Here is a 133,488-nt window from a genome sequence, read left to right as displayed (position 1 = left end):
TCTCTCAATGTCACCCATCTTGAAGCAGAGAGCAGAGCCAGCTTTTCACACGGATGCTTTTTAGCTTAAAAGACCAAAAATTCACAGCAAACACCCAGCTGAGCAATGAAAGCTGAGAGGCGCAGCCTCACGAGTGGGTGCAGGCTGTCTCTTTTCTGCTCCATGCGATGCCACGGCCACACAGCGGTTGACAGGATGCATTAGAGGAGCCCTGAGTGAAGGGTGACTGACCTAAACATGTGACCTAAGTGCTGCCCTAGTTCTAAGAGTGCCACATGAGATCAAGACCATTTCACTCATCTGCACTTTGTTACTGGCGGCAGACCAGCTCGCTTCACATTTTAAAGGATGACCTACAGTGCACATCCTCTCCATTTTTTTTATTTTTTTTATTTTAATATTTTGCAGCAGTAAGATCAGCTTTGAAAGAGTACTGTTACTGGGGCAACTCGTTTTCCCACACGCAAGCTGACATCAGTGGGACATCAGTGGAACGTGGGGGGGCGCCTGAATATTCATGAGGGGCAGGGACCCATTTCAGCACGCTCCCTCCCTCTCGGCCTCTCTGAGGCACACACACACACACGCGCGCACACACACTCACACACACTCACACAGTCCAGTCACAAAATCATGCACACACAAGAAGTGGAAGGACTTGTTCCATACCAGCAAGCACATACTCATCTCACGGCTCACTGCTCTCATTCATATCAAAAGCGCATGCTCATTACACACAACAGCAGAACTTGCACACATACTCGCCGATTAGCTTCCACACAACTCATGCAACCTGACTTCTTCCATAAAGATCTAATAAACATTTGAACAATATTTCACGGCGGCAGCTGCTTATGAATCGATTTTGCTCGATGGATGCATTTTTAGTTTCATTATAAAGTAACAGCCTGAATATGGCTCAAGGCAAACTCCGCCCGCACTCAAAAGAGCAATGAGAAGAGACAGCTCTTCTTTAAGCAGATGGCTCCTGCAGCAACGAACAGCTGGATTCGTGTTTCCCTTTCACCGAGACATTGTTTGACATCGCGATCATTAAACGGGGCCCATTTCCGAGCCGGCTCCTTCACTGTGTTATTCTGATATTGGTATGCAGAGGCGGCCACACCGAGAGGAGGAGTGGACGGCGGCGATGAGAGGATAGACTTGGATGTGATGAGAGGCTGAGGGCAGTCAGTCAGTCTAAGCGTTTGGCACGGAGACAGCAGATTCCATTTCCATGCCAATCTGCCTTGTCTCTTTCTGAATCAGACTTGACCTTCACAGGCTGATGACTCCAGAGGCCTGGGACTGGGAGACGCTCTCTGCTTAAAACCAGACGCACGCACACGCTGATATGTTACAGGAATGGGAAAAACATTCCCCCTCGGTGCACTCTGTTTGCACACACACACACACATGCACATTCATCTAGAAGTGTATATATGCACATCAAATTTTAAACCGGAGAAGAAGAGGAAAAATCCACTCTCTTGATTTAGTGCAAAGGAGTGAAATGAGACCACTTTGTCTTTGGAGAGCCAACCCTTCATGTAGATGCTTCTGTTATTCATCTTTTTCCTCATGAGATGTAATTTTTTGTGTTCTTTTCAGCACTCATGCTCCCCACCCTCCCAGAACACGTCAGTTTGTCTTCAACGAAACAAATGAGGGACTAAACTCTTTTCCCTTTTCTTCTTTTCTGGTGCAAACCTCCCCCCATGTCCTGCGTCCACCACTACAAACGGCCACGGTCCAGGTACCAAGAATCCATCCCGTCTGCCTCCCCTTGTGTTTCTGCTTAAAGCCAGACTTAACATAGACCTTTACAAGTCGTCTAATGAAAGTGACTCCAGGCCCCTCCATTTAATTGACCACCTCTAATGAGTGTCAAACTGCAGTGGTCATTAGGCTGGGGGTTGCCACGGGTCACTGCTGGGGTGACAAAAAAGAAAGGAAGAGTGAAAAGGAGGAAGGTGGAAAAGAGAAATACAAAACAGGTAAGGATTACAATAGCACAAATTGTTTTTCCGTCTGAGCTCTGCTCTCTGTTTTCTGCAAGTTTTTTCTTCTTGTTTCATGTGCACTGCCTACAGGCAGCATCTGTCCTGCTAACGCTTTCTGACATACGAGAGGAGGCACTGGGCATTTAGTTAGAAATAATTTTAAATCCTCCTCTCTGCCCCCGGAGACGCTACCTTTCATATCTCCAGCACCTGCACGCCGGTAGATGCAGCTGGCACGTCTTCAGAACGAGCCAGAGAAAAAGGGAATAATACAGCCTCGGCTTCTGCATGAGCCAACTGGGTTGTCTGTCATTTCTCATCCCTCCCTTATAATTTCCAAACTGGGGGATGCTAAATAACCGCAATCATCTAGTCTGTCATCACTGATAGGAAAGAGATTTCTGCCGTCATGTGACGCTGCGGTCGTGAAAACCACTTAAAAAACGCTGCGTTTCGTGTCGATGACCTCATTTCAAAAGCATATTGCAGACAAACTACAATGTCCTTGTCCTTTATTTTGTGGTCTGCATGTGCAAACGCCCCTCTGGAGGACACACAGATGCACTCATGCATGTGCACACACACACACACACACACACACCTAAACCCCTGATGTTATTGAACTGAAATTGAGTCCAGCACACATTTCCTTGGAGTATTGATTTAATCAACTGCATATCATGTCGAGGCCCGTATCATCTGATGCAGCACACATCCCCATCAGGAAAAAGGAGCGATCCATCACCATTTAGGCGGACAGGCCCTTGTAGTCTAAACATGGAACCATTACGCATGGTTTAACATGGACACTTTGACCTCTGGGAGGTGACAGGGCCAATGACATCATTAGAGGAGTCAGTCTGGGTGGCGGAGTGAGACTAATTGCTATCAGACCTCAATCACAACTAATAACTGCTTAGATTTGCTCCGATACTGATATTATCCACTGCTAATATCGTGACAGATTCGCCGCCGTCGTCACACCAACACAGTGAGGAGAAGCCGGCCTCACGTTGGTTCCTTTTGCTGCAGGAGCTTTATCCCCAGGCTCCGTTAGTCTGTTAAAAAGTGTCTAAGCACACAAAAACTGCTGGGGGGTGATTTCTCACATGCAGATAAAGCTCAGACTCCAAAATCACTTTCAAAGGAGGGCTCTCATCTGAAGACGCTTTGAAGCCCAGAAGTGCTTGAACGAACGACACGCGGGAGCTGAAATTGTCTAAGCGAAATGTCGAGCCCCCCCCCATCCTGTTGTACTTCCTCTGCCCCGTAGTGTGCTCCGACGCTGAGGGTCCAGGTCTTGTCGCAGCAAACCTGGGCTCGCCCTGGAGGCGCCACACATGGCCTCGCCCGTCACAGCTTTGTCAGCGACCTCACTGGACCGTGAACGGAGGCAGACCACTCTGGAATGTCGGCAGAGCCGGCCTCCTCCTCCTCAGATGGACACACACACACACACACACACATGCACACACACACACACACACACACACACACACACACACACACACGCACACACACAGATAAACACACGCAAGTGCATAGGTAACTCGATCCAATGACACAGGAGCTACCTCGGTGTGCGGCTAACTGCCTTATCTCCCTCTGGCTGCGCTCCTCTTTCCTCTCAACATTCTTTCAGGTATTTGGCCGAGACCTTTTTTTTTCTTTGTCTGCCCTTTTCAAAGACCTGCTTTATTCCGGGTGCCCTCCAGACGTTGTGCGGCAATCTCCTCACCGCCTCTCTTTCCCCCCCTCTCCCTCGTCTCTCTCTCTCTCTCTCTCTCTCTCTCTCTTTCTGCCTACACATCTCCCGGACCTGCTCCCTCGTTTTCTCTCTCACCACCCAAACAATGTCTCTCACGTCCCTCTTTCCTCTCCTCCACTCTCCTCAACTCAACATTCAGGATACGACGCCAGCTGTGGTGTGCTCACCGCTGCGCCTCAAAGGGGCGTAATGTCTAAAAGGAAGAGAGTGTATGCATAAGTCGGTCTCTAAAAAAACTTCTGACATGGTGTTAAATGTGATTAAAGGAGCAATGAAACGAGGCAGGGTGAAGAATCGCACCAATCCCCCAACAGAATAAAATGAAACAACCATGTTCTTAAAAAAAAAGCGCGGCGAGCGGCATGTTTGCATTGCAACACTTCCTCTTTTAGGGCTGATGTTTGGGAGCTGGTTCGTATGGAGTAAGATAACTTCCAAAAATATGTGTCCATGTTATAACTATCTGTATGTAAATAGAAAAGTTGTACCCAAAATTCTGCAGTCACACACATGAGTCTGATAAATTATTAGGGTTAGGATTGTTTTTATGTGAGTAAGAATCTAAAAGCTGTGAGTGCAAAGTCTTGTGAATACCTGCCTGTGACGTTATTTCAACAGTTTTTCGACTCGTACCCATAAACTTGAATTCGTGTTCACAGTGAAGATTTGTAGTCGTAGAAATTAGAGTTGTATTCACAAGACTTTGCACTCACAGCTTTTAGATTCATACTCACATAAAAACAATCCTAACTCTAATAATTTATCACTCGTGTGTGACGGCAGAATTTTGGGTGCAACTTTTTTATTTACATACAAATGTTTATCATTATCAAATACGAATAGTTATAACATGGACACATCTTTTTGGAAGTTATCTTACCCCATAGGTTCGACCATTGGCTCTAGTTTTCCAACTTTTCCTACCACTGAATTTCTTTGCCCTAACTTTCGTTGTGCAAAAAATGCAGTGAATTCGTTAAAGCTCTGGACGCCAGGCACCTCAATTTAGCGCGCAGATGCTTTTTGTCCACATCAATATCTTTTCATTTTGAAAAGAAAAAGAAACTTTTGTTGCCGTCGCACCTGGAATCCATTCTTTTTGAGTAAATTCGACCCCCAAAATGGAGGAATTTTGATCTGTTGCAGACCCCGTTTCATTGTGTAAATGCAACTGTCGTGGTCTAATCTGGACGGACAACAGCAGAAATGACGTAGCCGCACATTTTTGCTTCGTGAGTTATCCGGGCTGAGTCATGCGTGACGTTCCCTGATCTGACAAGCCTGCGTCACGTGACCTGGACAGAAGACAACGCAAAGATGCCTGGTAATGGCGACGGAAACACTGATTTGAGATGGAACCGCAACGCGCGACTGACTTCGATGATCATTGTGTTTGCTGTTGTGCAGCTAAAGTCTGCGTTTAATAAAAGCTCAGCTTGTGCAGACGGAGAGCTATTATGAGCGTAATCTGAAACAAATGTCATTTCCAACGGACTTTTCGGCCTGTTGTCTCTGGTATGTGCAGGGAGCCCGGATGGCTGTGTGTTACGCGTCTGTGGAAGTCTAATATAGCTTGACTATTGTTGTTTTCCCCCCCTGACACTGAGCTGAAATGCCTGCGTGGATATGGAAAAATACATTCTCATAGGGACATTGTGGAATGAATTTAAGTTGGGATGTAACGTCAGAAAAAAAACCAGCCGAGCTCGGCAAAGGGCGCCGTTGTGATGCTAAAGCAGCGAGATGTTTTCCTTGTGCTGCTCCAGTTAAACTTTCGGTACTTCAGATAGACAGCTTGCAATAATAATGATAAAAAGAGATGTTTAAAATAAGTTGTACGAAGACATGCTTACAACGGGGGGAGGAAAACACCTCCTGGTATTTTTATGTATCTCGTGTCTTGATGCATAAACAGCTGGATGCTTCCGCAGAAGCTCATATTCATTTCATGAATGCTTAGGTAACCCTAACTTTAGTAGCGGTGACCTCAACAAGGCTTTAAAAATACACAGGTCCCGCGTCCTCGCTGACTCCCTCACGTCTGCATCCAGAGGGAAAGCTAGAGAAAAACACTTGCCTAGTTTTTCCTTTTGACCTACTTGGTTATTTGAGCAGACGTGGCAACAAAAGCAATAAAGTACATACAGAAAGAAAACTGATGAGAAAAATAACGTTTTCTGTTATACGGAGCGGCTTGTCTCATGAGGGTTAAGCAACCATGTCCGCACATAATGGCGACTCCCACCTGTCAGCCTCCGTGTGGAGTCGCACTGCCAAGCTCTTTAATGTGCAGAAAGTGGTTTGGCATCGCCCTGCTAAAACACGCCATGTTCATTATTTTGGTTGGAAAACCTTTATAATGAGGTTTTCCAACACTTATGCACATGGCATAAGTGTTACATTTGCCATGTGCTCTAACGCAGCACGGGCATGAATAGAAATGCGTGCTGATTATAACCTGGACGGCCTAACCGTCTAATCTCTAATCGGGAGAATTCAGCGTCCTTGATTTTCTGGCCAAAAATTCAAATATTCATAAATCTTATCAGATGATAGCTCCCCACTTCACCTCAGTTCACCATATATTAATTTGAGGCTGGAAGGTGGTTTTATCGCCATTAAACCGGGGTCTGAACTAATGCGAGCGTCAGTCTGGGCGGGCTGCGGTTCACAGACCCCCCAGCTGCTCATTTACATGCCGCTAGGCTGTTTGTGTGAATTTGCAAAGGTTGTGGAGCAGCTTTGAGAAGGAATCAACACCTTTTTCTGATGTTTTTAACCATCATTTATACAATTTTACGTTGATAAAATTGATTTAAGCTTCTAAAACCATCCAGCATCAGTAACCTGCATTTCTAACATTAGGAATTGGCAGCATTTCTGATGGTTTATCTCTGCTCGAGGAAATATAAGTGAAACAGCAATTCAGATTTTTAACTTCATCCCAATGTCTTAATGTTTTTCATTGTTATCGTATTTATATTTATTGTACATATTTATTGTACTGTTATTATGCAATTTTATATAATGTTGTTTTTTATTTCTAGCACTCCCCTTCCCCTCTCTGCTCAAAGTGCTTATGCTCTTTGTTCAGGCTGCATTTGTAAATAGGAATTTGTTCTTAAATTGCTTGCCATGGTAAATTCATTAAAGTAAATAAATAACTGATCTGAAGCTGATCAGGTAAGAACATTCTTTCAATCGGAGAACAGAAGAAAACTGAAATCCACTCTTTTTGGGGATTCAAATGAACCGATAGGGTCTTTAAATTTTGGGTAATAAAGTCTGATTTCTCGGTCTCGTGGCTCTCACTTCCTGTCCCGGATTGACTTTGACCTTTCCCCTTTCCCAACAATGCTGATGCTGTTGAATACTGCGAAGACAATTGGTCTTAGCAAGAAAATAGTATTGCCTTGCATTTGTGGGCGCAGTGACAAGCTGCACCCAAAAATGCGCTCAACTGCTCTGCAAGTCGTTTCCAAAACCCCGCAATGAGTTCCAGCCCAGAACAATGAACCCATTTGAGAGGAAAACATTTGGTAAGGCTACTGATTGCAAGAAATATGTGAGTTTCTAACCAGGGTCACATTTATTCTTTCATTCGTTTGAGGAAATCGAAAGCAACAGTCATTTTTGCAGACTTACCAATATTCACTGTGAACACAGCGAAAGACAGCCCTGAAACAGTTACAGTTTAACTCCAGACCATCATAAAGTGCAGCTGACAGACTAACTGACTTAGATAAATGCTTTTGTTTGCATTTCGCCTCTCCTGACCCGACTTGTGCAATTGTCTGGATTGTTATATTATCAGAAGGAGAAGTCGAATCATTCTAATCAAACATGACTATTTATTTTGAAGGAGAGACTCTCAGACATAGAGGAATGGTTGGAATGAATTTGTTTTCACGATCCATGTCCAAATACTTAGCTGATTTGTAATATTTGGATGAAGCGCTTGAATTTAATGGCCAACCATGTGTTTGAGCCAAAGTGTACGAAGGAGATCTGCTACAGACTGGAGAGAAGATGAGGACAAAAGGCACAAAAGCAAGTGGAGGATTGACTTTATTAAGCTGAATCTTTACAAAATCAGCAGCAGGTCTCTTTGCTCTTGAAACATTTTTTTTTTTAACAAGGAAAAGGTGCTTTTGCTGGAATTTCTCTCTGCCAGTAGTTATGCCAGCTGACAAGTCCCCTGCAAAAAACCAGAGCTCTGCAGCTCTTTACATCTGTGAAAACAAACAGACACTATTACTGAGGTAATAGTGTCTTACTCTGAGGTGTTTCATGTTAACGTTACATCACTTTTGCATCGCAGGCCTGCATCACACCCTGCAAGAAGTTGGGATGAGGGCAGGTTAGCGCGGCTCTCACGCGTGTTTGGACGGATGTCAAGAGATTTCAGAGGGAGATTCTTCCTTTAGCTAGATTTCAACAGACATATTTGCAGTAATGCTGTCAGTTTCAAACAGAGGCACACTCGCTTTGTTGACATAATTGCCCCATTTTATTACACAATATCTGCTTGACAGTGACTGTTCGAGGCACTTTCACTGTGCCCTGATTATTTAGCCTGGTAATGAATTACACACAAGGATGTGGGAAAATGGCCAGGGAAGAAGAATTTTTTTTTCATTAATGAAGTTAAAAATGCTGTCATTCATTATGTAGCGTGACTGTATTGCAAATTCTTTGCTATATTATAAAATATGTAATGGAAAAGAGAAAAATCTTTTGAAACTGCTGCACTCTTTATAGTCTTTCCCCGAGTGATGAAAGCTTCTCCATTTTTACTTCTAAAAACATGTCTGGGAGATCATTTTACGCAACATTTCCAGATATCTTTCTTTGCTCCTTTTTAGATGGTTTTGAAACTTTCAAAATAGATGTACGATTTAAAAATCAATCAATATATACATAAATAACGCTCCTCGGTCTCAACACTTGATACACTGTATTTGTTCTGTGATCTGTCTTTAATGAAATGTGAAGTGCATAAGACTTGCACATAATTTCCATGATCAATTTTACACATGTGGTCACTTTTTCACACTCAGTGATTTGGCCTCTTTTAGAGAAAATAAACTTTATCTTGATCTTTTATCTCAGATATCAGTCAGTGTCTGTCAACGAGGGGCCTTTCCAGAAAAATCTTCAAAGTCCACTAGACTAATCTTTCATGGGATAACTGACTGGCGATCACACTTCGCAGAGCAATTACACCCTGCTACCTACACAGATGCTCCTTCCTGGAGGGATCTACCAGCCACTTTTTGCGCATGTTCTTATGAGTACAATCAACACAATACCTGTGCAGCTTCTGGAGAGCCTTTGGACTAATCAGGTCTGACAAGTGGAACAAAACAATTTAATACAGAGCTGATTTCACATCTGAGCGGTTCGTCATTTACATAAGCTTTTCACAGTCTGCTCACTGAGCTGCGACAGGCATGTGGTGTGCCAAGAGAGACGGTGGGGCTGCTCCAAATATTCTGCCCCTTCTTTATCTGACCTCACCAAGGAGAGTGCTGCACATGCACCAGTACATGCAAGGACTCATTAGGATACACATGTGCACAAATCTTAGCCCCCAGTCCCTCTTTTCCAGCTCACAGACACAGGCGCAGGCCTGCACACACACACTTTTAGTGTCCTGTGGTTAGCAGAGAGAGGAAGCAGTGGCGCGTCTCTCTGCTGACTTAATGTCTTTTAACAGTTTGGCTCCAGGTCCAAGGGTTGGTCAGAGATGAGCTAAAGCCAAACCCGGGCCTGATCATCTGTGACGGCAAGAAAAAACCCCAGGGAGAGAGAGTGTCTGTGTGTATGTGAGGGATGTGTGTGTGTGTGTATGTGTGTGTGTGTCCTCGCTGGCTCCCTCTTCTCCACCCCTCATTTTCTCTCTTTCAGTGTGTGCAGCGTGTGCAGATGTGTGTGAGAGTCTTTGCCGGTGGAGGCTACAGGGGACAGAAACACCACCAGCCTGAATTACCCTGGACAAAGCCATTGACAGAGGCATTAAAGTGACAATAGAATATTTACAGCACACAGCGCTGATTCAGTCTGCTGCCTAATATGCAGCACATCAATATCCCAGAGACGGCTTGTAGCACACTGCAGTGCTTCACAGTGGAAAATTAGCGTGCTCTACTGTCTTCCATACACATATTCACACACACACACACAGGCTAAACTACTAACTGTTAGTGTATTGAAGGCAAACGGAAAGGGGATGCGAGCATCGCGGTGAAGAGCAGAATGAGGAAATAACTGCCGCTCTGCTTGAGTAAATTCCTCTCACCACCGAGGAGAATGGTTTGTAGACACCCGCCTCTCAGGTGGCCCACAGGACACCATGTCACCTTAATGTCTGACACGCTACAACAGCTGTACCATAAGACTGTTCATGCTTGTGAGGATTGCTGGCATAATTATATATGGCTGGATATATGAGTGCTCATGCATGTTTGGGAATGATTTTAAGTTCACAGCCGGAAGGCCACGGGTCGCGCCGTTTCTTACAGCACTTCTCAGAAAAATCTGCGCCGGATCACACAAACATGTCATTCAGTTTTTTGCGAAACTTTCCTCGCCCCAACTGCTAACCGCCACTCCGCTCCCCGTATTCACAGCCAGTTAGATCATGCTTGCATGCAGGACGGGCCGCTCTCCTCCTGTCTCAGTTTCACAGTCCAGAGCTGCCGAAATAGCCAACATATGTTTGGAAAACGAATGTGCAGCGGGGAGGTCAAACTATAAGGCCAGGATCAGCTCTGTTCTCATTTAGTTAAGTAAAGACCACATACTTAGCTTGATTATGAAACGTCTTATGCTGTCGCTCTTTAGCTCGTTTTAAAATATTTGATATCATTCATGATTCGCAAGCTTAAATTAACAGTACGTCCAATGGTTGTAATCCGAGAGAGGAAACAAGCTGGCGGACGGCTGCAAGCTGACAGTGATGTATTTATGCCACACTGATTAGAAATGTACTAACTGTTAGGTTACATGCATTAGAAGAGAACTAGAGACTGATATATAGCACGCTGGCATACAGTGTGCTGCACTTAAGTGTTGAAATACACAGAACTGTTGCCCAGGAGTGTTATACAAATGAGCCAATTTCTTCGTTTTTGGCATTAAACATGCTCTACAAGAAGATATATGACAAGGATCTGCAGTCTTTATGCAGCAGAACATTATGTGTTAAACCATGACTTCCTTATGTTACAGTAATTAAAGGGGGGAATGTGCTGTTTTATCATGAACACTACAAAGATTCCTTTCTGCACACAAGAAAAATACTCCAGATTCTACTGAAACATGCCAGTACATAAAAAATACCCTTCATAATAGGCTATGGAAAAAGGACCTAGATGAAAACCACTTGCAGTGTTCCACAGAGAGAAACCAAGCGCGTCATGGCGCTACAAATAAAGAAACAGGAACTGTCCAAAACTGTTTCTGGACTGGACGTTAGCACTTTATGGAAGCTAGCGATTGCTGGCTGCTCCGTAGACGTGTCGGCTTGCTACCTTTAATTTGTCAGAAGTCAGAAAAGTGTGGCACTTTGTTCAAACGTGATGTTTTCATACAGACATTCTCTCACAGGCTATAAAGGATCTTTTACAGCATCCTGAAAAGAGAATCTGACTTCAGTTCTCATATGAGGAGTCAGTGCTGGTGTAGTTTCACAGTGATCTTGAAAAATAGAACCAAATGCTTTCTGGGCTCAAACAACCTCTCATTGTCTAGGAGGGACAGATATGTTGATGGTAACACTAGACTAACCTGTTACAAACATATTTCCAAAGTATTTTTCCCAGTGTAAAATATAAACATACAATTTGCATCCACATTTTAAGTCTTTTGACAAACTGCTGAACTGTACAGGTCTTAAAGTGACAGATTCTGCCATCTACAGTACAGTAACACTTCTCACACAGAAACAGAAAAAGGATGGTTGGTGTCGCATTGCTTTGCTTAAAGAAACAATAACATTATTGCTTATTTCCTTCGCTTCCTGAAATAAGCAGCATGAATACACAAGGGAACACCTTTGCTTATTTCATAAATTATGCAGGAACTCCCTCGGCTGCTGAAATGAAGCACGGGTGGTTTGACATCGTCTTGCTGAAATAAGCAAGTCAATGAAAAATCATGTTCAGCATGAGAAAGATGTGAAGTCTTATTTCAAAAACAGGAAAATATTTAACTTTCAAAAGTTGTTCTCCTCAGTTTCCAAACATTATTTCTTTAAAGGTAAAGCAGTGAATATAAACATTGCATTATTGAAAATGTATATTAATTATCCCCATGTAAAACAAGAATAGTTTTTAATGATGTGGTGTGATGTTTTCTTTTATCTGCATTTTCTTTTGTGAATAATTCTGTTTGTATCCACATCTTACACTGTATAAAATGTGTGTACTCCCTGGTAAACATGCTGTAATTATTTATTTTGTGGGGGGTGCGGTGTGTGGGTAGGGGGCAGACTCTTCTCCTAAAGCTCAGCCTCTTTCAGTCATATTTTTAACAATTCTCGTAAACTTTTTCTGCACTGTAGTATAATGAGATTTATAAAGGTTTGGATCTGGAGAACAAACTGGGAACCAAATTGTTTAAATGCAGTAAAACAAACTAGTCTTCTCCAGCAGTGATGTTTGGGGTGGGACTGGCTGCATGTAATAAACTTTTCAGACTTGTTACTCGTTGTTCTGTGAAGAAAAAAAATCTTCCCAAGATTTTACAACTCTTACAAATCACTTTTTATCCCAACACAAAAAACATTTACAAGTGGAATAATAAGTGAAGAAAGTTCTGGATGGGTTCATGCTCCTCCACCGCAGGCCGCCGAAATAAACACCAGAGGAATAACAGCGCGTACACCACGAGATGTGTGACTTTCTCCTCAAGCTTGAAGTTTAAAAACAAAATCAGGCAGCCGTCCAGAGGTGTGGATATTGACCAACAACAGAAGACAGATGAAAGAGTCCAGCTCGTCTGCTGTCCTTCATTAGGGCTTGTCCGGGATGCAGCTGGATGTACTTACCTTTAATAGTGCTGATAATTAGCTCTGCCATTCTACATTCTCCTGACATAAACACACTGCCACTCACTCACGCGTGCACACATACACACGCATGCACACACGCATCCGCACGCGCACACCACAGAGTTTATTACTTGGACGGGAATCATTATCAGGGATAATTTGAAAGCAATTTTGAGGCTCACCTATTACCTCTGTTTTGGTTCCTTCTGGTCATTAGCAGAGCTGTCAGGAAGATTGAATATTACACATTTAGAGGGGGGTCCCTGACTCCAGGTGTCAGGAGGGGTTAGGTAGAGCAAACGCAACGACAGGCCATCACACAGAAAGCCACGGCTTGAACTCAACCCACACTTGTGTTTTCTTGCTGAAAAATGAGTTTGGTTAGTAATTTTGCCACTTTGTGTTGTTCGCCTCCGGGGGGGCTGGAGATGGTTCTGACTGAGATAATTCAGGAGTTTATAGGTCACACGGCAGTTTTTCTTTTTTTTCCCTGCTTGTACTTCTCCTATTTTGTGGCTGTTGTTGCAGAAGATTACTCACAGTTTCAGGTGATGCGCCGAGCAGGCCGTGGAATATCAATAAAGAGCCCAATTATGAATCTGAGGTGCAGCCATTGTCTGTGGAAATCTTCCTCTTTGAGGGATTAATTATGAAGCTGCATTTTACCTGCTGATTTTATTAAACCCTTTCATGTCTCAACTTCCATCTATTCCTTGGGCATTAATATGCAGATCAAAAAAGAGACAGATTTTCTCTGGCAAACAGCGAGGTCATACTTCATATTAGCATATTACTAATCTACATAAAACTGCTCCGAAGACAGAGTCTTATTAGAGTCACAGCTCTGGGTGCAGCTTCACATGGACCGAACCGTGACAAGGTTTAGTGGGCTTGTTATTCTAAATGTAACACTATTAACTTTACTCTGGTACATTCCACGGTATATGCTTGCATATATTTTGTCTAAATGGCGCTGTATTCATGGTCTGTGATTTACAAGTCCCGTATCAGATATCATTCCATTTTAAACTTCACTCACTCAACTGTTTCAGCCCAGCGTATTAAAGAGTGAAACTGGAAGACAGAGAGCAATGCCTTTGCCAATGTCATTAAAGCTTATTGAGAGACAGTTGTGAAACAGGCAGGGGTAGACCTATGAATAAACTGCCTGAGTGTTGTTGGTATTTACAAGCTGAATGCAAATGTCATCGTCTCCATAGATCATCTTTTCCCCTCCTGCTGGGCTGTTTTGTATTCTATTAGCACTTTAAGGTAAAGCTGGAAAAAAAATTAAATTGTGGAATCATTATTGAGAAAGGTCAGGATATAAATATTTCATAAACTGATATTTCAATGTAAGGTTGGGTTCATTCGTTGCAATGTTTAGGTTCCAAGAATGCATAACTACCGAGCCCAAGTGTCGTTACCTCCGTTAGGCAAGTTCACAATGGCGGCGAATTTTAGCTGAAAGTCTGAACTTGGAGGCGAGTCAGGACATCGATGGGTGAAAAATTTGGATTGGCAGCACTTCCTTGTGGTTTTTTTCCTCCAGCTGTCTTGCATAAGTTACTTTCTTTTTACCACTTCAGCCAGATCAATAGGGTTCCATACCTGCTGGTCCGGCTAATAAAATGGTCGGGTAACTCAAGTCTCTGCAGCGTGTCCTGGGGTGTTGAGGCCCCACTTTTCTGTACGCTTGGGCTCCCCACACCCTTTCCTTTCTTAATGATGAGGATTAGAGCGGCTGGGGCCTCTACTGTAGGAGGAAGCAGCTGCTTCCATGCTCATTATAACCTCACAACTCCGCAGAGTGGTAACAGCTGGAACACAGGTTTCAGGGGGAGAGAGCTGAGATACTATGAAGATCTCATGTGGTAATAAGCATTCCAGGCGGAGCGGTGAGTAGCGGCGCAGCGGCATCGCATGACAGGCATTTGACAAGAAGAACAGAGGTGGACTGATGGAGGCATTAGCCAAATCGTTTGTTTGGGTGTTTTGCAATTTCATGTTGATGGCTGCTGATTAGAGTTTCTGCTCAACTTTCTATTACAATCTTGTCACCTCGTAATCACCCACGTTTCTGGGAGATGAAGAGGTGGATTCACAGCCAAATGACAATAGAGTCCTACCTAATAGATCACTTTAATCAAGGACTGTAGTGTGGTTAAATGGCAACTGTTATCTCCAGCAGACAATATCTGCTCCTGATGGTAATAGCGAGATGAGGTGGGCTAATGAAATGAGTGTCAGAGTGCAGTGATAAGGCTGCCTGTTCAGAGACCACACTCAAATACTACTTTAATGACTTGATGATCCTTTGCATTTATAATGTGCCAGGGCTCATCTGCAGTGGAATAATAAAACCTTACAGTGTGCAACAGCAACAGGACACTTGCTAAACATAAATCCTCAAAGCTGCACCTGCAGGCAGTGGTGGACAGTAACGGAGTAAATTTACTTGAGTACTGTACTTAAGTACATATCCAGAGGATTTGTACTTTACTTGAGTATTAGATTTATTTGGTACTTATTACTCTTACTTGAATACGTTTCCAAGACAAATATTTTTACTTTTACTTGAGTAAATTTCTAGGAAGGCTGAAAAGTACTCGTTACTTTCAGGTCTGCTCTTTTTTCTTCTTAAAAACTTAAAAACGAGGGCACACACAAACCACAGACATTTATTTTCAAATGTTTATTGTGTCTGCCGAAGCAGAACTACCTCTCTGCTTTCAACAACTCAACATCGAATTCTCAAAAACAAGAGTTAAAAGATCCTTACATTAATTTAGAAAAAATATAGTAATTTACTGATGTGGAAAATAAGACATTTACTCTTATTCTTACTTTTACTTAAAGTAAATTTAAAAGCATTTACTTTTGGATACTTAAGTACCTTTAAAAGCAAGTACTTTTCTACTCTTACTCGAGTAATATTTTGACTGAGCTACTTTTACTTGTAACGGAGTAAATTTTGACCAGTAGTATTTGTACTCTTACTCAAGTACTGGGGTCGAGTACTCTGTCCACCTCTGCCTGCAGGGAATCACAGATGTACAGGTATTGCGACATAAGAGGGAGAATTCTTGTTCAAACTGGATCATAATTCTTGGATATTAAAGTCATCTCCAAAATAACTGAAGAAATTGAATTTGCTCATTTAAGTTCACTGATAGCATTCTTTTTTTTCTTGGTTCTCTCTCTCTCTCCCAGCGACCCCCCCACCCCCCTGCTGTGCAAATTTGAAAAACTCCCTGCCGTCTGCTAAGGCCAAGGCTGAAGGCAGAGGCGAGACGGACTCTGTGAATTAACCAACGGCTCTCCTTCTGTAATTCTCCACTAATTGTCTGGAAGGCCCTCCGTTTTTTGGTGTGTGGAATAATACTCACCCGGTGGAGTATTGAAATTCAGCCGCTCTGCTCCCTGGGGTCACATTCACAATATTCAACCCCGCAGAGCTGTGGATCTGGAGTTTAGCCTTCTGCATGAGGTAATGAAGAGCGGTGTGCATTCAGAGGGGCTTCCTCCTCCACCGAGATGAGGCACTGGCACCTTTGGGCCCATTATCGCTGCGCAGCTATGACAGGTACGGACGCCTCAAAGCCAGAGACCTTGAACTTTTCATTAAACCTCAAGACGAGGTGTCGAAATCATAACAAGAACTTTTTCTTTTCTTTTTTCTTCGCTTCTATCGTGCCTGTTATAGAGCTCTGATAATAGAATGAGGCAGAAAGACGAGAAGGAGAACAGAGGAGAAGACAGAGATGACAATAGCAAACACACAAGACAATGAGAGAAGGGAAGAAAGAAAGAAGAGAGAAGGGGAAGATTTTGCATGATAAAGTAGCACACAACAAAAGCTCCACAGCAACGCCGGGGCGAGACTCCTTCCTATTGTCATCCCGCTATTGAATGTATGGGCACCATGTGGGTGCGCATACATCCCCTACTACAAACACCCCCATGATGACTAATGAAGTTGACACAGGGCTTTCAACTATTCATGACTCGGGGCCTGAATTATTCGTTGGGATGATGTAAGCAGACAAAACTGTGTTTCCAGCTATCAAACCAGAGCAGAGAAGAAGAAAAATAAAACTGTCCCCCATCTGTGGGAATCCTCTGACTAGGCGCGCCTTTGATTTCAAAAACACTGTCTCTGTTTCCTACATCAGCCCCTCCGAGTTTACAGCGGCTCCTTTGGGTGCACGCTCTCCTTGCAGCTGTGGGCATGCCAGGGAGAGATGGAAGTGAAAGGAAGGGAAGAGGCTAGGCTAAAGCTCATTACGCCTCTTGCTTACAGGCGTTGTGTGCATATTCTATTAGCCATATCTAAAGTGTAATTGTACCATGGGGGGGCAGTGTTGTCGGGATGCCAAGCTTTCTCTCAGCGACTAGTGAAGTGTGGTAATCTCACACACCATCTCATTACAGTTTAAACCCCCAGCAGCTGCTCGCATTAGACTTTTATTACACGCTGCCGCTCACAGCTGTGCTGGCATGGCCCCGGACAGGATGGTGAGAGACGGGAACAAAGACAGACAGACACAGGGATTCCAGCACAACATTTGGCTCCCATCAAAAAAGTGGAAATATCGAAGCAGAGGGTTGTAATGACCCTAACAGCCTCTCAGTGTGATAACTCTGCACCCCTCCCTCTATCCCAAACCCTTAACCGAGGCCAAGGACAGTTGCACAGATGGACCAAGTCAAACCCAGTCAAACTGGGATTCAATCAAAACTGCCAGAGCGCCGGTCATGGTAAAGCTTCACGCAGGGACAGCTTTCATGCGCATTTGTCTCCTTCTGGAAACATCACGGCAACAGCAATACGCCGTTATCTAAACAAACACATCTGTTTCAGCAGAAACGTGGGCCTGGTTAATGTGCCGCTGTGCATGAATTGGAGCAATGTTCACCACTGTACAGTGTAACATATAGGTCATACTGTACGCGGCTGGAGCAGGCGGCTGCAAGGATGTTCTTCGTCAGCGCTTCTGACCTTACCCTAAGCAAATTGTAACACTGTATATAAACTGCTGATTTGATTTTTGTGTAATGTACTAAATTTGATTTCCCAAATTAGAGATATACACTCGCTGGGAAAGCAATTTTAATAGCATTCAGATGGAGAAATAATGAGACTTTTTTTCTTTTTTTGGCTCTACATTTTCAGCTCTATAAAATCCAGCCATCCAATTTCACATAAATGACCTCAGCGTCCTCATTTGAAGCTATACCCTTGGTTATGAGCGCTATACTGCGGTGGCTTAAACTGTTTTAGTCGAAATGGAACAGAAGTGGAGAAGAAGAAAGACTGAACAACTTAGTGTTAAACAAGAAAGGAGCAAAGGTCAGGCCAACGTCAGGCCAAATGCTTAAACAGATCGTATTCTGTGCTTTGTGTCAACAGGCTACAAATTGATGCTCTGGAGAGAACCGTGAAAAAGCCAACTCTTTTAGAGACGCTGGTATTTCTGTGGTGAATATAAAAAAAAAGACAAAGAAATATAATGTTTAAGAAAATGAGTTCCCTGATGAAAAGCAGAACACCAAGACAATATTTAATCTTGTCAAGAGGCCTGCTTAGGAGGGATTACAATAAATCGTACAAGATGCTCTTATTAATTTTTAAAACCCGCTATAAGGTGCAATGTTTAATGTGTAATAAAGAAAAATTGAAGGAGAAAGACTAACAGTCCCCATTGTATACAGGCGCTGAGCTTGACATCAGTTAGTTTGAAAGGAAATATATTTACATAAAAGGAGAATAATGTGACATAAAGCACCCACTTTTGACTCAATAGCAATCATTTAGAAGTAATTCAGTGCTTATTTAAAATGTTTAGGATTTGCATTACCGTTCAAGCGTTGCAGCCCTTCAATACGAGCAGTAAACGTGTGACAGATGAGCAGATGAGTCAAATAAACCAAACCAAAATGTATCAGAAATATTCAAGGTTGCTGCCAAAGTCAACAGTTGGGCTCGTTCCATTAAAAAAAAAGCATGCGCAAACATGAAAGCTACAAAATCCCAAACAACCTGGTAGGCCGAGGATCACAAGTCTTGTGGGTGGGCGGAAAATCAAGAAAAAGCCCCCAAGAATGTTCTGCAGGATGTAGGCGTAGGTGTTCCCTCATCAACAGCCACGGGAGGACTTCGGGAAGTAAAACGCGGCGAGTTCATCCTCGCGGATGCAAAACTACGGTGAACTTCAAAAAACAGGGAAATTAAATGATTAAAAAGACGACAAGAGCGGCTGTTTGAAGTGAAAATCCACTCTCATCATTATGCTGGAAAAAACCTGTTCATAACCTCACATCTGCAAATGTTACAGTCTGAGCATGCACGGCGGGACTGCAGGAGCGCTGGTGTTCATGGACGAGTATATTGTTGACAGAAGCAAAATGATGGAGGCAGGTATATAGATTATGTGCACCCACTTTCAAGCTAATCCATCAAACCACATGAGCCTTAACATCATAATTCAGTGGGACATGGCTCCCAAAACTACAAACAAATAGCTTGAAGAGGAGGAATGTCGTCGACTGGCTGAGTCAGTCACATGATCTCAATCGGATTGAGCCACATTCCACGCGGTGAGGAGGTGAGAGAGTCCCTGAAACGGGCGGGAGGTTAATGTGGCAACAGGCAGGAGCTGGATAAACCAGCCAGGACACGAGCCTGCACACAGACTTTCCCATGTAATACACTGATTTAGTCTGACTGCGTGTATATCTGTCCAAATATCTTTAAGCAGCCACAATTTGAGCCCTAACCCTTCAACACTTATCCCATTATAATACACACAGTATATGTTTTTAATTTTTAAGATTTATGCTCCATAGTAACAGTCAAGTAGTAACTGTCAAAAGTATTCTCATTCTTTACTCAGGTAGAAGTATAGATACTACAGTTTAAAAATACTCCTGTAGAAGTTGAAGTATCAACTCAAGTTTTTACTCAAGTAAAAGTACAAAAGTACTGGTTTCAAAACTACTTAAAGTATAAAAGTAAAAGTAATGTAAGGGGGAAAAAAGCCATTAAGGAAAAAAGCCATTGAAAATGAATGCATCTTAGTATAATGCAAATATATTAAAGAACCATATATGTGTACTATTGAGCATTAACATGTGTTTCAGAGAGCAGGAGATATGATGACTAGTTGCCTATAAGTATTGTAATGGTGCAAAAAGTCAAACTTCAGAGGCATGTTATCATTTATCCTAACCTTTATTGGAATGTACATCCAAGTTTAGTTGCAGGAATCTGAGGGAACGGATGTAAGAACAAAACTGGACAAGAACATCTGAAACAACCACAACCAAATTCACTCTATCCGGATGGAGCAATTTAACTGGATAGTTTTTTGTTTAAAGGCCGAAATGAAATAGAGTAACAAGGCTGTTTTTAAAATGTAAGGAGTAAAAAGTACAGATAATTGTGTGAAAATGTAAGGAGTAAAAGTAAAAAGTCGTCTGAAAAATAATTACTCCAGTGAAATATAGATAACCAACATTTCTACTTAAGTAAGGTAACGAAGTATTTGTACTTCGTTACCTGACTCCTCTGCTGACCAATAAAGGCTTGAGAAAGCCCATCTCTCTGCACAGGTGTTGCTGGTGTTTAGTCTGCTTCTACTGATCTCTGCGTGGGTCGTCTCTGCGTGAGGCTGCATGCATGTCGGTCTGCACCGGCCCGGCCGTGCGTGTGCCCGTGCACTCAGACCCGCGCCTCACCTTGACTCAGCGAGTGTGGCATACTTGCAGAGGACACTGGGACGCAGAACCCGGTCGGGGGGGAAGATGAGGCACAGCTGGGGATAATTAAACCCAGCACTGTCTCCATGAAAGGGACCGGGCAGCCAGGCCGGCTCGGTGTCCCCCTCCTTCACATCCAGCAGCTCGGATTGAGACTACAGACACAAAAGTCTCCCTTTACTCGGTTCCCTAGTGGGGGGAAAAAAATCTGACAGCCACTCAGCTGCAGAAATCCAAACAAACAACCACAATCCACTATTTGAATTCGGTGTTATTTCCTTCATCCTCCCACGCGCTACTTTCCTCTCATCTCATTTGTGCATTACTGTAAGAGACGCACAAGTGGTAGCGTCTGAACAGATAATTGGCTAGAACAGTGATAACATGGGGGTTTACTGTAACAGGCCTGGCCTGAGTTATCAGCTTGAAATTTGCTTTGGCTCTCCATGAAACGTGGAAGGCGGCCATATCACAGCCAGGGTGTACCGGCACCACGCTGGGGCTGGGTTTGCCTCATTTGAGCGATGCCTTTTCCTGTTGCTCCCCACAAGGTTGCTTCATTTACAATGGCACTGCTTTCTGTCCCTGCCTTTCTGATCCCGTATCATTGGAAATGAAAAGGTTTACTTTGGATGTCGTCTGAGAACAGTGAAAGCCCCTCCAGACTGTTAAATATATATTTTTAAAAACCTGCACAGCGAGCCAAGTCAAACAGTTTTAGGTAGAATGAATTGACCTGTCGTGCTTAAAACGCATGTACTTGGTGAGATGATGAATACGACTTACTAAGAGCCATCAAACTCATCGCCGTTGCCAAAGCTGTCGAGGTGAATGACCTAGCGCGCAAAAATTGCAGCGTAATTAATCAAAATCGGCTGGAGAGGAGCGCTCGCTGCTGGCTGCGCCTGCTCAGGCACCACTCTTTTCCATTCCCACTGTTTGTTTAAATAAGTTGGACTGTTGAGCGGATTCATTTGATTACAAAGGCATCGGGTTGGCTCATTAATGACGCCGTTAATGGCGTCCTCCATCATTCTGGAATCGCTGCATTGTTGCGAAGGCAGTCGGTACATCCTGCATTTCACCGCCCACACTTTACTGGTCTGTAAAATTTGACTGCGGACATTTTATTTGTCACTTCTTGATGGCTGCTTTTGAATGATGGGATGCGAGGAACATGCAGGGGGCATCGCTCCGGTGTATCTTACTGCACTCACTTGGCTGTAAATAATGCACGGTTTCATTCAGGGCAACCTTCAGCGGCGTGCAGCTCGGCCGTCTTCACCGTGAAAGAAAACTAACTGGTCCAGTGGGACTTTATTAACTGTTATTAGTTCTTTTTTTTTCTCTGATTAAAGCCCCGGTAGCTAGTGTGAGAATATGCAGTACGTCTTCTTTATAAGAAATCATTATAATGTATTCCTTGGGAATGGAGAGACTGATCACAACACTTGTAAGTGAATGGCTATAGGATTTTTATTAAATCCTAGGATGCACGCTTTGATGAAAAGAGCTTCATTGAAAGCAACATTAGCGTTTATTGTCTGAGCTTTCCCAAGAAATTATATTAGAACAAAGCGATGCCCCCCGCCCCCCGCCCCCCACTGCAATCAGCTCCCATGACAAGCATGAACCTCATAGAAACATGTGTCAGTGCACATCGCACACAAGCACTCAGACATGTGCACATACCATGATCAGCCAGGCGTGAGTAGCAAAATAGACTTTGGATTCATTACCAGGCGGATTAGAAACAAAACTGATAAACCCCCGTAAGCAGAGCAGTTCACAAACAAGTTATCTGTTTGTTCGCTTGGCTTTCATATTCGCTCCAGCCCCTGCAACCAGCCGGGAACGACTCGCATTTCATATCAGGTAATAGATATACAGATTAGCAAACTCTCCTGCTCCGGTTGCCACTGCAGCAGCGATAGCACAGCACCCTTCCCTCAGTGTTATGCACTCGGAGCTAAAGCAAACATTTTAATTTTAAAGCACATCATGTCAGTGGAAGCATCATTTAACAGAGGCCTAATAAATGCAGCTGACCATGATAGATGGCTGAACAACTTCATAGTCCTCTTCCTGTCTCGATGGACATAAGCTGCTGCTGCGATGCCTCATGCATTGTGACGTCTCCTTCGGGTTCTTGCAGAGGGGGAACTCACTCCGCCCTGCAAATCCATCAAGCTTTGGAGGGAGATTCCATGTAGCTTGTTAGGGGAGCACGTATGACCATGTAGGAGTCCTAATGAGCAGGGAGCCAGCCGGGAGAACACTGTGTGGACGACAGAGAACATAAATCTCATTGTCCCGTTCTGCACCCGGGGGGCTGTATGAACGCTGAAATTGCGTGTCTGCATGAGCTCCCAGAGTGCAAGTGTGTAAATGTGGATGTGTGTGCACATGATGTGGATTTTGCAAATAATGCAGACGACTACGGCAGTATCCATTTGGGAGTCTCATCCACGCTAGCTGGGAGAAGCAGGTTGTTTGAGTTATGGTTTAACAATAGAGCTCCTCTTCCGCTCTATAAATGAATCCAACACGAGCATATCTATCATCACACGTGCACTCGACGCGCTCCTTTTTATTTGGAATGAGCTTTGGAGAAGAATTCCTGCACTGCACGAAAACACCCTGCAGGTTACAGTCGTGTTCTTGTTTTCAGGTTTACAGCCTTTGCTCGCTTCCTTCGCGCTTCCAAAAACAACTTTGTCTGACGACTTTATCAGCAGCTTTTCCCAGAGAATCACACACACTTATCGTCCTCTGACGTGTGCCTTTCTTCACCTCACATCCCAACCAGCTGCGAAAGACTTTGTAATAAAAATATGGAACTCATTAAAGTTTTTATTTGTGATTGAAGCTCACCCATTGGTCTCTGCGTTGCAAATTCACGAGCACTTTTAGTCAAAACTGGGTGTGCATGACTGCAGCACAGTCAGACAGCCAGAGGACGGCATGCTAGCATTTGTGCAGTATAGGAATGCGTACCGGAAACTGGGATAATGTGAGTTTGTATGCATGTGTGTCTGTGTGCAAGACAGAGAAAGAGAGAGAGAAAGAGAGACAGAGGGAGAGACACTTTATGTGCCAGTTATATAGCCTTGGGGAGCTGCTATGGTCATAGTTTAATAACTCACAGTATGTTGGATTATGTACTGTGGGCTTGTAACATCACACCGTCAGGGCAAAGTCCTAACAGATTCCCTGTTAGCTGTCCCTCTGCAGAATTGAAAGAAAAAAAACCCAACAATAATAAAAAAAACAACAAAGAAGAAGCATATCAGGGGACCCACCGAAACATTGTTTTCAGTTCTGCAGCACTTGTGAAAATGTGAGCTCCCACATGATTCCAGTTCAAAGGTACGGCCTCACCGTTTTGTCTGCCTCAGCACGCAGTCGTGCCTCTCCCAGCTACAACGAGCAGAGCTCCAGGTTTAATAGGCCTTAAGTAGCAAAACCCCCTTTGCTGCCTTTGAAGAGCAAACACTCTCTAGCTCACACACACACACACACACACACACACACACACACACACACACACACACACGTCCACCGTTGCACGTATACACACAGTACATGTGCACACCCACAAACACACATTGCGGTGCGGGCAATAAAAAAACAGCGTAACAGTGGCTAGTTCTCCCTCTGACACATCAAAAGGGGAGCTGAGGGGAGTAATGTGTGGAATGATGTGTGTGCAGCGCAAACGCAAGATGCCACGCATGGCTCCGGTTTTGTGGCTTTAACTGTCAAAGGGGGCTTTAAGGCGGCGACTGGCAAGTATAATGCAGCAGTTTTGACATATGGCCCTAAAATGCTGTTTCTATTGAAAAAAATAAATAAATAAAAAAGTCTCAGTGCCTTTTTCATTTGAACACAGTCCAGAGCATATAACCATATGAAACCGATGTGCACTCCTCTCCATTTGAGTCACGTAGCTCCTTCTATAAGGTAATAAAGGCAATAAACAACGCTGAGGAACATGCTTTCTTTTTTTTTTTTTAATGAAAGACTGAAAGTGAAACCGCTGCGACTGCACACGCAGTACGAGTGCGTGTGCATGTGTGCACATATGTACGTTCCTGGGTCTCACCGTGAGCTAAGGAAGCTCTGAAGGCAGTGAAGGAGAAGGAGAACGTTACAATTAGCCTCCTGCTTGAAAGCAAAGCCTCGTGTTTACGCTTTGCTCATGCGGTAATTACATATGTCGTCTTTTGTTTTCTATTTCCCATAAAGCACGGAGCATAATGAGGGAAAAAAAGCTAATTTCTACGCAGTGTTGTGTAATTCTACACAGTGCTCTTTTTGTCTTCAAGCTCATTTAGGCCTCAGAGGATGTCTATGGGGGCTGAAATGAGAGGAGACGGAGAGAGGACTGTAAACAGGGACATTGCTTCTCCAGATGGGAAACTTCTGTTAAGCTGTAATGAAAATGCATAATGACTCAAACAAGCTTGATGAAGCTCGACAAAGCAGGAATATGAAACCAAAAAAACCTATTACACCTTCTCTTTTTTCCATGCTTTTATTCTTTATGATATCCACTTGGAGGCAGAAGTGGGAGAGAAATGTCTTCATTAAGAATTTGAAGGATTCTTACTATGTCATTTCTGTTTCTGTTCCGCTTACTTAAAAAAAAAACAACAAAAAACAAGCTTGATGAGAGAAGACGGGGCAAATGCAAGCGCTGAAAAAAAATAGGGCGAAAAAAAAAGGAAAACAAACCTAAAAAACAAAGAATGGGAGTGACTGCCCCTAATGGGACTGTTTTCAGCAGCTGCATTAACAAGCCTGTTTGATTTGTTTCTCCTAAGTGAAGCTGTCAGCCCATGTGTCCAGCAAGCTATGTTTAGGATGTCTAAAAGAGTTGTGTTTTCTGGCACCGCCGCATAATAAATGCTAAAGGGCTGACCCAACAGCTCCTTCCAGTGTGTTCTTCTCCGGTCATTCTCAAAACAGTCCAATATATCCTCCTCGCGGAGGTCAGGAATCCATCACCGGGGTTTGTACAATAACATGCACTTCCATATCGGCTCGGTGAGAAACAGGCCTTAAGGGAGCAGACGTGAAGTGAACCCCTCTTAAAACTTCATAAAGCACCATATTGCTTTCATCTGAATCTCTTATTTTTCAGATGAGGTTAAAATACTTGCATCTCTCCGAGTGGGGCTCTTTACATATGCAAATGTGAGAACCCTGAATTGTCTGCTTTCATTTCCATAATGTGAGTCATGAATATGCCTTAGATTTGCTCGGTTGATTTCCAGCTATGCTCGGAAACAAAATCCATATTTGGCTCTGTAATAAGGCTCAAAGACTTGGGTTTGAAGGGAAAACCGCATTACACATGTGTGCACATGTTCTACTAAATAAACACAGCATGCTGACATCAACATCCGCCTTTCATTGACCGGTGTCTTGCAAAAAGAATCTCATGATTGGTGATTACTTTACCATGACAGCTTTGATGAAAATGCACTGCCTCGTCCCTGGAAATGCAGCACAGCAGTCGATTTGGTTCTGGAGATGTACTCTAGGCTGCGAGGACAGCGGCGTCTCGGCACTTTTTCAACTGATGAAACAATAGTAGACGAGGAGGAGAAACATTCTTTTGCAGAGTCTGCACTATTGGATTTGGATTGTAACGTTGTAGTATCAAGTAAAGCTGAGACGGGCCTGTGAATATCACGTTCGACTCACAACAGACAAAGACCGATTGTTATTGCACCAAACTTGCATTAATAATTCAATCATTTGACCCGTGACATGATTTCCCGTAAAACAATCTGATCCTCTGAGGACTGATGCAGATATTTGAAATCTATGAATGTGTGTGTGTGTGTGTGAGAGTGTGTGTGTGTGTGTGTGTGTGTGTGTGTGTGTGTGTGTGTGTGTGTGTGCCTGCTCTGACCTTCCCACTATGACAGAGCCCATGCCTGAGGCTGCAACTACAAGTATAATGTTTAGAGGGAAGGAGAAGAGAGGAAGGAGAGGGGAGACGAGATATCGCAAAGTGTGTGTGTGAAAGATATCAGAGGTATTTTGCAGCTATTCCCTGAACTAAAGATGCGACTGCCCCAAGGGTGCTCCGGTAAGCCTGCCACTGAAATGGAAGGTCTTAAGAAAACGATGCGATGAAACCTGAGCGGCACTCTGAAGGTTAGGCATTAAATCAGAGAAAAATATATACGAGGAGTACATTAAACACACAAACAAACAGAGTTCAGTAGCACAACAAAACCGTGTTGCAGAGATCACTACTGACACCGGGAATGTAGTTCACACATAAGCCAGACATAGATTAATGTATACATGCAACATGCACGACATGCGTGCAGGTTTACTACGAGGGTGGCATCTCTCAGGCTGCGGCTGCAGCCGTGGAGGGGGAACTCTTCCCTTGCCACGGCTGTAAATGAGGGCTGTGGCGGCGCTGTCACATTGCATTTGGCTGGGACATGGGAACACTGAGGGGCTACGTGGGGCTACAAGGGATGGACTGTCTGCGTGTGCACAGATATAATGAACTTGGAAGGTGGTTGGAGCATGGGCCGACACTGCGATTCTGTCACAGCTGGTGGTGCTCTGCTGCTGCTGGGAGGAAAGAGGGAGCCGGGCGGGCGGGGGGGAGACGAGAGGAGAGGAGAGGAGAGGAGAGGAGAGGAGAGGAAGTAAATTGAGTGCAGAGAGGGAAAGAGTGAGGTGATGGCAGTGATCAAGACGGGGGAAACCAGAGAGGGAGAGCCGAAGGAAGGGATGAGGATGTATGAACAGCCCTGCAGAAGAACACGGAGCTAATCGCTGTTAGAGTGATGAGGCAATACTGCTGTTACACCAGAAGAATATTTACTCTAATTAGAGGCGGCTAATGTGTCTCCAGGTACACAGGCTGCCGTGCTTCCCTGAGAATAATTAGAAGCACAGAGCTGGTATTGTCCAGGAGACTGGTGCAGCGCTCCCTCTGTACATCATTAACAGCTCGCCGACAACAAAAGCAGAGTTAATAGAATGTAATGTGGTTTCCTCACCCATCACTTTCTTCAAATGGTCATTAGGGTAATGCAGAATAAGTCCTTCCCCCTGTGATCCAATCCAAAACTCAACAACTCCTCCCACCTCCCTTGTGCCCCCACTAAAGCCCTCCCTGCACCCCCCCCCCCCGTCATTCCCCTCGACAGAGATTTGTCTTTACCCTCTGTCCTCCACATCAGGATGATAAACATGATTTCACGGCGCGTTACAATCATCAGTCTGCGTAACAACACACCAAATCCTCTATAAAAGAATTGAGTCTGCCATGGAGCGACGGTGCCAAATGTATAGATTTACAATTCCACACTCTCGTTCCCCACCACGTTTTAATGCATCATAAACACTTGCTGTTTTTTGGTCTCTGTTCCAATAAAAACAGAGCACGCGGGGGTGTAATATCTGGAGCTGGGGGAAATTAAAGCTGAAGTTCCTCTCCTCCTCTGTGCACTCGCGGCTCTGACACACAAACACACACACACACACACACACACACACACACATAGTTAATCAGCAGCCCAGAGAGAAATCTAAGACCACATCTACACCCAGTGGAGGGAACCTGATACAACCACTTCTTATCCCCCTTCCCACATCGCCCCTTTTCTCTTAATCATCACACACCCACGCACACACACACACACACACACACACCCTGCTGATAAATTGGACACAAGGTTCAGTATGATTAACAAAAGTTAATGAAGACTGAAAGTGATCCCAAACATGGTAACTGTAGAAGGAAAACATCAGGGCTGCAAAAAGAAACTAAAGGACACGTCCTGCCTCTGCTGCTCTTTCCAAGTCCTCTCGGTGTGCAGTGACAAACATAACCCCTTCCGCCTGCTGGAAAATAAATCATACTTTCAAGTGAAGACAAATGCCTCATCCGTTGGGAGTAGCTGCAGGCTATAGTCATAATGGCCTCTCTTTCTCTTTGCCTCCCTTCCTCTCTATATTTCTTTTTCTCTCAAGGCAGGGAGTTTCCCTGAACTAGTCTGAAATATCTACACACACACACACACACAGACGTTAGCCTTACGCAGCAGAAAGCTGGTTTCGGAGCAGAGCGGTAGCTGCTCCTCTTTCAGGCATATTTATGTACTCTGGATGGTGAGAAACATGTTCGGTCCTGGAGGCGAAGCCGCCGCTCAGCTGTGTTTCTGTTTTTGCCATCTTGTTTTGAGCAAACAACAGAACACCCATCACTCTTATCTTAAACCACCAAAACACAATTATGCTCAACACATGGCACGAGTAAATTGCTCCTGTCTGATCGGGCGTCTGAGACCGGCGTAAGCCGTGGATTTCCACAACCCCTGCTAGTGCTAGCCCAGGGGTCGGCAACACGCGGCTCTAGAGCCGCATGCGGCTCTTTAGCGCCGCTCTAGTGGCTCCTGGAGCTTTTTCAAAAATGTTTCACCTTTTTTCCTTTTTTTTCTTCTTTTTTGCTTCTTTTTTTTCTTCCTTTTTTCTCTTTCTTTCTCCTTCTTTTCTTTTTTCTCTTTTTTTCCTTCTTTTCTTGTTTTTTTTGCTTTTTTCTTCTTTTTTTCCTTTTTTCCCTTTTTTCTTCTTTTTTTCTTCCTTTTTTCTCTTTGTCTTTATTTTCTCTTTTTTTTCTTTTTTCTTCTTTCTTTCCTTTTTTCCACTTTTTTTTCTTCCTTTTTCCTTTCCTTTTTAATATCGACATTTCGACTTTTTTCTCAACATTTCGACTTTTTTCTCGAGATTGTACTTCAACATTAATCTCAACATTTTGACTTTTTTCTCCACATTTTGACTTTTTTTCGACATTTCTCCTTTCACCATTTGTCTTCATTCTAAGGCTGATACAAGACCTTTCATTTTTTGCGGCTCCAGACATATTCGTTTTTTGTGTTTTTGGTCCAATATGGCTCTTTCAACATTTTGGGTTGCCGACCCCTGTGCTAGCCCAATGGAAACGGGCCCGGGCCTTGCCTGGCCCTGGCCCGGCCCGGCCCGGCCCGGCTCGGGGACAGACCAGCTGCAGAAGTCTGTCTCCGTTTTCTCCCTCCCCTCCTTTGCTCTCAGTGATATCGGGTTGCCACTCCTCCTCCTCCAGCCCATTACACAGGCCTCTTTATGCTGTGCTAAAAGCTGCTCATGTTCAAACACTCCTGGGAAAAGCTCCTTAAAACATGTCAGGATGAGAGGCCCTGTCTGGTAAAATATTAATAGGAAGTTAATTGGTTGTTAATGGACTGGTGCTTGGGTAGGAATCACCTTCCATTAGGCAGACCACCACAACACCCCATTCAGGGGTGTCGTCTTACCACCTTCAATAATCGAATTGGCTTCCGGTCAATGTAAGCGTTAGCGGTGGAGAGACCTGGTGTTAAAAACATTATTGCTGGGGTTTTATGTAGGGGACTACTGCTCCTCGTGTCAGCCATATTTCCCTGTTATTATCGTGCCGAGCGTGTTCAGCTACTTTGGTGTCAAGTTAAAAAACCCGGAGTGCACTTTTGTGTTGATTTCCTTTCATATCGTCCTCCCACATCCTCCCCTCGCCCTCTCCTTGTTTTAATATTCCCTCCATCTACGCATAAGGAAATAGTTTTAACTTTTTGTTGCTTGTGGTCAGCATGACTGTGCTCTCTGCGGTTGCTGTTACCCAACAAGAAAAAATCCCTCCTCTTGCTGGCGCAAACATGTAATATTGATGCAGAGCAGACTCGCAGGGACACAGAAATCAAATGGAATTGAAACGGAGTTCAAATGTCGACATCAACACATACATTTTTGATCTTTCGCAAACCTACGGGACGCCCCACCTTTTAAGCGAAACCACATGGGCATTTGCAGCAAAGAATATATTTAGAAATAAGTGATATCTCAGCGTGTCTTTCAGCTCCGGCCTCGTTCGGCTCCAATTCATTTATGAGAGGGACAACTACTTGTTGAGAGAGGTTGTTCGGGAAATGGGACTTAAAATGGTGGTGGAGGTTATCCAGACTTTTTTTTACCCCTCCTTTTTGAAGAGATTAGGCATCCAAATACTCTGTTACTAAAAAAAAACCTCTCTGAAAGCACTGGGACTTTCTGTTGAGGTCTACAGAAGAAAAATGGGTCGTCCGTCATGCCGACATTTGACATGACAAAATATCTAAAAAGACTTCTCATCCCATTTGCAAGACCGTCAATCAATAAGAGAGCACAGACTTGGCCTTATTTAACATGTAGCCAATTCTGCAAGCTTTATTTACCCTTCCCACTTCCATGCAGTGAGCTGCACTCTCGTGACTTTGGCTGTTTGTTGGTAACCTCGATCAAATATGGACTGAATCTGTGTCCAATTTCATTACGAGGCAAATGTCAATGGATCCAACAGATGTCGTCCTACTTACGCTCATTACCCCGTTGCCGAGTTTCATTTATCTGAGTCACATACCACAGCCACCACTAGATGGTATTCAAACACACACAGTGACTCCTCAGGTCAGCAGACGCTCGGCTTTCTGTTCAGTTGCTGTTCTTTTTTTACTTTTTATATAAAAATGATGAAATAAATCATGCTCCCACCACAAGCAGCTCTGTGATGGGTTCTGGTTTTCTGCAGCGATGTAAATGATGATAACCCCTGTGTGTGTGTGTGTGTGTGTGTGTGCGTGTGTGTGTGTGAGTGGGTAATGCAATTGTACAAAGACTCCTGCCCTCTGACGCTCGTCTGACTAACTGACGATGCTGCAGAAATAGTTGAATCTTACAGTTTAACGGAAAGGAAAAAATAAGTACTATCTTTTCGCCTTAAACTAACAATCACACGCTTCTCCCTCACTTTAGTTTGGTTTGATTACATGTAAAGCTGTAAATATTGTCAGGAATTAACAGACTCTCCACTGGAACTTTAATGTGTAGCAAAACTGCAATGAGTAACCGCAAATACATGATGATGCACAAGAAAGCTTTTGTAAAGAACACTTTTTAGAAACAGTAGAAAAGTTACACAACTATATGAAATATGCACTTTGAAAAAGTGAAACTTGGACAACATTTGGCACCTAAAACTTCTTTAAAAAGTCACCCGTTGCATTTTCTCGACATTGAAAATTCATAAATATACATTCAAACCCGGCTTTAGCTCACTCCTTGGTTTTAACGACACAAGAAATATCAATCAAAAGTAATATCTGTTTCTAAGAGATGACAACGGCTTTCAAATTTTTTTTATATGCCTTCAAGTGAGATAGCTTTGATTGTGAGCATGCAAGTCACAACCGCTTATTAACTGTCAATCAACCGGTGGGGTTTTTTCCCCCCGTCTCAGGTGCACACAATAACATTCATTGTGAAGAAGCGAGTACAGATGTCATGCCACTGCATACAGAAGAAGCTCAGGGGTTGGTGAACAGTCCCCTAGTTGAGAATAATCATTACAGAGAGATGGAGTGGGTGTCATGCCAGGTTTTTGTTGGTTCATGCTGAGATATGTGCATGCAAGTGTTGTTTTTAACCACCTCTTAAAACATCTGATGAGCGTGAAACAGAGAACAGGCAGTAAGGAGAGTGGGGTGGATGTGGCTAGATTACATTACACTGTAAGAATGTGCTGTCCTCCCCTCTGTTAGTGTCCACCTCAGCCTCGCTCGAGCTTACACTTATTTAACTGCATAAGAGCATAAACCCCCCCCCCCCCCCCTCTTGCCATCTCAGCTTTGCCGCACATGGTGGAAGGTCTGGGAGCCGGAGCACGTGGCCCGCGGCCCCGAGAGAGCGCTCGGGGAGACCGGCCGCGTGTGTCTAGGCCGTGTTGTGGAAAAGGATGGGCTTCACCATGCCGGAGAGGATCTTGGGCACGTGGACGCTGACGATCTCTGAGATCATCTCTGGAAAGCTGACGCGCATCGGCAGGGCCTGAGCTTGCACGAAGAGATCGTAGGTGAACTGGTGCAGCTTCCTCACGACCTGAGACGATGGCGGTGGGAGACAGAGGAAAAAAACAAGTCATGTTGTGGTTATGAGCGACTGCGATGCTATCGAAACAAAGAAAGAACAAAGTCAGACGAACAAAGCAGGGATGCTGAAGCCTTGTCTTTTGGTTTTCAAAAGCAACGCCTTGGCATGTTAAGCTCCTCAGACGGGGGGGAAAAAAAACAGTGAAAAGTCTGAGATGCAAGCCTTGTTCTGCTCTGGTCTTGGGTCTGCAGGGCCCTAGCAGACAATCTGTCTGCTTCCCAGCTCACGAGGCCCAAAGCTGAGCATTTAAGAGGTGAAGCTGCTGCAGCTCTGCTCTTTGTTAGCGGGAACCTCACAGCGAGCGGCTCCGCTCGCCCCGCCCCGATGAGTGATGTCAGGGCTTTTTTTTCCTTCTGACAGCTAGTTGTTTTTTACCACAATCCTCAATTTATCTGAGGAAGAAAAAAGAAATTGATCTACACCCCTCTAGTGGCTGAAACCATTTACAGTCTCCCTCCATGAGATATAGCTGTGTTTATGTTGTGTTTGTTCTGTAATTACCGCTAATAGAGCCGACGGGCCAGGAAGGGCTGCAGCATCCCCTCTTTTTATTTGTGAAATTAAGACAGTAATAATAATAATAGTTATGCTGGCAGTAAAAGCGTTCGGCGTTTCCAGAAATAAAAATGTGCGCTATAAGCGTTGCAAAAATCCTTGTAAAGTTTTACTGTGCAAATATAATTATATTCCGAAGTTTTCTCAAGCCTTAATGGTCACTTCATGAGTGATAAATTTGACAAACAGAGAGCTCACAGGCCGGCCTGACATGTTTGTGTATTAAACAAGCTCTCAGAGGATGATTTATTCCAGGTTTTACTGCCGTCATTTATCTTGGCTACAAATGTGCCCAGATGTTTGAGCAAAAGTAACGATACAGTGGATGGATGGTGAAAAAACACGCACTGTGACCTTTTAATGTGTCCGCACATATGCTGAAATACATTCTGCACGACTTTGGAAGTTTTATATTTACCACCGGTGTTGACTCGGCCTGGAATAATATTACACATAAACAGCAATCGTTGTTCTTTTAAGGTTCACTCAGCTTGGGCTGATCTTGATTGAGCATCCCTAGAAAGAGGTTCACCACGCGATGCTGACAGCACCAATAAAAATGCTGCTCTACTATTCCAGCAGCACGCAGTTTTTGTTGTTGTTTAGAAATCTAAAGACGGATCAGGTTAGTTCTTTTGTTGTTTTAATACGTCTCAGATTTCTCTTTTTTCCAGACGAGTAAACTCCCTTTTCCCCTGGGAAAGATGGAAAAGCGCAGCACTAAAACAAAACAACAAAAGTCATGCTTCCGTGCGTTTAAACGTTAACTCAATCACACATGCAGCAGCTCAAGGAGAAGGAAAAGTAAAATAAAAGCATTTTTAACACTCCTCTGCCTGCAGGTGGAGCCAGTAAAGAGGAAATGAAACCTTCATTTAACCCTCGGCCTGGAGGCGGTCGCTCGTGATGAAAAAGGAAAATGCGGTGAAACGATCCAAAGAGGCCCGTCTGAGAAACCAGTTCAATAAACTTTTGCTTAAATTTTGACAGATTGTCAGACAGATTTATCCGGCATGTTAATAATCAGCCATCGCTGCCCTGCTGTTAGCCAAGTTTGTGTACTTAGCAGGGACACCTCGATCCCGCATCGCTTTTTTTCTGCAGAACTTAGTGCTGTTACTAAAACTTAACGTGACAGTTAAGAGATATGCAGATGGGGATCTTGTGTATGCGAACCGGGGTGACATGTATTACCGATTGGAGATAGTCCAGCAGCTGCGTGAGCTGAAACAGTCTCTGCGTGCGGGTGGTCTCCCCGTGGTTGCTGGCCAAGCGGTCCAGCTCCTTGATGTAGGAGGTCCGCAGTTCATCAAAGCAGCGCTGGCTCTTCAGGCCTTCCACCGGTACTGCGACCACAGAGCCAGAACACAACAATAACTCTCCCTGACTTTATTCATCCCCATAAATCGCCTGAAGTATGGCCATACCATACTCCAGTCATTTTTCACTTGCTGAGTTAACGTTTAAGCTATTGTTCAGACGGGATGCCGAGCTGACTCACTGATGCTGAAGAGGACGAGGGCCTTCATGCAGAGGAACTCTTCCTGGGTGACCTCCAGCTTGCAGAACCTTTGGGCCAGCACCTTCATCCGCATACAGTGTTCATACATACTGGACACTTGCATCCGCTGGCTGGGAGGGAGGGACAGGAAGAAAAGGCATGAGAGGGACAACCAGGGGGGTCATGATGAGACGTGTGATCAGTACTCGAGTTGTAAAAAAAAATCAGGGGGGATAGTGGATTTGATCATATGGGGACAGATAATTTGTGCTGATTACAAATAATATAATATATTACAAATAATAGCAGTGACCAAAACACCTGCAGAAATACTGCAGGAATGACATAGCAGCAGTTAAATGCAGCCTTCTGTAAGCTTTAAATATCCACTGGGCTTACACCAAATACATCAAAACACAACAATAAAAACACTTTTCTGAACTTATCAATATGACTCTGTCCTTCACAGGATAAGTAAAATGGATCACTGCAAAAAACCCAAAATCTTAACAAGAATATTTGTCTTATTTCTAGTTAAAATGTCTCATTTTAGTAAAAAAATTGTAATTACACTTAAAACAAGACTCATCACTGGAAAAAACAATAATTTTCAGCTGTTTCAAGTAGATTTTCACTTGAAATAAGAACAAAAATCTGCCAGTGGGACAAGATTTTTTTGCATGTAATAAGAAGATAAATCTTGTCCCACTGGCAGATTTTTCTACTTATTTCAAGTGAAAATGTACTTGAAACAGGTGAAAATTGTCAAATAAGTTATTTTTCTGGTGTTATTTTTCTGGTGATGACTCTAAATGTTGAAATAGCAGTAAAACCACATTTATTGATGAAATGACATAAGGGATGGAAAGGGGGGATGGCAGTTTTACAGGGAGGATGATTTTGACCGTTTTTATTTCAGGGAGGAGGCCATCCCCCCTCATCCCCCCTCATCCCCCCTCAACTCCAGTACTGCGTGTGATGCCAATACACACACATTATATATACATATATATAAATATAAAATATATATATAAATATAAATAATATATATATATTTTATATATATTATATAAAATATAATATATATATATATATACACACATATATATATATATATATATATATATATATATATATATATATATATATATATATATATATATATATATATATATATTATATTTTATATTTTATATATATATATATATTTTATATATATATATATATATATATATATAAAAATAAAGAGAGAGAGGGAGGGGGGGTTAGAGGAATACAATGAATGGCTTCGGAGACAAGATTGGAGTGAAAGGAAGAAGAAAGCAGTAAGAGGGAGAGGAAAATGAGTTACATGGATAATGGAAAAAAAAAAGGGAATGACAGACAGGCAGAGAAAAATGAGGGCCGGGAAGCGGGGCAGGCGTATCCATTACCGGGGAGGTCAGAAGCAGCCCCACAGAGTGACAGAGGTCTAATGCAGGCAGAAGGAGTGTTTTGCTAATGTTGCACAAAATGACAGAAAATTGAAAGCGACCCTGAAGGCGCGTGACTGGCTTCGCCCTTCTGAGCAACACTTTCTCTCAGCAAAGCAACGTGACTGTGATTTGCGTCCGTGCTAAGTTTCTAAATAGTACAAAGAAAAGGAAGGACAAGTCAGAGAGACACTGTCGAGAAGTTGCAAAATTTTCGAAAGGTGAGAAAAAAAATAAAGAGAGAGAGACATCTCAATATTGCAGCAGTCCTCGAGGAATGATGACTGGTTTCACGGAGATGAAATGGAATAAATCATCTGAGGTTGATCCCTCTGCGGCCATGCATATCAGACGCAAAGGAAAGAGAAGAAGAAGAACAGAACACGCTTGTTTACTGTCTCGCTTAAGAAGAGATGTTTATTGTGTGATTAGTCAGTCTTTCTCTGAAGCTCGTATTCCACCGTGTCCTCTCTTTCCTGTGATGATGACAGGCGAAATTTGTGAGATCTTCCAACAGAACTCGTGTCAGCGTGATTATTATCGCTGATTGCATCCAGACAAGCGTACCTTGTTTGATAAAGAAGACTGCAACAAACTTTTACTGACTGTGGCTCGTTCAAGCGCATGTGGATGGAGGATCTTTTTTTTTTTTTGTTTGTAAAGTTATGAAACTTACTCATTGAAGACCAGGTCTGGAGCAAAGTAGAGCATGGAGCAGTCAGTCAGAGTGTAGGACCTCCAGCCCAGAGCGAAGACCATCACCCCCATCCACGACAACTGGATCACTGACATCTGGTCGTCCACGTGCAGGTTGCGGAACCCTGTTCACACAACGTTTGTTATTTTTTTCTTTAATCAAACATAAAGCTCAAGTACAAGTATAAATAATGATCAAATAACTCGTTTTGGCCGATTGACATAATCATGACGTTCAACACAAAGTGGGTATCATCGTGTCCTCTTCCAGCTCTTCCTGCCTTACACATGAGCACACCGCCCTCTAGTGGTTCATATTTGAACACATGTGCCTCCATTGCTCTCTACTCTGTTCAAGCATTTAAGTTAAGCTGGAAAACAAGTCTGGCAGTACCTGTTGTGTAATGATCAAAATCCCGAGGCCCTGCCCAGCGCTGAGAGACTGTGGATGTTTTTAAAGATAAGCTTTGAACACCTTACTGCTCACTTGCTCGGCGTGAGCAGGATAAGAGGCAGCGACGGCAGTATTTCAGAGCGCACCACTCCCAAGGAGTGCCAGCGTCATGTTACCTTGACCCGTGCTGGCTTACCTGGTATCACCTTGGCCCAGCGCACCACCGTGACGAGCTGCCGCTCCCCCAGCTCGTTCAGGCTGGTGAGCAGGGACGCAGGGCTGTCCGGCTCGGCGGGGTCGTGCCCGGCGTTCACCACGGCCGGCTCGATGGACTGCAGGATGCTGAGCAGGGACAGGCAGGAGGCTGGAGACGGGGGGATGCCAAGAGGCCGGGCCTGGTGTTCTGCTGGAAACACATGAACAGGCAAAATGACTCTCACAGGACTCTTTATTTGGTCCTCCCTCTTCACATCTACAACCATGAGGTGACTCAGGATGACACCTGGGCTCCAGCGCCGCTAATCCTCACCCCTCTGAGGCCTGGAAGCTGCGTTTCCGGGCTCCACGACAACAAGCGTCCTTCCTGCCCTGCCTTCCTTTTCTGCCTGTCCCCAGCCAGCCTGCGCTGGCTCCTCCTCTCCGTGTCGTGCCTGTGTGGCTCCCTTCAATCTGCGACCTGACAAACAGGTAAGCGGGAATAAGAAACCTTCATCACAAGTGTTTTTTTCAGCCTATTTTACAAAAGACATGTCGACAATGGAGCTACAACAGACGTGACTGTGTTTACTCTGCAGCTCCCTCAGTGGTTTTTTGATTTGGATTTTTTACGTACACATGTGGAAAGTTCTTGATCACCAACCACGAGGTACTGTACAAAAACAGCTCTGTTCCATCTTATCGTAACAGGAACAGTTCTGATCCGTTAATTTATCCGGCCAGTCTGACTCCTTCCTCCAATCACACGTCAGATATTATTCACCTTCCATCCTTTGGTTCCTACCTTTCAGGCTCATCCCCGACATGAAGCATCTCTTTAAGCGGCACGAGGCGCAGTTTTTCCGCCGCAGCTTGTCGATGGTGCAGTCGTTGCGGCTGGCGCACAGATGGTTCTGCTTACCTGGAGGCACACAGGTGGGCAGAGGATGAGCAGCTCAACGACGGCCAGGCCTCTACTCATAGCAACCACGTGTGGGTGTTTACTGATAACAAATAATTGGCCCCTCAAAATGTCAGGTCACTGCGCCCTGTCGGCAAGTGGGTGTAGGAAATCAAACCCGTGGATAGATGATTTAGCCTGATGCACTCGGGGATGTTTGTCCGAGCGTCACACCCACCTGCAGCCGCCCTCTTGAAGAACACCTTGCAGCTGCCGCAGGTGACCGCTCCGTAGTGACAGCCCGAGGCGTCGTCCCCGCACACCTGACACACTCTCCTGTCCGACAGGTACACACCTGGGAAAAAATCCTCATGTCTGGACACACACACACACAGGCAGAGACACGGTGGTGTTTTTAAAGTGACCATAAGTGAAAGAAGATATATAGCTGGATCATTTAAAAAGAACTAGACAGAGAAAGGGATTTGGGTCACTTGGTCCATCCTCTTTGAAGATTAGGAGCATTAATCCAATTATATATTATGCATTTCCTCCTCTAGTAGGTGATGACATAACAAATGAAGCCAGTTCAAAGGCAGAGAAACTGAATTCCAGGAACCTGAAACCTAAAACGTGTTTTTTTTTATTCAAAGCACATATTATGGAGCAGGTGTTGTAGGCCTATTTCTTGTTTTATAGCAGGTACATTTGACTCGTGCAACCGGTCACAGCACTGTTAGAAACTTTCTGGGAAGAAAGAACTTTGGTTCAGGCGAAGTGCATGTTGAAACAGAGGCAGGACGAGGCCAGAAACAGCGCACCTACATGAATAAGCGTTAACGCACCCGCGCCTGCACGCACCGCGGCTGCACGCTGCATCCCTGCAAATATCACTGCAATAATCCCGCTCAGGAATGATTTATTTGTTTTGGCACGTTGAAAAGGTCCATCTTTGATGCCTATAACAGGATCATAAAGTTATGAAGTTTTAACATGTGACGACGCACTTTATAGCCTGAACTTTTCCCCGAATCCCTTCAGCCGACTGTAATATTTAGTGTACTGAATCATGGCGATTAGACACGCCGTGTTTGTTCTTTTGTTTTCTGATTAGAGGCAGAAAACAAAGACGATTCCAAACTGGAGGAACTGGCATGCGCGCACATGTGCGTAATCACTTAATTTTATATACTTATACACTTAATTTATGGTTTATTTACCTGAAACTGCGACCCGTGTAGTCCAACCAAATTGTAGGTTCGATCTTAATAGTGGAGAAAGTGCTTTGCCCTTGAGGAACCGCGTCCGGGTAACTTTCCACTTGGCCGTACGCCTGTGCCGCGGCCGCCCCATGCGCGCCGGCGGCTTTGCCGCCCTGCTCGGCGGCTCTGCTGTACCACACACAGCTGCACTCCTGCCTGGCTCCGAGAGAGCTTTGCGCACAGTTACAGTACTTGCAGAAGAAAGTCTGTCCGCCGTAGCCGGCCCTGCTGGGCGGCTCGGGTCGCTCGCTGCTGGATGCGCGCTCGTTTGCGCACCACGCAGACGCAGCTCGGGCATTACCGCCGTACAGGCTGGAGCTGGCGGAGAAAGCAGAGTACGCACTGCTGAAAGGCACGACCTCCGTCACCCGAGAGGTCGCGGGGAGCTCCGGTACCGGGTTTGTGAACACGTTTGTGTCCTTGTTGCAGACGAATCTGGATATGAGCGAGCTGCGCGCACCGTGCATGTCGCCGGACCTGAGCGCATCCGCGCAGCCGCTCCGCCGCGCGTCTGCAGGACGCACTTCTCCAAAGTCGCTCAGCTCGTGTGCTCTAGTAGTGCTCGTGTGGGGCAGGAGGAGTCGGTTTCCTTCCGAGTGCATCATGTCACCGGGCGTTCCCAGCTCCGGCTCGGACCACTGGTGACTGAGCGGAGACAGCAGGGAGTCCAAGCCCAGGGACACGGACACGGCTTTACTCAGCGCGATCGCCGGGCACGCGTGAGTGTCAGCTGCATCCAAGCGATCCCCGTCAGTCATGGTGAAATAGTTTGTCGCTCTCGCAGACGGGCTCGCAGGAAAGGCCATCTATAACTTGCTTTTTTGTCCTTGGAGCTGAGGCGGTGCGCTCATGAGCGCACGGCGCACAAAATACAAAACACTTTCCCCCGGCGAGAAAAAGAAAAACGCCTATCCAATGAGACTCCAGTCATGCGTCTCGGCGGATTTGGGAATTCAGATCAGCCGACGACGTTCTTTCTGCTGAAGGGAAGAGAGAGACGTCGCGCATCCATAAATCAAAGGCTCGAGAACTTTTTTTTTTTTTTTACAAAGTAACCGTTTTTAACACTAAAATTAACCTCTTGCGTAAGCGAAGTTGACCGGACAGCAGGAATGTGATCTTTTGGATCGCTACTTTGCCCCAGTTTAGAAAGAAAAACAATAACCGAAAAGTAACTTAATGTTTCAAATTGGAATCTGGCTGCTAGTGTCCCGTAATGTGGATGCAAGAAGTACAAAGGTCTCGCGAGAATAAGAGTGATTAGGCCGCTCATTCATTAACACCACTCTGCACACATTAGGAGGCTGCAACAGACAGTGATGTCAGAATTAAGCAGCAGGCCACTAACTTTCATTTTATTTCAGGGTTACATAAACTTGACTTGTGCACACCAATAATTTAAACATCAGGTTGGATACTGAATATTTTAAAAATGTAGATAAACTGATAATAAGGTCAATGGAAATTGTTAAGATGTACCTCCCTTTTCTTTCTTTCTTTCTTTCTTTCTTTCTTTCTTTCTTTCTTTCTTTCTTTCTTTCTTTCTTTCTTTCTTTCTTTCTTTCTTTCTGTCTTTCATTCATTCTTTTTCTTTCTGATAGTAATGACCCTGCAAACGATCTGACCACACCAGAAATGACTCAAATGAATGCACATCCACATTTCCTTTTTCCTACTAAAATAAAATATATAACAGAATGACTTGTTCAACTGCCTGGGTTGTTTTTAGATACCCTACTTTTTCATGAGGGAGCAAAAAGACACGGTAAAAGAGCAAAAAGAGACGTTTTACATCAGAATTCATGTGTTCATTTTAGGAAAAGTCTATTACAAAGTGATAATTGGTGACAGTTTGCCTCATTAGGCACACTGAAGGTGATGCACACTCATTCATATGGAAGCTGAAGCATAACGCAGCACACTGAATGTGCTCCTTTGCTTTTTATTTCTGAAATGAAGGAAAGATTTTCATGTTTACATGGAACAACCACAAGTAGCCTCGATGCTATTGCTAAAATCCGTCCTCATTAGTTACGTTTACAGCATGGCAAAATGCAGCTCTGTGTAATCAGACTGTCACGGACAACAGAAATACGAGCAATGACGATATAAGTCCAGAACTCCAGACTAGACTGTGTATGTTTGTTTTTATTCTTGCACACTCAAAATAGTCTATTTCTAAGGACAATTCTAATATTTACCGTGAACTCTTCCCAGATAAAATGATATTAAAATCATTAGACAACAAAGCTTAGTGTATTATAATTTGTTGTCACATTTGGTTGCTTCAAGTTAATTACATAACTGATAATCTCCACCTATACTCTTCTAAAACTTCAGTTCATCTTCTATTGTTTTCACTCCTCGCCGCCTCACATGGACTCAAACTCGTCAATGCGCTGCTTGGTGTTGCCCTGGCGGATCTTGCGTAGGGTCTTGTACTTGTCGCGGCCCGCCTTCACGTTCTCGGCATGGATCAGGTCATTGGGGGTCTTCTTGCTCTCGTCTACGGCCCTGGCCAGCTCCGTGCTCAGGAACTGCAAAAGAAGAGGGCAGAATGGATTCCATTGTCCTTGTCCTCCATTGTCAATAGTTATTAAGTCCATTTTTGTGGAGAGCTGCACATGATATTGTGCTTCGCCTGTTGGAGAAAAACCAGGGATGTGTAATATTTTTGTTTTTTTTTTTCCACAGAGAATGAAACTAAAACAATGATAATGTGCCAGCGCCACGATGTTTAATTATGTAAAGTGCACTTAGTTCTGGTGAGGCACAGTTTTTTTGAAACTAATTACTTCGGCATCTTTGCAGGAGGGCCAACATCCCCATGGCAGCAAAACAGTACAGAGAGTGAACCAAAACATTATAAGTACCCCATCAAAAAGTCATGTTCAGACAACAAAGTGAAAGAGATAAGTGATGGAGAAATAGGACGAGGATGTAGCAACCACCTCAGGGTCCAACGCCAAGACAGAAGAGCCTCAATACAGCCTATCATAAAGAACTGCAGCAGTGCTGTGTTAAGAAACAAACATGATTAAATTCTCTCTAGTTAAATTGGTAAATGATTCTTTGTTCCATGGAGCTAATCATTTGCAATTTGAAAAAATAAACAAAAATAGCGTTTTCATCTTAATGTATCCCTGTTTTAGTTGATAATCTGTTGTGTGTTCACTCAGGGCTGCATTAGTCTCACTATTAGGCAGGAGTGCTTTTTAATTTACACAACATTATTCATAGAGACTGAAAATGTCAATTTAGAGTATTTTTGGCATTTTAAATTAATTTGTCTCCACTCTTAAAAGGTGGATGCTTGTGGACTGCGAGCCCCTAAACTGAACAGGAACTGGGCATCTGACATTCACCGTGGCTTACCTTCAGGTTTTTCTGGAGCCTCTGGTTCTTCTGTGCCTCTGTCACTCTCTCCTCCTCACTGCGATCTCGGTCCATGCCCGGAGAAGTCAGCTCAGCGCTGGCCTCTGCACTGCTCTCATCCGTCTCATCGTGATCGTGCATATGAGGATGGGCTGAATTCTGGATGTGGACATCTTTCAGTTTAGTCTTCAGCCCGTCTTTGACTCGCCCCGGATCAGCCTCTACCTTCATTGCCTGTCAACACACGTGAGCTGTAGTAAACCGCTGTGGTTGCGGGTTAAAGTGCTTTTACCAGAACCCAAGTTGATTTGCTCAAGAAATGGGATAAGTTGCCGTTTTACTGTTTGAGAGGAAAAAAAAACAAATCTACTAGTACTGTATATAATCATTTATTTTACTTTCTAAACATAAAAAGCTTCCACTTTTGGTAGACTTTTCAGTTTTCCCTCACAACACCTAGGAATCAGGAAATGCTGGAACATTATAAGAAAAAAAGCTGTTTTCATATTTGAGATTGATTTTAAACAGTGCAGACATTTCAGTTTTAATCCAGTCACTTCATTTGATTTATTGATCTACCCACATATCTGAATTTAAGGCCTGCAATAAATCCTAAACCCTAAGATTTCTAAATAAATGAATAACCTGAACTGCTTTATTACATATGTCCTCAATGCCTAAATGTCTTTTAAGTGTTTTCAGAAGGAATGACAATATCGTAAAGTGATAAAAACGTATGTCTCATCGTTTTGGGAATTTATTGCACTTTAAATACAACACTGGAAGTATATGAGCAGATGGAAGTAAGTGTGTAAAATAAGAATAAGGAATATATTGTAATTGTAATATATTGTAATATATGTAAATATGAGAATTACTTTTTTTTATTGCATTTTCCACACTGTCCAAGCTTTCTCTGATTTTGTGTTGCAATAAAGGAAACATTTCCATTTCCACCAACCACCAGTGCATAAATAACACCAGTCCAGCACGCCATGCACGTTTAGTGTTGCGTCCCTTACTTGCAGTCTGGATTGTATTGTTTCAGCAGGCACATGAACTGCATGTGAAAGTTAAACACTTTCTCCACTGGGGCTGAACTTTTACACAAAGGTATATTTTATTCTATTTCTTTGGATAATGGTTTAATTCCGTTTCCCTCTGATCTAGCATCAGAAATCCCTCTCTTTTCATGTTCAAACCATCCCTCATCCCTCTCATGGTTGTCTAATTTCCTCTCACCCTTTTCTGCCATCGTTTCGCCTCCTCGTCCTTTTTCTTCTTGGCATCTTCCAGCTGGGAGATCTTAGAGGTAAGCTCTGCCAGCTCAGTGGCCTGCACAACCATGCACACAAATGGAAAGAGAGTTAAGGGTGCTTCTGATCTGAGGTCATTGTGCTCCGTTTGTGAAGTGTGCGAGGGAGAAGAAGAGCGTGCGCGGCTCCACGTGGCATCATGACTCAGGCTAATGTTTCTTAAATGAAAAAGTGAATCTGTTTTTCAACTAAAGAATAGTAGAATCATTTCAAATCTCATTAACATCAATAACTAGAGTACATTGTTTCTATCTTTGAGGACCTGATCAGTGACTGCTAAAATAAGTAAATTTATGTTAGGTTCATAGGGACATGTTGGGCTTTAAAGTTAATGAGAATAATTCAATTTGGTGTAATTTAATCTTTCCAACGGAAAATGTGTGGCAAGAAAATCGAGTTGAGTACGAATACCAAGTTTTCTTGGCTTTTGCTCTGGGTTTCAGATTGTTGTAGTAACGCTGCTTTGGCCTCGACCGCAGCCCTGCGATCCTTGTCCAGACGCTCAGCCTCCTCCTGAGCAATTGTTCTCTCCTTTTCCAGCTCAAGCGCTCGACGAGTCTGCTCCTCCAGCTCTGGAGAAACATCACAAAACATCAATCACGCATCCCTCCAACACCCCCCCGCAGGGATGCCCACGTGGAACGAGCTTCAAAGAGATACCTGAAGTAAAAACTGTTTTAATATATCAAACCATTCTTTTAATTTATGAAAGAAACAAAACAAAGCTGAAGTTCTAAAACATGTGTTTTCAGATCGTTGTCAGACCATCTTGGGCTCTCTTTGTCTGCTCCTCAATCTGTCTCAGTCTCTCCATCAGCTCCATGGTCTCCCGAGCAATCTTCTCTGTTTCCTTTTCAGCATTTACTCGCTTTTTTTTCTCGCTCTCCAGCAGAGCCCTGACAGGGAGAATTGTACATAAATACACATCTGAAAAAAGGAAACCCCATTATCTCCTGACAAATCTTTCTTAAAGCAGAGAGAACACAGTGTAAACTGTAAAAAAAATAAGCCTCCATTATTTCCTCTTCTCCTCCACACCTCTCCATCTGCCTCTTGTTCTTCTCCTCCCTGGCCTGGGCCTTCATCTGCTGCACCTCAATAGTGTCGGGTTTGCGTCTGCGCATGTACAGGTCATGATTCCCCATGCACAAAGCCAGGATGCGTTTGTTGATACGAAGACGAGGAACATAAAAGACAAAGTCCTACAACAACACCAACACACACACACACACACACACACACACACACACACACACACACACACACACACACACACACACACACACACACACACACACACACACACACACACACACATGCACGCACAAATCGACATTCAATTTACTTCCCAAAGGGCTGAATCATGACAAAAGCTCAGCTTTTTTTTTTGTTGTGAAGATTTCCTTTTTTTTCTTTCTCCAATCTCCTGGACGCTTTCCTTTTATCTTTATAAGTATCCAGGAGATTGGCTAAAAGCCTGAACTCATGTCCTGAATTAGATCAAGTACGCTGATTTTGAAACTGTAACTTTACAGCAACGGCAAGAAACAGGAAACTGCATCATCTGAATCTGTATAACAAGGACCTAAACGTAGTCGTGAAAGAACAGGTGCACTCTCACTGATGGAAAAGATTTACAAACATACAGAGTTAAGATATTAAAATGACTGATATTAAACACTCCATTTAACCTGCTTTAGTCATGCAGAGTATTTCTTATAGTGAATAATTAGAGGAGTATAATAATCTTCATACCGGAGCTTTCCTGTCAATTGGCTTGATGAGAAATTTCTTGTCGTTGAAGGAGATGTTCCTGATCTCACTCCAGGGGAAGCCAATCTTTGGGGTCATCCTGTGGAGAAATGGGCGTGTTAACACTTCCACCGTGTTTGCCTGTGGTGAATTTCACACTTCCTGGTGCACTGAAATTATCAAATCAAAACAAACCAGCTCTCGAAGGCTGACAGAGGCGTGGGGTGAAAACATCATGCACTCCATGAATCACTTATCAGGCATTTGTTTATATATAGCTCAGTTCAAGTCAAGACCTCGACCCGGTGGGGGTGCTGGGATGGATGGGACATGTAGCTCTCTGCAACGCCGTTCTGTTGGAGATATGCTGAGGTGGTCCGTGGATTTGTGACTTCAAGGTGGGACTATTATGATTACTGGCTTGTCCTAACAAATCTCCAGAGTTCTGCAGAGAGTTACCAGGACAGATCACATTTCCTCAGTTTTTACTTCTCTTCATCATGTTCTGGGTCTCTGGAAAGTGCCTAGAGACAACTTCTGTTGTAATAAACACTATACGAATAAAACTGAATTTAATTAAAATTCTTCTCCTCGCACACAAACCTCTTAATGACCGAGCTCCATCGTATCTTAAAGGGCTCGTACTTCCATGTTTTCCAAGCAGAGCACTTCCCTCCCAGACAGCAGGTTACCTAGTGGTTCCTAGAGGATCTAAAGGTAGAACGGGAGGTGGAACCTTCAGGTGTCAAGTTCCTCCGCTCTAGATCCAGCTGTCAGTTCATGTTCGGGAAGCAGACACCCTCTTTAAGATTAGGCTTAAAACCTTCCTCTTTGATATAACTTGTAGTTATTGATGGCTCAGGTGCCCTGACACATTCCTTAGTTATGTTGTTTTAGGGGTTCTCCCATGATGCACCTCTCCGCTCTCTGTTCTCCTCTACTCCAACTCTATTAATGACACTATTGTTGATATTAACCTGTGCTCCTTCGTCCCAGCAGGTTCCTGATCTGTTGGTGTTGCTGTTCTCTCCTCTTTCCTGTCCTCTCAACCCCCAACCGGTCGAGGCAGGAGGCCGACCTATCCTAGTCTGGTTCTGCCAGAGGTTTCTAGCTGTTAAAGTTTAGTTTAGTTTATTTAGCACATAACATAAAAAAAATAACATTACACAAGTAAGTTCAGTTAAAAAAAACTGTGCAGGGAGGAGCGAGCAAGCCAGTAGGCTTATGAGGAGCCCCCACCTAATAACATTTAACAAAATCCTTATGAGGATATAAAATCATAAAAATAAATCATAAAAAATGCATGTAGAACATGAATGAAAATAAAATAACAAAAAAAATAAATAAAAAAAAGATTAAAAAAATGACTGTGCACATGATCATGAAAATATGAGTATTAAGCTGAACAAATGGCAACACAGAATATGAAGTGCAAAAGAACATTAAGAGCTTTCTTGACTACATTTTTGAATTAAATGCTCTCTTGAGCGACTTTTGAAAATGGATAGGGACCTACAATTGTTTGCAATATGGTACCAACTATTCCAGACTTTGACACCTCTAAATCTAAACAAAAATTGGCTTCTTGATTCCAGACATTTAGGCGGATGTAGGGCTAGGGCCTGCCGAGTTGAGTAGGAATGAAATTGAGAGTTAGTGGCAAAGAGGAGTTTTTCCTTTCCACAGTCGCCTGGTGCTTGCTCAGGAAGGGGGGGGTTGTATCAGAGAAAAGTATGATGCAGTCTGTTGGTTCATTAGCGAAGCAGCATTTATTATTGATATTTTATTGGACTAATTAGGAATGAGTTGAACTGTATTGTTGACGTGCCTTGAGATGACATTTGTCATGAGTCAGCGCTGTATGATTCAGCTGAAATGAAATAAACTGAACTGAGGGGCTTTTATTTTTACTCATTTGTCAGAGAGATTGAATCACTCCAAAAGTCACCCACTTGTCTTTCTTGTCGTAGATGTTGAGACCCAGCGCGTCCACGCCCAGCCACAGCTCCGACCCCTTCTTGTTCTTGATGTTGAAATAGTTGACGCCGTACATCTCCAGGTCCTGGGCTATCTTCAGATACTCCACCATTGCGTCCTCTCTGCAGTTTGGCAAAAGTTTAATCACAAACAGAACACTTTGCTTGCAAAAAGCCCGTGAACACTTTTCAAGGCACGATTTCCCCCACCTCAGCATTCCTTTGTGCTCTTCGTGCCACACCTGGATCCTTTCTTCCCACTGATTCTTATTCAGCTTGTGCTGCTCCAAAACCCTGGTTTATGAGTAAAAGGGACAAACCGATTAGAATTCAGGCGGAAGACACTGGAATTAAGCTGAACTTTGGTCAATACTTGTATGCGCAGGACGCTCTACCTCTGTGGCAGCAGCTTGTCTTTACCGAGGTATCCTTGTACGTGATAATCTTTCCTGTAGTCGCCTTGTTTGACCTGGACGGCGTAGGAAGCCAAGAGCACCGCGGTCTCAGGTGGACAGTATATGTCATCGTTTAAGATACTCTCTTTCACCTAAAACAGAAAATAAAGACACGAATTACTGTTTAACTGTCCACACAATACAAAACATCCCTATGTATTCTGGTGGGGTTTTTTTTTCTCTTCTTGAAGACAGATTTAGTTTTTGTGTGCATGTAGTCCCTGATGGCATGAGTCATTAGGAAATCCCACCGGTCATTAAGACAGGTTCTACGTTTTGTTTTGACTCAGATTCCTTATTTAGTTCAGCTTCTGTGGACTACGCTGCCATTATCGCACAACATCGCTATCACAGTGGGAATCTCTTTTTCACATTGAAATTGGTTCAATTTTTTTTAAACACTATCGATCGTCGCTTCTGTGTCCATAATTTGTAGAGTGTGACTCCCTTTCATGGCAGTGAAATATTTGGTGTCCTTCTACACAGAGGTGGGTAGAGTAGCCAAAAGTTGTACTCAAGTAAAAGTACTGGTACTTCAGAATAATATGACTCAAGTAGAAGTAAAAAGTAGTCATCCAAATAATTACTTGAGTAAAAGTAAAAAGGTACTTGGTGAAAAAACTACTCAAGTACTGAGTAACTGTTGAGTAATGTCTGATTTATTTTTTTAACACAACCGTTCAAACAGACAAAAGTACAAAATAATCATCTTCAGGCAAATTAAATCAATAAAATAATAAAATAAATTAAAATTAATAAAAAATAAAAAATCGCTTAAATTACAATAATCTTAAAGTAAATGCAAGTACTTTAATAAATAATAAAATAAATAAAATAATAACAGAATAAAAAAATAAATTAAGCACAACTAGAACAAAATTTCAAGCCTTTGTACTTTTCTTTTTTAACCAGGCAGAACTAGAACAAGCCCATGGACTCATAGAAACTATGTGTGTGTTTGAGTCTGTGTATAAATGACAAAACATGCAAAAACAAACATTTTCCCCAAAGAATCACCCAGTGATGTCATGAGATTGACACGTACGTGGATAAAAGGGATAAAAGAAAAGTAACAGCTCAACGTAGCCTAATGTAGCGGAGTAAGAGGAACAGTTTCTTCTTCACAAATCTACTCAAGTAAAAGTAAAAAGTACAGTGATCCAAAACTACTCCTAAAAGTACAAAATTTCCCAAAACGTACTCAAGTAAATGTAACTCGTTACTACCCACCTCTGCTTCTACACCCCTCACCTGCAGAAAGAAGAGCCGCTGTGTTGCCTCCTGGATCAGTTCATCGGCGACGTCCTCGGGGTAAAACTTGGCCCTGAACTTGATCAGCAGAGGGTTGTTCCTCTTCACATCTTGAGCCGTCACCTGGGAATGACACCCCACGGCAGGGGAACAACAGGACGAATAAATAGATATTAATGAGCCTCAGTGGGGGGTGAGTGGATAGATACAGTTGCATCAACAAAAACAGCAATCACAATATTTCTGTTGAATCAAGAGGAGTTGTTGAGGGATTCCAGGCTGACACACAAACTCTCAACTCACCCTCTTGTTGAGCTTGAGCCAAGTGGAGAAGCCTTTGCTGTCCTGATAGTGAAGGCCAAAGAACCAGGTCTCCCTCAGCCCAATTGTTTTCACTATCTGAAAGCAGCCATGAATATGGTCACGCTCACACATTTTTCCACTAAAGTGCCGATTTGATTCTAATGCACAACATACCTGATCAAACAGCTGTTTGCCAGTTGTGCTGGGCAGAATGGCAAACTCCAGCTCCGCATCCATGGTCGTAACACGGACATTTAGCTACCAGAGGGGAAAAAGAGAAAGAAAAAGGAAACACTCCCTGCTGTTCATACATGTGAGAAGCATCAAGAAGACTTCAGAGAAGCAGCTGGGGGAAAAAGATGACTATAAACTCTAGGAAAACAGTGTTTGTTCTTTGAACCGATGCTAAATTTGTTGCTTTTTGACAGCAAAATGACCAAAAAGAGGATTCCTTACATTTTTCTGTTCAACCAGGAGCATCCAATCGCAAGAGGTTGGTGGGGACTACAATCAAAAAATGAAGCTCACAGTGTATTTTAGACTGAACTGAGAACATTGGTTTCATTATGTGAAGCAAAACCGTTTACGAAGGGTCGAAGCAGTGACACTATTTAGAATATCTTTACAGGAGCTGATAGACTGACTTCTAAAGTAGGAAAAAAGCAGCAAAGAGGAGAAACTGTTCCCTTCATCCAAACAACACACCTTCATTAGTGCACACTTGAGAAACAATGGCAACGAAGCACAGTTATTAACTCTGCTAAATACATAGCTTTAATGAATATTTATGAAAATATCAGCCGAGCTTAACATTAATACAGTCCTGGTAATTATGGAACAGAACTGGAATAAATACAGGAACACCAAAGCAATAAATATGAAGCATCCGGCTGCACATTTAACGATAATAAGAGCAAATCTGAAAAGGTTTAAGAACTACAGGCACAAACTGGTTTAACCTTAGCCGAGTCAGTAAAGTTACAGTTTTAATGTCAAGACCAAACATGAATCAGAATTAAAACAACGATACGAGCAGGTATTGAAACAGGCTACTTACAGTTGACATTTGGATTTTTTTTTATTATTTTTTTTTTAATCAGCAGCCAAAACCCGTCTTCAGGTGAGGTGCTTGTAGTAGCCCAGCGTTTCCTCCGCAGTCATATGAAAGTGCTTGTAATACCTACAAGGATTACAGTGAATGAGAATAGGCCATTGTATTGTTCCCAAGTGCTTCTTGTTTAGTTAATCCAGCTGCAGCCCAGGCCCAGACGATTTAAAGAGCCAGAACTCACCTTGTGTAACCACTTTCTTTCTTTCCTTTCTCTTCTTTTCCTTTTAAATGTGTAGCATTTATCTGTTATGTATACATGAACTTATATAGGGGGACAAGTAAATAGGAAATTAGGCACACCTCACGTCGCTTAGCAGTGGATACACGTGGCACAACGCAGATTACATATACTCTCTAAGTACCTATAAGCCATAGTTTACAGCGTATTTTGCACAGTTTTATGGTGTTTGGTGTTTTCTAGCTGAGACTTTCTGAACCCATTGTAAATTTCTATATTTTTGCAGAAAAATTTCCAAAATATACACGGGAAAGGGTGTTTATATGGAATATCAAAATGGCATGATTGACAGGTACTCAAGGCGAAAATCGTAGTCTTTAAAAGAACATTATAAGTTGTTTGTGCCGTCCAATGATAGCCAGAAGATTTTTCTGTGGTAAGATGAGACCAAAACACCACTTTTTCTTTAAGAAGTAGTATGTTTTTGAGACGGAAAAACAAAAAACAGGCTTGAAAATCAGTGATCATTAAATAAATAGTATGAAATCTAACTAAATACATTTTAAACTGAGTACTGTATTCTGTTGTTTTTACGAACTTTAGCGGTGTGATTGAATTTTACCACTATAATTGAAACAGCTGAAGTTGAACTTTGTTTCATTTTATGTGGTTTTAGTCATGTGGAATGAAGATGAGACGATTACAATACTACACTACATCCAGATCGACTGTCAGGTTGAAGCTAATTTGTGGCCTTGACCATGGTTTTATCCTTAAAGGACATTTTCAAAAGAAACTCACAAGGACTCGATCTACAGCAGAGGTAAGTTCGAGTAAACACACTTGTACTTTTATACAGTAGATAAGGGTGTGTCTCAGGCCTCCAGGAGAACACGGCTTGTGGTGAAGGTGGAAAACATGGCAACAGTTCTTAGAGAAAATGTCGGAAGGTCCATTGTTGTTTAAAGAAAACAAAGACTTTTATCTTTAAAGTATGGCTAGACTGAAGGTCTCCAGAGGGGCAGTGCGTGAAACTTGACAATGCATCAAGGATAATTCGTAATGAGAACAGAATTAGGAGAACTTCAAGTAACTTCACCCAAAGATCGGTCGATCAAACTTGCTGCTTGAGTAAAGATATAAACTTTGGAAAAGAAAAAAAGACAGAAGGAAAAAAGGATATAGCCAATTTATAAATTTAGTGCAGCAACAGAAGCATATGTGGAACGAGGCAAACAGAATAGACGCTGATGCTGCAACATCCAAACCCAGAGTGAAACAGTCACTCATCTGCACAGAAATGGATCGTGAAGCTGAATGTTGCAAAAATGAAACAATTACATTAAGACCAATAAAGTTCATATGGTGCTGACTATTGTCTTTCACACATACATAAATACATTATATAGCACTGACAGTGAATTATGGCTCTTGTACTGTCCAGTCACGTTTTGGATACATAAAGAGGCTGAGGCAATTCATCACCATGTAAGCAAGGCGTTGCTGATAACAAGCTATATTTGTTACTGGTGAAAAACGGCAGCCAGTGAACCGAGCTGACCGAGCCGGTGATGAGTGCATAAAGTCCACTTAATGAGCTATCTCTAATAATAATATCCATCCATCCATTATCTATACCCGCTTTATCCTTGCAGGGTCACGGGGGTCTGCTGGAGCCTATCCTAACTATTTTCAGGCGAGAGGCAGGATAATAATCATAATCATAATCATAATCATAATATTATATACCATATATATATATATATATATATATATCCGGCACTTTACAAACCTCATTGTACATTTCTGTTTATACTTTTTACCTATCCTAAGTTCCTAAGTCACTTTTGTACAGACTCACCCGGCACTTTAAAACCTCATTTTGTACATTTCCGGTCTACATTTTATTTCACTGTTTATACTTTCTATTATTGTTTATACATGTCATTTTATTTTATCTCTTATATATTTGTTTTTTATATTTGTATTGTGTTGCACCAATCCCCATAACAATTTCCTCGTGTGAAAACTTGGCAATAAACCCTTTTCTGATTCTGATTCTGATTCTGATTCTGATATATATATATATATATATATATATATATATATATATATATATATATATATATATATATATATATATATATATATATATATATATATATATATATATATATATGTATATATATATATATATATATATATATATATATATATATATATATATACATATATTCTGATTCAGATTCAGACGACTTTATTAATCCCTTTGGGAGGTTGGGAGGTTTATTTGTTTGGGAAATTGATATCTCCATTTGATTTGATTTGATTTATTTTGTACATGTAAAAAACAACACTTCAAGAGAAGATAAGAAAACAAAACAACAAAACAAAGAATTTTTATACTTTAACACTTGATATCTTAATTTACATGTTCAAAAAGGAGTAGGAAGAAGTGTAAACTTATTTAATCCTACCCCCTTTCACTAATCATTTAACCCGTATTTATAAATACTCACACACTGTACTCACACTGCTAAATAACAGTATTATTATTATTATTATTATTATTATTATTATTATTATTATTATTATTATTATTATTATTATTATTATATACTGTAATTATACTCATACCTATACATACATACACATAGTTGAATATTTCACACACACACAGCACTGTCATATACAAATCAAACACCCCAAAAACCAAACACCCATATAAAGATGAAAAGATAAAAAATTCCAAATAAAGATAAAAATTAAAATTAATAAAATAATAATTAAAAACAACATAGAAGTGGAGCCGTCGCGCATGCGCGTCGCCGCTCCGCTCGTCATCCTGCGTTGCCACGGTTTCACTTCGCGGGCGCGAGCCTGTGTGCGCGCTCCCGCGGGCCATTGTGTTTTCTTCCTCTCTCTCCGGCTGCTTTTCTTTTCTTTTTTTCCTTGTTCTCCATCCAGACGGGACCACCGTGGCCTTGCGGGGTTGGTAGCGACCAGCGACGGAGACGCCATGGCGGACGAGCAAGAAATCATGTGCAAACTGGAGAATATCCTGGAGATCCGGTAAATCTGAGCGGAGCTCCAGATGTTTGGTGTTCTGGGCAGAAACAGGAGCTAACATTAGCCAGCCGCTTTTGTTACTGACCTTGCTAACACTAGCTCCTGTTTTCCTCTTTTGTTTTGTTTTGCTTTCTTCACAAGTTTCCCCACAAGCTTGTTGTCACTAACTGGCCGTGTGTCTCGGTTCTGGCAGCGAGTGAGATCAGTACTGAAAGGCTGGTGCTGTACAGTCGTGTGTTGGTCCAGATGTGCAGCAACAAATACCAGATGTGAGAGCTAGCCGCTTAGCTTAGCAGGCTGTCAGTGGCTCAGTAAACACAGCTGGAGCTGGGACTGTTAGGATGAGTTAATGTACAGAAATGAGCCCTAACTGGACAGATAAACTGCTTAGTTTATGTTGTGGTTGTTCCATGGAGGAGGTGGAGGTGAAAGAGATACATGACAGTTGGTGTTTATTGTCTTGTCTGTGCCACCGCCTGCAGAAATAAGACCATTCAGATGCAGAAGATCAAGTCCCGTCTGAAGATGGAGTTTGAGGCTCTGGAGGGCGAGGAGAAGCACCTGAAGGAGTACAAGCAGGAGATGGACCTGCTCCTGCAGGAGAAGATGGCCCATGTGGAGGAGCTGCGGCTCATCCACGCAGACATCAATGTGGTGAGAGGGTGAACTCTGGTCTCAAGGAGCGTTTGGATCACATTTGTTGATGGTTTGGTTATCACCACCCCCTCCATTTTTTTTAGAAAGTTTCTGAGCAGACATAGTTCTTACACAAGACCATGGTTTTAAGGCAAGGCAAGGCAAATTTATTTATATAACACAATTCAACACAAGGTAATTCAAAGTGCTTTACATTGACATTAAAAGCGACAAGACATAATTAGACAGTAAATAACAAATAAGATTGAAAAAATTAAGAATAAGGTGATAAAAAAAGAAGTAAAATAATAAAAAGCACAAGTTGTTAAAAAGTAAGGGCAGTAGAGTACAGCAGGTAAGTATTTAATTTAACAGTAGCTTCAGTAAACAGTAATGTTTTAGGCCTGATTTAAAGGATCTACAGTTGTAGCAGACCTCAGGTCTACAGGAAGTTTGTTCCACCGGTGAGGAGCAGAATAACTGAACGCTGCCTCACCTTGCTTGGTTCTGGTTCTTGGGAACCACAACAAACCAGATCCAGATGAACCTCAGGGGTCTGGGAGCTTCATAGGAACTAACAGATCCACCATGTATTTTGGTCCAAGACCATTCAGGTCTTTGTAGACCAGCAGTAAGATTTTAAACTCTATCCTTTGACTCACTGGAAGCCAGTGTAGTGATTTCATGACCGGTGTAATGTGGTCCAGTTTCCTGGTGTTTGTAAGGACTCTAGCGGACTTTAAGGACTTTAATCTCTAAACCAATTATTTTTGACTGAAATATGTGAGATGAGTCTGAAGAGGAGTAATGATGTTTTACCAGCATGAGTGGGTGTGTAATTATCATGAAAATACAAACAACTTACCTGATTTGACAGTGTGGTTGCCGCTGGCATCAAAATGTGTGAAATTGATTTGAGGGGGCTTGTTCTGCAATTCATGAACAAAACTCCTACATAGGTCAAACAGATTCTCGGGGTTGGTAGAAAATCTTCTGCAACGAGCACTCTCTAAAGCGTAGTGATGGTTAAAATAGCATTTCTGCATTTTAAGATGAGGATTATTTCTCGACTGCATTTATAATATTGGATGAGAAGGATGAACTTGGTCCATAGCTTATTTTCTCTCTTTGTAATAAACATGTTATGACTGGTTGCGACTATGAATAGCTTGCATGTCTACGTCTAAAATGTAAAACCTCCTTTTTCAGATGGAGAGCACCATCAAGCAGTCAGAGAATGACCTGAATAAGCTGCTAGAAACAACTCGCCGTCTGCATGATGAGTACAAGCCACTGAAGGAGCATGTCGATGCTCTCAGGATGACGTTAGGACTACACAGACTCCCTAATTTGAATGAAGAGGAGGAGAAGCTCTCCCTGGAGTCAGTACACACTCACAAACAGACACGCACAATCCATGAAATACGTGCTCAAATTATTTCACAAGCATGTGGTTTGGTATAGCTTTCATTGTATTTAAATCCTTGTTTCATTTTTACTTTATAGTGCTTGGCTTCTAATAGAGATGCAAATATCTGTAAAACTGCAAGTTAAATATACACTTCATATCTATATTCATGGTTTCTGGTGAACTGACCCTTTTAAAGGTTGCAGTATTGATTGCAATTCTTGGCTTTCTGTAAAATTGTAAAGTCTGTGTTTTTTCTTGTTGTATGATATTACAGTCTTACAGGAGTTCAGATATCTTGTCTTAGTGGTATTGTGAAGGACTTTTGGAAACTAATTTGGTATTCACTGGATTGACTGGCTTCTCCTGAAATTCACGTCAGAGAAAGTTTCTTCTCTACTTCTCTACAACGGTTCTCAGGCGTTGGAAACTGGCAAAAGTGCTGGTGATGAGTAAAGTCCTCTCAGGCTTCACAGAGTTTTTTCTATCCACAAAATTGGAGGTATAACACACGGGTCTGACAGATGGACTTGTAATGGCACAAACTTCAGGCTGACATCCATCAACGGTGGATGATTGTACGATTTAGCAGAGTAAATCATAGCCGATGTCTGCAGAATGTAGAGGTGAAGTGTGTTTGAGTTATGTTCAAGGAGAGACTCGGATATCCCTAGTTTAAGTTTGGACTGTGTTCTATCATCAATATTTTGATCAGGAAGGAGGTGTAGAAGTGCCACTGGCTGAGTGCCTCCACGATTCACAGCTGGTTTATTTATAATCACTGTGATTAATGACTCTAGAAATCACATTCTCGTTTACCAGTGTCAAGTGGTTCAGTTGCACAAAACAACTTTTCATCCCAGATTTTTCTTTTCTGCCATCATGCAGACCACATCATAGACTTACTTTGCCTGTACTTAATGAACAGATTTGTTTCCTCATTTACATGTATTCCTGTTTAAATATGGCATACCTAAAACCTTTGGGATGGGGGAAAAACGGTCTAAACTTTTCAAATAAGAATAGCTTTCACTGCAGTGAGTGTTGCTGTTAGAGCTTACACTAGTATTTCCTTTTAGTTTGGCTATGTACTGAGTATAAGTTCAAGTAAGTTCACTGCTGTCCAGGTGGTAGCCGTCTCCGCTTTCCTTCTTTGTGCTCCAAGGTTTTTGCCACAACTGCAAGTTACTTAGAATTAGGAGTTTGTGCTCAGCTTTGCTTTTTCATAGCAGTCAGAGCTCGTCAGGTTTAAGATGCTGTGAGGAGGATGTCTGCAACGTAATTTGCACATTTCTCAAGCAATTGTGCTTATAACAATAGTGTCCTGTGTAATTGAATTACAGGATGTGATGGAGTAGTTTTGGAGAAAATTAAATCACACCTCGAAGCCCTGTTAAAGTGACATACGAGTATGCAAAGTCTGCAGCTCAGTGGACGGAAAAACGGAAGTATTTACTTATATGGAGACTAAAGAGGCACACCATCTCAATGTGTGTATAAATATAAATAAATAATTGTGCATCTTTATGTGGAGCTTATGAGTACATTTAAAGTTCTGGCATGTTGGTGGGTCATGTTCACAGGAAATTAACACATTAGATTTGTCCTGTAAATGCTCAAAAGTTTTCACAGACCTATTTTGAGGGAAACCAGAGAGCGTAATGAAATGTGATATCACTTTTTTTATTTTTGAAAATGGGCCAGTCAGGCATAAAGTCCAAGGTCGCATTTCTTTCCCAGTCCTCCCCTGCTCTCTCGTTCTCTTTCACAGACGTACACACACACACACATGCGCGCGCACACACGCGTATGCATGCAGACTTGCACTGACTCATTTTCTGCTCAGAGATGAACCTAACAAAAACGAATGTGAGCTCAGTAGTGATAATTCATTTTGCCGTTCGTCTCTCAGTACACAAGGTAGATCACGTAATGTGACAACTTTAATGTGATTCATGAACTCTAAATATAATCCGAAGATAATCAGCTTTCCGTCTTTATTTTCATTTTTTCTTCACACAGTTACTTTGAGAAGCAGAAAGCAGAGTGGCAGAAGGAGCCACACGAGCCAGCCATCCCAGAATCCCTTGCTGCCGCAGCAGCGGCCGCACAGCAGCTTCAGGTGTCCAGGAAGCAGGACGCCCGCCAGACAGCCACGTTCAGACAGCAGCCACCACCTATGAAGGTATTGACATACAATTCTCGGTGCAACAGAGATAAATGTGCAAATTTAAGTTTGGAATGCTCGGTGGAAGACCTAAATGAAGATCAATAAAAGCAATTTGTATTCACATCAAATCTAACACACAGTTAGGCTGCACCACCATATCTCTTTTGGTAATGAATGAAGAAGCACGATACTGTCGTCATGAGGGGTCGTGTTTCAATCCGACTGACAACACAGAGAGGTTAGAAAGCAGCTCAGTAGAGTAAAGGCGTCTGCCAAGGAAGGGAATTGTTTTTCCTCTGCTTCAGTGCACTACCGTGCTGTACAAGCTAATAATCCTGCGTTTGAGATTCATAAGCATGAGATGACAAACTAACTATTAATGTCATTATGTTTATTTTTCATGCTCAATAAAACTCTAGTATTAGTTTGGGCGACGTTAAGTATTCACTGAATCGTTAGTCTTGCACGTGACTTGTAAGTGAATTAGACATGCAACCGAATATCTCTTCTTGGAATGCATTTTTAAGACTCAGATCTTATCACACACACACAGCCACATCAAAAGTACAGGTGTGACGCATCACGTTCACACTGGCCTCGTTGCTGTAAGTGGTTCAGTTAACCTTGACAACGAACCAGCGAGCCTCACGCCAGGACCCTCCCCTGCATGGAATGTGGTCATAATTAATGCGGTTTTGCATTTCCTGCCGCAACATGCCAATGTGTCTATTGTTGGAAAGGTCTATACAGAAACCTTTTTTTGGGAGAAATGTTTATAGTACAGTAAAATGAGCATTGCGTTTTTATATATTGATTTCTATTTGAGGACAGGACTCAGCTATGATCATAGCTGCATGTGATGCTCTCACAGTTGCTCGCTGGATGGCTCGGCCAACCACCGCGCATCATGTCATTGTGACTGCAGGAACTTATCTGCTGAACAGATTTGATGCACACCCCTGGAACACCTTGTCCTAAAGATTCTGATCTACTGTAATGCTGCTCTTCAAGAGGACACTATAATAGAAACACCTCTGGCCCTGTGATGCCGGCAGATTTGACATGCACTTAATGAGTACAGCCCCTACTCCTGAGTGTCGGTGAGACGCCGTGCCAAGTGGGTAGCATGTACTCGCTTGTTGTGTTCAGCCAGTAAACAGCTACTACAGATGAGCTTTGTCACATCTAAAGAATGTCGGCAGCACAAAAAAACTAATTTCATTGCGGTGTGAACGAGAAACTGAGCATTTTTCAATGACACTTGTTTTTCATCGATGTGAAGTGAAAGCTCAACACACATAGCCGTGTGTGCATGTTGATGTGTCACATGAAAATTAAAGCTGCACTTATAATCCAGATGTTTTAAAAGTATCAGTACTAGCATTTTGAACAGTCGGGTATCGTTGAACCTTTCAGCCTACCTTGCACCGATCACAGGTGTTGTTTGTCAATGTTCTTCCATCCAAATCTTTTGGAGGCACTGCCCTTAATGTTTTAAATACTGTTCTGCTTCAGCACACCTTATCCAAATGAATGGATCACCATTAGTTTGTAATCAATGTCTGCACAAGTCTGTCTATGATCCATTAGTTTTAGCCAGGTGTGTTGGAGGATGAAGGTGAGCTCAGAAAAACTGCATTTTCTACGCAGAACACTGAACTGAACAATCCCGACTATTTGCAGAGGGGAGTCTTTGGAGATAATCTTTCTTTTGTTGTGAGGAACCAATAAAATATCTGTAGACATCAACTAAAAAAACAGATGTTAACCGAGCCGTTGCTGAATAATAATCCAGATGAAAACACAGACATTCAGAGATTCCACGATTTAGCATTGAAATAAACCAATAAGTTTAGTCAGGTTCTGTCTGAGTAATTTGCTTCTTTTCAGTAAATGAGGAAAGATGCAGTGGTTGCGCTGAACTCTTGCTCTCTTTCCTCCAGGCCTGCCTCTCCTGCCACCAGCAGATTCATCGTAATGCTCCCATCTGTCCATTATGTAAGGCAAAGAGCCGCTCCCGCAACCCGAAGAAGCCCAAGAGGAAGCCAGATGAGTAGATCCAAATGAGGCGTTCAGTTTGGCAGGGCTTAAAGGCAACTGATCTGATCCAGGATCAGCCGTGTATGTTTGTCTACATGATTGAAACAACAGGTCTGTGCTTCAGGACAATTTCCTCATTATCTAAACTTTATTAAAATGTCTTAGTAATTGTTCAGAATCTGTCAATAGTTTATTGAGGATCTGTTAATGTCATTTTGTTGGTGGTGTTTTTCGGTGCTTTGAATGTGTTTAATATGTAATTGTGTGACTTCCGTAGTAGTTTACTTGCTCCCCTAACTGTGTAACTGCAATAATGCAAAAAGGAACTTGTCCAAATAATATTGCTCCCTCTTGTTCTTGTTTACTGCCTTTGATATCTCCTCGTACTTTTTTATGTTTGTTTGTTTGGTTTGCAGTGCATGCCTGCTGCCATGGCTGTGTGTGTATTTCTTTGTGAAAAAAAAATGGAATGGGTTTAACCTCTTAAATTGTAAGCTGCAGCTGTAATGATGTTTTATGTTTACAGTGTTCAAATGACCACCAAAGCTGGAGGGGAAACAGAAAAAGGCCAGACTTGTTTGCTTTGCGTGTTTAAATTGAATACAGTGATAAGGAAATAAATGGCTGTTTTTTTACTGACCTTTTTGAGAATGACTTTTTCTTTTTCCTCCTCAGAGCAACTACTTGCCCTTTGTCCTTGCAATTTAGCAGCGGGCTCAGAAATAAAGCTGCGCCTTTGCATAGCAAATGGCTGCGTTTTGCCCGTGTTTGAAAATAAAGAGATAGGGAGCTGTTTTGCTCCGCCTCATCCCTGTAGCTCACACTGTTAGTACTATGACACACCCTCACGTCTGCTGCCTTCCGTCTGGAAATGACACTGAGGGTTTGCCAAATTAACTTCAGTTGCGTTTTTGTCAGAATAACCCCTCATTCCATCTGTTGCCAGGGCAACCCCACGTTCCTTAGCTGTTGCTACGGCAACCCCAGGTTGCTGTGACCCGCATTTCTTCACCAAAGAAGTTCCTCCCAAATCCAATCAGGGGGGATTGGGAGGGCTTTGTGAGGTTTTACATGAACTCCTGTAAAAGTGTTGAAATGTGAACCGGGAGAGGAACAATTTACGTCTTTGGGAAATGTCGGCGTAAATATTATTTCTGCCACGATACTGATGTACTTTTAAAGTCACAAGCCCGTGTTTAGTCTGCGCTTCAGAGCTTGCATGTGCAGTTGTGTCTTGTTTCATCCTGATAAAAGTTGCCAAGGCCAGTGAAGGCTTTACTTTAAGGCTTTTACTTGTGCTGCTTGTGACAGCAGACCGGCTCCCCCACATCCCGTCACCAGGACGACGAGAAGTAATGAACTGAGTTTAAATGAGGGGTCTTCTATCTTTATAATAGATCTGGCAGACTCGTTTAACCGTGTCCTTAAAAGCCTGGTCTCGGCATTGCAATAAGTTGAAGGGGGCGCCGTAGCCTTCGCCGTAGGGTACGCGGCAACGCACACCGTCCGCGTACCCTACGCCGTAGCCTCTGCGTCGATTTAACGCGGAACCATAAATCAGCCTTCAGTCAGCGGCTCCGTGTTCGTATCCTGTTCTTCCCAAAGGACGGGAAAAAACATATATTTTTTTGTTTTAATCAACAATAAAACAACAACATAAAAGACGTTTAGAAGCTTAATTCTCGTCCATTTTGTAGAAAATACAGCCTCCAGGGACCGGGTTTTCTTCAATATGGCCATTTTATGTCGCCATTGTGACGTTTTTATGACAGGAAATTAGGCACTGGGTCCTTAATTTGGGGAACACCCAAAATAAATATTGTAACTAAACGTTGTAGTTTCACCAAACCTGATTTTTAAAAATAGAATATAGTAATTTAATATCGAAAACGAGTCATTGAAAAAAGAATAGTTTCACTTCCTGTCAGCAGCGCGCCTCTAGCTCCATCTAGTGGTTGACATTGGAATTTAATCAGAAACAGGAACACTTCATAGATCCCCGGGGAGGAACTGCCTAAAAGTAAAGAGAAGTAAAATAAAATAAATAATAATATTAATATTGAGAAATTATCCATTAAATAATATCATATAAACTGTTGTGCTAAAAAAATATTGTAATGGCAGACTTTGATACTCACTTTCATTTATTCAATAATGTATGTCTGCTCAAACATTTTGATATATCAAATTACTAAAAATAATAATAATTATGATAATAATTTTCAAATGTTTTAGAAGCTCCAGACCTCTTTAATGCTGACTGACATTTTTGGGAAGCTTTAAACTGAAACTGGCCACTTTTAATGGAAATAATATCACTTCATCAATAAGTCAAGATGACTAATGTGATGTCTGTTGTTTTTAGCTGAAGTTTGGGTTTTTTGCCACCGAAATTTGAAAAATGTCTACCCCCCTGCCACTGAAAAAAATGAAAATAAATATAGATATAGATATATAATAATGATCAGAAACAAAACAAAAGAAAAACAAACAAAAAAGAAAAACTAGGATTTAAGGAGAGAGTTGTGTTCTTTCTCACTTTATTTTTATTAATTTATTATTAAAAAGTTCATATATTGTAATCCAGTTTAAGGCTGGAATGCATGTATGTATGTATCTTTTCTAACATTTGAGTAAGTAAACTCATTGTCTGTTTATGTGGACTTATAAAAAGGAATTAAAAAACTGAAATTTTTGCTCTTTTTTAAATTATATTGATAATGATGAATATGATAAATATAATGAGAATGACAATCAAATTGTATAAAATCCTTAGTTTGTGATGTGTTAATAATATTGTCTTAATAGTAATGTTTATGTGGTAATAAAAAAACTAAAATCTCAAAAGACATCTTAGCAGGAAACATGCAGTGATGTTTAGGGAGAATTCTTGTGTCTGATTCCCATCGCTGACTGCTCTCCATGTGGAAATCTCACTCTGACACCTACGTTAACTTGCTACCTGTCTTTGTTCTCAAAGAAATAAATCAGCACTTACGTGTTTGTACAATGTCAGGAATCTGTTAAATTTCCATGTGCTGAAAGAATGTGATGTGTCTGAACACGGGGCGGTAGGAAGACATGGGCGGGTCTGGCAGGGGAACAGCTGACTGAACCTCCTCTAAAGCCTCACACAGCCTCGCAGCTGACACCTATTTAAATAGTGCTTCGGTGTGAGCCGAGGGATCTCAACGCAACACCCTAACTGCCATTTCATTTACAAATGATGTTATCGCTACACCTGCTGACTTCCACGTGCCACATGCTACACCATGAGGCGCTGGCGCCCCAGTTCTTTCATTTGTTTTCAGACAGAGGGAACGACGGAGTCACACTGGTCCATCACAGCGTGTGTCTGTGCATGTGTGCGTGTCAAGGTTCTATCACCTTTCTAATTATAAACCTGAGGCTGGACTCTCCAAGAATGGAAGTTTAGCCTGGCCCCTATGTCCTAAAAATAACCCCCTAACCTCCCCCCAGAAAGAAGCTCTGGCCCCCATTGTCAGCTATCACACACACACATATAGCATACTACATTTCTCACCGCTCGTAGCTGCTGTGGAGGCCTTACTCACTCCTTGGACGACCTCCTCGTCTTTCCTTCCTTCACCTGACTTTATTGGAGTTTTGAAAACGTATTTTTTTGGAAATGGAAGCAACAGAGTGAGGTTGGTGTCTTGTTTGCTTTTAATTCCTGCCTGCTTTAATGAAGCGATGCACCTGAAAGCTTTCATGTCATGCTCATGTCACGCTTGCTTAATAAACACTCAGAACCTGAGCGGCGTGAGTGACTGTGTTTCTCTGGCATCGCAGACGGGGGCTCCACTGACTTGGACTTTGCCTTGGAGTGACATTATGGTTCTGGACCGAGCCGTCAACATGAGTTTGATGGACATATCAAAGATCTTCTCCCTGCTGCAGCCCAAGGAGGAGGAGGAGGAGGACAGCGAGCAGTGCCAGGCCTTGAACAGCGCAGTGTGCAGGGATGATGTGACTGTTCTCGCTGAGCTGCTCTCTCAGGAGAGTTACAGGAGGTGCATCAATGTTCGCAGCGGGTGGGGGGTCCCGGTGACCCCGCTACGCACCGCTGCCGCCCATGGACACCTGAGGTGCCTGGAGTTGCTGTTGGAGCACGGTGCAGAGGTGAGATACAGAGATACGGTGAGAAGGTTCTGCCATGCAGATGGTTAGATGCATTTTTAGGTGAGAGACATTGGAGCTGTATCTGTGTAATGCAGGGATACTCAACTGGCGGCCCGCGGGCCACTCGTGGCCCGCCAGGAGTTTTTATGTGGCCCCTGCTCATATTTCATACCTAGTTATTAATGCCTTTAATATATATTAAATTGTTTTATATATCGTTGCATTTAATGTCACTTCCGGTCGGTGGCCGGAAGTGACGAAGTAAGCGAAACTAACATGGTTTACATTTTGCATTTTGTTAATTGATAAAAGTTTCAGATGCTTGGTAGCCTTTTCAGTTGGTTAATGATTCATTGGACAGTGTTTGTACATGTCAATCTCTGTTGGAAATGTTTTTTACTGCTTCGGATTTTTTGCCATTGTTGCACAGTGATAATGTTTGTCACATAATTTGTTATTAACCTCCGTTTATAGAGGACTTGTTTACATCATTAGGCTTCTAGGATTAGCCTGAAATTTCTTTCATTTGAATCTCTAAATGGGGTTTTGCATTTCAGATGAACTTCTAAGCCTCCTATAATTTCATGCGATTGTTTTGTTTTGCTGATATAATGCACAGATGTGTCATAAATAAAAGGAGCTTATGGTTAATATTTTGGTTCCTTATTTATAACATCAAACTGGCTACTATGGACCGAAATATTTGTGCTCAATGCTTTATATAATATTCAAATAAGGAAATCTTGGTGGAAAGTGGTGCTTTGTCATTATGGCGTGTTTTATTAAAAGTAGGTCAATATCAACTTCATTAAGTTTGCACAATGCATGGTTTCAAAATAAACTTGCATTTAAAATATTTCTTTATCTGAATATTATATTTAACATTCACAATGACTAAATCTGGAGACAATTAATACATAATTCATATGTAAACTAGACAGATATTCTCCTGCTCATTCCTGTGCACAAATGTATTATATATACATAAATCTTCGTCTTTGAGTGGAAAATACATTTTGAAAACCCCCAAATTTTCCGCCTGTGCGCTTTGTGCGCGGACGCAGTGCGGCCCTCTCCATACAGTCCTTTTGCAGATGTGGCCCCCGGCCTGATCTAGTTGAAGACCCCTGTGTAATGCGTGCAGTCAGGCTACTGCACTCAGAAGAAAGAAGCCTATGTTCCAACATTTGGACATTAAAACTACAGCAGCTACTATTTTTAAAGAAAGTAAATAATATGAGGAACCAGTTTGTTTCATTTCGACCTCCTTGAGCTCATCGATATGGCTCTCCATCATCAAAACCCACCTGTCATCAACCTTGTTGTCACCTTTTTTAAACACCGACTGTGAGAGAACCATTGTCGACAAGCGTGTTGCAAATGAGTGAGTCAGCTGCTGAGACGCCATCATCAGCTCAGCGGTGATTCACAGGTTGTGGATGGATGGAATAAACTCAGAAAAACAGCCCAACAGTTGGAGGCGGCGCTCGCTTAGTGGAGTTTCACCTCCATCAGGGATGCTGTCAGTCACAGGTGCATTCACCCGCAGCTGTGCAGCCAGGCGCTCACTCACACGCACGTGTAATGAAGAGCTTTTTGCAACCTTCATCGGCTCTGAGGCGCGACGACATAACTCAAACACTCACAAAGTTATTTTTCATGATGGCGATTCATACATGCGTCACTGTGTTTTCAGCTGTGAGTTTCTGATGGATGCACACAGTCCTGGAACATTGTTGAGTTTTGAAGTTGAAATTTGTGGAGTTTTCTTTGCCTTTTGGGTTTTATTTGGTCAAATGTTGCTGTGTTCTGCACCTCAGAGCCTCCATGAGCTCAAGAAAATAAATAAACACATGTTGAAGAGAATAGACTTGTAGTTCTCGAGCCTCAGGTCTCTGGGTCTCGCCATGTCTCGGATAAATGAGATGCCATTGCACATACCAAAGTGACAGAATCTGGTGGTCACCAGTTCTTCCTCTTGTTAATGCACAGTTTTGTTAAATTATTTGTATTTTGCATTTGATTTAATGCAGGTTTTGGTGCATCTGCACGTGTGTCTGTATTTAATTACAGTTTTGTGTTTATAATGGCCTTGTTTGAATAAATGTATGGCATCATTGGCCTTTGAATAATATTTGCATATCGTTGTGATTAAGTATTAGGTCTATGCCATTTCAATGATGCTGATATACGGTGTAATAAGTCAGTAATTGTCTGTATCTTTAATATTTAAAATTCACGTTTCATCTGCAAATTAAGTACAATTTAAATCAGTAACATTTAAAGTTCATTAGACCTTTCTGAGGTGGAGGGTTGTGTTGGAGGCTGGTTATTTTGCTAGATGACTTTGAGGCTAGTTAGAAGTCATGTCAATCCTTAAAAGCACTCGAGTCAATCCTCAAATAGTGTAGAAATAGCGGTAGTGCAGTTGTAACACATATTTGATCTCAGCTAATTGATGAAAACATTTATAGTGAGTTCACACATAAGACATCCACCTCTCTGTGTTATTGTGCCTGCAGTTAACTTGAATACAACCGTAAGCAGCTGAACCAGGATGGAGCTGTGCTGATGTTCTACAACTCACGCAAGATTACAAAATAACTAAGTTCTTTTTGGGTCGAGCTTGAGCTGAACTAGTCTTGATCCTCTCTGGTCTTGGTAGTGTGTTGGTCTTGGTTTAGGCGGTCTTGACTACAAGTCTAGAAGAGAACAAACTGATCTGAGTCAGCAACACCATTCACAACCTCCGCCTCTTTAACCTACGTCAGTCCACTTGATGCACAGCTCCATCTTTTCCATATTGTCTCTTGGATCAAACCTTCATCATATAGTTTTATTCTGTTTAACATTTTTTAAAGGTATCTGTTTTATTTATTTATCTATTTCTTGTAATGTTTTTATTATTATATGTTATTGTTGTGGACTGATTATTTTTTAGCCTTAATCCTTGAACTTTTATCTTTTTTTTTTTTTCATTTTTATTAACTATAGCCTATTGTATGTTTTTTTTTAGATTTAGATTTTAGATTTATTTATTTGCACAGTTAAACATTACACAGATAAAATTACCAACTTTACAAATTACAGTGCAGGAAGAGGCGAAAACTCAAAAGAGCTTATCAGGTGCCTCCACCTATAGTTAACATAAAATGTAATATCATACTTATGAAAATAAAATATACAAATGAGCAGTTAGAAATCTATAAATGATAGAAATTAAAGGAAAATTACAAAGAATTTACACAAAAGAGAAATGATCGGATATATGAAAAACGATAGAGTACAATTTAATAATTAAGAAACAATCAAAAAATAAACGACTAAATAACAAACCAAATGAACAAAAACAAAAAATAATTTCAAGGAGATTACACAAAACGATAAAATGTGTCGGTACATCCATTACTCATGCCGGAGCAGTTCCATTTACAAAACAAAAATTAAGTGGTGTTTCAGACATCCTCTAAAACCTTGTACAGAGAAGCATTTTTTTGCTAAATGGGAATATGTATTCCATAGTTTGACCCCCCTGTACCGTAGTGCATATTTAGCCCTGGTTGTAACACATTTTGGAGGATGCAGATCTAACGCTCGACGGGTTGCATAAGAATGAACCTGAGAGTTTGTAGTAAAATAATCTTTGAGGTGAGCAGGAATGCTTTCCTCCTTTAAGACCTTATAAATAAAAACACATGTCTGATAAATATTTATGTTATAAATGTTGAGAATATAAAGTTTCTGAAACAAAGGAGTGGAGGGGCTGTATGAATCTGAACAAGTTGCTATCCTGACAAAACGTTTCTGACAAACCAAAATTTTATGTAATGTTGTGGGAAAAGTACTGGCCCAGACTATATTACAGTAAGAAAGATATGGGTAAATTAGACTATAATAAAGAGTGAGAAGACAATTAGTTTTAACCAAATGTCTAATCCGTCTAATAATGCCAAGAGATTTATGAATTTTTGTATTGACCCAATCAATTTGACCTTTCCAATTTAAGTTCTCATCAACCAGAACTCCCAGGAATCTAATTGAAGATACCTGGAGCATATCGACAGAGTCAATTTGAATTTTTGATAAAGCTTTTGGATAAGATTTTTTGCCACTGAAAATTATAAATCTGCATTTCTTTATATTTAGAGACAATTTATTTAACTTAAACCATTTCATATAGGCAGTTAGACCAACATTTGTTTCTCTTATCAATGAATTAAAATTACCGTTAGAGAAAACAAGGGTTGTGTCGTCAGCAAACATAATTGGTGAGAGGGTATTTGAAACATTTGATAAATCATTAACATAAATAAGAAATAGCAATGGTCCCAGAATAGACCCTTGAGGGACCCCACAGGTAAGCCTAGCTTTGTCAGAATAGCAATTATTAATGCAAACAAATTGATACCTATTGAAGAGATAATCTTTCAACCAATTGTATGTTGTGTTCTGAAAACCATATTTGACCAATTTGACCAATATGTCAGTGTGCATTGGTCTCCCAGTTTTTATTTTTTTGGTCTCCCAGTTTTTATTTTTTGTTTATTACGCTTATTTTTCAGTCAAAATGTCAAAGCACTTTGTATTTCATGTACCTGGATGAAAGGTGCTATATAAATAAAATTTGATTGATTGATTGATTCATCCAGACCGCAACATCCTGCTTCTCTTCCCTCCAGATCGACAGCCTGGACGTGAAGGCCCAGACGCCGCTGTTCACAGCTGTGAGCGGGAAACATCTGGACTGCGTGGTGGCCCTGCTGGCCGCCGGCGCCGACCCCAACGGCAGCCCGCACAACAACTGCTCCCCGGTGCTGACGGCGGCCCGCGAGGGCGACGTGGACGTCCTCCGCGAGCTGCTGCGGTTCGGGGCCGAGGTGGACGTCCGGCCCAAGGTCCCGGAGTGGGCCGCCAACGCCACGGCCTGCAGGGGGCCCCTGTACCTGGCCGCCGTCTACGGACACCTGCACTGCTTCAAGCTGCTGCTGCTCCACGGCGCCAACCCCGACTACAACTGCACCAACGAGAAGATGCTGGCGCGGATCAAGCAGCCCAAGACGGTGCTGGAGGTGTGCCTGCGCTACGGCTGCGGGGCCGAGTACATCCAGCTGCTCGTGGACTTTGGGGCAGACGTGTACCTGCCAACGCTCATCATCGACAAACCTACCAAGCAGAACGAGGCTCTGCTGCTGCTCCTCAAGGAGAGAGGTGAGTCGTCGTGGTGCGTCTCCGAGGTGTCAAGTAACGAAGTACAAATACTTCGTTACCTTACTTAAAGGAGCATGAGGCTCCTTTTAAGAAATGAGACTCTATAGCGCCACCCTTCACCACGACGGCCGTCGGGGGTACTGCAGCCAACAGTGAAGCCGGCACGGGAGAACGGGGAGAACGCACATGCAGCGTCATGTGACGTCACATCCGCAGCCCAACGCGGGAAATTTGGGCCCGAATTGCAGCACATTTTGCAGCACACAGCCTGTTCAAGGCAACGGAGAGATACACTAGAGGAAACATTCTTTTTGGTTTGGAACGCTTCATCTGACATTATTACTAAAAACTTAAAACGTATACTAATTTTTTTCATAAATCCTGCCTCAAGCTCCTTTAAGTAGAAATTTTGGTTATCTATACTTCACTGGAGTCATTATTATTCAGATGACTTTTTACTTTTACTCCTTACATTTTCACACAATTATCTGTACTTTTTACTCCTTACATTTTAAAAACAGCCTTGTTACTCTATTTCATTTCGGCCTTTTAAAAATTACTATACTATAACTATCCAGTTAATTTTGTTGTGGTTGTGGCACAGATGTTCTTGTCCAGTTTTGTTCTTACATCCGTTCCCTCAGATTCCTGCAACTAAACTTGGATGTACATTCCAATAAAGGTTAGGATAAATGATAACATGCCTCTGAAGTTTGACTTTTTGCACCATTACAATACTTATAGGCAACTAGTCATCATATCTCCTGCTCTCTGAAACACATGTTAATGCTCAATAGTACACATATATGGTTCTTTAATATATTTACATTATACTAAGATACATTCATTTTCAATGGCTTTTTTCCTTAATGACTTTTTTCCCCCCTTACATTACTTTTACTTTTTTACTTTAAGTAGTTTTGAAACCAGTACTTTTATACTTTTACTTGAGTAAAAAACTTGAGTTGATACTTCAACTTCTACAGGAGTATTTTTAAACTCTAGTATCTACACTTCTACCTGAGTAATGAATGTGAATACTTTTGACACCTCTGTCCGTCTGCAAACGTTTCACCTTGCTCTTTCTCTTGCTTTCTCACCAGTTTGCCCCAAATCCCTGATGTCGCAGGCTCGACTGACCATCCGGAGATGCCTCCCTTTTGCAGATAAGGACCCCGGGATCGAGCGTCTGGACGTCCCTCAGATCCTGAAGCACTACCTGAAGCACGACACCTCTGACCTCTGTGCAGCTTCAGACTGAGACAGAAGAAGTGTGGCTGAGTCTACATGAGCCTGTGCTGTGCACGCAACAGTTTCACAACAAACCGAGTGTGCACATTCAGTATGATGCATTTTTATCCTGTAAAACTGGTTTGGAGTCTACAAAAGTTGGGAAACTGTGTAAAACATGAATGCAGTGAGTTGTAAATCCCATCTTTTATTCACAACGAAATAGAAACATCATCAAATGTTTATACTGAAAAGGTTGGGACACAGGGATGTCGCAGCGGCTGGATTTATGAGACAGAAATGTGCTCCCATTGTGGGATATAAGGTACCACAGGTACCAGTTCAGCAGCCGGATGGTTCTCCTATAAAGTCGTGATTTAGTCACGGATGTTCAGCGTTGGTTGATTCCACTGCGATGCGGGACCTTCCCTCTAAAGGATGAGAGCATGTGTTGCTCTCAAAGGTGTGTGTACCTTTAAGAACTGATATTTTCTCCCCCGGTGTGTAAGCCGCCCATCCCAGAGGGAATATTGCATCCCAGCGGAGAACTGGAGGCTGATATGATTCCTTTGGTCTTCAGTCTGGAGGACTCGGCATCCTTGGTTCCCAAACAGATTTTCAAATGTCAATTTCTATGACCACGTAACAGCTTTCGTCTTGGCCTCAGCCTATTTTTAGCTCTGGCCCAGGGAAAACAGTGCTGTTTCTGGTCCGCGCTCACATGAGGATTCTGTGCACGATGGAGCCCTAACGTGCCTTTGCAGATGGCACGGCCAACTGTGCTGTCAGCCAGTGATCTCCAGACGTGCTCCCGAGCCCATGCGGCGATGTCCTTTACAGAATCAGGCCTGTTTTTAATGCAGCGCCACGTGCAAGCCCTAAGATCCCAGGATCATGGGATTTCTCTAGATTCTTTCAATCTCTTGATGATATTCACCTTCTCTTCTTCAGTTTTCCCTGAAGAACATCATTCTGACGTTATATCACAGTTTTTACACTTAGATTTAGTCAGATCGGTGGACCTCGGGTTATATTTACTTCTGAGACCCCGCCTCTCTCAGATGCTCTTAAAGCCAGTCCATCACTGACCTGTTTCCAACTAACCTACGTAACTGAAAGCAGCTGCTGCTCCTCCTCCTCCTCCTCCTCCTCAGCACCATTTGTTTCTTCAGCCTTGTGCTGCCGATGACCCAACTTTTCTGAGACCTCTCACTGTCATAAAAAATTCAAAGTGAGCGGACACTTTTTTATGAAACGGTGCTGAAATGGTGAATAAAATATCAGGTTTGCAGAACATCTCTTTCTGTTTTTCCTTTTTTTTTTTTTTTTTTACATTTTTGGAACCGAGGTTGCATAAAGCCTTTGCCAATGAAGGACAGTCATCTGGAGGATGAGTGTAACACCGTGCTCGACCACTAGAGACCACAGTAACACTGCTTATTGTTGTCGTCCCCATTTGAGGGTTCTCATGGACAACACACACACACACACACACACACACACACACACACACACACACACACACACACACACACACACACTCTCACACAAACACTCTCACACACAGAGGCTGTCTGCATCACACCAGGATGTCTTAGATCTTGCCTGAAAAACAGTCTTGCATCTTTGGACTTCAAAAACATCAGGAGGCGGAGTGAGCAGCCCACACTTCGGCGTGGCCAAGTGGGAGATGCATTTGCATAACTCTCATTATTTATTGATTACAGCCTCGTCACATGCAGGCTACCACTTGTGGTGGGAGCGTTATTGATTTCTTTCATTTTGTGACTTGTGATTAAGTGGTCCGTCCCCTGCCCTTTAATCTGTCCCCTGCAGTGTGTCCGTCCGTGCATGTGTCAGCTGTTTGGAATGGCCTACAAACAGGAGATGGAGTCACATGACAGGAAGCCCGGCACAATGCTCCCACTCACACTCTGACGCCTTGACATGCAGTTCTGTAGCGGTTTTATTTTCAACAAAAGTACAGCTATATCAGATATGTTTTTTTTTTTTCTTTACAGCGAAGTACAACATATTCTCAGTGCTTCTGATTACATCAAAACATATAATGTACATACAGTTGACATCTCCACTCTCCCATTCACAGTTTCTGGATTGAATAGGCATTATTTTTCAGGTTTTTCATTTGTACAACAAATAAACTCAAAGGCCAGCAAAAGAAGAAGGAAAAAAAAAAGAAAGTGAAAACTGTTTGCATATGAAGTCAAAGGATGTCAATACTGAGAGTAAAATCTACTGTGCAAGGAAAAAAATCCAGACCTTAAACTAGATGCAAATATACAATGAACAGCTTCCAAAGGAGGGGTGTGCGTCTTCCAGATGTCACCGAGCAGCACATGGACGTACGGCTCGTTGAAGACTTGTACCCTGACTATTCGGAAACGAAACAGGACCATGTAATCAACTGGTAGGAGTCTGAAGATGCTGCTATGCTAAACGTGAGTGGATGTGGTGACTGGCTCATGTACAACCTGGACCGATAAGCGACAGCAGCCCGAGCATCCTCTGATGCGTCCAGCCGACAGTCTGCTAACTTGGCTTGTCTTGTTTATACGACTGAAAAGACAGAAAGTAAAAGAGACTTCCAACCGTAACAGAAGGCTGTCCTCTCAGCGCTCAGTTCAAGGTCAGATTGATAATTACATAAGAAAAAATAAAACCGATATATACATCTTTTAAACCGTTTGGCCCAAACGCTACGCCTTAATACTGATGTCAATAAATATAAGAGTGGAGTAAATTTGTAAAATCAAGTCAGTGTACTTCATTTTCCTAAACGAGAGCACGACACGAACGCCGATGAAGTACTGTGTGCGCGTGCGACTTCAGGATCCTATTTATTTTTAGCTCGTCTGAGGAGCTTTCAAATGCATTCGGCTCGTCCGCCCGGCTGCACATCTACACACGCGCCCGTGATCAGAGCTAACTCCTATTTGGTTCACTGTTGTCATAGAGAAATTATACCCGTTTTGGCTCCGCTGATGATGGCGTTCCAAAAATAACCAGCAAGTGTGGAGCATGACAGAGGAGGAAAAAGAAAAAGAAGAGAGGTTTTTTTACTAATGTTACAGTTCATAGAACCCATGTTTATCTGGGCAGAGACAATATCAGTGTCCGTCGTTTCATCTATCAGCAGTTCAGGTTTTGAATCGGCTTTGGTGGCGGTGGCGGTGGGGGGTGGAGGGGGAGGGTAGGGTTTGATTATCCAATCTGGCTGACAATAAATGAGAAACGGAGGCTACGACCCGCGGATGCGACGTGAGCAGGAGACAGGTGGACAGAGAAAACAACTCCCTTTAGTGAGATGGTACGGCCTCACAGATGAATGCTTCCGCTTGGTTAAAGGGAGAAAATAAAACCCTTTTTTGGAGATTAAAAGAAACTAAACAACTGGATAAGAGTTGCCTTAAGTCTCATGCAAAATATCGGATGCCACGAGCATGCATTTACCTGGTACTGAGGTCTACCGCACGCTAGAACTGGAACAACATTCGTCTCCAACGCAAAATACCAATATCCAAATATATGATCTGTCCTTTTTACAGTATTTACAGTGTGTAGCTGATAAAGGTAAAATAGATGACTCTTCTTTTGATTCATAAGTCACTATCAATAATATATTTTGAGATGTGAAACCTAACTTGACTAACGAAAATCTGTCTCCTAACGATATATTCAAATTAAGCCGTCTTTCAGCTAAGATAAATAGATAATAAATGACTTCTGCTATTTCTAAACATCTGAAATCAGAATGAGCGTCTCTTTTTTGTGCAATTAAACTGCTGCTATGTAAGTGTGATAGAATATAATAAGGTGTTTTTAAAGTGTTTCAGTCAGACGACACATCTACTCGCATGGAAAAGGCCCTGACCTCTACGGTTCTGTCTGAGTGGATCACGTGCACCGGGAAAACAAGGAATTCCCAGTGTGTGTGAGAGCAAGAGAGAAAGGAAGAAATGCACTGAAGGGAAAATACATGACTAATTCAAATCTGCCTGTGAAACTGAATAGATAATCACTAGTGGAATGCTGGAAGGCACTGTTAGATAGCATCTCTCTTCTCCGCAGCAGAACGGGCCAGCAAGTGCGTGCGATTGTGCATCTCGGTGTGTGTGTGCGTCCTTGTGTCCGTGTGTCGGTACTGGTGGTCGTGTGGGGTGAGGGAGACGTGGGGAGTGGTGGTCGTGGGGGCGGGTGTAGCACGGGACCTGAGGTTATCATGGCCTGGGAACCATATCTTTTTGCTGTGCCAGGCAAGAGAATTATCTTCCGAAACAATCTCACTGGGAGCCATCTCCACAGACACCAGCAGCCAACTCGCCCATTTCTCAACTCTCTTTACTGAAACAAAACATAAATTACACAACGTACAAAGCAGTTCTAAGGTCTTTGTTCCAATAGGTTATAAGGCCTATAAGAAGGCAAACAAATGACATAGAACAATATATAACTCTTTCATGTCACATTGTAGTGAATAGTGAGGATATATAATGATATATCACATTGCACAAGTTGTCATACTGTATATGTACTGTCCATCCGGTGATATAATTCAACACAAAAATGCACTTTTGAGGTCAAAACATGATCACAAACCATGGGCAGATGTTTCACTTACATTCCATAAAAGTAGAAGGGGATACACCTCGGTGAAGCCGAGGTAAGGTGGTAGTTTCTCCTCCGTCCCTCAGATCCTCTCGTATCTAACGCCGGGGCAGGAGTGCTCCGCCGCGGCGGCCTCGGGGGCTTTGTTGATTAAACAAATCAATCTGATCGGGCCGCAGTGCTTTTGGCGGTTGCCGGAGCTAACTGCCAGAGCGCTGATCAGATCTGGGAAACACCGCGACGGGGGCCACGAGCCAAGGTTGGGAAGCTGCAGCCGTGGGTGACGTGCGAGCCTGTCAGAGGACACCTGCATGCTACAGATTCATCTCACTTTCCCCCCCACAGTACTGGCTCACTGCTGCAGTGGCCGTCTTCTCCTTTCTGGCTCAAAAAAAGCAACTGAAATGTGCTCAAACTATGATTCGACCATCACCCCCATGCTGCTCGGGGCTTCTTCTCACACTGTAGCATTGCATATTTGTGTCACTCATACTCAGATGAGACGACTTACAGTGTGCGCACTACAAAAATCACCAACTTAAGCGTCGAGTCTTTTTCTTTTACAATAAGACGTGGATAAAAAAAAAGAAGAGATTTTTTAGACCTTGGCCGATGCGTCAGCTTGACTTTTACTGCTCATTCCTGGAGGTAGGCTGTGCACTTTTCCGAAAACGCCCAGCGAGCTGCCAGCACAGTGCTACAGGAGTGGTCTCTGGGGAGGGAGTGAGGGAGGGGCTGTGACACGAGGCAGGTGTACCATAACCAGCCTATCTCCTGCTCCCAGCTGTCTCATCTGAGCGGCGAGCTCTCCAACCAAACGCACCGCGCCTCAGCGTGAGCCGATGTGAATACCCTGTCACAAGTGGTTGGCGAAAAAGGATGTAAATATTCCCTTGATGTTCTGACTATTGATTTGTTCCCTGACCCATCGTATCACGGCTGACGGCGGCGGCTTTCCAAAGGAGCGAGGCTCTTCCTCTGAGAGCCCGCTGACTTCCCCAGAAGCTGAGCAGGTGGATCGAGAGATAGAGAGGACGAGAGGGAATGCAGAGAAGGAAGGGAAGACTGAATGCTAGACTTTGTAAAAAGAGAAAAAAAAACAGAGAAAGAGAGAGAGAGGAGGCTACTCAAAGAGAAGAGCGTGGAGCTTTGAGAGTGAGGAGGAGATCCAGATGTAGACATCAGAGGGCCTGAACAGTCTGCGATCGGCAGTGGGATGGACTACGCCCCGACGTCTCCATCACCCGATCTCACATTCAAAAGAATGCAACAAATAATCTCACATGTAGCAGCGCAGCAAAGATCTCGGCTTCGGGACACAATCACACAGCGAGCAGCGGCCCGGCTCGGCCTCTTGTCTCTTTCTGGGTGACGTCTTTACAAACAAAATCATATAACAATCTCAGTAACTCGAGAACATTCAGATGGTGTGAATATGAAGAATCCAAGGGAAAGAGTTTGTGACAGAGAAGCATGATAACTAAGAACGTTACTAACATATATGAACTGTAAAATCGTGTTTTTGTTTTTTTTTTCTCCATTTTTAAATCCAAGTCTTCAGTCCTCTTGGTGCTTCCAGTCAAAACTCTATGATAGCATTGGTCCTTAACTTCAGAGTCTTTTGTGTATGTGTGTTTCTCATATTTTCTTCATCATGGGACATAATCATCCAGTGTTTAGTGCTTCTAATAAAAATAGCTGGTCCTTCAAGGAGAGTCCGTGTTTCTCTATTTCTTAAATGGAGCTAATCTACTAAAATTCTGCCAAAAAGGAGCCTGGCCTCTTTTGGATTGACTGAATTCAAAAACCTCTCCTTGTGCCATGTCCTCCGTTACCTCATACTGCCCCGCACTGAGGGGGTCCTGGGGGGGCGGGTATGAGGGGGGCGTGCACCTGTTTACACCTAGAAAAAGGCAGGCGCAAAAATGACAAAAAAAAAAAGGAGCAGGGAGAGGGTGCAAGGGTGGGGGGGGGCAAGGAGGCGGTGCAGGGCACAAAGCAGAGGAGACAAAAGAAGGGAGGTGGATAGCAAAGAGGAAACATCGTCAGTATCGTGTACGAAACAGGCACAACAACACAACATCAAGTCATGCTTCCACAGAAAACAGGCACGTGGACGGACAAGATGAGCCCTCGGTTAACATTCCTGCGTATTAATCCCGGGACATGACACAGCATGACCAGATGATGAAAGCTGAATTTGGAGAAGACGTGGAATTCAGCTCCAGCAATGACACAAGGGAGACTAAAGATGCTATTCAATCAAACTGCAACAGGCAAACAAGAGAACCAGCAGGTTACACCCCAAAACAATGATGGAGCCAGGCATTTGGATGTGGGACGCTGTTCTTCCATGTTTGTGAACGGCGCATTTGTTTGAATAGCAACCTTGACACTTGTAAAACACAAGAGTGGCGAAAGTAGAGCCAACAAAAAAGCTGTTAATGTGCACTTAACTACCGTCTACAATGTCGTTTAGCTACGGTCTACAAGCATCACAACTACGCTAATGTAATTACGAAAGAGATAATCAATATTTGGAGATGAAATATTCAAAAGTTGCCATGGCATCTTAGGAAAAAAAACATAAAAAGATGGGAAACAGTGTTTTTTTTTGTATTTTTTTTAGCCAAACACTGTTTTTCGCAGTTAGAAGGGTCGGATCTATTTGTGTTAGTAGAGCGTTTATCTTGTATAGTCAAGATAATGCTTGTAAACAGATTGTATAGTGACTGCATGCTCCAATGCCAACGTTAAACACAACACCTCCCAATGCGGCTTAGCAGTTGCCATGGCATCTTATTGTGCTAGTTCTAAGGAGAACTCCAGTGCATATACCTTTATCATTTTCAAACCATGTCCATACAACATGGCCCTCTTTCTCAAGATGAAATCTATAAATGAATCTGAAATTCAAGAGAGTACTTCACCTTGTGCCAGCCATGTACACACAAAGAACTTTGAAACACACAACATTTATTTCTGACAGACATCTACAGGGATCCTAATGTCAGTGAGATCATTCCAGCAGGTTATTAGTTCATTAAAACCTTAATGGATGGTCATGCTTATTGTGAAACTGGTAAAAACACCAATAATGGTACAAACATCTAGCTTGGCAATTAAATGCCTAAATCTTAAAAGATGATACCAGCGGTGCAGATGTGCGGGTCCTGTGTCCTGTCAGGAACGCTCGGTGTCTTCTTCTGTTACTGAGCTAGCTGGCGGATGCCGGTTACACAGATCTGGTACTAAAATTGCATCCCAAAGTTTGAGGAACACAAAACCCAAAATCAGAAAGGTTGGAACAGTATGGGATGTGAAAATAAAATAATGCACTGATCCATCAATTTGTTTACATTTTTATTTCTTTGCAGACAGCATGAACCTAATATATTTCATGTTTTTTTTTCCCATCAGCTTCATTCTTTTATTAATAGAGCAACTTCTTCCTGCTGTTCTCTTTTAGGGGCGGCCACAGCGGATGGTAGACCTGCCGTTGGGATTAACCCTGACGCTCCGTTCCCTACCGGACCGGCACTATGACATCACTGGCTTGTAGACTTTAGTGGTTGAGGAAATGCAGGTAATGTGGGGTTCTTGGGTTCGTATCGGCATGAGGATCGATCCACGATCCTTCCACTCGGAGGAGGGAAACCATGCCTTTGTGGCCTCACCAGAATGTATTTTTGCATCGTCTTGTTAAAAAAAGCAGATGCATCGCTGCATCGCTGGTCTGTGGAGAAGGTCGTCTTGGAGACAGCGTGTGATTCTCTGGGTCCTCAGCGTGCTTCACTGCTGCTATTGCAGAAGGACCTTTGCTAACTGTCCTGATACGAACCACTACCATCCCTGGGCCGGACTTTTGAACTGAATGGTCCTTTCCATCTTTGGTCCAGATCACACGGCATCATTCATTCTGATTTCAATTCCTTTTTCACACAGTTGTAGAAAAAGTGGGGCTAATCTGCCGATCTTTGCTCCTTAAAGACTTATTAAAGCTTTATTATAGGTTTGGGACCAAATCATCATGCTGAACACCTCTTGTCATTACTAACATTAATACTTTTTGTATTCATCTTCTTAAAAGTCCTCAGTGGAGCTAAACTGACTACAGACCAACTTTTTTGGATTTTGCTACAAGCCTGAAATTCAGAGATGGATGTATTTGAAGAAATTAAATAAAATGATGAGAAAAAACATGAAATATCTTGGGTTCATACAGCATCAACAGAAATAAAAGTCAGCGTATATTAAAGAATACTGTAGCCGTATAGTATACTGTTTGCATAATCCATATTGTCTAAACGTTTGCTGATTTGGGATCGTGCATGGCTCTTGTCACTTTCCTTGTTGTGCGACTGTATGAGACGACACAATACAGAATTATGACTAACATCCCTTTGTGTTACATGACGTATTAAAACTGCAGAAAAACTGGCAACCGAGTAGCCATGCGGTCAGTTATCGTGTTTTCAGAGAGGGGGGTTGAGAACACTAACATACACCCTAACTCATCAAGAGAGAACAAAAACAACTCAAACAGTCGCCTGAAACGTTAAATAGCTCAAACGGCACGACGCAGGACCCCCACACCCCCCCGGACACTGGCATCATCCTTTAAACTCAGTAGTTCATGCAAACAGCCCTCTGTCTTTTCATTGATGCTTAACAGCTGCTTTAAACTCCAGTAAAAGTCATCCTGGTGTACTTGGACTTGCTGACAGACAGTTAACGTAAAAAAGAACTGAAAGATACTGGACGTAATCGAACACGTAGACATGAAACCTCTTTACTTTTACAGCTGAATTGGTACGAGACTGGTCTAGGTCCATTCATCAACAAGGTATGTGTTAAAGGAGGAAGTGTGAAAGTAACAAAAATACAGAGTAGATTAAAGGAAGAGTAAACAGCGATGAGAAGACAGGGCAATGCCAGTGAGGAAAAAAAAAGGGAAATCACCTGATATCTTCTTGTTGCCTCACCTTTCTGTTTGGTCACCTTTCTCACTGTCATGGCCGCCTGTCGCTTCTGGTACTCAGAGATCTCGAAACCTAAACCGCAACAAACAAACAGCGTGTTGGTGGGATGATCTGAAAAGGACCATGAAGTGAAAGATATCATCTCGTACTGAGGCTGAAGAGCAACGGCTTCTCGGATCTGCTCAAAATATAGAACAGGGGTCGGCAACCCAAAATGTTTTAGAGCCATATTGGACCAAAAACACAAACAACAAATATGTCTGGAGCCGCAAAAAATTAAAAGTCTTATATCAGCCTTGGAAGGTTTTTTTCTTCATTATGCACTTTGAGAAAAAAGTCGATATGTCGAGAAAAAAGTCGAAATGTTGAGAAAAAAGTCGAAATGTCGAGATTAATGTTGAAGTACAATCTCGAGAAAAAGTCAAAATATTGAGAAAAAAGCTGTGAAATGTTGAGAAAAAAGTCAAAATTTCGAGAAAAAAGTCGAAATGTCGAGAAGTTTAGTTTAGTTTATTGTTTTGCACAGTTTTTTTTTTTAAATATACAGGAAATATCAATGATAAACACTATTGGTGCAGGAAGAGGCAAAAAACCCAATGGGCTTATTTGAAGCCTCCACCGAAGATATTAAAATTTCATGTCAAGATTAACATACAAAAAACAGAAAGTAAAACTACACAAAAGTGATGGCAAACTAATAATGCAATATATAAATAATACGAGAAAAAAAGTCGAAATGTCGAGATTAATGTTGAAATACAATCTCGAGAAAAAAGTCGAAATGTCAAGAAAAAAGTCGAAATGTCGAGAAAAAAGTCATAAGAAAAGAAATAAGAAAAAAAGAGAAGGAAAAAGGGAAAAAAAAAGAGAAAAAGAAGAAATAAAGGAAAAAGAAAAAAAAGAAAAAAAGAAAAAAAAGGTCAAACATTTTTGAAAAAGCTCCAGGGAGCCGCATGCGGCTCTAGAGCCGCGGGTTGCCGACCCCCGATATAGAAGAACAAGATCTTCTCTAATGCAGAAGTGCAGCAGTCAGCAGCCAGCAGTCGTGCACATTTTACAGCGGCGATTATATTCTGATTAACTGTACGGATGGATGTGTGACGAACCGATTTTCTCGTCCTCCTGTACCATCTTCCTCTCCTCGTGGAACGCCCGGAGCCAGCGGATTTTCTCCTCCGGCTTTTTGGCCAAGAAGATGTGGATCTCCTCGGTGTCTTTGTTGAACAGTTTAAAGGCGTTCTTCACGCTGACGTTGAAGTCGTCGTCGCGTCCGTCTACGGCGTCGCGCACCTCGTAGCGGTCCATGTCAATGCGGCCCTTGTAGTACAGGATGTCCCGGCGTATCAGGTCCTGCGGGAGGAAAGCGCATGCCTTTATGTGTGTTTGTGTGTGTGTGTGTGTGTGTGTTTCTTCGTGGGTGTCCTGAGCGTCTGTCTCGCACAAGCCTGTCCATCTGCTGCCCTCCACACACACGCTGCAGACAACCGAGTTCCTTCGCTATGACAGTAAAGGTGCACGGCCTTGAAGCATTAACACTGCAGCTACATTAACAGTTGTTAGGCAGAGCATCCATCATTTCCTACATGACCACCAACCAGCATGGCAGGACACCCTGTCACATCTAGTGCCTGGTGCGGCTTTTCCTGACACTGGATGTCTGTTTTCGGCACAGACACATTCTCTTTTAGCAGCTAAAAACAAAACTATTGAACATGTGCACCTAACTTTCGTAGCCACAACAATTTCATATATCTATGTTCAAAGAAAACCTCAGAATATTGACATTGAAAAGCTTTTTTTTCTCCTAGTAGCACATCAAACGACCAACATAAAGCACAGTCACGTGGATGTTGTCCTGGATTAGCGAGCGGCCCTCCGTGCACCTTTTCACCATGAAAGGGAAGTACAGTGAGAGGGGCGTCTTTTAATCGGCGTGCAGAGATGGATGCGCATCTTTTGCGCTGATAAGGAGAGACGAGAGGAAGAGATGAAAAAGCGACCTGTGACGCGTCCCTGCTGTACTAGACCTGGGGGGCTGGCAGACGCCCTTACACGTGTTGGAGCGGGGGAACAGTTTATCATTCAGAGCATCCTGCTGCTGACTTTAGAGTTTTAGAGAAGATGTTCGACTGTGGGAAAAGAAGAAAGACAGCATATCTATATGTCTTTCTTTGTGGTGAATATAGTGCTATTGCTGTGTGTGTGTGTGTGTGTTGTGATGCTGTTTTATGGCCTCTGTGTCTGTCTGTGTTTGTGTCTCCATCCCTGCATGTATCACGTCTAACCAAGCGTGGACATCCGACTGACAGGAGAGCGCGCGGCCACGGTGCATTAGAGCCCAAACTACCGCAGCTCCATTTTGTGAAAGGCACGGAGGATGTGAACGCGTCTCCTCCGGAGGACTGCCGTGTCTCATGCAGCGTTATGTAATCCATTTTCAACTCCCCGCTAAGGTTGTATGAAGTCACATTGTCTCGGAGCATCACCGTAACGCGCCGCGTGATGCAACAGCCCTCACGAACACCCAGGGAGGAGGTTCTACATCCAGCCGGCTTCACCCGACAAGCGGCCGGCGGGACGAGCTCACCTTCTTACAGAGTACCAGCTGGTGATCGAAGAGGAAGAACACTCGCTGCTGGCTGCGTCCATAAGGTTGATAGATCCATGATAACTCCCCGGTGTAGATGAGCTCCGAGCTCCTGTCCAAGATATCGTCTCCCTGTGAATAAACACGGATAGATTCACCAAATAAAAGTGCGCTCTTCGACGTCTGTGCAGATTACTCATTATAGTCGGCCCGCATCCGCCCGTGGAGGCGCTTATGTAATGTTTTACGTGGCTCTGAGGGATCCTCCAAAAAAAGGGAGGACATTAAACTCTCATAATTCTCTCCACGATCATGCTAGAGGCATATTTATTACAACATGCTTTCACTGCTGTGGTCCAAGAGAGAGCAGAAGGGTGCTCATCATTTTCCTTAAATCTCAGATTAAAGATAAATGAAAACATCATTATTCTCTGACATTATTTTTGATGCAAAAAAACCCTGTGCATCAATCACCCTCTTTTTTACTTCTAAATAGCCCCAATGAAAGGCGACGGCACCTTATATCTATCATAGTGAGGGGGTTTAAGGATAAAACTAGGAGTAGCATAGGATCAGAACCAGGATTATCCCCCCCATGATTTCATATCGGAAGAGAAAACAGAAGTTTTTTTCTCTCTTAGATGAGATTTTCTGGGAAAAGAAAGTAGTGAAGGTGTGCCCTCCCAGCCATGTGCTAGGGAGGGGCTTGACTACACCGTAAACATGGCTAAGAGTAGGCCTGTGTTGAAAAAATCGATTTCCCAATTCTAAATCGATTCTCATATTAATTCCTAAAAATCGATTCATATGTCTAAAGATCGATATTTTTTTTTTTTTGTTTTTTAAAAAAAAAATTTTAATTTTATTTATTTATGTATTTTTTTTTCATCATTACATTACAACTTTTGGTAATTTTTTTGTTTATCCCCAAAACAGGAATGTTTTGTTGGACACGAGAATAACTGGTGCCATGTTTTTGCCTTTAAATATGTTTAAAGGTATGAAAACATTAAAGTGTTAGGTTATAATTGCATAAATTGTCTATATTTCATTACTTTATATACTGTCTTGGGGTTACATTTGCAAAAAATGCTAAAAACCAAATGCTCAAAAATTGGAACAAATAAAAACGGAATGTGGGAAAAAATAAAACCGATTTCATACATACATACAGTACATGTACGTCTCTGTTTGCTCCCTGGATCTGTTTGGTAATTCTGACCCACATGATGTTTCTGAAAGCAGTTATAGTAGCATTCTGGGAGCTGATTGGTCCTTACAGCATCATCAGCTGCAATACTTGCTGTTTAATCTCAATATAATACTAGTAGTAATATTTTGCATAACTACAGTCATATAATTCATACAACAGCTCAAAAAACAGTTTTAATAACACTAACCCAAATCAATATCGGAATCGAATCGAATCGGATCGGATCGGATCGAGTCGAATCTTGATAATCGATTCTGAATCTTAAGAATCGGAATCGAATCGATTCTTGACATTTGAATTGATCCCCAGCCCTAGCTAAGAGCCTGTTTTTTTTAAATTTCTTATTTCTTTTTTTTATTAGACAACACTGTTGAAGGCTCAAAGTGTGAAAGCCGAGATGACGGCCCTGTCGGTCGGTGAGACACACAAACACAAACACGTTTGCATACCTCCCAGTCTAGAACTGAGGCTTGCCACTGGGCGATCTTGTCGATGTTCTCCAGCCTCCTCTTCCTCTCATTGATCTGCTGCGTGACGTTCCGCATGACGGCCAGGGCTGCTGCCACGTAGCGATAGTCACTACAGACATAGTGTGCATGTAATTACTCTGGAGCGTTAAAAAGGATGAACTGATCTGGTAAAAAGAGCCAGATCAGCATATCAAAACCAGTGATTACAAGTAGCAGTAGTGAGTCGACTGGAACACCGTAACAATATCACACTTGTTCTTAAATCCAATCATCACTCACAGTCAGCGCCGATGGCATCTAAACTGAGAGAGCTGGATTCATCCCTGGAGCTTAGATGTGCCACGGATCCGATCCTCACTTTGCAAGATAACATGTGTGTATGTGACAGTGTTGACTGTGCGAGTGGCAGAGACGGGCCTGTATCTGGCAGATTCTCAGCAGCTCCCTAACAGTCGAACACTGCGATCTGGCACGCCGCGCCGGGAGAGCTGGCACCTGTCCCTCTCTGGCTGCGAACACGTGCTTTGTGAATGACCCGGAGCTGGCTGAGACACGCTGAATCATTTGCACCGTCTCTCCGTAGGCTCGCATGCATGAGTTTGCACATCTGGATGCTTGCATGCTCGTCTGTGTATGAGCGCTCATCTGCAAATATTTATAATACACACCCGGCGTCTGTGCCGTACATTCAGTGTGTGCAAAATGTGACAAGATATTTAAGCTGTAATCTATTTATAAGCACAATTTGGTGCAAAATAATAGCAAGGATTGCTCATAAAAAGTAGAGTATTTTCTTTTTCCTTATAGCTGATATTCTCTGATTAAAGGTTTTTCTTATAAAACATGAACAAGCTGGAAAAGCAGCAGAAAACAACATGTTTTTTCTGTTCATGCATGAATAATTACAGCTTCAGAAGACTAGACCCAACACCTGCAACAGCTGCATGGCAGCGTTTTGCAGCTGGAACACGATGCCGCCTCGGTGACGGCTTTATTTTAACAAATGACATGTTACGGGACAGCAGATCAGGCGCAGTCCCGGCAACAGCATGCAGTACCTGTGCTCCTGTGCGGTGTATTTGAGAAGCTCGGCCAACTGGAGAGGGTATTTGCAGATTTTCTGGACGGGGGTGAGCAGGAAGCCGTCGATGGCGATGTCGATCATTTGCTGGAGGAGGCGGCAAGCCTCGAAGAAGTGCTGGTACCTGCCATCCCTCATCAGTTTGCTCAGCTCCATACACGCATCCAAGTGGTTGTTACAGTATTCTGAGTAGATCCAGAAACCGTCTTGCTGTAGCGGGAAAGAGGAGAGCGACACAGAATGTGATCAGATGAGATAATGTGGCGCGTCCAATCAAACATACCAGGAAGAGGAGGGCTGATATGTGCAGACGGGCGGCTGGGATTTCTATATATTTCACATTTTTTCATCAGGGTCATGACATAATCAATCTGAGATGAGAATTCAGTTCAAATCATGAGCTTATAGGCCGTGAAAGGTATTAGCTGCTGCACCTGCTCTTGGGTGGAAGGTCTAATTTACATCCTCACTCATTTACAACACGTAAAAAAACCCAAACAGAACTAAAGTACTCACGTGTTCTAAAAAGCACGGGCCGATTTCAGAGAGGTGTGGATCCTCTGTGTTGTACTGTTTCTCTAGGTCTCGAACAAAACCCATCTGGAAGCGGTAGATGTCCTCGATGTTCCCAAAAATGACCTTCAGCTGGTCGTCGTTGAACATGTCCACGCGCTTCCTGCACTGCCGCAGGTAGCCCTGCAACAACAGGCCGGACCGCAGCCGTCAGGCTTTCACCACTCAACACTAACAGCTTCCCTAAAAGACTTCAGAACACGTGAAATATTGGAATCATTTCCTTGACCGTCTCGTACAAATACGCTTGGCGGTTTATAATAATGTTGCAGCTTTTACGCTGCATGGTGCTGCATGTGGTTGTAGTTTGAATGGAGATAAGGGAAGTAGAGAAAGTCTTTACAGCAGTCCTATGTAGTGTTGTTTTTGGCAGCCTGTTTCAATGTTAGTCTAGTCTTTGGGTCAAGCTATCCTTTTAGTTTTTATTAGTTTTAGTCACATTCATACTCCTTTTAGTCGTGTCAAGTTTCAGTCGACTAAAAGTCTTAGCATTTTAGTCTTATTTTAGTCAGAATTGTCCAGGACCATTTTAGTCTCGTTTTAGTCAAAGATTGTATTTAGCCAAACCCATTTTACAATTCAAACAAGGTTATCTTATTATAATATTATTGTTACCATATAGACCCAAGAATACATTCATTCCAGATACAGAAGACGCTCTAAATTGAGTTTACAACATATTTATTTTGTCTTGTCCTTTTGTGGCAGCGACTGGGATTGAGGACGTGACGTCACCAGCAGCAGCGACTAAGCGAGCAGAAACAACTTAAAAAATGTATATTAAGGATCTTTGTTATAACATTTCGTCTCGTCTCGTTTTGGTCATTGAAAAATGAAGACACATTTTAGCAGAGTTTCTATTTTGTAATCTACATTTTAGTCTAGTTTTTATTCTTCTACGATATTGCATTATACATTTAATTATCGTTATCGTCACATGACCATTATTTTCGTTGCGTCTCGTCTCGTTTTCCTCAGGTGATAAAGGTTCGTTGACGATATTTGGTCATGATTTTGGTTGACAAAAGCAACTTTAGTCCTATGTAAAGGAATATGGGGAGGTGGTCTAGTGGTTACAGAGATGGGCTCGGGTCTGGAGGAACCAGGTTCAAGCCCCCTGGATGACGACCACGTTGAGCCACCTCAGGACCCTGAGTCAGGTCCTTGACCTTGAAAGAAAGAGGTGCTTAGGTTTCATACTCGAACTGTTAGAGAGAACTACAACATGAGCCTTTTACAACGGGATTTCTTGAGTACCGTCTCTGTTTTCACATGACACAGCCACTCTGAGCAGCGTCATCCAGCGTCATCATACCCGCTGTAGCCGCCGTCCACGTGCTGTTCAAAGGTTTATATGGCCTTTGTTGTTGTTGTTGGTCAAACCACCATCTACGTCCAGTAACTGAGCGTGACTGCCTCCTGCACAGCCCTCACTCCAGCCAGCTTATTGTTTGTGTAAAAGTAAAGTTTTTTCAGCCATATGTCATAAATAACAAACACAGAAAAACTAAACCACCTCTAACAATAATGACAAAGTGGGATTTTAATTTGACAGTTGGATGGCTCTGCTGGCAGAAAGTGGACGTCTGTACGTTCCGTCCTCTCCCCCGCTGGCACTGACAGGCCGCTAAACCCACAAAAAGGGGTCGATCCATATAAGTTCTTCCTCAGGTAAGCTGCGACTTATCTTCTCTTCAATATGTGCTTCGTCTCAAATGACTACGTCAAAGGAAAAATCTCCCTTCTGCTTTATCGTATCAACGTCAAGTGCGTAAACAAGACGGCGCTTCTTGTCCGTGCAGGAGGAGGAATGCAGCGTGCTTCTGTTAGCAGGACGTGTCCAGGAGGGAAGGAGGTGAAATTCACGCTTTACTGCAAATATTTCAAAGCGCAACGCTTCATCCACAACACAAACAAGGGATATGCAGAGGATTGAGAAAAAGTGCATCAGCTTGGCAAAAACACCGGAAAATACCCAAAGTCAAAGAACTGTGCAGGTCATTGTTCTCTGCTCTGATACGACTCCGCTTGTGCAACGGCCGCCGCTGCTGACGAACAAGGACTTTAGGAAACTTACACGTGTTTTTGTGAGCCCGTCTCAAATGTCTTGTGACACGAGCGAAGTGGTACCAGCGGGTGTTGCAGTATGTTTTATTGTAATCAGTTATCTGCAATTCCCACAGTGATTTCCTTCAGTTTACCTCATTAACACGCCGCATCGCTTCCTGTTAACTCCTTGAATTTGATTAGCGTCATGTAAACATGTATTAAAACCTGTTTACAAAATCACTGATCACAGTGTTAAGCTTCATCAGACTTACTAAGGAATACCTGTGTTTGATAAAACTACCAAAGGATTTCATTTCAACAGAGCTGCGACATTTTCACTGTAAAATATAATGCAACAAAGATTCAGGATCACTGGAATAACACACAGTTTTCATATGTATATAATTAATGTACAGGACTGTCTCAGAAAATTAGAATATTGTGATAAAGTCCTTTATTTTCTGTAATGCAAAAATGTCATACATTCTGGATTCATTACAAATCAACTGAAATATTGCAAGCCTTTTATTATTTTAATATTGCTGATCATGGCTTACAGCTTAAGAAAACTCAAATATCCTATCTCAAAAAATTAGAATATTCTGTGAATCTTAATCTTAAACTGTAAGCCATAATCAGCAATATTAAAATAATAAAAGGCTTGCAATATTTCAGTTGATTTATAATGAATCCAGAATGTATGACATTTTTGTTTTTTTAATTGCATTACAGAAAATAAAGAACTTTATCACAATATTCTAATTTTCTGAGACAGTCCTGTATGTCATTTCAAAGTATATTTGTAAAGAACACATGATTCATCTGTGTATGTTGAGTGTTATATTTGCTGATATCGGTCTAAAGTACCGCCCAGAACAGTGATTCACGGTCGTGTGTGTGTGTGTGTGTGTGTGTGTGTGTGTGTGTGTGTGTGTGTGTGTGTGTGTGTGTGTGTGTGTGTGTGGTGCATGTGTGAATATATTTAGTACCTCGCAGATGTCCTTGAGGTGTTTAATGTAGTGTCTCTCTGTGCTCATGATCTCATTGATGACGTTGGCCCTCATTTGGTCCCGGTTCTGGAGGGGCGAGCCCAGGCACAGGCAGTCATTGGTGGGATCCAGGTGCCCGTTCTGCACCTCACTGGTCCCCTCGGGCGGCTCCGCTCCGCCGTCCTCCTGGTTCACCCACAGCTGAGGACAAATACATTCAGACACCCACACACAGAGCCACTCGAATAAGAGATGTGTTTTCATACTGGTGAAGTGTATAAATCTAAAGAAAAAAAAAAAGCATTAGTAAACAGATTATTGCACGGCCATCATCATCTTTGTTACTGGGTATTAACATCACGCAACTGTTTATCTTTACAGAAGCATACTTGCAAAAATTGGTCACTCTTCAGCAGGACCATGTATGCACCCACCCAGAAACCCACTCAACATACTCATATACACATCAACATCACACATGAACTCTCACACACACACACACACAGAGAGAGCCATATAAGGGGTCTCTGATAGTTTGGACGATGACTAAGACGCTTGTCAAAAAAACATGACATGGTGCCAAACAAGCTCCAAAGTGTGACGAGACTCTTTTTCCTCGGCCTGAGGGTCTTCCAGTGATGGTTAGTGTTCAACTTTGGCCCTGAGTGTGATGTACAAAGCCTCCACTAGACACAATCAGTCAGCTGTGAAAGAAAGTAGATCTTCTATCAAGTCTGTCAGGACAATAAAAAGAAAAAGAAAAACAGTTGTGATCCCTACCAGGTCTTAAAATGAGCTGATTTTACAACCTCAGATGAACAAAAGCATTGTGTTTACATGGCGTCATTACTCAATAGAAAGAAGAAAGACGAGAAACGCAGGCAGAAGCCAGCTGCTGTTAATCAAATGCCATTGATTAAGTGATCACTGGCAATAGTTACCACCTCTGTGAAGCAGAGGTTTTGGCATGTTGCCGCCGGGAGCGTTCATGTGTATGTTAACACAAGATCAAAGAAGGAAAGACGTCAGCAACAATCTTAGAAAAGCAGTTGCTGCGGCCGATCAGTCTGACTATTTTAGCCATGGTTGTACGGGGAGAAAGGCTGGAACGTCCCCCGATGCCCATGCAAGTGAAAAATAACTAGATGAGAGCTATGTGTCAGACTCTACAGGCCTCCGTTAGCAGGTTAAATGTTGTTGAACTCAATTAGAGAACACCGGAAACAAATGCAGCTTGTTTAAAAGAGTTGCCAGGAGAAAAACTGCAGCACTGCAGCACTGCAGAAGTTTGCAAAGTTGCATCCCAACAAACACGGAGACCTCTGGTACAATTTCCTTTGGATGAAGGAACCTTTCTGTTTTTGCCAAAATAATTCTGTTTTAAACGTGAAGCCATCTGCTGAGAGATAGTCTAAACTCCTGCAGCGGAGATAGTGATTGAAACACACCAGCCAATCTGAGATAAACTGCTGAACAAAGAAAAGAAGAAAGGTGTCAAAGTCCAGACCTCAAAACACTGAAAATGCCGAGAGTAAAACAAACCAAAGCTAGGAAAAAGCCCGGAAACCCAGAAAATGGTAAAGGTGGTTCGAATCTAATACTGTTGTTCATCTGAGGTTGTATTTTGCTAACGTTAAGACCTAAGTCTGTTTTTTTTCTTCCTTTTTTATCATATCCTGATAGGTTAAGCTTTGTAACCAAAATAGAGCGCACTTTCTTTTTCACATGACCGTTTGCACGCGCCCAGTTCGTGATTTCTTCACAGGGTCCCATGCTCAAACACACACACACAAACACACACAAACCCCCAAATGTAGCTCGCTCCGCTCTCGCCCGTGAACCGGGACGCAGCGAGCGTGGTTTCAGATGCCCAGCAGCAAACACCTGATGACACACAGTTCGCCGGGAGAACATCAAAGAACCGACGGGTAGAATGTCAAACACAAGATGGGAAATGTAGCGCCACAGACAAGCAGAGTGACAGGTGGTAGAGCACTGACTGCAGACGAAGACTGGTAGCGCAGCATAAAGACTGGAAAGTAGTCAGAGTCAATAGTAAATTAAGTACTGACAAAAAGAGGATTGATATTTGAAGCATACATAACCATTAAAGCTTAGAAGAAGAAGAATTGATAAGATACTCTACATCTATTTGATTCATTTTAGTATAGGCCATTAAGAGGGCATATCCATTATGTTTACTTTTGACTCATCAGTTCTGCCTTTCTATCGACCCCTTGGAAGAATGATGTGATAACGCCATGAGTACATTAATGTCTGATAATGCCGAGGGTACGGTGCGTGGACAGACTGGAGCGGGCGGGTGAGCGGGCAAGGCTGGATGGGTAGATGAATCTTGGAAAACGCACCTTTGACGCTGTGTTTTGGAACCGTGGAGTTGCTATAGGGTTGATATAGAAAACCTGTTTTGTTTGGGGCTGAGGAGGGTGGGGTTCCACCTTGGAGAGAGAGAATGACAGAACAGAAAGATACTTTTTGGTGGACAGTCAGTCAGCCTGTCTGCCCTGCTCTCTCAGGAGTGAATATGGAGGCGTGGAGAGGTGGGAATGGCCATGAGACGGGTCTGGAGAGGGGTGATGTACCGTGGGAGGCCTTCACCTGCAGCAAGTATATTAGCTTTCCTTTCAGTGGGATAAAGATTCCCTCCAGGCATGTTCAGGGATATCTAAAAGCACACCTCTTAGAATAGAAATACAGCTCTCATATGATTTTTTTTTTTTTACATATAAAATTTAAATTACAGTATCATAAATTCTTAAAACTACATCTATGCCTCCTGCCTCACTTAAATATTTATAAATGATGAATATACAAATATTTCTAAATTCAGAAGCTGGGATACTGAAGGTACAGGGTCCAGTGCAAACTTCAGGTTGCCATATCACAATTTTGTCTTTCCTCCTCCAAAAAAAAAAGAAAAAAGAAAGGATCAAGTCTCACTTCCGAGCCGGTAGCGGTACATAATAACATCTACTTGCAGATCCATGCCTTTAAATGCGATTTCAGTTGAGTTCAAAGAAACGTTACAGCGTCAAGATAAACCACGTTCTGGTGTCAACATCTGAAGATGCACTTTGAAGAGACGAGGGCCTTCAGAGTTTAGAACACAGAAGAATACAAGTAAAATATGCAGAAAAGATAATTTCATCAAGGGCGGGAGTTGAAGGTAAAGCCAAACGGAAAGGAAGCTTCTCATTAGCATCTTTCTTTCATTGTCCCTGAACGCCCCATAAAGGCGCGTGGCTTGCTGTTCTCAGCTCTTTTAAGTGTGGCTGTATTAAAGAAGAAAGCATTAGCAATATTTATCTGTGAATATTAATGTGTGCTTATGTATATTAAGACGGGAGAATGGTGCTTGTGTAGCGACCAGCGTGGCTGTGTTTATATCTGCCAGCATTTCTGGATGTGCGGCGTGTGTGTTGTGTCTGTGTTGCAGCTCCGGACTCACCCGCACAAAGCTGGCAGGAAACCATCCCTCCTCCTCATCAATCTGACCCCACCACCAGTCCTTGTTGGAGGCGTCCAGCACCTTGATGACGTCCCCGGCCTTAAACGCCAACTCCCTATCCGCCATGGTCACATGGTCCCATACTGCCTCAGCGTTGACGATTGAACCTCCACTTATCAACTGGAGAAATTGGAGGGAAACACAGGATATTTTTATGCTTTATTGTATTCACATGAATCCCCCCCCCTCCCCACTTTGGAAACACCACTGAAAGAGACATGCAGACATGTTGCTAACAAAAACACACTCACATGATTTCAGAAAAAAACAATAAACCTACACAATAAACAATAAAACATTTGAAACTACTTTTGCTGCAGTGATAGGCTGCGTTTTTGGACAGAATTTGCTTGGATCCTGGTTGGAAAGCCCACTCAGATTACTAATGGATGCAAATACACACCCTCAAAGCCCGGGCCCAGTGGCAGCTAAGGGACCGCAATGCAAATAGAGCAACACAATAGCCGACCCGGTTCATAGTGCAACAAAACAAATACAACAGCACAAAAAAAAGGCAGAGCCATTAATGGAGAAACAACAGTGTTTAGAGGCACCATGCCAGTTTCCACACGAGGATTTAATCGGCCCATTAGGACATTATAATAATTACATGTGTTCATGCAGTATAAATGCTGAGAAGCAAATATACAGTATGTGAAGGAAAATTCTGGCTTCCTTCATGCTTTCATGAAGACTTTATTTATCTGCTGCACGGTCTTCAACTAAACATAATCCGATGACTCATCAGATCTTATCCATTGATTTGAAAATCATGAATAAATGATGTGGACACCTTGTAACATTTGAAATGAATGTTTACACGGCAGAGCCGTGCGCACGCACACGAGCAGAGCACTATGAGATGTGCTGGAGGAGAACACTACATGTGCGTGATGGAGGCGCTGAAGCAGCGGGGTGATGGGTGTTCTTGAGGGGGTGTGGAGAGGCTAAAGGTTGCTCTCATTAAAGGAAAACACACAGCCAGCGCCGTTCTTGAGACGGACCCACGTCTGACATCATCAATTTACAGCCTTCGCCATCCATCACATACTTTGCGACTAAGCCCGGTTGCCTTGACGGCTGCAGGCCCGAGCACACGTGCACACGTGCAGCCACGTTTTTTTATCTTTGCATGCATTAACCCTGTGCTTGCATCTAAACAGCTCTCTCCGTGGTTGTGTTTGTCAGCACTCGGCAGTCCAGGACTAACTGTGCTTCCTCTCCCCGGGGCTGTGGGCAGAGCAGCCAGGGCTAACCGGGCTTGACAGGCCACGCTTGAGCTCAAGGTAAGGACTTGTCAAAGGCCCGGAGACACACGTGGCACATGGATGGACATGAAAATAATTGCTTATTTTTTATTCAGACCTCAACGTTTTATTTTTGAAAAAAAAAGAGAACTTTTTATACAGATCTCAGCCTTTATAAGTACAAACATCTCTAAAACCTCCCTCGTGAGGATGTAAGCTCTCAGACTCAGTCGCTACGCTGGCCTTTCCACCTGTACACGGAACACAAGCCGCCCCCCTCGCCCCCCCGCGGCTCACTGAGACAGCTACGGGGAATATAAGCCAATGAGGGCAGAAGAGCGAACACAAGGAGGGACGTCCATGCCTGGAAGAGGAAGACAAGCGGTTGTCATGGTGACATATTACAGCTGCTTGGCTGATATTGACAAGATAATTGGATGAGGTAAGGACTCTTCAGGATCCACTGGAATATCTCCAAATTTGGTGTTTCGGTGGCCGCACGCGAGCAGCGACGCCCCCGTTTGAGCGCATTCTTAATTCATTTCCAGACACTGAAATGTCTTTTACCTTTAAATGCCGGGGTGGGCAGCACTGGCCCCTGCGTGTGTGAGCCTTGGCTCGAGCATGACATCCGTCTGTTCAGTCTGGTGTCATTTTGGACGGAGAGCCGGGGTAACTGTCGCTATCGCTCTCAAAGCTCTCCACTACAGTAGTAGAGGAGGATTACTGCAAAAACATGTGTCATGCTGCCATGGAAACAGCATCACTCAAACACTGCTCAAAAACATTTGAAAAAGTCCGTCCGGATTCAGGGAAGTCAATTTATTTCAATAATCCTCTGCAGAAATCTACCTCTTTAATAAAACATGTAACGATGACAAGCGGAGGATATATCAGCCCGCTGCCTCCACCTGATACCGGGACCGCTGTTTGAAACGGCACCACAGAACAGAGGAGCTTTGGCGCCGTGGCCGGGCTTGTTTTCTTGCCCTTCCACCTCCTATTCTTCCTCCAGCAACACTCCATTTTAAACCCCATTCAACTACAAGCACAGTCCTCCTACTCCCCATCAATCGCCTTTGAGAGTAAACACACACAAAGAACACGGGACAGAGAGCTGAAGAATCATTCACAGCGAGTGTTCCTCCTCTCTCTCTCTGCTTTGATTCCCCCTCATCCTTCCATCTCCCAGATGAATCAGTATTGCCCCCTCCGATATATTGCATCCCTTTTCCCACCACATGTATGAATAAATTAAAAAGCCTTACATAATCAATCTTCCCCCGGTCCTCCCTTAGCACAGCCCTCCACCTAGCTTCATCAAGTGGAGCACAGTAAACACACAAACACAGAGATCTTGCTCACCGTTCCCAGTTTCAATGATTATGTCACTATTTTGCAGCGAGAACATCAAAGACCAGAAGGCTTTAAAAATCAGACTTTAAAGCACAAAAGCTGTATTTAGGTCAAGGGGAATGCGGTGGACTCTATCCATAAGCGCAGATGTTCATGACAAGGCTTTCTCTTTCATGTTGTTGGAGCACAATCACGGAGTCTGACGAGGAACTGTGGAAGAATAGAAAGCTGATTCACCCGCTTGTATCATCTTTGCATCGCAACACATCAGCATTCACTGCACTGGCAGATCCACTGCATTCCAACATCCTCCCGTCTCCAACCACAGCACAGCTGCAGCAAAGCACCTATAGCATCCCTGAGCAAACACACACACACACACACACACACCTTTAGACAGCCTTACCATTTTTGTGATATGTGAATGTTCGGAGAGCGTATGCATGGAGAAGTCCGCTTCATACGATCATGATAATCGAATCCCTTCAGGAAGTCGAGGTGTGGATCCTCTGCAAAAGCCGAGCCTGAGATGTCAAGTAACAAGATGCTGTATTCCAGAAAGAGGTTTCTGTTTCCGACGCACCGAGTGAGTCTCACAGCCCCGTCCTCCCTGTGTCTGCCAACCCCGTTATGTAATACACTTATACCCCGAGTCTGGGAGCCAATCAAAGATGCTCTGCCTTAAAACCGGTGAAGAATACACACATACACACACACACATCTGTTTCACTCGCACACACCATCCGCACATTGACACTTCGGACTGCACCGCATACTGCAAGAACTCTTTTAGAAGGTTCCTGCAACAGAGGAATTACAGATCTGCCCCCCCTACACACTTCTCACACACTCACGAACAACAATCAACACCCACTCAGGACGACCACACACAACTCTGCCTAACGTGGTCACGCGGTTACATGTGAACATATATCTGTAAGTACCACTGAACCACCAGAATGTTCATTAGGAGCTTTAGATATTATAATAACACTTATATAAATGTTTACAGCCCTTTGCGTTGTGTGATGTCCCACAGTGACGACAGCACCGGCCCACAATCCACGGCAAGTGATAGATGTATCTCTGTTCATAATATGTAGCTTTCAAACACCTCTTCCTATACTTACAACATTTACCACTTAGCTACATCCACACACACACACACACACACACACACAAAGACGCAGCACTTTGGCCTGAGTGTGAGAGAAAGAACACACAGTGTCTCCCAAAAAATCCGGTCCAGTCTATCTCTAAAAATAGGACCGCCACGGATGGCTCTGGGACGGGCTTTTAGCATATCTATTTCTGACATTCATTCAACATTCATGACACCTGCCTCCAATCCTTTATTACTATATGCCACTGCAGCTGCAACAGAGCAGGGGCTTCTTTTTTTTAATTGTTTTATTTATCCCTGGTTATCTTCACCTGGCTTCACCGGCTTGTTTTCCTTCCAGGAAATGTTGTCAAAAACAAATATAAATATGCAATTCTGCATTTTTTATGAATCCCCATGTAATGACCAGATCAGGAACAGATGCTACATGATGGTGGCGGAGGCTGAGGAAAGTGGGATATTGGTAGCTCTGAAATGGGAGGTGAGTTTGGCAGAGTTGAATCTAAAATGGGGGAAGCCTGGAGTGATGGAGGCCATCCTTCATTAGGCCCAGACCTGCCTGCTGTCGGCTACTGTTCAGCCCGGGATCACAGTGATCCCCCCCAGAGCCGCTGCTCGGCAGCAGAACCTCTCACCGGCTCTGCTGTGTGTGCTACAAACACCACGTTGACTTGTGAGAGGAGAGATCCCTGCTCAGCTATTAGCTGCCATATTGTGTGGATGTGGCTACAGAAGGACCACAATAGAAAAACATGTCCTGACGCAGGAGGAGTGGATGTAGTTGCACATAATCCATACAATCAAATTCATTCTCAGCTTCATATCTAGACATCACAAAATACAATCAATGCGCACAATCCAAAATATACAACATGGGGGAGGATGGGGAGTGGGAGGAGGAGGAGGGGGGGGGTTTATGGTCAGGGCTTTTTACGAGGAATATGAATTCCCAGTCACCACAATAAAGGTAAGAGCATCACATATCTGCCTCCGCACGACTATACAGCCACTAGACAACAGTACGGTGAGAGGACACAAGACAGGACGGAGGATTTGGGGAGAGAGAGGAGGGGGGGTGGGAAACAGAAATACATTATGTTGTACCAACGTCATTCATTTCAACGCGTAGCCGTGCTGGAGCGCCGGGTGTCCCCGCTCTGGACCAGCGCGCAGCGCCTTGCAGCTCTCCTCTCCTGCACGACAGCGCGGCGCGCTCCGACCCGGAGCCCGAGCCCGAGCCCGAGCGCAGGTCCATTAACGAGTACCGAGGATGAACATCAACAGCACGTTCACGAGCACCAGAACCGCGATCACCGTAAACACCGCGCACGTCTGGACGTCCAAGGCCATGGCGCAGCGCTGCGGGCCGATGCTGAGATGAGATGCGCTCTCGCTTTTACAGGTTGCTTTTTTTTTTTTCCAGCTCCACCTTCTAGACAGCGTAGCTTCAAAAGCGACCCGAGCAAATCCACCGTAAATGATCGTAGAAGAAATGGGGGGCCAAAAAAAAAACAAAAAAAAAACAAGAACAAAAAAATAAAGATGCTTTAAAAAAAATGTCCCTATACGTTCTCTTGAAAGCAGCACGCGATGCGATTGAAAAAAAAGGCTAGGGGAAGAGATGCATCATCCTCACCATCATCTCCGTCATCAGTCTGCACCGCGATTTCTCCCCGCTAGTCAACACCTGCCGGTGTTTTTTCGCCTCTTCCCTTCTCAGCCCGAGCGACAGTCAGGCCAATAGATTGTCAGAGGGAAACAAGAGGGAGGCTGGGCGCAGGGTGTTCCGGTGAGTGCAAGGCTCATTTATAGTTCCGCGTTACACCGACGCAGAGCCTACGGCGTACGGTACGGGGCGACGCGGACCGTACGGTGCGAGTCGCCGCGTACCCTACGCCGTACCCTACGGCGTAGGTTCTGCGTCGATTTAACGCAGAACCATAACTCCGACCACCGAGACCCCAATCATCCCCTCATCCATCTGCCCCCCTCGTCTAAAAATACCACGGCGTGCGCTGCGGTGATTTATCGGTTATCATTAACAGCCCGCGATCAAGAACAAGAATAAGTGTGAAAATAATGAATTAGTGTCCCTGTTGAGCCGCATTTTGTAATAACGGTGTATTTTGTAATAAACGTCCAAAATGTAATAACTTTTTAATTTCATTTTGTAATAAAGCCGCATTTTGTAATAAACTGCCCCATTTTGTAATACATTTTGCCACATTATGTAATGGAAGTTATTGCATTTTGAGAAGATTATTAAATTATATTATTTATATATTATATTATGCACTTGCAACTTTTTTTATTTTCTAGGAAATGTAATAACATGGTGCATTATGTAATAATACCTATTATTGTTGTTTGTTTAACAATGAATTTATACAAGAGTGACTTTTGTTGTTTTTTATGCAATTTCCCTTAGAGCTATGTAGCCCAATAAATCTATGTATAATACTCCAAATATAACTTTAGTTGCCTATATTTCAAGTTTGGAATTATATAGGCCAATAACAAACAAATAAACTATGCTTTAGAATTGTTATTACATCATGCACCATGTAATTACATTTTCTAGAGAATAAAAAAGTTGAAAGTGCATTTTGTAATAATCTTCTCAAAATGTAATAACTTATTACATAACGCGGCAAAATTTATTACAAAATGCGTTGGGTAGTTTATTACAAAATGCGGCAGTTTATTATAAAATGCGGCTTTATTACAAAATGAAATGAAAAAGTTATTACATTTTGGAAGTTTATTACAAAATGCACGGTTATTACAAAATGTTGCTCAACAGTCCCTCAGAATGTTCTCCATCTTATCATGTCACTGGCATCATGTCAGAACCATGTGCCGATTTTAACAGCTCATCAGACCTGATAACCAGCAACCCTGTTATTGCTTTGGCTCTAGACAGCAAAGAACAAACATAAATTATTATTAAATAATTATTTAATAAATTATTATTAAATTATTATTATTATTATTATTATTATTATTATTATTATTATTATTATTATTATTATTATTATTATTTTAATAAACACATTTTACCAGACAAACTGTAGTTATCGCATCATACCACTACACAGCGAAGAGGGAGTGCAACATATAACCACATGCTTATGTAGTAAATACTTCAAAAAATATTGTTAATGACTAAAATGTAAAAGGGCCCTCCCGGGGTTGGTAGAGGATGGCAATGCCCAGGACTGTTAGGTAGGAGCACGTGGTGATAAAAAGGGGGAAAAAACCGGGATAAAAATAAAATAAAAAATAAAAAAAAATGACTAAAATGTTCCCAAAGATCAGATCTCAAAGGTTTGTCTTCTATGTTTGTCTTGAACATCCACTAATGTTGCACACAAGCTGATAATGCATAACAAATACATTTATGCATTCAGTACTATAGAAGTCAGTGATGAGAGGTGCATTAATACAAAGAAAGGAGACGCGGTATAAAGAGGATAAGCGAGATCCTACTGCATTCAAATCAAAGCAATGAGGCTAAATTTCCCCCAAAAAGAAAAAAAGATATATAGAAATAGTAAAATCACACAGTAGAAGAAAGTATCTTTATTGTCATTGTAACAAGTACAACAAGATCAAAAGTGCCATCTGTACATCAGTCCAGAAACATAGAATAAAACAGCTGAACCTGGAGACCAGGAGAAAAAGCTTCAGTATGTCTTCTTTGACACTTTTCAGAAAGAACAAATAGGATCATTCATGCATGGATTGAATACACAGACGTTGGTTTTCTATTAATAAACATGTAGCATCAGTGAAATGTTATAATGTCTGGTGTTGATAGGAGCCAACAGGAGGATTGTAATCTGTTTTTGTTTTATGTTTGTTTTTTTGCACAAGGGAATTGCCTATTATTCAGCCCATATAACGTACACCCATCCCTACGTCCCCTCTCATGTCCATCACAAATATGTATTCTTTTTAATGGGAAGAAAAATGAAATAACGACCCACTTCTGCGCAGAAAACCTCCCTTTTTGATAAAGCTTATAGTTATGGCTGGCAAAAGTGAACCCCAACACAGCATCCCATGATGCACTGGTGACCTTTTGTCTCTCTGCTCACAGTTCATTTCTATCTAATTATATGTCATTTTTGCTCTTTTTACTTATTGGCATTATATAAATGTCATTATACTGAGTGGAATTAAAATGAATGTTAATGAATTTAACCAAATTGAACTGAACTGAATAAGACTCAATCTGGAGTTGAATCTGGCCTCTTTTCCCCCCTTTCTTTCTCTGTAAAATGCCCCAGGGTAAACTGTTGAGGATTGAAGCTGTATAAATACAACTGAACTGAAAAACTGCTGGTGATTTTTTGAGGTTAACTAAACCTAGGTGTAGACATGCATGCCATTGTTTATTGTACAGGGGGTTTTAACCATTCACTGGAAAGGAAGCTTTAAAAAAACAAAAAAAAAGTGTCAGAAAATGAAGAGTGTGTCCACAGCTGCACTATTGTAAAATTCACTGGTTCACCCTGGTGTACCCAGCTCCGGCGGCACTACACACTGCAGCTGCTGCGACACTGTGATTATCCGAAAGCGTAAAACTGCTGCACGCCATAGTAGGAAATACTGGTGTGCATTAATATGTTGGGACACTTTCGCTAAATAAACAAACAAAAACCTTCAACTGTATCTGAAATTACTTGAAACTGGCAAAAGTTAATGGCATCCACGATTATTTATTCCATATTTGATATATATGTTAGTCCTTGCTCTTGATTTTCAATTCAACTGAACGTTTCACCTAATAGAACAAAAGACAATGGCATTGAGAAAAATGATGGCACAGTTAAGGTGAATGCGTCGGTACTCAACCTTTAGCCAGCGAACAAGCTCTGTATTTTTAAATGAGACTTCTGCATCTGCCAACAGGTATTTTTGTCCCTCTCCCTCCAGGTTTGAAGGCTCCCATCTCCACACTGCATTTATCACATCCTCCCAAATGTTCAATGGGATCAAGATCAAGGTTCACGGAGGGGGGTCCTATGAATAGTGTGTGTTTCATTAGCTGTTTTTGGGTACTTTTAGCTGTATCTTAACTCATTATCCCCTGCAGGACCAGTGAGGCTACTCATCTTCCTCCCACTGGGCAGTATGTGTCACTCCGGGATGCCTTTATAGTTTACACTTTATTGTGCCCCACACAGATTCAAGGCCGCTCGTGTCGGATGCAGAAAAAGCAGCTCCAACACTTAACCCAAGCCCCATACATGTTTCAAGGTACTCACAAAGTTATTTCTTTGAAACTTTAATTTGTCTGTGAACATAGAGCTGATGTGAGCTGCCAAGATGCCCACGTTTTGTCTTATCAGAATGCTCTGCCCAAAACTCTGTGGCTCATCATTTGAGTTTTTTTCTCGTTTCTCTATCTCGTTTTTTCTTTATGGGTCTTCCTCCATGACGACCCGTTGTTATTCAAAAGGTGATGGATGCTGCGATCAGACAGTGATGTACCTTGGCCTTGGAGTTCCACTTGTATGTCTCTGATTGTTTTGCTTGGCTCTCTGCCACCCACCACCCACACCATCCTTCGGCTAAACCCAGGGTTATATTTCCTCTTGCAGTCACATCCTGGGAGGTTAATGACAGTCCATTAAATTTCTTAATAAGATTTGGAACTCTAGTCACAAGCAAAAGAAGCAGCTTGGAGATAAAAAAAAAATGTAAGTCTTTGCCTTTAAAATGGCCTTAAAATTGCCTTTACTCACGCCGGTCCAGGTTCAGAGTGGTGCACACAATGAACTACACACCACAATGGTGCGTGTTCTTCCTTTAAATGGTCTTAATGGTTGACAAAAGCACTGCAGATACCAAGTAAAGTAAAACAAAAAGTTGTTTTACAAATAGCAATTTTAGCAAATCACTATAAAATAAATAAATAGTTTCTTTTCATACCTTTTTATAGGTTTATTCTATCACATCCTCAATGCCCAGAGGTGTACATGACACAAGTGCTTTTAATTAAATCCACTTTGTGGGGGAATGAATTATTCTCTCAAAGAGCTGTAAGGGTACCAACAAATTAGCGTCTGTATCTCGTATTATCTTGTGTACATCTCACAGAGCTCAGCGGGCCTCCGTTACAACAGATAAAGGTACAAAAGGCTCGCTGAAAGCTGATAACTGACAGCAGCGCAAATCTTTGCGACTGCAAGTGTGATGTTTTTATGTTTATTTGAGCTAAAACTAAAATAAAGATCTCCATTATGCTTCGGGGCCCCATCGATAGGACAGCTATCCTGTTGATGGGTTCCTATGGCAGAATATGAAACATGGGCAGGAAGGGATGCTTGAAAAATAATACTTAAACTACAGTTTAGTCCCCACATGCCCCAAAGCAGCCACCGACGAGCCAACCATCGAACACACAGATACATAAATGCAGACTCTTCACATTCACATGAGAGCTTTAGAATAGATGAAGAGACCTAAGACGAGGCTCAAAAGAATAACACCAAAGGAGTGCAGTATATCAGTATTTTTAAAGGCATAAATAATTTCCAGGCACTTTCTGCACATACCTGCTGATAAAAGCGATGGCTTCTGAAAGCCAGGCTTTCAGTGAGCAGAGACGAGTTTGGTGCATCAGAGCTAAGATATGACAGCCGTCCTCAAACATGCTTTTTCTCTCATCTGTGCTTTTGCGCGTGCATGTGTGTGCATGTGTGTGTGTGTGTGTGTGTGTGTGTGTGTGTGTGTGTGTGTGTGTGTGTGTGTGTGTGTGTGTGTGTGTGTGTGTGTGTGTGAGACTCAGTGAGCAGATTACATAAGCCTGCTCTACCTCTGTGGGCTCCCTCTCCAATCTCCCTGACATTTAGACAACAAAGGTCACATCTGAAAGTCTAAATCTGCACAGACACCAATGCTAATATACTCATACATATACAGAGCTGAGGGAGGGCAGCTATAAATAGCCAAGTTATCCCATCAGCAGAGAAAGAAGTGTTAAATAAATCTTAAATTAAAATGACTGACTGCAATGCAAAATAAGCAGCGATGCAGTATTGTGATGGATTTGATGAATGTGTGATTTACTCTGCTGATGTGGCTCGAGGGTCGTGCAAGCCAGTGTAAAGCACTTAATATCCTCAAATCTGACCTTTTTGATATTATAACATTTACACGTTATATATACCACAGGCCAATTATGAGGAGAGGACCCCCATGACTTGGCTTGGCCTCATGCTGTGTCTGAGAAGTTAAAGGCAGTGTGTGCCGCAGTTCAGAGTTCACATAGGCTCACCTGATGACGTCAGACTGGGCTCTCGCCGGGACCTTCGCTGTCCTCATTATCGTCTACATCAATACAGCAAATGTGCACACAAAGCACCTTCCTCGACAAGGATCGGTGTAACACTACTAAAACAGGACAATGTCGTAGTTTCCTATTTATGCCCCTGGGCAACATTGACTCATAATATTTAGTAGTACGCTGGTGGGATGTAAGCAGGAAGCTTGGCTCCTTTAAAAAGTGTTTGTTTGTTACATTTAAATCATGATCGGTTCGTCCCAAACCGGTAAGAACTGCTCACATTCAGGCGAGAGTCCTCAAGGACTCTCCCGTGTCGTGAGCATCGGTTCGGCTGACATACGAATGTCGGAAATTCAAGTTTAATTCATGATTCACCTAATATCTTTAAAAAGAAGAAGAAAAGAAGAAAAATATTCATAAGGCCGAAGTCTTTAAGGCATTTTAAGACTATTATCTGGTGTGAGATCAGATCTCTCAGATCATCTTCAGTTCAGAGTGTCAGTCTTTCGTGGGGTCAGTATAAACCCAACTGGCCTCTTGCTAAGGAGGTACATCGTTAGAAAATCTTTCTACAAGTTCAGAACAGATCTGTTTGTGGTCACTAGGTATTCAGCTAATGGGAGGCAAAGCCCACCACACCCATTTCCCTTCCAGTCTGCTCCAATTCTTTTCTTCTCCTCCCATCCCCACGGCAACCACACTGACTTCCTGTTTCCTCCCAAAGCCTTCCAGCCACAAAAGCGTCCTAAAAATAAATCGCCGGACTTTTCCTGAACACAATTTTGTCACCATTGTTCAGTCATCAGCTGTTTATTCGTTCAGCTCCATTGGGCTTTTGGTTGGAGAGTCGAGTCAGTGGGTCAGAGCGCGGAGCGGCTTGAGAGGCAGGGAAAGACAGATGAGACCGAGGAGGGAGGTCAGCACAAGCACGGCGGAGAAACCAGGGTTAAATGCAGCATAACACAAGAGATAGCGCCGCATTCCTGGACTAAATTGCTTTAATATTCCTTCTTGTTCTTCTCGCAGCTATGGGGCCAGCCAAAACGAATTATTTTTAATAAAAGATCAGTGCAATATCTACGTGTTCTGCCGGCTCTGGAACGAGCCGAATCTGCTCTGAGACGGCGCTCGTTGCGTCAGCCCCTAGTGAGACTGCATAACTTAGTGGATTGCTATAACAGTCGCTGAACAGAAGACAGAGAGAACGCCTTTAAATATACGCAGTGCAAACTTATTTCATATAAAGCCTCATGAGGAATAATAACAACTGAGGACTGGTTTGCATAGGAGGCCCTAAATAAGGTAATTTAACTGAGTTCACCTGTGTTTCACCCTTCTGCGGTGATGATTAACATATTATTTTGAGAATTGTAGAGGGGAAAGAAGTTTAGTTGTGGAATTAATGTCCCACTGTATCTGAATAAAAAATAAATAAATAAAACAGCGGATACTGGAAGCTCTTAGTCTGTTAAAGCTTAATATTAATCCCTGAAACATTTGAGTGCTGTGAATTTACTCATCTCTTAAGACAGAGACTAAGTATATTACCCTCACTTACAACTTACCAAGCCACCTCCTTGAATCATCTAATACGGAAGAGTATTAGGGCCAGGCAGGAGAAAAATAAAAATAATATTGGAGAGGAGGAAGATTTTTTTTCATAATGCACTTCGAGAAAAAAGTCGAAATGTTGGGAAAAAAGTCAAAATTTCGTGAATAAAGTTGAAATTTTGAGAAAAAATGCGATTTCGACTTTTTTGTCGAAACTGTATTTCAACATTACTGTATTCTCGACATTTCAACTTTTTTCTCGAAACTGTATTTCAACATTAATCTCGACATTTCGACTTTTTTCTCGACATTTCGACTTTTTTCTCGAAACTGTATCTTAACATTAATCTGGACATTTCGACTTTTTTCTTGACATTTCGACTTTTTTCTCAAAGTGCACAATAAAAAAAATCTTCCCCTCTCAAATATTTTTACTTCTGCCTGGCCCTAATACTCTTCCGTAATCTAAAGCATAGGGGGGGGGGGGCTCAAACATCTTAAAGTGCGAGGAGGATCTTCAGTCCCAAACTGGACTGCAGAGTTGGAAAAATGTCAAATGGGAAGTCACAACAATTTCCTCAACAGATGAAATGGTCTGCTGGCGCTACGTCTGAGTTTTTTCACACTCAGCATAGAAAAATGCTTCGGCAGGAAATCAAGTCTCACTTTTTCTGATGTGGATGCCCACGTATGAAAAGAGATGCCGAGGTGTGGAATCCCGTCTAGACCACTGAACACGTGGATCATAGATATGGGCAGCGGTAATGATGAGCTTGGTGACCTTGGCGCTGAGTCAGTGTCAAGGAAAACGCACTCAAAAGGTTTTAGACCGTCAAAGTTCACGCTGCTCTCCAGTTCAGCACCATGGATGTCTCCATCATCACACACCTCCAGCATCCTTGTAACAATAAAAGCTAAAGTCTGTTACAGGCTGTCGCTATGGGACATCTTCCTCCCCGGACACAGGTATGTGAGCCGGAGGTGGAGCGTATTTTCTATGAAAGGAAAAGGGTTCCGATGCCGGATGAAGTTCTGAAGTGTGAATGTGTGTGTGTGAATGTGCAGGCTCGGCGTTAGGGTGGATGACACGGTTCATTTGTAGAAAACCGGGGCGGCTTCCAGGAGACGAAGAAGGTGAGCTTATCTGAGAATCAGCCTCGTCAAACACCCGTATGAACTTCTCTGTTTAATTTTCCGTAGCGGAGAAAACTATTTAAACTAAAAATAAGCTCCCCACATACAGGCTTCACAAAGATCCAACAAAAAGTCAGCATTAAAGCACACTACTAAAAAAAACCCACAGTTGACTGTTTTATTTATCTTTCTTTCCTACAGAATCAATGCCAGCAAGTCCTAGAATAAAGCTCCCAGACTGGTTGTTTAAGACCTCGGTTGTGGCATGAGAGATGCTCTTAATTGGCCTATACTAGTGGTTGGGTGTTTGCCTAAATCAGCATCTGCTTTACTACTTCTGCTATGCCGGTTGCGGGTGTCGCCGGCGTGCTCACAAGTGCCACTATTCATCAGAAAACTGTCTGCCACCTGCAGCCCAGAACAACGAGCGAGACTGGTTCCTATTCCTCTTCTTCCTGCAGCTTCTGACTGCGTCTACAGGCAGGGTTTGTCAGGGGCTTTGTACAGTGTCTCCTCAGGAGTAAAACAAACTATATTTAGATGTTAAAAGCACATTTGTGAGGCATTTTGCAAGGCTGGGGTATTTAGATCATCTGAGAGAGGATAGCATGGGAATGAGGAATGCAGTCGCGTGCTCTCGTCCACTTTCATGTCCACTACAGTTGATGCTGTAGAATAGATGTGCCACTGCAGTAAAACTCCACCCGTCCGTAATGATTTTATGTTATTGTTTTGCACCCTCACTGCTTCTAAACCACAAACAAAGCAGAGTATCGGCCAAAACTCTGCAGCAAAACTCTACTTGAGAGAAAATCTGTCTGGTATTCTGCTTTTTTCTTCATTTTTCACTCTGTTGATGGGTCAATTCCTGCCATTAAAGGCTTCATAGGGTCTTTCTGATAGTCATTTTTACTAATATATCCCCCTCAAGCTGAAATATATGGCTGCCCGCAGGCATGGATGGACACAGACACTCGCACACACAACAGGCTGCAGGATTCAGGTGTTTTCACAAGCCTGGAGGAAGGGATGGATGGATGGATGAGGGGGGGGGTGGGCAAGGTGAGGGAACACACATTCTCACACACACACACACACACACACACACACACACACACACACACACACACACACACACACAGAAATCAGTGGGGGAAAACAAACCAATCTGAAAAGGGGAGAAAGCCATGAGATGACAAGCTCTTAGGTCAGAGAAGAAACAGAGAAGCATAGAGAGGGTGAAAGTTCAAGAAGTACAAAGACCAAGGTGGTTGCATAATACGTGGATGCGGTGGAGGATTTTCTCTGATGCCGCATGTGGTGTAATAGAGAGGTCACAAGGTGAAAGTTAAAGCTAAATAATGTACACAAGAAGTGGCAGCTGCCAGAAAAATGCAGCCCACTGCTCACAAAGGCCTGCAGGATATATTCTAACTCTCAAAAACTGTAGCAGAATCAGTTCTGTCTCATTACTTTAGTGCAGGAAGACGCGACCAGGGACGAGACTGTTTATTTATCCAGATCACATGGGCATAAAGGAGTAGTTAACATCATCAACTGTCTCAAATAGAATGAAAATATAGTATCATGGTTATATATAATAAATATGTTGTTTTTGTTGTAGCATATGTTGAAAATGGCAGGGCATTGGATGCATACAGTGTATATGACAGTACACACTGCGTAAGCAGAGGTGTCAAAAGTATTCACATTCATTACTCAGGTAGAAGTATAGATACTGGAGTTTAAAAATACTCCTGTAGAAGTTGAAGTATCAACTCAAGTTTTTTACTCAAGTAAAAGTATAAAACTACTGGTTTCAAAACTACTTAAAGTATAAAAGTAAAAGTAATGTAAGGGGAAAAAAGCCTGTAAGGACAAAAGCCATTGAAAATGAATGCATCTTAGTATAATGCAAATATATTAAAGAACCATATATGTGTACTATTGAGCATTAACATGTGTTTCAGAGAGCAGCAGATATGATGACTAGTGTCCTATAAGTATTGTAATGGTGCAAAAAGTCAAACTTCAGAGGCATGTTATCATTTATCCTAACCTTTATTGGAATGAACATCCAAGTTTAGTTGCAGGAATCTGAGGGAACGGATGTAAGAACAAAACTGGACAAGAACATCTGAAACAACCACAACCAAATTCACTCTATCCGGATGGAGCAATTTAACTGGATAGTTTTTTTTTAAAGGCTAAAATGAAATAGAGTAACGAGGCTGTTTTTAAAATGTAAGGAGTAAAAAGTACAGATAATTGCGTGAAAATGTAAGGAGTAAAAGTAAAAAGTCGTCTGAAAAATAATTACTCCAGTGAAGTATAGATAACCAAAATTTCTACTTAAGTAAGGTAACGAAGTATTTGTACTTCGTTACTTGACACCTCTGTGCGTAAGGCTATCTATGAACATTGAAGCGACTACTTGAGCTACTTCAATGGAAAAATTGTGCAAATATAAAGAAAAGTTATGCATATGATGCATCAGCTCCTTCCTAGAGACAGAATTTTAACTGTCATGTCAAATAGATCAATTACCGTCTATGATCACAAGTAACCTAGGTGTGCCTCGCAACACTTGAGCCACGTGATTTCCCCTCCGCAGGGCAACTAAGGAGCAATAACTTTATGAAACAAAGACACTTGGCAGAGGTGGAAATCACAAGTTTCATCACGATCCGATAACTGCCAAAGTCTGCCACTAAGCGATTCTGACTCAGTTTGGTTCGGGAGCTAACGATGAATATGAGACGAATGCTGATTGAACACAATCACTTCTATTCAGCTCAAATTGCTGCAAGTAACCAAAATATAATTTTCTATTTTTTATTTCTTGGCTCAACCAGACAGTTAAATATAAACTCATCTGTTCCTTCAATAAAAACAGATTACAAAAGGCCATAACGTGATAACATGAATTGATGAGGATTACACGTGCCGGTATCTGATCCATATTTTCATTTTGTCTCAATGGACACTTTGTCTCAATATGGTGTTTAACTGTAATGATAACCAGTCTAATTGACATATAAAAGTGAACAATGGTGTTTGATACCAAGCTGCACAAATCTTTAGGTGTTCAATGGCCTCATGGCAGAAATGTGTGTAACATTACTGTGGCCGTCCACATAACAGCCTCATTGTCTTACACGTGCAGAGCATAGTTTGGCTGAATGATGGAATGGGAGATATCCATGCCCTGACAAGATAGGAGCTGCACAGGCACAAGTCCGTACATGCACGGTATAGAAGGAGGAGACGCTGTAAAACAGGATCCACTAGTGGGTACAGCTCCTCCAGTTCCAGGGAACAGCCAGCCATCTGAAAAGTGAAAAACGGCTTTTGTATGGAGCAGAGGAATCCTTCTCTGCAGTTATATAAGAGCAGGCCCTGAGCCTGTCTCTTCCTCCCTAACACACTCAGCATAAATGTAAGCAGGGAGTCACATGGTCACATACACACCAACACCGACAACACACACGCAGCTGACAGAGAGAAACCCACTCTTTTTAAGAAACAGCCTAGGGAGACTCTGACACGACCAACTGCTCACATTTAGTCGGAGGAACCACTGTTTCATCGGAGCCCGCTACGTACTCTACAGCAGCACGAGCTGCCGGCACGGCGGCAGGTGAACAATGCCGAGCGAGCGCTGATGAAGGATTCTGGGTCGCCTGCAGTTCAGAGTGCAAACTGTGCGCGCATATGCGGCTATTTTGAGGAAGACCTATTCCCATGGTTGCAGTAAAATAAACACTGTTTAACAAAGATATCACAGGCCGGCGCTATTCAATCCTCACTAAAAATGAAGATGTCGACGCCATGACTCATACGTCCTGACAGATGGATCCTGAATGCAACATAAGATATATATCGGTCTCAAACTAACATATCAATATTATTGCTTCACGTGTGTGTAGAGTTGCAGGAGCTCCTCAACTCTATTTTTTAATCACTGTCTTGTTCCCTGCTAAGAAGCCACCGCCTGCTGACTCATGCATTCATAATAAATATACACCCCTGCATAATATGATTAGGCTTGCCTTAACGTAATCGTGTGAGATTTCTGCTGAAACTCTTAATCTGAATGAAGTCCTTATTAAGACCACCCCCTTTCCTGACATGTTGACAGCAGCGCTTTGGGCACAGCCTTTGCAGCACACAGGAAGCTGTCCTCTCATCTGCGTGGGAATTAAAACTGCCGCTGCCGCGGCTGCTTTGAGTTGTAGCGCGGCGCAGGGCGGAGGAGAAAACAAGAGGAGATGAGACGCAAAGGGAGGAGAGAAGAGTCTAGTGCAGGACAGGGATGGAGAGAAGAGAGGAGAGGAGAAGAAAGGGGGTGCAGAGGAGAGTAACTCGGGGAGAAATCCATTTAAATGAAAGGGAGAAAAGAGGCGTCAGCATTAGCAGTTAATCCACTGCAGTGAGAATGCTTTCTCTCTGCCTGCGGGCTCCGGGCTCCAGTTGTCATTATACCAGGAAGACTGCAACGTGCACTACACTGTATCAGAAACAGCAGATTCAACCGTGACCGCCTTATGAGACAGAGTTTCCCACCTTTTACTTGTACTACAGCCACATTATCTAGCAGTATGGCCGTGCCACTGCGTATCAGTATCTTTCCAGTGTCTGTCTTTATCTCATGTGAATCCTGCCATTTGAGCCAGCTCAAAAATATGACTTCCCTCACCATTCAGATGCACAAAAGCTATCTCCAGCCTTACGTGTCCATGTTCCCTACCCAGGGGAGGCAAGATGACAAAGGGAGCATCTCCCTTCCCTCCTCTGCCCACCCCTTTTTCTCTCTTTCACCCACACACTTTCTCTATTTAGCTCATGCTTAAAAAGGCTGCCTAAAGATAGAAGCAAGAAGCTGAACGGGAGCCAGCCAGAGTGTCATAGCAACAACGTGCAGGGGTTCACAAATACTATTTAGATCAGCAAAGAAAAAGAAGTTATAATGAGTGCCAAAATGCAAGAAGTCTTATTACCTCAAGGACACAATTTCAGGAATTCCAGTTCAGACACATGCCAGCAATGAAAGCTACGGCACGGACTCATGATCCAGATGAGCAGACAGCATCACTGCTATGACAACGGGCTGCTTGTACTACTTCATATATTGTGTACAAGCCTCAGTGACTGTAAATAGAAACTGCATCTGCAGACAAGATTATGTCTATCTGCTGAAAAACAGCAAACTATAATAAAAAAAAGGCACAAACAGGATGGGTTCTTTGCACTAAAGCGCTGTAGATGGACACGCCCCCAGAAGTACCCCCTCATCTGTCAGGGATTGGGAGGAACGCGGTGCGTCTCCCTCCGCAGGAGTCAACCTGAGGCCAGCTGCACATCAAAGCCCCAGCTCTGAAACACTCGGCTTTGCTTTTCTTCATCGCATTACTACATTGCTCTGCAACTAATTTGACACAACTCAAAGGAACACAATCTTGCCGTTACCTCTCGGAGCATGCCGGACACAGTACTGACATTAATTAACGTCACTCCTCCTTCTGCTGTGAAGGTCAGTCAATTAGTCTTCGCGTGCATTTGTCAGATTAAAAGACGAATGGGAAATATGCGATGTCCAACCCAGGTTGAGCCATGGCCCAGATGTTGCATCTGTGCAGCACGTGTAAATATATAGTATCCACAGCACCACATTTTACTCAGTGTTTTATTACATCTGGAAATGAATACTGATGCTTTGTTAGTATCAGTTTCTATACGATGACGAGTACTCTTTTACTGATGAACTATTGAAACGTGCCATGGGTTCATATACAATCAACGTTACTGTTACATAGTGGTCATGTTGTTTGTTATGAATACATGCAGCGGCCACATGTACCTAGATGTACCTAAAGCAGTCCAAAGGACTTTTGTCCATCTTAAAATATCCATTCATCCATCCATTTTCTATACCCGCTTTATCCTTTGCAGAGTCTCGGGTGTCTGCTGGAGCCCATCCCAGCTAATTTCAGGCGAGAGGCAGGGGTTCACCCAGGACAGGTCGCCACTCTATTGCAGGGCCATCTTAAAATATCATTCAAAATTTTATTTGAAGGACGATTTGCTTACTTTTAGGAAGCATGGTGGAGCTGCAGCGATCTTCCATCCCCTGCTATCGGCACTAACCAGCCAAAGCTGCATATTGTTTTACAGCACTATGTCACAAGCCAACAACAATAAAGCCAGCTCACAGAGCGACAATGGACATCTTGGTAGAGCCGAGTGACTCAAGAAAGGTATTATGGGAGAGAAAATTATAGATTGACCGAACAAGAGACCGAAAATGAGGCGTAGTTTAGTTGCCTGAGGGCAACTAAACCCATGCCTATAGGGGGACCCAAAGATCCAGAAATCCCCAAAGTTCCTTTGTGCTGCTTTAAATGCATGTGTGTTTAAGGTGTGTGTGTGACTCACTATGTTGACTTGCAGTGGTTCTGATCCAGGTCTCAACAGCCTCCTCCTCCTGCAGCTACCGGCACCTCCGGATCGCAAACGCACCGACGATGACGACTGACCCATATCTGCTGGATGGACACATGTACATACGCAAACCCGATGAACAACTTAACAAACATCCATCAGCATGCATTAGACATATTCATGCAAAAAATACAAAATAAGGATATGAGATAATACCTGTCTGAGGCAGGAGCAGTGCCAAGGCAGTGAGAGTGCTGGGGGGGAGTGGCAGGGAGCGACACCGCTGCAGAGATGCCCTGTGCGGGGGCTCTAGCGGTGACACACCCGGGGGGCGAGACAAAGCCTAGAGGGTACTGAGCAGTTAGGACGTCTTCTATATCCTGCACAAGGCTACTACACCCTTACATACACAAAGGCTGAATGCACAAACTCTCCTGCCCTTCACATTTAAACAAAAACAACAAAAAAACTAAACTTTTTTACTGCCTCGTCCCCTTTTTTTGCAGTATTTCACATCCAGCAAGTTTATTGTGGCGCACCGGTCAGTGTACATGCCCCACAGCGAACCATAAGAGACACTATACATCATGCCAACCAGGTGTTCTCTCAGGTTAAAATGAACTGACTCTGAGTTAGGGCAATGAGAGGTAAAGCTTATGGGAGCGATGAGGCAGAAAATTGGCCACAGAGAAAGACTGAAGTTTGAGGGAGAGAGAAAGAAACGCCACAATAAAAGGAAAGGGAGAGATGGAGGGAGACTAAAAAGAGAGGAAAGTGAACTAAAGGAAAAACAGCATCCAGAGGTGTAAGAGTCTATAAATGAGGCAGAGCATGCGGGCATTGTTGCAGCTAACAGTGAGTGGTATTATAATGGTTAGCACCAGGCTGCCCTTCAAAGTCTGGAGTGTGTGTTTGATTCATTAAGAGCTTGGACTATATTTATCAGCGAGTTGCTGGAGCCTACAATTTAGACTTGGCCGTCCTGCTTTCACCCATTTTAACACCAATACAAGATATATTTACATGTGTCCTGCTTTTGAAAACACTGATATTCATAGGGCAGCTTGTTTGCTTATTGTTAAGTCAATATTTGTATATTTGGATGTGGGTTTATGCATGAAGGCTTGTGTTATTCAGCATCTTACTCTGTGGTACAGCTCCATGGAGTGCTTCTCTCTAGCAACGCTGCTCTCTATGACAGAGCAAGGCCTGGGGCGTGCAGCCGTCCGTCCCAGCCCCAGAGAGTGCTGCGTGGTGGAAGCGGGCCTGCATCTCCGGCGGGGCAGCGAGCCCACTTCACTATAGTGGGAGAAGAGCTCTCGATCTGGATTGGGCCTCCGCTGGTCCAGTATTGCTGAGGCCGGGCGAGGACGAGGGCGCAACCGCCTGCGAGGTACAGAGGTCTTCTCTGTGCTAGAGTGGGGCACGGCTGGACCCAGCTGTCTCGCGCTGCAGCCTGACTGGCTGGCAATCTGCTCACACAGCTGGGATTGGCAAAGATACTCAGCAGTTTGGCCCGGACAAAAGTGCAGCAATGCATTTCTCGTTTTGGGGATTGAGAAGAATTTCTCTGCAGATTTTTACAAAATGTACCTCAAATTTCTCGGTAAAAGATTCTATCGGCCCAGGAATTCACACCCCGGATGCATGAGCGGGTAACCATGATCCACAACTGCTGGTAGTTACACTACTACGAGAGATAGGTGGATTTATTTACTTAAACATGACTACGGTGGAGGACTATCAATGAGACCCGTAGTAATTCCATAGCTTTCCTTAAAAAACAGACAAAAACAAAACTTCTATGTTGTCTCGTTTCACATCCTGTGATGCTACATCACTCATTCAAAGATTGTTTACAAGTTTCCCAAAAAGAATTTCCCTCAAATCAAAGCCAACACTAGATAAAAAAAAAATAAAAACATGCCTGTAGAACTTCATTAATCCAACGAAGTAGCTAAAGGAAAACCAAAAACAGAGGCACATAGATCATAGAATGACGTTTTAATCTGCAACTATGTGAACTGAGCGGATTGCGCTCATGTCAGGTTCAAGTTTTATTTGAGGGTGCGTTCATGATTTCCTGTTAGAACCACATGGGGACATTATTTATGTTGGCAGTCAAAACTTGGTATCAACAAGCTCTTCGGTGATTTAGTGGACATGCAGTTATCCTCAAAGCTGAAAACGAACCGAAAGCTTCACTGCCGGTTTAAAAGAGCTTTACAGTAAATGAATGGATACATCTCAAATGGGATTTAGATTTAGATTAGATGTTCAAATCTCAATTTAATGTTAAAAGGCTTTTAAATAATTAATAAGAGGCTTCACTGTTTCGAGACAGAGTCATTAATAAAGCAAATTACATTTCTATTTTTTTAAGTGAGAGGTAGATTAAATATCAAAAAATGGTTTAGTCCCCCAATTTAGTCCCATTTTTATGCCTCATAAGGTACGTAAAGTGTAGTTTGTTTGAATCTCTCCTGTAAAATAAAAAGGGTCATGTGTCTTGTCATTTATATCCTCGACCCTAATCCCCCCCCCCATTCCTCAGCCCCTCTGAAGACAGATGTAAACGCACAACCCTGCTTAATCATTGTGGGAGTCAAGATTAGCACCCTTCCCAAAACAAATACAACTAAAGCTCTTGCCTTTGCATAATACGCCCCTATGAAAGTGTGCTGAGTATTGAGATGTCATATCTCATTTAGTCATGAAGAGCTGGGGCTAACGTGTCCTGACTCGCTGGTATGACTGGAAGGGAGATGACTAATTCTTTCAGTGGAGTGGGAAGGGAAAGCTGCTGTCATGAAGCGCTGATGACACAGGCCTCCGGGGCTGCCACACTCACACGCGGGCCAGCTCTGTGGGAAATGTAGGGTTTCCTTGCAGGCTGCAAAAGGCTGGCCGAGCAGGAAAGGACAAACTTTCTGCATTTATTATTTCATCTTTTCTCCAACAGATGGGGCAAAAACACAGCGGCGCGAGTTGGCGCCCGGACCGTGTCCTTCGAATCGGGCGCTTTGGTGCCAAACCTACGGCTATTTCACGAAGAAATGAATAAGAGCTCTGTTACCATTTACATTCCTGCTTGCTGTTGATGATTTTTAAGAAGCCAAAGGATGACCATGGTTAAAGCTGTTACATAAATGACATTTAAAGCATTTGGGGTGTAATTACATGACACATGCCTCTGGTAATGTTAATGATGTGTGAAAAGCCTGCAATGGAATTTGGTTACACCATAAATATGCAGCATAATACACATAAATATGCTATGTTCTAACAAGCTTAGCAATAAATCATCATTATTAAACTAAATAAGCTGGAAAATAATGTAGTTCATTTCCTGTAAAAGTCACATACCTTAAATATTTCCTCGGTGGAGTCTGATGCTGGTACACTATTGCTCGTGCTCTCTTTATCACCTTCTTGTGATTGGATGTTCAATTCCTGTAAGTGGCAGGAGTCAAGCTGAGCATCCCTGGAATCCTGCTCATTTCCTGTCTGTCCCTCTACCTTTTCCTCTTGACAGAGACAGTTCGATTGATCCCGTTTGACCCCTGCTTCTACTTTAGCCTCAGTGTTTGGATTCGGATGAGGAATGTGATTCTCCACAATGGCTGTGGACCTGTGGTCTGGTTCTCTGTCTGCGGGTTGGACTGCCACGTCACTAGTCGTGAGGCCGTTGGCAGCTTGGCCTCCCGGGCAGGCCCTGAAGGCTTTCAGGACCACTGGGGGGGACCGTCCACCCGTCACAGGTGCCGGCGTCACACTGTCCAAGGTACTGGAGTGTGAGGAATTAGCGGTCTGTGGCGATGGCGGGGTAGACTGCGGTTTCGAAGGTCCTTCATTATGGAGTGTCAGTGATACGCTGTGACTGCCGTCCACTGTGCGCTGTGCGGCCCGAGGAGAGTTCACGTGGGTCCTCTCTCCCTCGGGAGGAGAGAAGGAGCGTGACGTTGTTCGCCACTTTCTGGCCGATTCTGCCACGCTGTTGAAAAACTTGAACAGGCCGCCAAAGTGACCCTTAGTGTCCGAGTGTTTCGGGGGCGGCGGCTGAATGTCTTTGACGTTCTCAAAGTCCACAGAACCATAGTCCGAGTCCATGGTTTTGTCCAGTGAGTGAAGCTCCGAGTCAAAACTCCTCTCCGAGTAAACAGGATTGGTCTTCCCCAAGAGGGAAATCCTTCTCAGGTAACTCCACACATCCTTGGTTCTCCTCCCTCCACCGGGATGGATCCTTGGGCTACACTTAACACCAGGCTCCTCGCAGCCTGCAGTGGTTTTGTTGCAGTTGGCTGAAACGTTATTGCTTCTTTTCGTGTAAGAAACTCTTTCAGTGGGTTTACAACCGTTCTGGGTCACGGCTTCTCCCATTACAGTGGGCTGATGGCCTTCCAACTGAGATGAGAGGTCCATGTCTTCAAACGAGCAGTCAAACTCCGCTGTGTAGCCGGCGTACGAGTGCCTCTTGCCTCTGTGCCTAAATGTACCCCTGCTGATCTGCTGAGGAGTGCCAATGTCAGGGCAGAAAGAGTCCTCATCCACAAAGGAGCTGGTGAACTTAGCAGTGGACAGCTTCCCCGTCTTCCCTCTGAACACAGCGGGGGACTTTAGCTTCTTGAAAGAGCGAACTTTGTCAGCAAATGAGAGTTTAGGAATAGAGGTCTCCCCAGGCAAAATCATGGAGTGGGGTCTCCTCTCCAGCTCGGAGACAGCTCTTTTTCTGTTCAAGATCTTCCAGATGCCCCCTGTGGCACGGGGCCTCCGGTTGACCTCCTGTCTATCCTTGACAGGCGTCTGAGAAGAGGCAGCCTGAATCTCTCCCTGCTCCTCCACAGGACCTGGCCCAGTCTCCTGAATATAAACACTGCTGGTCTCATTCTCCACATCCAGAGACACATTAAACACTCGGTTGACAAACCCATTAGGGTTGTTGCTCTCTGAGGCAGGGCTGTCTGTCTGTTCCATCCTCTCTCATTATACAGTGTCAGCTATCACTTCCAGTGGACATCATGTTTAGCCCCGTTCTCTTTCTCAAACACCTGGAGGAGCAAAAACACATCACCATTAAGGATTGTGACATCAAACTGACAATGCAGCCATTCCACACAACGCTTATTCTGTCATAACTTACTCAGAATGACTGTAAATAAGTGTCACGAATGCCAAACAGATTAAATTTAAGGAGTAACAGTGAGCAAACTCAATCTATCAGCTGTGTTGTATCTGCAGCGGAGGTCAAATGTACTACTTGAGTATTCAAACACAGTGATAGCCTGAGATATCTCCGTCTTTGATCCTCAGACGAGGACTTTTGTACCTCAAGTCTGCCCCCCCTCCCCTCCCCATATTTGGTACAAATTATCCAAAGTAATTATTTGAGACACAGTCCCCTTCCACCATTTAAACTGGGAGGCTGTGTTGTCATGGAAACACTCACCACAGAGACGTCTGGTTATTTCAGACTTGTTCCAGCTGTGACATCACCACACAGCTCAGATAAGCTCCTTCTGAAGAGAAAGACGCTCAAAGAGTGCGAGGCTGGCGCATGCTAATTGCTCTTGTTTGGTAATCCCTGTAAATGTACGGAGGCATCTTGTGTAAGCGGAGCCCCCCAGCACGCATCGTTGTTGTTGCGCCAGATCAGAACCAGAGATGCATATCACTTATGCAGCCTTTTTAACAGGCTGATTGAATTTTTCTGCTTTTTTCCTGGATCCCTTTACAGAAGACAATTCACAGAGGTGTCTCTAAAAACTGCAAAGTCTCTAATCACATGCAGTTAGGCTTGAATATGATTTGGCACCGGCCCAGTTGTCTCTTTTGAGCTTTTCAGGAAATCATATTCAAGTCACACTGAAATTTGTGCTTAAACTGCAAAATCACAGCTTTAATTTGGATTTCGAGAAGGACTGTTTTATAAAGGCTATTTTTTTTAAATACTTTACTTTCATTTGCGCGGATAAAAGAATAGAGTTGGTTGCAGTTATCTGCTCTTGGAAAATACCAGATATACAGTCCAAGGAGGTCCCAGTGTAAGTGGCACACACCATCCTTAGGATATAGAAGCAAAACAAAAGGATATAGAAGCAAAACAAAACCACCAGAGCTAACCAGAAGATTAAAGGTTGTTGCATCAATACTTTGGAATATTCAGAGGAAATAATCCCCGTTGGTGACTTCTGGATGTAAACATCTGCATGTCCTCAGGAACAAGCAGTGATGCGTGACTACATGACCCTTTCCATGGTAAAGAAGTTGAGAAAGTTGAGAAAGAAGGAAATTACTCCTCCAGAGGCGGTGACAACGTCATCCAAGTCCACCATGAAAGGAAAACTTCACAAGATCAAATACACGAGTTTCACCAAAAAGCACAAACTATTAATACCCAACATGATTATAAAAGTCAGATTAGATCCATAAATGAATGAATAAAGAAAAAGCCAAACCAGTTTGGACTGATAAAACTGAGATCAATCAGGAGGAAGGAAAGAAACAAACACCAGCTGTAACACAAGTGGAGGAAGTGCAGTGAAAGAAAATCATACCTGCAAGGAAAAGTTGATCCCTAACGTGACTGATGATGCAGCAAAGGCGGCCCGCGTAACTACGCAGTAGTTCTACTGTATACAAACATACATATCCTGTACAACTGACTTTATGGTTGGACTACCCATGAAATGCAGCAAAAAACCTCCAGGAGTTTCTGACATGAAAGCAGAGGAATGCAACTGCATGTCAACTTGCTGCAGACAAAACTAAGAGCAAAAAAGATCCTTAAACAAACAGCAGCTGCAGAGGGACGCAGGAAGGGCCTGGCAAAGCGTCACTAAAGAGGAAACCCATTCTTTTGATGATGTTTGTGGGCTCCAGACATCTGGCTGACATTGTCTACAGCATTCTTGACAATGTATTTAAAGAAAAAACACATTAGTAAGAGTTTATAGCCTATGTCCAAGTGAGAGAGGAGGGAGTCACTCTTAAACCTTTTCTCCCTTTTGGAATCTGCACCTAAAATGCATAATTCACTCAATAACGGAGTCAAAAATGTAAGTGTACACACACACATATATATATATATATATATATATATATATATATATATATATATATATATATATATATATATATATATATATATAAAATAATTATTATTATATATAATTATATATAATAATAATTATTATTATATATAATAATATATATATTATTATATATAATAATAATACAATAATTATAATTATATATATATATATAATAATAATATAAAATGCGTGGTAAATTTTACATAAACTTAGTATTTAGTTTATTATTGTGATTATAGCTAAAATTATTGTAATAAAACATATGCCAACTAGTTATAAACAATAGAAACATGAATAAGATGCATTTGTTGTCTGCCTGTTGCTGTCTCTAGAAACTCGCTTCCTGTCTATAACCTGGGACTTTTGTTGCTCAAATCTTTTAAAAGTCTCAAACAGAAATGTTAGTTTGGGCGAAAGATATTATGACAGCGCAGTTTGATTAGTATCTCGAGCCAAAGTGACTTTAAAAAGTCAGGTATTTACCGCTTCTTCAGAAATGACAGCGAATTCAAACGTCCGGTCGAGTGGGAATGTTCAGAATCAGAAAAGTTCAGAAAGTATTGAGTCAAACCCGAGAAGGAAATAAAAAGGGAGTTTGTTTTTCCCCTAAGAGAAGTTCTGCGTGAAAGCAGTGGACTCACCGGCAGGAAGCGTTAAAGGCGCATCGGCTCCTGTACACTCCTGTAAACTCCTGTAAGCTCCAGTCACACCAGCGTCTCCGCGAGGGGAGAAAACACTACAAAAAAACCAACAACCGCGGAGGAGAAATCACATGTGTTCGGAATTGACGCCTGTACACTTTCAGAGTCGGCTTTCGCGAGTCTGAGGAAACTTTTCGACGCAGCGGTGAACTCTTGCCCTGTTTGCAGACGACTGATGATTTGTGATAAAGCTCTCTCTCTCTCTCTCTCTCTCTCTCTCTCTCTCTCTCTCTCTCTCTCTCTCTCTCTCTCTCTCTCTCTCTCTCTCTCTCTCTCTCTCTCTCTCTCTCTCTAGCTCAGACACACACACACACACTGACACACCCCTTTACGCTTAAAATGTTTTTATTTGAATCCAACTGAAAACTAATATTACCTATACTATACACTATACTATACTATAACTTTTTTTTTTTTTTTTTTTTTAAAGAAATCTTCCTCACTTCATTGAAATCATGGATGTAGCATATATTTATGTTGTGGGCCACTTCAAGCTCTTTTCTATCCCTTCATGTGAAGCACTTATGATTTCCAAAGGAACGTCAGTGAAAACAAGTGATTGACTGAACTCCGGTCTCCCCAGCTGATACTCCTTTGAGATTTGCTCTGAATGTGAAAATCCTTCTATTGAAAGGACACAATGGGGAGAGGGAGCTCAGGGGGGGAAACTGAAAGAATTCACAAAACTAAACAGCTCCAGAGCTGCCGTAGCCGTGAAAGAGGAGATGGTGGAAGAAGGGGCCTAAATTTAAACATTTCCTCTTTGTCCTGTTTTGGGCCCATTGTCATTGCATGGCGTTCTCCCTCTTGCACAGGAAAGAGTGGATCTGACATCAACGCTCTCAGGCTGACAATGCCAGGAAGTCTGTCCGACTGTATGTAAATATCTCTGTGCATCCATGCTTCCCTTGCCTGCCCGTGGAGCTGCTCTCTGCTGCCTGGCTCTGGGTGTGCTTGACGGTGTGGGTTTCTGTAGATCGGTCATCTATCTTCCCCGATAGACCGATCAACAACTGTCACTATAAATTACAGCCAGTTCATATTCATCACTTCTCCTGTGGTGGATCGTCTTCATTACAAGTCAGCATATGCAGAGGTGACGGGATTTTATTCGGACATATCTTACTCTTGATGTCATTGTTGTTCTCATGGTTTTACCTTCACTAGAAGTTGCTCCTCTCATTTGCCCCCCGTTCCCTCACTTCTTTCGACCCCCTCCTTTGTGCGCTCACTTCCTCAGAACCGTGCGTTGCTTCCTGCTGTCCCCTGACCATCACAAAAGACATCCTGGCGCAAATAGGCTGAATTCTTCTGCTCAGGTTTGCCTCGTACGGGCACAAATCTAACCTTTTATCTTTAGCACAGAAAGAAAACTCTCATCCAGGTTGTGTTTGTCTGACGATGAAAGAAAATTAGGGAAGAATGGAGGGCGACAGATTAAAAATATATGTATAGGATCTCTCCACGAATGCACTTGTGACTTGAAATATGTTTTGCATTGACTTTTGTCGCCGTATTTACGCCGAGGGTTGAACACTCCAAACAACAGCTCCTCAAAATGATGTCATCGGCCCCTCGATTTCAGAACAATCGACCTCTTCCTCCTCTTCCTATGACATGGTCCACACACTCATGGGTTTGGTGGAGATTACTGGAGACAAACACTCGCTGAGTTTAGCCCCAGCTGTAATTATTTCACCAGTCTTTGTCAAAGCTGCTGAGTGAAAACAGGCTGCCGTGAAAAAGCCAGACAGGGAGGGAGGGAGGTAGGAGGGCAGGCGAGGGGGGGGCAGATATGTTGTGATATCAAATGAAAAGCTTACTAGAGCCTGGGAACGGGTTGCGAGGGCTGGGACCCACGTGAGAGCAGCTGGGAGGTCAGTGCAGGTGTCTGGCAGCGCGGAGGCTGAGGTGGAAGTCCTCCGATGGGGAGGATCACTGAGTTTAAGGAGACGAACGGGGTGATGCTGATGAGCTATCGGGAACATGCTGGCGCTCCTTATATACCGACAAGTTAAAGTGCTCTGGACAGTCCTATGCATATAAACTAACGTTTTCTCTCACTTTTGGTGTAAAAAAAACACGTCCAGGCAGTTGTTGCCTCTGGTAGCAGAACAGAGTTTGAATTACTCTGACATTCCTGACATTCCCTCTGCACTGACCTGCATACTTTCCTGGCTTGGGTGCACATGGCACTGCACTCCACACCCACACACACACACACACACACACACACACACACACACACACACACACACACACACACACACTCACAGACACACTTTTGAACCCACTCTGACTGTTCACATTTTGACATCTGACTCTTTGATCCCGACTGCAATCAGCTCAGGTTAATCAATCAGTTTAGGCCTTTTTAACACACTCATCCACACATGTGTGGCAGCTCACACGACAGCTGGAATGTGTGGAAAAGAACAAGAGCAAGAAGAAAAAAGAAAGGTCTTTGTGTGGATGGTGATGGGAATGCCCCAGACAGGACTTATCAACCAGCCATACGAGGGTCAGTGAGAGGGAAGGAGAGACAGAACCAAACAGACAGGACGGAGGGAGTGTGCCTGTCCGTGAGTGTGTGAGTGTGTGAGCATCTGCAGCCTCCAGCTTGGGGATTTCAGTCTTTATCAGGACAAATCTGAAAACAGGAAGGCGGGTTCCAATAAACAAGACGAGCGGAAGACGACCACAGTTCTACTTCCTGTTTCAGAGCGAGAGAGGAAACAGCAGATTTTTTAGGAATTCATATCATAAGTAGCACGGCGCATAACCAAACATCATGAAACAAAAATCCCTTTGATCTGACACATTTTTACAACCCAGGTATTCATGAACCAGTTTTTATATCCCCCTCTTAGTATTCCAGATTGTGTTTTTAAGGGTTGTTTAAAAAAAAAGTCAAGTGTGATGAGGCAGATTTGCACCCCGGCTCATCATGTCCGGGGTTGTTTATCGGCTCCGTCTTCCTCCATGCATGCCCTGGGCTGAGCCTGACTTGGCTGTGTTTGTGGGTCAGTATCAGCGGCGGAAGAGGAGCCTGGCACACACAACACCATTTATGCTCATATGCTCTTCTTAAGAAAGCAGAGTTTCTGATTGGAAAAACCCTGACGGGGGCCGTGTGATAATGGGAGGGATTACACTCAGGAGAGGGCAGATATTTAACTGGGAACAACAAAAGGAGATAAAACTTTGCTGATCATCCAGGACGGTGTGTCACAAGGTCTCAGCAAAGATGAGTAAAGGGTTGAGATCCAATGAAACTGGTGCTAAGAATGACGGTGATACATCTCTTATGATGATTTTTGTGGGGTTAGTTTCATCTCTAGGTGGAAGGTTAACTCATGGCACATCAATGTTTCTACTTAGTGCAGGTCTGACAGTACACACCTGCATAACCCTCTACTATTCACTTAATCAGTTCACGTCATGAGCGTTGCCATGACTTATTGATGGTATATGCAAATTACTAATTTTCCCATAATCCCAAAGAAGTTCTCAAAAAAAAAGTTAAATAAGTTATTTATCTACCTTTAAGCTTACACTGTACATGTCCAATGCATAATCTTTAATTATCATATATAATTGTATGTATTTGTCTTAAGGTAGTACATACTTAGATCACTACTGTCAAGTCCCAAGACTTGGCAACTATGTAGAAGCAGAAATAGGACTGGGTGAAGGGAGACATCTAGAGGAAACAGCTGAAAACTGTACTGAGGATATTTTTTCTACAATGTGAGTGAGGAAAGCTGCACATTATTATTGCTTTAACTTCATAATGTGCAAAAAAACCCCTCTGCAGATATGGATTTATCTAATTGGAATTCTCTGCTACTTTACCTATAAAAGCTGATTTTATGCATTCTGGCCGTCGACTCAAGCACACCTTCCTGCAGTGAAGGAACTTATCCACATGATGGCCCTCTAGCTCTTTCAAATGATACAACTGTCGCTGGCAAGTTAAGCTTATTGCAACACAATCCTTCATTATTAAAAATCAGATATAGAATGCATTGGAGAATATCATCTATTTCAGGAGTAATACCACCCAGGCAAATCCAGTTTTCAGGGGAATCAAACTCGTAAAGTGAAAATGAAGAAACTGATCTAGAACGATGAAATGGAACGGATCAAATTTGCCATGAGAATTTTAATTAACTGCTCAAGCCCAAAGGTTTACTTTGCTCTTTCACTGAATTACCGGTTACTGTAAGATAGGTCCAATAACACACCACCAGCAGACGTGATAAAGGGTTGTGATTGTCCTCAGCACTGGTCTGCAGCAGATTTTAGGTCCACGGTTAATGACTAAGGAGCCCTGCAGCGGAAGGCACCTCACTCTGTCACAAAGGTGTAGTTACTTGTGCAGGAAATCCACGGAATAAATCCAGAATCCTGGCAGCATATGTGCTTCTATTACAAGGTACCAATCCTCGGGATGCTCTGCAGAAGAGTGGAACCCCCTCCCCCCATTCGATTTCACAATTTTCCACTATAGCCCCGTGAGATGATTTCATTTGTGCTGCACATTTGCAAAAAGGTTCTGTATGAGGTATGAAAAAAGGTATGATCTCTCGCTTTCGCTGGCAAATTCCAAAGAATCCAAGGATCACTAAATGATACCACCCATTGATGGCAGCATTTAAATTAAAAACTTCAAGTCAAGTGGAACTTTCTCATTTATAATTCAGTGAAGCACATCGTCCTTGCTTAAAGGCTTGGAGAGGCAAGATAAGAGGCTTTTTAATCTGTGCACAGGAGGAAAAGTCATCCTGAAAAATAAGTACATAAAAACTGTTGTCCGTTTTGACATATGTGAACAATTAAATGTTTGATCCTCACTGATAATGTGATTTCACATGATCATATTTCTTCAAATAAAAGACAAACTAGGCCTTTTAAACATTTACTGGGCATACATATCTTAACTTGTTCTTTTTGAGCCAGTTCTTGCTAAATCTTTACTTTTTGTAAAACATTTTTTCCTCCTCGTCTTTGAAAGTTCCATCTTTGGTTTCTTTTCAACTTTTAGACAAATTGTCCACTTTGTGCTCGAGCCATCTCAAAACAATGTGAAAACCTACCGTTTGTGGCCGCACGCGTGGTCGGTAGTGTTGTGATCTTCTCTGGAAATAATGGTTTGGGACAAACATGTCATGATTACGGCTCACATTTCAGCACCGGGCTCTTTGCCTGAGGTTGAAATAAAACACATTTCCCCCGCTCCTACCTAGGCGCTAAGCTTTCACACCCAACCTGTGAAGACTGATGCTAAGGTTTTATAAATGCAGAGGATGGGCATTGTGCATTAATTTACTTAATGACATGAAAGGCAAAATGTCTATGACAGATTTGCCAAAAAATGAATATTTAATTTGTTTGAATATGCAAAAAAAACAAAACAAGCAAAATTCAACGCGACCGGCTGGAAGCCTGTTGTGAAGAGGTAAAATCAGTGGAAAAAGCTAAATTGTCATGCATGTGTTTATCCAGGTTACCTGGATGCATATTCATATTTGAATGCATAATTTTAGGAGAGTAGAGTGCGCGAGAGAAACGAGGCATTCGGGTTGTTAGGCTGAAAACTGTTGAAGAGGTTAGAGCCAGGCACTCCAAGCTGAAGCCATTTTTGCTTTCATGTTAGCAGCTGTCCACACTCAAAATGGCCAATTACCATCATTTCTGTGCTGGTGGTGGTAATGTCAGCGAGATAGTCGGAGAGCGGGAGGAACGGGGGAAGGGATGCTGAGAGAGCCAGGAACAGATGAGGTGGAGGCAGCCGAGATAAGCCAGGAAATAAAACCATATTTCCACATCATGGAAATCAGACAACATCCACAATAACAGAAGGTAAACCCATCATCTGCAAAGGAAATTGATTCAGTTAGATGTGTCCGTCTGCTATGTGAATATACACAGAGGTGCGGTAACAATGATTGTAATTATAGTCCAGTCACGTGAATTACACCCTGTAATATGTGCACGCGCTGTACCTGTGATAACAAAGCGAGCAGTTACAGTAGTCTGCTAACAAAGGAAGAAAGAAAGAAAGAAGAAAAGAGAGACATCTTTTAAAAAAATAATTTCCACGACTTGCTGAAATAAAATCTTGTAATCTAATAAACTTCTGTCCTCTATTTTGACCCTGAATAAGTAAACAGTTTTCACAGCGCAAGCAACAAGTTCAAAGCTTCAGAAAAAGGCATCAGCATAACGGACTAATTGTTCTTAACAAATGTAGTCCAGTAGAATCCATGTTTTTATTTCCACTTCCAGCAGAGCACCCAGTTTTTCCCCGTTTGGTGAGTTTTAGTCTGATAAACAACTTCGGCTCAGTATTAAGAGGTTCGGGCCTTTTAGTAATCCATCGTGCTCACGGCATTTCACGAGTTTCTTCAACATTAGTTCTGCCACGGATTGGGCCTGTAGTCCTCCTGCTAGGGTGAGCGCTCCAGCCAGCCCCAACAATTACTGAGCTGCGGCTTCGCCCTTACGTAACAGTAATCCAAACAACTTTTGTACCTCCTCCCAGGATGAGCCTAAATGAGAGGAGGTTCTGTTAGTAGCCGGTAGAAAGACATTTAGAAAGGCCCTGCGTCCCGAATACAATCAGTTTCTACCAAACTAACACAGAAAAGAAACCTCCAAGACTGAAAACAAACCCCAGAAATGTATAAACTCTTAAACTTGGTTTGATTATACTTTTTTCTTTGAAAAAACTCTGCTGCACGGTAAAAGCAGCACCTGCACATTTTAGCTGCACAAACATGCATAAGTCACGATTAGCAGGGCTGACTTTTCCCGAGAGACTCCTCCACTGATCTGTGTCTCCCTGCCTCACTCTGATCTTTGCTGGAAGCTAAATGCCGTTCCAGTTTGAAAGCCTGCGTGCGCATGATTTCTAATGGGAAATATATGGCTCACATTAAACCATCATGATGTTTTAATCGTACTTTCTTTCTTGTCTAATCAACACTGCGACTTCTAAGAAAGTAAATAAGCCATCAGTGAATCGTTTTCCGTTCTTTCAGGTTCAATAACCCCTCAAGGAACATGTTGCTTTACAAGGGACAGCCAATGAACCTTATAATTCCAAAGAAATGACAAACAAACGGCCCGAGCCACAGGCAAGGTTCAAAGGGAAGAGATGACATTTCTCTGGTTAGATGAGAGATGGCGTTGTGCCTTTTCACGAGGACTGATAATGCAGTGCACGGTGTTATGTGTGGGTGGCTTTGCTTGCTCCTGAAACGAAATATATAAAGCCTGCTTTCTGACCTTTCATTCCGCGCGTCAGACCTTACCAAAGGATTGACACTCAGTGGGGACAATGTCTTGTCTGCCTGGAAAATAAAAAAATAAAAAAAAAAACGAAAAAAAAAGGAAAGCGAAGGACATTGCAGCGAAGGCACAGAGAGAAAACATTACATAAGAAGAAAAAAAAAAGAAAAAGAGGCAGTCATATGAAATCTTTTTTCCTGTTTTCAGAGGCGAGACGTTCAGGGTAACTGATCACCCTCCACTGTCAGTTTGAGATGACGTTAATTCTCATTTTAGGCCCTTTTCGCGATAAGTAATCAAGCACTCTTCGCAGTGAGTTTATTTTCATCTGATTAAATCTGATGCGGCTTTGCCCAGTCTGTGATAACAATGAGGGTTGCATGTCTCACTGCCTCCATCTGTCCTCCTCGAACATGTCTGGGAACACAGCATCACCAGAACACCAGAACGGTTAATCTGCCTTATTTACTTCTCCCAATATGGCTGCTTTGTCACACACATCATTTGTCCTGCAGGATAAATATTCCCCCAGTGTTGGTGCACACTAAATGTTGATTTATCCTCAGCCTGTTAAATTGGCCAATCTGCATATGGCGTGTTTGTGTTTTGTCAGAAGGCATCCACTGTGACAATATATGCTATAATTATCCTTTAAGTGTTGCAGCAGAGTCCTTTCATTGGTCTGCAGAGACCCGGGCGCGCGTGAACGGAATCGTCGTCTTCATGTCGAAGAAATCTTGTCTGACGACGGGCTAATCTGATAGAACGATCTAATGTCGTCTGATTTCGTTGTAATGAACAAGTTCTCGACTCATTTTGTCCTTCTCAAGGCGAGAGAAAAAAAGGAGGGAGTCGGTGGGGGGAGAGTATGAAAAAGGAGATGAAGATGTGATCCGTCGTCTCGCTATTTATGCTGCTGAAACAAAGAGAATTTGCAGCAGGCCATTTAACTTAATGCTTACTCTTCTTTGCTAACGGACTGAAGATAATTAGTATACCTAATCAAAACACGTGTGTCTCCGCTCGCCTGTTGTGTCATCTTTCCCCGGGGCTCCCATAAAATGTTTATTTCTAAGAAAGGCTAGAAGCTGTTGTTTTGTTTATGCTTCCATTGGATGTACATTAGCACAATCTAATGTATTTCCCATCTGTACTGTTTATGGTCGTGGCTTTAATGTCCTCAGATTGTCACAGACCTGCATGATTTCCCAAACAATCATGTAAGAAGACTGAAATCACCGCCGTAAATTCCTGGTCTGGATTTGAGCAGGTTAACCGGAGGGGTGTCAGGGACTCATTTCACAGCTGTTAGAAAGGGTCAGTTAATTTGTAACTACCTTAATGAGTGCTGTTCATTTCAATAATATTGCACTTGTCTGTATCAATTCAATTCAATTCAATTCAATTCAATTCAATTCAATTCAAAAATGCATTATTAACTATTAAATTGAGCTTATACACTAATACTATTTAGAATTAAGCTTGCCTATTACAATTTCAATTAACTGATTAAGTAAGCTTTACATGCATGAACTTTGGCTAACTTGAGAGGAGTGTGGGTATTTATGGCCTACGCTGCATCCAACGTTGACGTTTCCATCTTTGAGAGAAAGATAAAATGATAATGTTTTATTCTGGCAAGTGAGCTAAAAGAAATCCAACTATTTCTCCCCCTGAGCAAGCAGTTGGCAACAGTGGGGAAGTAAACTTGCGTTTGACAGAAAAGAAACCTCGGAGGAAAACAGACGCCGAGAGGGTGGCCGTCTGCCAAAACCACTCGGGATAAGTTGGGAGAGGAGAAACAACAGGCGAGCACCGAGCACGACGAGGGGGCAGTAAATACTGATCAGGAACCTCCATGTGTACTCGTGGGAAGTTGGAAAGCTCCTCGGAGAGGACAGAGATCAGGAAAAATGTGCTTTTAAGTGTGTTACAGCATAACGATCCCTTTCTCTGATTTGTTAGATGAGCTACCAGAAATCACCGGAAATAATTTGTACCGGTAAGATGAACACAACTGCAGGAAACGACGAATGACGATAACAACCAGGTCTGTTTTCAGGTATGACAGTATGAGAGTTTTTGTGATTCCTTTACAGCCATTCTGCCCAAAATACCTGCAAGTGTTTACATTTATGCACCATTCCATATTACAATGCTGTTGTAGACAGGAAACCAGTTCGTATGTGCTGTTCTAAAAGGCAGCACAGGAAGTTATGCAAAACCGGCTTGAAGCTCCCGCTTTTGACTGAGCAGAAGAGGTGGAGTGTGAGTTGTTGGATGGCACTAACTATCTTGCGTTAACACTTTCGCTGCCAACTGGAATTGAATTGTTACAAAAGCCCCAAAGCCCGAGTATCGAATCTGTCCCAGAAAAGATAAAAGAGTCCTATCGGAACATCTCAGCCTGGCAGATTTATTGATGTACAGGCGAGCAGAAGTACTTTCAAGTCAGTTCTGACTTTCAACCCCCCCAAAAAAATATCACCAAAAAAAACGAAAAGAAGGGGCAGCTCAGATTTCTCTAGAACCTCTACTTTTCACTTTCTTCTTTGGATAACACTTGGCTGGATTTTGGCAGAGGGGATGTAAGACCTCATCTCAATAAAACATATCCTTTCATGGATTATAGATTAATTAGTTTGTCTTTACCTGAGAGCGAAGAGCAGAATCAACGGTGAAAAGACTAATTTTACACATCTCTGATTAAACAGTGTAAAATTACTTTTTTAAGAGCCCAGAGGAGATGGCAGAGTTAGACTTATTGGTTACGCATAATGAAGTTACAGTTGCAAAGCTAAGTGAATAGATAGCGTGAACTAGACTTTCAGTTGAAAATAAAGTTTGTACTGCTGGATGTGCAAAGTTGAAAGAGAAGACAACAGACGGTAAAGCTTATGTACTTTATGAGATGCTCAAACATCACGAGATGTAGTATAAAATCACTGGCTGGAGCTGCACTGTCAGGAAAGGAGGACTGCAAAGTTATCAAAGTCTCTGTTATTGTTGAGTCTCACTTGCACAATTTCCCCTTTTTCTGCAACATGCCCAGATGAGAAAAAGTGATGACATTATGCAAAAAACAAAGAAAAAAACCCCAGCAAGAACAAAATAGAGTAAATCTTAGATTTAGATTTATGCACAAACCCAGTGTATTTAATTCCTTTCTTATCACCTTTATTTTACGTGTCAATGGGCATCGATTTCTGCATTTCAGGCCTGCCACACGTCCCCCTAAAAGTTGGGGCTATTTTCCTTGTCTATTCTTCCTGCAAAAACGTCTTAATCTTAAAAAAAAACAGTTTTCATTCCAAAGATCTTAAAACATTTTCGAATAATCAGAACTGCAGACAGGCCCATCTTGTACCTACGCAGTTCATAATCGTGCCTTTATAATGTGTTCAGAAATTAGTTTTGCAGTCTGCAGTCTGCACGGACATCTCCAGAAAAGGTCCTTTGAAAGCAGCATTCGTTCTTCTTACATCTCACTGTACTTTCCTGCATTAATGCTGCCTTGATAGAAGTGTAAATGAGCAGTAATACCATCACATATCATCGCAGGTGCTGGCTTTTCTACTTGTAAGCAGTAACTAGAGACTGTACTTTTCATCTTTGATCCGGTAGCCATGACCCGCATCTCCTCCAACAAAGATCTTGAACATTCCTCTTTTTGACCACAGCAGCTCAACGCTGCCTCTGGACGACATTAACGTAAGGCTACTTTATGGCACAGTGTTATTTTTGTGAATACTGCTTCATATAGTAATGTTTGACAAAGGCTTACCAGTGTAATCCACTTGGAAGTGATTCCATCAGCTGGCGGTGACTCACGGCCGCTGAGGCAGCGCTGCCTGATGGATCAGAAATCACAGGGGTCCAGTTTAGGCACTTGCCCTTTACGCACTGAAATTGTGCCAGATTCATGGAATCGTTTAATGAGATTACAGACTGTAGAAGGTGATATATGCTACGGGGAGGTAATAGTCCAACAAGAAAAGTTGGACTTTTTGATTTTATAGGCTCAGTCATTTTGACTTTCTAGGCACAGAATTCCTGCAACTCAGAAGTTTGAGAGAAAACCTTGAGAACAGGGATTGTTACCTAATAAACAGCAACGTCAAATCATGGTACATGATTGTTTTTAGCAACAGGTAAATACACATGATTTTGGTCCAACATCACATTATTATCAAAAACATTATTTCCACATGTCATGTAACAAACTGTTTTAAACTGTCTGCACGTGAAAACCTGGTTGTGGTTACAGACAACTGATGACTGATTTTACCACAAAATACAGTATAATATTTTTATTTTATTTAATTTTTTTTACAAATGGCCCTTAAATGCTGTATTTCTGTCTTGGACAACAGTAGTGGAGGTCCCTCTGAAAACGTTTCCTTTATTTCACAGATTCTTGTTTTCAAAGATACTGTTTTCTTTAATCATCTTTCAAGCATCCCTCTCAGGGCTGCAGCTTCTTGTTCAGATGTGGTCAGTTTTGGCTCCCGGACAACCCGTATGGCAAACCTCAAACGGTGAACTCGAGGCCACAAAAAAAGGCAGTCAACCAGTGTGTGTTATCACGGCGACTCAGCCCCGTCACAAAACATACACGGCCAGCCATTGCCCTTCTGAATGAATGAAAGAATTTTGGGTTTTGTGTCTGCTTTATAGTTTACTGTGAGACTCCGGTGCTCTGCCATGCAGAGCTGCACGCTAAATTCAAGTAATTCAAGCACATGAAGCCACTCCATGAAAAATATTCTAGATGAGGGATGTATTTTTACAGAATACTGGAACTTAAATGGGCCTACCAGCTACCAGGTGGTAGGGACATCTGTAGGAGGTGTACATCAGCCAGAAACACTGCTACATAACAGCATCTTTTGCGGTTCAGCAAAGTTGTGATGCTTTGGAGATATAGTTTCACACTCAGAAGACACCCAC

General features: G+C 42.7%; 5 protein-coding genes across 14 annotated transcripts; 2 read left to right on the top strand and 3 right to left on the bottom strand.

Annotated features, from left to right (window-relative positions):
• Nucleotides 1-31,487: 31,487 nt before the first annotated feature.
• Nucleotides 31,488-40,503, bottom strand: LOC133447217 (progesterone receptor-like). Of its 4 annotated transcripts, none has more exons than XM_061725777.1 (9): nt 39,540-40,501; nt 38,558-38,694; nt 38,224-38,340; nt 37,753-37,899; nt 37,420-37,626; nt 36,810-36,954; nt 34,662-34,792; nt 34,355-34,506; nt 32,266-32,554 (listed from the first exon to the last, which is right to left on the bottom strand). In XM_061725777.1, the coding sequence occupies exons 1-9, from the start codon at nt 40,385-40,387 to the stop codon at nt 32,390-32,392; spliced, it is 2,049 nt and encodes a 682-aa protein (XP_061581761.1). In that variant the 5' UTR covers nt 40,388-40,501; the 3' UTR covers nt 32,266-32,389. The 4 variants fall into 4 exon arrangements, with proteins under 4 accessions (XP_061581758.1, XP_061581759.1, XP_061581761.1 ...); XM_061725776.1 differs by having other exon boundaries at nt 37,420-37,629; nt 39,540-40,500; XM_061725774.1 differs by lacking the exon at nt 34,355-34,506 and having other exon boundaries at nt 31,488-32,554; nt 37,420-37,629; nt 39,540-40,503.
• A 990-nt stretch (nt 40,504-41,493) lies between these two features.
• On the bottom strand, nt 41,494-51,186 carry LOC133447218 (moesin-like). Of its 2 annotated transcripts, none has more exons than XM_061725778.1 (14): nt 51,067-51,186; nt 50,184-50,267; nt 50,010-50,105; nt 49,707-49,829; nt 48,396-48,547; nt 48,211-48,294; nt 47,977-48,123; nt 46,028-46,124; nt 45,311-45,474; nt 45,038-45,168; nt 44,684-44,844; nt 44,199-44,291; nt 42,957-43,190; nt 41,494-42,118 (listed from the first exon to the last, which is right to left on the bottom strand). In XM_061725778.1, exons 1-14 carry the CDS (start codon nt 51,073-51,075, stop codon nt 41,954-41,956), a joined length of 1,740 nt encoding a protein of 579 aa, XP_061581762.1. In that variant the 5' UTR covers nt 51,076-51,186; the 3' UTR covers nt 41,494-41,953. The 2 variants fall into 2 exon arrangements, with proteins under 2 accessions (XP_061581762.1, XP_061581763.1); XM_061725779.1 differs by having other exon boundaries at nt 42,957-43,115.
• A 2,983-nt stretch (nt 51,187-54,169) lies between these two features.
• On the top strand, nt 54,170-61,261 carry zc4h2 (zinc finger, C4H2 domain containing). The gene is made up of 5 exons (XM_061725773.1): nt 54,170-54,370; nt 54,850-55,021; nt 56,213-56,385; nt 58,434-58,596; nt 60,525-61,261. Exons 1-5 carry the CDS (start codon nt 54,318-54,320, stop codon nt 60,636-60,638), a joined length of 675 nt encoding a protein of 224 aa, XP_061581757.1. The 5' UTR covers nt 54,170-54,317; the 3' UTR covers nt 60,639-61,261.
• Nucleotides 61,262-64,134: 2,873 nt separating this feature from the next.
• Nucleotides 64,135-72,718, top strand: asb12b (ankyrin repeat and SOCS box-containing 12b). Its single transcript, XM_061725771.1, has 4 exons — nt 64,135-64,289; nt 64,435-64,764; nt 69,444-69,972; nt 71,076-72,718. Exons 2-4 carry the CDS (start codon nt 64,477-64,479, stop codon nt 71,231-71,233), a joined length of 975 nt encoding a protein of 324 aa, XP_061581755.1. The 5' UTR covers nt 64,135-64,289; nt 64,435-64,476; the 3' UTR covers nt 71,234-72,718.
• A 304-nt stretch (nt 72,719-73,022) lies between these two features.
• LOC133447213 (spermatogenesis-associated protein 13-like) lies at nt 73,023-121,396 on the bottom strand. Of its 6 annotated transcripts, none has more exons than XM_061725765.1 (15): nt 121,183-121,396; nt 116,817-118,498; nt 114,596-114,934; nt 113,667-113,793; nt 113,445-113,554; nt 93,242-93,421; nt 92,142-92,231; nt 89,773-89,973; nt 86,678-86,857; nt 86,139-86,371; nt 85,060-85,189; nt 83,398-83,529; nt 81,917-82,160; nt 80,814-80,882; nt 73,023-77,731 (listed from the first exon to the last, which is right to left on the bottom strand). In XM_061725765.1, exons 2-15 carry the CDS (start codon nt 118,422-118,424, stop codon nt 77,556-77,558), a joined length of 3,819 nt encoding a protein of 1,272 aa, XP_061581749.1. In that variant the 5' UTR covers nt 118,425-118,498; nt 121,183-121,396; the 3' UTR covers nt 73,023-77,555. The 6 variants fall into 6 exon arrangements, with proteins under 6 accessions (XP_061581749.1, XP_061581750.1, XP_061581752.1 ...); XM_061725766.1 differs by having other exon boundaries at nt 113,445-113,551; XM_061725769.1 differs by having other exon boundaries at nt 77,599-77,731; nt 80,791-80,882.
• Nucleotides 121,397-133,488: the final 12,092 nt, after the last annotated feature.

This window comes from Cololabis saira, chromosome 7, assembly GCF_033807715.1.
Source record: "Cololabis saira isolate AMF1-May2022 chromosome 7, fColSai1.1, whole genome shotgun sequence".
Classification (NCBI taxonomy): Eukaryota; Metazoa; Chordata; class Actinopteri; order Beloniformes; family Belonidae; genus Cololabis; species Cololabis saira.
This window is presented reverse-complemented; position numbering and strand designations above follow the sequence as displayed.

Bases quoted from the DNA above. Each gene is read 5' to 3' on its own strand.
- LOC133447217 (XM_061725774.1), bottom strand. From the start codon at position 40,387: ATGGCCTTTCCTGCGAGCCCGTCTGCGAGAGCGACAAACTATTTCACC. The intron at 37,900-38,223 runs GTAGGAACCAAA...CCTGTTTGTCAG, and splicing joins GTCGGGGATGAGCCTGAAAG to GTCGCAGATTGAAGGGAGCC. The intron at 37,630-37,752 runs GTGAGGATTAGC...ATGTGTTTCCAG, and splicing joins AGCTTCCAGGCCTCAGAGGG to CAGAACACCAGGCCCGGCCT.
- LOC133447218 (XM_061725778.1), bottom strand. The intron at 43,191-44,198 runs GTGAGAGGAAAT...GTGTGTTGACAG, and splicing joins CGAAACGATGGCAGAAAAGG to GCAATGAAGGTAGAGGCTGA. The intron at 42,119-42,956 runs GTAAGCCACGGT...CTTCTTTTGCAG, and splicing joins GGCTCCAGAAAAACCTGAAG to TTCCTGAGCACGGAGCTGGC.
- zc4h2 (XM_061725773.1), top strand. From the start codon at position 54,318: ATGGCGGACGAGCAAGAAATCATGTGCAAACTGGAGAATATCCTGGAG. The intron at 54,371-54,849 runs GTAAATCTGAGC...CACCGCCTGCAG, and splicing joins GAGAATATCCTGGAGATCCG to AAATAAGACCATTCAGATGC. The intron at 55,022-56,212 runs GTGAGAGGGTGA...CTCCTTTTTCAG, and splicing joins TCCACGCAGACATCAATGTG to ATGGAGAGCACCATCAAGCA.
- asb12b (XM_061725771.1), top strand. From the start codon at position 64,477: ATGGTTCTGGACCGAGCCGTCAACATGAGTTTGATGGACATATCAAAG. The intron at 64,765-69,443 runs GTGAGATACAGA...TCTTCCCTCCAG, and splicing joins TGTTGGAGCACGGTGCAGAG to ATCGACAGCCTGGACGTGAA. The intron at 69,973-71,075 runs GTGAGTCGTCGT...CTTTCTCACCAG, and splicing joins GCTGCTCCTCAAGGAGAGAG to TTTGCCCCAAATCCCTGATG.
- LOC133447213 (XM_061725765.1), bottom strand. From the start codon at position 118,424: ATGGAACAGACAGACAGCCCTGCCTCAGAGAGCAACAACCCTAATGGG. The intron at 89,974-92,141 runs GTGCGTTTTCCA...ATTTGTCCTCAG, and splicing joins TCCAAAACACAGCGTCAAAG to CTGTGGGTGAACCAGGAGGA. The intron at 85,190-86,138 runs GTACTGCATGCT...CTATGTCTGTAG, and splicing joins TACACCGCACAGGAGCACAG to TGACTATCGCTACGTGGCAG.